The sequence below is a fragment of the Pezoporus occidentalis genome, unplaced genomic scaffold (assembly GCF_034315485.1).
Source record: "Pezoporus occidentalis ecotype Australia unplaced genomic scaffold, CSIRO_AGI_Poc_V1 ctg135, whole genome shotgun sequence".
NCBI lineage: Eukaryota > Metazoa > Chordata > Aves > Psittaciformes > Psittacidae > Pezoporus > Pezoporus occidentalis.
The window spans coordinates 2,423,447-2,537,926 of NW_026913157.1; the positions used below are offsets into that span (position 1 = coordinate 2,423,447).

The following is a 114,480-nucleotide window of genomic DNA, read 5'->3' on the forward strand; positions in this document are numbered from 1 at the left end:
AAGAGAAGGAGAAGCAGTAGTTACCCTGATGTGGCTGTACAGTTAGCTGCAATGCATGTTAATTCTGTGGCAAGGACACTTTCACCCAGCACATTAACCAAAGTCCTCAGCTTCTCAACCAGCAGTAATCTTTTCAAAGACAACTTTATTCCAACCAGTAAGAAAAGGTGGGTGGGCAAAGACAACACAGACAAGCACATCAAGGCCTTGGAATACCAAGGGTTCCTTACACATGCTCCTGTTGAGTCTAGCCACATTCAACAACTGGAGCACCATGCTACCCAAAATGTAGCATGTTTAAGACTATTGATTTTACAAAAACCTGCAAGTCACACAAGCACTTTGCAATTAAGGCTAAAAATACTGTGTATGTAAATCTATATATCCCAATAGTTTAAGGAGGAAAGGCCACAAATGGGCTTGGTATGTAGCAGTGATTCAACTATGCTCTGAAAAGAAATGAGCTAAACGTTACAGACACTAACTCAATATACACACATCTGCTTGATGTGCAGGAAGGGAATATATTAATTTCTAGGCATTATTGTGCCTCAGGGAGCTTTTACAGGACCAAACTAAAAGCAGTCTGCAGTAAACAGGCATTACATTAAGTGCCTAAGGAACTAAACAGAAGAAGATTAAAAATACTAAACAGAAAATGGTTCTCAATCAGGCATTGAGGGGTAACACCTTTCTGCCTGAGACTTCCTGAGGTATGAGTTCTTAAGTCTATGGGCTGCTTACAGGCTGCTTAAGGAGCTTTTAGAATCCTGCACTATAGAGCTAGTAGGTGTATTTGTTACCGTAGGGAACATCATTTATTTGATCAGTACTTTTGTATCATACTGTAACATGGATTTGCTGATAAATCCTTCACAGATACCAAAATAATGTAATTCTGTAATGTATACAGAAGGTCTAACAATCTTGACTGAACAAGGATGAGACTCAAACAAGGACAAGCATATTACAAGAGGAATACACAACTAATTCTCAAGAACAGAGGCCCATGGGCTGCTGTTTTTCATGGTTTCTGATAAGTATGTACATACACCAAGAATAAATCTTACTTATATTTTTTAAAATCAAGGCTCCTGTTTGTGAACACATGAAAGGCAATGGCAGGTCACCTAGAAAAGTGGACCTTCCTTGTTCACCCTGGAACAAGGAAGATATTAATACTGTAAATCTTGATCAATTTGCTTAAGGAAGGTGAATCAACAGGGTCTCCACTGGCCACATGATAGGTTGATTTCCTAGGGAAAGATCCTTCAAGCCAAGAAAATTGGAACTATTTGTACTTTCTGTGTTGTGTAGCACAGCCAGCTTTCATGTCAGATCATGCTGGTATAAGATCTGGCCCTACATTGACAAAATCACGTGATACTTGGGTGATTGCTGTCCATCAGTAGAACTATGAAGAGCAGCAACACTTTGATTGAAAGCATCCAAAAAAGAATCTCCTATTTTCACAGTCAATAGCCATGCAGCATCAGCCAGAGGTACCAAGCTAGGCAGTGGCTGCTTTTGTACTCATCTACATCAGAACAAGTTAGGTAACAAATCGTATTCCCACAATTTTCCTGTAGGTGTTGCCTCCTCTTCTCCATCAGCTTGCTCCATAATGGGGGGGGGGGGGGCGGGGGGAAGTTCTGTGATTCCCAAATGGTTTGCAATGGAGCTTTTGCAGGACAGCTGTGTGCTCTACCTCTTCAATCCCTCTCAAGAACTCAGCAGGACTAGAAGCACTGGGAGTCAAAAGAGGGTCATGTTGTGTGACAGGTCTAATGACCATTCATAGGATTGCTGCACAGGGTCAGGGCTGCTTGGCTGCAACTGTCATCTACCTAGCAATTCTCGCTTAAAACAAAGTGTTCTCTGGGTATCAGAAGTCTGAGGAACTTTTATTGACTTCTTTAATATGGTGGTCAGCACACTAGGGCCCAATTGCTGGGTAATTCTTCAGACACTATTCCAGTGCAAATAAATACACCATTCTGCCTGAGCAGGCTGCTGGTGGTATTTGCATAGGTGCCAAGGGCTACTCATAACTCATGGATGTGGAAAATCAGGGCCTGCAGCTTGGAAACCAAATGTAAGAAAAGTCCCCTCATACACAAACACACCCCCAATTCCCCTGTGGACAGTCTGCTTGTGAATTTGAACTTTAGCCATAGCCTTTAACAAGGAAAGGAGCCTGAGATTTCATGCTGAGAATTACATAGCTCTCACTTTGAGAATGCCACAGGAAGAACAACTCATATTTGATATTAAAGAAATGCTTGGGAGATTTGCGGTTATACTGTGTACGATTTGCTAGGAAGGCTGGACTGGTCAGTGGTCTTGGCTTACATTTTTCCTATAAGTTTTGCATCCCTTGAACAGCCTACCTTTCCCTGTACTTTCTCCCTCCATGTTTCCACCTAAAATGTAGCTACTACCATTAAAAGACTTATTCCACTGATTAAAGTTAAGAAATGGTAAGAGTAAACATAAAAATCATTGAATTAGGTGGGATTCAGGGAGCACATTCAGCACTCAGCTACTTTTACTGGTCTGCAGTCAAAGCGAACTTGTCAAAGGTTGCAAGGGATTTTAATAACAATTAATTAATTTCAAATCTTTACTCAATGAAATAACATTTATTAGACTGACTAGCAGTAGGAGACGTTTGTCAGCAGTGCTTAAGTTGGCAGACTCTCTGTTACTATACATAGCCAGAGAGGCAGAAAGTAAACATCTTATAGGATTAGCAGCCATGTTCATAGCTGAGATGAAATTTGGACATTTCATTAGTATAAGATTGATTCTGACATTTCATAAAGCCAAAATGCAAACAAAAAACCGCTTCTGATATAAATGCAGTATGAAGCACTGACTCAGATAAAGTTCAAGAAGCACAGCAGGTTTAGTGCCATGACAAAGGAAATATATAAGGGTCATTTAAGGACCTAATTTTTGCTAAGCACTTAAGTGCATGCTTAATCCTGTGGGCATCAACCAGATACTCAGTACTTATTAAAAGCACACAATAGTACTTATAATCAGAAAACAGGAAAAATTTCCATGGCTAGTTATTGTTAATGGGTAAGAATTACACCACCCTCACCAAGAAAAACAGTATCACAATTAATTACATATTTTGGAACTTTAAATTTAGGATGCCATCCTGATAATGTAAGACATTCTGTAATAACCGTAACCTCACTGTTAAGACTTTAGAGACATATGACAATGTTATACTAGGAAATACTTCATTACCTGAGCTAGGCACTGCCTACTTGCCTTTTTTTAAGCCCTCTGGGCTACAACAGGTTGAAATACATACACCTTCTCTAATACATTACCATGCAATTACAAGCTTAAGTCCTGAAAGTAAATGAAAGATATTAACTTCATTAGTTAATTTTAATAGACAATCTAGAAAATACTCTATTGAAAATCTTCTTTTGCATGAGGGTTAAATAAGGCTCATCTTTTAAATTATGCTTGGATGCACATTGCTTCGCTTTAAACTGGCCACAGGTAAGAACATATTTCCCTAGTTTCTACAAGTCTCCTTGAGTGTGTTATCTCCTGAGGTTATGCAATGGCTGCATGAGGCTCTGTTCAGGAGTATAACAATACTACGACAGGAACCATTCGAACTACCCGTGGGTTTTATAAAGGAGATGGGGAATTTTCTGGGAATTGCAAGTGAACTTGAGGCATTTTAAGACTATCACTTAGTTTTCTTTTCATTGTGAATTTGATTTTTACAAAAATACCAATAAAAACAGGTGAAAAAGTCATTCTCTTCCTATACACCCAGCAAACAGAATTTGTTTGCAGAAGTGAGAATTCATTAGACTAAACCTGTCATTAAAGGTCTCCACAGAGGGAGCCTGCACAGCCTTGCCAGACAATCTAGTGCATTGCTTAACAATTTTTCCTATTAGAAAAGTTCCTCTCACTGTCTAACCTGAATACTTCTTCAGCTGAAGCCACCAGGTCTTGTGTTCACCTTGCTGAAGGAGAATTGGTGCTTACTTCTCTGCAGGGTAACTATTTATATCTTTATATACCTATACCCAGAGCTTATCATCATGCATGTTTGTTTCACCCTTGCGTCTCCCAGCCTGTCTTTCTTGAGCCAAAACGCAAAACCTTTCTTGCTTGCTTTAGGTCCAGCCCCACTATTCCCTAACAAACTAGAAGGCTTGTCTTCCAGAGTTTTCAGTGAGCATTCCTGCTCATACACAACCAGTGCAAGTTTTGGCTCTTCTAAAACAACACCGTATTGCCCTTTGATATACAGCTATCACTGATCTGTAAGGTCTAGATCCTCTCCTAATTAACTGCTCCTTAACCCCCTTCCTGCCTATTGCAGCATCTTAGCTTTATCCTTATTGAATTTAAGAATATCAAGAATATTTTGATTAGCTCAGATTATTGTTAAAAACAACTTTCTCCAATTAAAAAAAACCATATATATTACTTCCTTTTGTTAAGGACATTATCTTCCTAAAACTTCACTAAGCATCTGACAGTGCACTAGAAGCAAAGCACTATAAATTAGTGAGACATGATGAAAGCTCAGAGGCTATAATTGTTCAAAAAGAATAATTTCCTTTTGAAAGGTAAACATCAGCCTTGCAGACAAAGATAAGGCCAAGTGCACAATTGGATACGCAAGTCTGTGTTTCTGCTCCTATCTCCTGGTATCAAAGATTGCAGGAAAATTCAAAATGTTTTCTTAAAACGTAAAAAAAAAGAAATGAACAGGAAAAAGTGCAGGAGACTTGAAGGAGTCATACCAGAACTGCCAGCAGCTTTTAGGAAAGCTGTTTTCCTCAATGGAGGAAGTCTTTGAAATGGGAGATAACCAGCCATGAACTGCAGCAGCCATTCAAAGCAGAAATAATTTAAAATGTTTAGATTTTGTACGCTGCTCTTTTGAATGAAAGCATGCCAACCTCCATAATGTTATTTAATTACATGTCTTTGACAGCCTGTCTCTTGCAAGCAGAAAAGTATATTGTCAATATACACCGGGGACAGAGAAAGAGCAGCAATTTCACCTTTGCAGTTTGAATGCAGGCTTGAACTATTATTAACTCAAAGCTACATGAAACCTAAAACAACTTTTGAAATATATACTAGCAGGAGCCATTCTTTCTACTTTACTATTGCCAATTTTAAAGGCAAAAGTCTATGCCTTTTATAGCAGAAACTTCTCTTTTAGTAGAAGAGATATTCTGTGTACCAAAAAGAACCAGCCCCTCAGGCAGCAACAAATAATGAGACACAAAACTCTCCATTATTATCCATTTTATTCAAGTGGACTTTGCAGCTCTAGCAGGGGAAAAAAAAAAAAAAAAAAAAAATTGAACTAGATTGAAATATATTGAACTAAGTATTGCATAAAACATATATAAGGGTTTCTACCTTTCCTGGATGTTTAACAGTTTATAAATAGACAAGGCAAAAAGAAAGTGACTACTTTGCCAAAAGGTACATGGGAATGTATGGGCATAGCAGAGTCAGAAATACAGTAGCTGTGACTCCTGATGAAGTGAATTACCCATGGGTACTCATGGGACCCAAACCCTGCAATAAAATTTTACATTCTTCACTTTAGCACTCCCACTGATAATCTTCTTTTTTTCAGATCAGGGCAGCAAACTCTGCACCAGATCATGAAAAGCAGATTAAACAGATTTGATCATTTATGAAAACATGGTGCATTTAGACTCTTTTACCACCTTTTTCCCTATCAAAATGCTTCTTACCTGCAGCTATCTCTGACTTGCTTGCTGTCAACAGGCATTTTCAGTGATATCAAGCCTGATTCTTTCCACCATGACCTGGTGCACTCTAAAGGTGCGAAAGAATGAATTCTCAGGTGTCCATAAAGTTACACAGAGGTGTGCAGGCAAGCCCCACCCTCGCAGACCCCAGCCTGTCAGCACCAGTCAGTGTCTGACCTTCTGGTGGAGTCAGTCAGTCTCAATCCACTCTTCTTCCAGCCTAATGCGAATAATTTCACAGTAGGCAAAAAAAATCCTCCCCTCCACCTAATCTTTTCTGATTTTCCCAAGTGGAGTCCATCTAGCTTACATCAAAGAATTGGTCTCGTTAAGCCATTGTTTTGTAAGTCTGCTAATATTTTTCCTGTCCATAATACAGAAGACACTGCTGATAGAAATATGTCAACAGGAAAACAAACAGGCAGCATTTGACATGCTATTAGTCCAAGTCTGGGTGGATAAATAAATCATAGATCAAATATTCATAAGGGGGAAAACACAGTTTATTTCCACTGGATTCATTACGCACACATCTACCACACATCAGCATGGTGACAAACACATCCCACAAAAAGAACATCACAATGTACCCAAGACAGGACTATTGATGCAATGAGGACAATGTATTCCCTCCTTATAAAGCTCTCCAGTCTCTTGGGAATATATCACACCAGTCATACCAAACAAAGTCATCCAGAAGTGTCTTTTAGCTATACCTCTGTGTGAGGCAGGGTAATTCATGAAGACTGGATCATTCCTAATCACTGAATGTTTCTCTGAATGTAATTTGTGCCATAAGTGCTATAAATATTATGTATTTTACACCTTTCTTTGAAATATCAAAACTCCCATGCTATTCTTGAATTAAAGATATATTCAGATTCTATTCTGATCCTGTATCAAGTCTACCTATCAGACTATTCCACCATCTTCTGAGAAAGGATAAAATAATGAATTAAGTTGTTAGCCACCTACATAGATTTAATGCTCCTCTCATGAGGATTATTGCAACATAGAAGTCTAGGATGGATTGGGTTGGAAGAGACATTAAAGTTCAACCAGCTCCACAGACAGAAACACCTTCCATTAGACCAAGTTGCTCCAGGCCCCATCCAACCTGGCCTTGAACACTGACAGGGATGGGGCAGCCACAGTTTCTCTGGGCAACCTATGCCAAGGCCTCAGCACCCTCACAGGGAAGAACTTCTTCCTCATGTTTAATCTGAATCTCCCCTCTTCTACCTTAAAGCCATTCCCTCCTGTCCTATCACTACATGCCCTTGTAAAGAGGCTGAACATAATAAATGGCACCGATACAGCAAAACCAAATCAAATGTATTTTTGGTGACACTTACCTAATTGAAAACATCAGTAAAGAAACCACCATGGCAATTGTTTCAGATGTAGCCTTGGCTATAATAAAGCCAGGATGAGATGGGTGTTGGCATCTCCTCTCTCCTGAAACAGTGCTGTTGAAATCAGGTCACCCAAAGTCTAAGGAATAAAACATATACAGTTGTGAAGGCTTCAGTTACTAGGAGTCTATGGCTCGCGTTTTTAGTGGTGAAATGAACCATCAAACAAGAATATTCATTCTGCATTAGATATTTGCCACTAGACAGATACCTGTGACCCACTGGCAGACAGTGGGGAATGATTAAAAAGAAATCAGGAGCTCTCTTCTATTTCTTCAGAAGGAGTTACTTCAGAGGAAGGATCTCAGATAGATAAAAATTTACTTTGATCTCTAGATAAATGCTATGTGGAAGCACCACAGACAAAAGGTCATGTTGTTTAAAGCTCAAAGGTGCCTCTGTGCCTAACGTATCATTTTCCAAAAACCACCTACAGTTTAGAGGACCAAGTATCATTGAAATACATTGTCAGTCAGTTTCTCCAGAAAACACAGCCCAGCTGAGCACAGGGTGCAAAGAGGGTATGACACAAGAGAAGAAAATCCCTATTAACTCCATTTTAATTGTGAAATAAGAGCTCTGGAGGACTGAAGCCCAGGACTGGTAAAAAAGCACAAGCCACTCTTTCTCCAGTGCTTTGTTTTCTTAGAGCTAAGAAAGACTCACGAGAAGCCAGGCAGCATTCTTAGCTCTGGCAGAACAACTCTCATCCTGGTTATTAGGCAGCTGCAACTAGAGGCATGGGAGCAGCATGACATGGACTTTGGGGTTTACAAGTAATAAGCCAAGTAATTTCCAGTCATCATTGCTCCAGGGTTAACGGAAAGTGTTTGCCACCCAGTGCAAGAAACCCAATGTATTTTCTCTGCTAAAAGCCTCCTTTATGCATGAGGAAGCTCAGCTCATTTATATGGCTCAGTAGCACACAGACTTAGTTATTGTTGTAAGTGGGTGCCAGCTCGCGAGGCAGGTCCATGTGTAGGCTTTTTTCCAACAATGGCAAATTCTATTCAATTCTTTCATTATTTGGGGCTGGGTGAGGAAACATTGCCACTGCGCCAGATCTTGTTCTGGCATCTTCTTGCTTATAAATCTTCTGTAACTAGCCAATGTCATCACCATACTCACTCGTAATTACGACTTCGGTTTCTCATTAACAGTTAAATGGTTCAAAAGCCAGGGCTGATTTTCCTGGAATCCACGCATCATGGGAGAATTTTCAATTCAACGTATTCAGACCATCTTCCACAGCTTTAGCCTTACTTACCAGTCCTGCTACATGGTTGCAGTGTGTCCTCTGCTCCTTGATTGGATACTTTAAAAATATTTTAAAAATTCCAAACCACATGAAAAAGGAGGGAATACAAACCACTAACCTAAAACACAGCCTTCCAGGAAACATTAATGCCCTTCCAGGCAACACTAATGCTAAAATCAGGGTGCCTTTAGTTGAGTAACTTTAGTTGTGTTGAATGTCTGGCAACTAGCAATCTGACTTTTATTTCTTCCTACAGAATATATTAAGCTGAACTTAGCTTTTCTAACTGCTAAAACACTTCCCAAATGAGTGATTATGCCTCACAGATTTAGTCAGTGCTCAGCCTTAAGCCACAAAATCTTTTCGATTGCATGGATTCTCCTTTACCTTCACTTTCTCCATCTCTGTCTCTTCTCTGTGCAGAGCATTATACACTGGAAGTAACACAGATATATTTGCATTTCAAATAACTACACTTACTAACTGCAGGCAAGAAGCCTGTATAGTCTCAACTTAAAAAAAAACAAACAACAAACCTGTATTAAAATCACATCTGTCCATCACAGTAGTAAAAATTGAAAAAAAAAATCAATTAAATGCAGCAAAAGCCATGCCAAATGTTAAAAGCATGGCAGTGCCCTACTACCCCTTCCTTGGGCCTTACTAAATAAGTTTCTGGAGAAGCAGAGCAGCTTTCTCAGAGACAGATGAAATGAGATCTTGCCCCTCCAGGAACAAGCCTCCCTCATTTTTTTGTTTCAAAAATCATTAAAAAATCCTGAAACAAAACTGCATACCCATAGGGAAATGTTAAGGGTGTGGGGCTTTTTTAACGTATTACAGGCCAATGCTCACCATTAAAAATCAATGTGTGGAGTTTTCCTAAAAACCCCAAATAAAGTCATACACCATGTATGTTATCAGTGTCATTCGCTTGCTGCAATTCAGTAAAGGATACATTCCCAACAGGAGGTAACACAGCAGATTTTAACAAATTCAGCAAACTTCAAGGGAGATTCAAAGAATGGCTGCTTCATTCCTGCAAAAGGAACCAATTAAAGACCCAGTGCTAAAAGGGATTTTGAATGTATTGCTCTTGAATGAAACAATGTTTGAAGAAGGAAATGAATTTGTTTATGAGACACATTGTTGGCTTTGCTGAGTTTTACCACCACAGTTTTCCTCTAAGAGGAAATACATTATTAAACAAGAAGGAAAAAGCCTCTATCAATCCCAGTGAGGCAGCCTAATGTTAATGTCAGCAGTGATATGGTAAGGCTCCTACCAGAGTTTTACTTGGCATCTTTTTATTATAAATTCTGCAGAGCTGCCAAGTTCCGACTTACATCCAAATTCCTTCCAAAAGGCTGGATTTTGACCTGAGTCCATCACATATTTTTAGCTATTGGGTTTAATTTTGTGTTCTTTAGAACTTGTACTGGCCTTTAATTCAGATGTTTTAGACAGCCTATCACAACAGGGCCCCTAATACAACCAAATTATAAATGATTATTTATTCAGCACAGCAATCTGACCCTTTAACGTACATTTTTGGAAGCTGCATTATCAGGTAGATCTGCCCAGAAACAGGCCCCTGAAAATAGGTCCTACAAACCATACACCAGCATCAGATAATTACATTGTATGATAATGACCTAGCACAGTTAAGGAAGCATCAATACTGCCTTAGTGGTTCCTAACAGTAAAAAAACTGAATTAGTGGGCCATCAGAGCTGTGTTGTTATACCACAGAAACACAGCACAAAGCTTCCAGCATTTCTCTTGTTCCTGGCCTCATGCTCATTCCAGTAAAAAGACTTATTTCCCTGCTACTGCCTCTGTAGCTCTGACCCATTTTCTCCTCCCTGCAGGGGTTCCAGACTCATCTAAGAGCAGGTACTGGAACAAAGTTTTGCTCAGATCAACTCAGAAAACTAGAAAAAAGAATAAGGGTAAAAGAAAAAAAAGAATAGGGCAAAGTAGAAGACAAACACTACGGGAGTCAATGGTTAATGTTAATGATTAATTTATTGAGAAAGAGAATACTGAAGTGCTGTTGCTGCATTAAATCCTGTTTGTGCCTCCTTACAGACACACAGATCATGAGTTGCAGGAGCTGAAACCCATAGGAAAGGAGATGTTGAAATAAAAGGAGAAGCCATGTTTCCCAACTTCCTCTGGCAGTTTTGGGTTTAACTCAACTCGTGTGCATTAGACCTCTGAGCACTTACTGGAAGGACTCTGAGCTGCTGGCTGGAATTGGACTCAAGGCAAACCACGCTTCTATGTGGCCCTGCAGGAGTTTGAGTCCCACCTGAAGAGGTACTGAACATACCTGACCCTCCTCCAGAAAACCTGCAGACTGCTAATGAGACAGGCCCTTTGATTTCTTTCTGCAATAAGCATGGAAGCTCAGGCAGGTCCTTTTCCAAACTTTGGAAATTAAACCAAACAAAACAATATGAAACACTAGGATTGCAAGAATGATTTAAGAAATAGCACTGCCTACATTAATAACAAGCAGACTAATAGTTAACAACAGCCTTTTTTTAACAGCAAAAGCTTCTTTGAGGAAATAGGAGTGAGCATGTACAACTCATTGTTCTATAATGTTCAGAAGCACACACCGTGTATGGTAGGACACCTTAATTTTCTGTGATAATGTCTAGTTTGCATTTGTTTTAACAGCTTTCCACACACATCTGTTTATTTTTTAAATTTCATGTGCTCCTTTGTGCAGGAAGTTTCTGCACTATACAGTTCCAGGAAAGCAAAGCTGAGTGGAACATAATGTTATGAGGGCCTGATCCCTAATTTGGTTCCCCATCTCTACCTCCCTACCACAACACACCTCCAGAATGTGAAATATCTTAGAAAGGTTCTGAGATGTCTCCCTGAATGCACAGAAAGAAGCTCAAGTGGTTTCCCTTTCCTGGAGGCATTCAAAGCCATGCAGAAAAAAAAAAAAAACAAACAACAACTTCTTAAATTTATATTTTATTTTATTCCTAAAAATAGTAAGGCATTTATTTTTATTATCCTTCCAGTTTTGAGCCCTTATGGTTTATATTTTCAGCTTATGAGCTAGCAATGTAACTTTTTATTCCTGAATGGAAACTAGGTTTTTTATAGAATCACATGAATTCAGATGGTGGAACTTCATCAAAATACCCTAAATATTGCAAGGTTAGGGCAAGCTGGCATCCCTGGCCCACCCACAGAGATGGAGGATCCCTGGGGAGCTGCAGTATAGCAGCCCATCTGCATCAAGACACAGCACCCACCAGCCTTCCCCAACCTTATTCGAACTTCATCTTACTGCCAGGCACTCCCTGGGGCTGGCACTCTCGCTGATGCTCTTTTTAAAGAGATCCCCTTACGCAGCAGATCCTTCCAGAGCATGAACTGCTGTCCCACCCTGTGCTCGTTTTTACAAGTTCCTCTCTATGGCCAGAAGAGCAACTGTATTTGTATTATCCCAGTTCCTTCCCTTACACAGTGAAGACAGGCCCAGGTTTCATTCCATTCCCATTGCACTGTCCTTAGCATAAGAAAAGTGTCCCTTAAAACAGGAGTGGTGGCACCTGGACTCCTCTTCTGTATCAAACCCTAAAAAGAACAGTGGCTGCAGCTCACCAGAGGTAAAAGCACAGATGAAGGGTAGGCAGGCACATAGCACAATGTTCTGTCGTGCTTGGAGATCAGCTGTGTAGCAACTTTGCCTTTCCAAATCTAAAATATCCAAATTGCAGACACAGGGAAGGCAGGCAGAATATTCTTCTGCTGAGATTACATGGACTATCTAGCTAATAATGATGATCCATGAAGGGACATAAGAGACCACCAGTGGGATAGAGAACAGGGGGACAGCAAATGCACATGTTCACTAAGAAAGGAGCATACCTGTCAGTTCTTCTTAACAAAGTAAGTCCTCCTTATAACTCATGAACTACAACGGGAACCCAGTCACTGATATGGAATACCATTGCCCTTCATGTTACGAGACTTGCTGCCATAATCTCTTCTGCGAATGTGAAAAACTTTGTACTCTAATTTGTATCAAAAAGCAGTTACCCCAATATTAAGCTGGATTTCAGGTAGAACAGAGACTGTATAGTCTTCAGATGTATCCTCAGTCTGCAGAAAAGTTAAGAAGTAAAATTGAGAGGATCTGATGGAGTAGCAGATGACATCTTCCATAACAAAATCTGAGCGACTGTTCATTTATCTTTTCTACTTTCTCCCTAATCTGCTGCCACCATACTCTTCTGTCCCTGTGCATGAGCACAGGATGAAGTCCACTGTAGACTTGCTATTACAACAGGGTTCTAAACTCTGCTATCAAACAAGTCACAATATTCTCTTAGAAACAGCACAGAAATTGTTAATGACAGTATAGAGGTGAGTATATTCAACTTCCCCATCATACTTTCCCAATGGGCGATAATTTTTGAGCTTGACCATGAGGAATTACACACTATCTCATCATAACTTGAACACCTGCAAGAGAATGCAACATGCAATTTTTCAGAAAGCAAAAGACATTTTTTCATGTTGAGGATGCATCTGAATGACCCATCTTTCCTTCAGTGTTTAATGTCTCACAAAGAACCTCTCATAACAATTAATCTTCTGGTATTACTACTCCGTCAGTAAACAAATAGTGAGGTTTTGGCTGGGCAAAGTACCATCATATTTTTTAATTACATAATTCAATGTTTAGCCCTTTCTATGCTTAGGATTTACTGAGATGCAAGTGCTGTGCCTTGGTTAAGAACAGTCTGAAAACTGAACAATCACACCAAGGATGGATGGCTGCATGTTTATCTGCTGGTTACATCTCATTTATTTGAAATGAACAAAGAAACAAGTGATTCTTCAAATCTACATCTAACTTCAAAATCCACACTTTCATTCACTTATATTTTACATCAAAGATCCTTGTCTGCCCAAGACAAGGAGCAATCAGGCAAAATTTGGTACTAGCTTTAGGAAAGCTACATGGAATTACTAGGTCACAAAATTTTCAATTCCTGCAAATGGCAGAGAGGCAGAAGATGCCTGATGTGAGAGAGAGGGAGCTGTCAGAGGAATAACCATGTTTTAACATCAGCTCTTCCATTTGCTTGTGCCACAGCAAAATCTTAACTAAAATGTTATCTCAACAACATTTCCTGAACTTTGATTGCTTGACTTTGCACTTGGACTGGCCTTCAACATTGCTATTCATAGGTCTCAAATGCATAGAGGTCAGTATTTAAAGGGTAGGTACAAAGGAGATGGAGACTTGCTTTCTACAAGGAGTCACATAGAAAAGATAGAGGGTGAGTGGCACAAGTTACTGCTGGGGAGATTCTGACTGGACACAAGAGGAAAATTTTTCACAATTAGAACAGTCAACAATCAGCCATTGTAACATTGGAATAATCTCTCCCTAGGGAAGCGGTGAATTCCCCAGTGCTGAACACTGTTAAGATTGGACAGGGTGCTGGACCATCTAGTCTAGGTTATGCTTTACCTAGAAAGGTTGGACCAGGTGATCTTTGAGGTCCCTTCCAACCTGGGATTCTATGATGTGTTTCAAATCAGCATATTTGCTGGACAATTAAGGGAGTTTCTGTCTTCCTTATTTTCAAAGCAGGTGTCTAATTTCCATAGAAAACCACTGAGCTCTAGTCGTTTTAGAGGTCTATAGTATTTAACAGGAGGAAGAGGAGAGGCACACAAGCCAAGCCCCTGCTCCCTTGAAGGCCTGTTCCCAAGTTTTAGGCTCGGCAGTACCAGGAGCCCCAGCTCCCTGCCTCCCGCTGCTTGCACAGCAGCACCCCCTCCGCCCCGCCGCTAATCCCTGCGCTGGAGGGAAGAACCAGCAGGTGGAGCTTCAGGGCAAGCCAAGGGATACCACTCGCGGCCCTGACTTCCCGAGCAGCTGCAGGAATACCGCTCGCTACCCTTTCCTCACAGCCGCAGGAACACGGCTCACGGCCCACCCTTGACAGCACTGACAGCAGCATCTCTCTTCACTGCAGCCCCACCACCCGCCTCAAAAGGCTTCCTGCCAGAAAAGCAGAGCTATTCAGAGAGCAGAAGGCAAAGCACTGTAATTATTACCTCTCTAAATACTCAATAACCCAATCTGGAGAAATGCACCCCCATCCTGGCACCGGCTTCGTCTGCTCCTCTGGACACAGGGCAAGAGAACTTGCTACAACGTTCTCCGGGAGGCAACGCTGTGTCTATGTGCCTCGCTTTCTCAGTGTCGATAGCCACAGGAGTGTATGTTCACTTTAGTGTACGTACATCCAAAGCAGTAACACATGCATTTATCTTTTTTTTTTTCTGCATCTTTTCAATCTTTGCAAAAACAAGGTTAATGACTATGAAACCATTTGGGCTCAGTCTGGAATGCAGAAAAAGAAGTTAGGTGAGTAACAACAGGAAATCCTGCCAGTATTTCTATCTCCATTGAGTACATACAGGAGTTATTTGAAGTCACTCCCTCTACAATTCACTGTGTTTTGAAAGAAAACTAGAAAAATATTCTTTTTCTTTATTCTATAGCCTTCTGTCGTGGACACCTTCCACTCCATTTGCTAGTGTTCAGGCACTGCCTCCAGAAGGAATTTACCACATCCTACATTGCTAGCCAACATTTTAATTTTACCTGTTTCTTTTAACTAACACAACACACACACACTGCACTCTTAAACATCAGCTGCTCTGCATACTGCCATTGTCACAATGCAGCCTTAGCTTTTAATCTCAGAGGTGAAATGCAGCAATACATACAGGTACAAACCTGTGTGAGTGTGAGGGCTATGGGGCACCGATGATTTTCAGTGGCATATGAATTCAGGTGCCCAAATTAACACAGATGTGGCTAATTAGAATTTATTTTCTCACTTAGAAAACATGTCCCTTCTGTAAGGACACACAGTTTGGTATCTCCTTCTCCACTCTTCCCATCACTCCCCAGCATTCCTGCTGATTTGGAAACTCATAGCCACTGTACTTACAGAGCCTAATTGTCCACAGTCCCGACCACATTTAGGATCCAGAATTTAACTTGGTTTACCTAAGCTTTTTTTTTTTCCAGGTCCACCTTCCTTCAATTTGGCTTCTTGCTTCTAACCTGTCATCTTATCAGCATTGATTTGTTTAATACAAAGTAGTGAGGTTACCTTAGATCAATTATACCTTTTTTCTGTGCAATTTCCAATGCTTAATACATCTGCTACAGCTCAGCCGCAGGGACAACTTGTCCAGCTGGATTCTAAATTATTTCAATCCTTAATTCAATTGTATTTTTGCCACAGCCCGGCCAATGAGCATAATTCTTTTATGGCTAAGAAGCCTCTTTAGAAATAATCCAATAGCCCATATTAAAATATAGGTCATTGTGAAAACTGCCAAGTGCCTGACTTGTCATAACTTTGAAGACAAGGCTCCGAGTCTCCTTTGGCATTGCCGATTCTTTCGGTGCTTGGAGGCTTAATTTTAAAACAATCAGCCCAACAAAAACAATTTACTTATAACTGTCCAAACTAGTCAATGTTAGCCTGGAAGCTAATCTGCTACTGGGTGCTGCACTTTGATAAACACTACAACTGAGGACAACTGGAGGTTTCCAAGTACTAAATCAGCTGACTACTTGATGGACCTGTTGCTATAGAACTGTAAAAGCTTTAGTCAGTAAAAATAAGTAAAACCCATTTGAACATATACATGAGGGGACCAAGTGAAAACACCTGTCAGATGAATGTGTAAACTTACATATGGCAAAATAGACACGAAGGTTCTTGAACTTTGAGATGAAGTTAGTTTTGCTCTTCAAATAATAACCTATGAGGAGACTTGGATCCTTTTGAATGCTTGTATTTTTACAGATTCACTTTGGGTTTAGGAGAAATAAAGAACTGGTCTCATTCAGTGTTTGGGAGGAGACTATTTTCAGTCAGATACTGTTTTTTTTTCTCCTTCTATCTCAGAGAGATGTAATCAGACTATCAAAAGCTTAAGGAAATCAGTTGCCTTAGGACTACTGACAGACACAGTAGTCTTTTCTTTCTGAAGATACCAGCTAATTGCTTCTAAGTAGATAATGTGAATCTAACTGTGCTTGTGCATGTTCAGCATCTAGCACAACAGAACTCTGATTTGGATCTGCATTGCAAGCCTTGGGCAACAGTAGTGTGATCTGCTGCTTGCACACCTTCCCTTACTGAAAAGGCAACTTTACTGATCACAACTGAGTTGTTTCTGAGTACTCTTTGAAAAGCCAAAAGTGACAAACGGAATTCAGATAAGGGAGGATTGTTTCATTCCCACATCTCCTCTTCAGATCTGTGTATAGCATTCTCACTGGCTACAAAGAGAGTTTTGTTTCTATACCAAAGGAAATAACTTGGTCCCAAATGTTTATATTAGGCCTACCAGAAAACACAGTGCATAATTTAATGAAACAACAATATATAATTTAAATGTGCTCACTCTTTGTTTGGGTTTAGTGTAATCAGTGAAATCAATTGTTTTGCATTTATAAAAAGAATCAGTGCTATCATGTCTTCAGATACAGGTGCATGATGCCTCATAATGAATGAGGTTATGTAATGATTTGCTTTGAGTATGTTCCATAATCAGTGTAGAACACAATAAACTTCACATCAGAAACCCATATTGAGGTGCCTATTTCTAATTAACCAAAATATCAGAGCTCATTCTCAGTCTTTTCTGCAGCCTGCACAGTTGGACATATTTTACTGCTGTACAAGCAGAGATATCAGCAAGAGACTGGCACCAAGTGAAAGGGCAGGTCCTCCCAGCAAGTAAGGACAGATTGCTTCTGGTTTGGTTTTTTTTTTAGTCTTTTCAACAGGAGTAAAATGATATCCAGCATCTTGCCATCAGAAGTGCAGTGAAAAATCTAATCTTAGGATCATCTGAAATTCAATGAGTTTTTCCATATCATAAAATACTTTGGGTCATCTCTCAGTCTAGCTTTGGACATCAAGCAAGGTGTCTTCTTTGGGGTTTGCAGATGACAGAAATTATGAAGTATCTTATAAAAGCCCTGATTTATGGAGATGCATATAATCCTATGACCATATGGAGTTCCAAATTTAAAATACTTTTCATGAATTCTACCCATAGGGAATATAAGCACAGAAGACTGCTACATGCAAAACAAACTTCCCAAAGGAAGCCAGATTATCTGCTACCTTATTTTGATAACCACCTTTTATAAAAGCAAGTAAAATGTGGTAGATATTAATCTATCACTATTTCACAAAAGCAGCTGCTACAATGACACTTGTAATTGTTAGTCTGAGCAGGAGAGAGAGAGATAAATAGAATTGTTAAGACAGGAAAGGAACTGACTGAAGATGATATAATATTGTGCTGCGCTGCAAGGATAATTACAGGCTTGGAGTAATATTGCCCATCCTGAAAGATTTGTTATTGGGAATGATCTTATTAAATATTTGCATTAGTAATATGCACCTAAAAGTCTGTGTTTACTAATGAAACTTGAAGAGTATTAAGTTGGCCACCAATATTAAATAGTGAAGAATGGGACTCACACAGGGGAAAAAAAAAAATCACCAGAAATGGGATGGAAGTGAATAGAATTACACCTTAAACCTGGCCTTTCAGAATTAGAGAAATGATAAAGCAGAATGACTTGTGTGTTTATAACCTGTCTGTGGATAAACATGTAATGAAGGTGTGAAAGAGGCAAGTGAGATCTCCTTCTTATTAAAGTCTTGTCTGGGAATTACTACTGTTGCACTAAATGTTGGTAAGACTTCATCTGAAATCTAGGCTATTTTTCTTCAGGAAAGTTTTATTCCAACTAGAAAAGAGAAAGATCACATGGGCACATGGTGAACCCAGAGGATGGACTACAGTGCTCTGGTTCTCTCACTGCTCAAAGCAGGTCCTCGGTCGATGTGTGCTCTTGCTGCCTTCTGGACCCTGCACCTGGATTCTCTCTTGCACAAGACAAGATGAAGTGAGGAGGGCAGAGTCCAGTCAGACTGAAATTGGGAGTGCTCCCAGTTTCACCCCACTTACATGCAGCTTTACAAATTACTCTATTACAACTATGTCCGAGATAGAAAAAACATGATGCTAAAGCAGCAGCAAGAGTTACTGATTCAAAATAACAATAAAGAATATTGTTGAAGCTGTAACTTAACTGCTACTGGTGTGAAAATTTCAAAAATAAATTTATAAACTTTAAAAGATAGGAAGTGCTAGTAAACTGGGAAGAGGCCAAAGAGAGGTGAAGACAGTGTGCCCAAAGAGGGTGGGCAATGAGAGGAATAAACCTCCTAGACTTCAACATCATCTTCTACACACAGAGATACTCTAGATGTGATAAAACAATGAAGTTGCCATGGGATAGCTTGCTTGGGTGACACGTCTTCCTTGAACAAGGTCACCTGGTGCCATGGGTAGCAGATCCCAGGTGAAATGAGCTTGGGACCCATGTGTTTGTGACAATCCAAAGCAACTTGGTAAGAAAGATACAAATGCTACTATTGTAGGAAACAGGGAGAGACCTTGTTTTCTCCTTGAACTTTGCGTTCTTGCATAAATGGAATACCAAAACATTGTAGAGTGCTTTTGTAATATTTATTTTCAGTCTGAAGACAGTTTGTAGCATGACAGACACTGGCAGTGGAAATGCAGGGTTGGACCAATCCAAATGGGCCCTCTCAGTGAAAGAGATCCATTTCTTTGGCTTTATGGAAGAGATACTATGACAATAGCCTCCTAACAATAAACACAAAGCTTTTAAATGCTAAGTAAACACTGCATTTGGAAGGGTAATATGATTTTAGAGATACTATGAAGAAAACCTGTTCAACCAACTTGTCCAAGAAGCTGAAGCTGACATACCCACTATCATTAAAGGTGTCTGATATAGTCTACAGCATGGCATCCTTTACCTGCTAACCTAGAAGGATGGGTACCCCTGCCACTGCCATGTTCCCATCACTGTGAAATCATTTTAACATTGATTCAGGCAGAAGGCTGTTGTCTATTTTGTTCCCAGTTCCTGCAGCAATTGGCTGTTCCCCGAGTTTCTTCTATAACAGAATAAACAAAACTAACTACATTCAGCTTATGCACCTCGTTTGAAAATATTTAGTCTTTCAGTACCCAGAAGCCCCAAGGCCAGAATGAGCTCAGTTTCTGATGAACCTGATGAGAAATTAAATATTCAGTGTATGTATCCCTTGTCCCCTTTTTACTCTTTTCGTTTTATTTTGGATTATAATAAGAAAGTGATTGTCCTGGGTCTTCAAGCCCAAGTCCCAGCTCTCACAAGCAATACACCCCTGCTCATAAAACAGTATCCTAAACCCCAGGTATTTAGTTCTTCCTGTATTGATTGCTTTGATAGTAAATTTACTATGATTCTTTTGTCCTTTGGTTTAAATAGTGATGGGTATTTTTCTTGGTGAAATTTACCTCAATTTATTAATAAAGCAATCATATCTCCTCTCAGTCCCTGTTTTGTTTGGCTCAGCTGCCAAGCTCTTTCAAAAAGTGTATCAGACATAACGTGAAGGAAGAAATGCACTAGCCATAAAGTGAGTTACAACATATATTCCAAGTGTTTGATACAGCCCTTCTCAAGCAAGAAGAGTAGCTAGCTCTTGAAGTTCAGCACCTTCAGTGGCAGAGAGCTGTCCTGCCAAAGGGGAAGAATTCAAACCCTGCTGACAGCAAGCACAGTGAGCCTTCGCACCAACAGCAAATGGAGGTCTGGAAGGACATGCTAAATAGTGGTTCACTAGGCTGGGGTATTTTCATCATAGACACTAACATATGAGAGCAACAATCCCAGCTTACTGTAACAGCACACAGTACATTTTTCTATACATTGCAAAGAGGATGATAGAAATTTGAATAATTGATGACTAACCTAACAACACATGTTTTCTGAAGTCAAATCTATAGTAAATTATAGTGAATTAAATCTTTCTAAAGTAAACTTCCCAGCCAACAGTGGAATATCACAAGCACCCTGCTAACTTACCTGGCTCCATTGAGGTTTCTGTATACAATATTCCCTTCTCTGACTTCAACTCTACCCGCTGTCAGGCTCCATTAGGCATAATGAGATCCAGACAGATTCAAGATTAAGCAACTTTTTTATAAAATCCAATTGAGGACTTTCTTACCTTGAGGGTGCAGCTGATATTACATTAACCAGATTGTGCACACTTCCCATGCAAGTACTAAAGGCATATATATATATATATGCAGAGTGACTTAATTCTCTTGGGAAATAGGTGGGGGCTTTCTGGATTCCTCCCACCATAGACATCATGATCAAGCTTAGCTAATTGAGGCATTGTGAGGAAAAGGGTGCTCCTTAACAAGGCCTTATTTTTTCCAGAAGCAATATGGGAGTGCTGTTGTCTAGCATAGGAAGTCTGTGCAGATCATTAGGACAGTAATAGTCACGTGGAGAGAGGGGAACCAGGTTTAAAAAGCTCCTTCCTGGCTAGGATACAGCCTCAGCTCCCAGAGAGACTGCAGTACCCGAGTGGTGGAACCAAGGAGGAGGAATACCCCTTCTGTCATCTTCCCCCTCCCATAGGTACCAGGGAATGGGACAGAGACACCCCCAGTGCTACCTGGTGAGTCTGTCTGCAAGATGGCTTTGGGGCTCTGCAGTGAGAAGCAGAGGTTCTCCTCATGCCCAGAGAAGAGCTTGTCCTTGACTTGCTGTGGGAGAATGGGTGTGATGCTCACTGCAAAGCAGGGGAATGGGGCAGATGTGGGGGCACTGCACATATTATGGGTCTGTATTTGATGCATGTGGTGGCAGTGACTGAGGGATGTTATGAGGAACAAGTAGCAGTGTATCTGCACATGGGTGTAAAAATGTGGGTTTTACAGCAAGTGTTTGCAGGGTACTATGTAATGACTGTGCATAGGGGAAGTACTTTCAGCATGTGTGGCATGAAGTGTCAAAAAGAAGAGAGGAAATGGTCTTATGAGGTGTTTTCAGAGATGAGGGTGTGAAATCAGAGAGTAACCGATAGAGAACATATGAGCTGCATGTTCTAAGCATCCAATTGCTCTGAAACAGCACAGCCACAGCTCAAATGCGGCACCCAGATGACAGCTTTAGGATCCAAGTCACAGCTTGGGTCTTGGACCTTGAACCAAGAGCTTTTTGTGAAGGCAGAAAATCTGCAAATTGTCAAAAGCTGTCTTACTAGCATTTTTTAGTCTCTGGCCTAAAGAGAGAAAGGGGAATATGCCAGTATGTGAGCTTTAACTCTGAGTTGGGGCTCTTTTTCACATTTATGATTACAACCCTGTGTTACCAGTCCTGGGAAGTCCTAGCAGAGAGAATAAGAGCAGTAAATGGCACCACCACCAAGCATCCTCTGCAGTCCAACCTATTCTCATTGACGACAGGCAGAAGGGAAGCTACTCCACACTGGGGAAGGGGAGCCCATTTCTGCCTTATGTGCTCAAATTTTGTTCCCATAACAGAGACTGAACCTAGAATTACTGCTTACAGCTGTAACAGAACAGCCCCTGAAAGCCATTTTTGCAGCTGTATTTAGCCAACTTTTGGCACTAATCCCTGTTGTTCTGCCAGCTCATTTTTTTTGCTGATTTTACATGTAAAAGACTCAGGTCCCATTTGGAATAGCAGCAAATAGTTAACGTCCTGCAAATACTTCAACCTGACAACTGAATCCTACCAGGCCCACTCTTGCCAGGAAAGAAAAAGCTGGGCATCCATCCGTCCTGGCATACGAACATCAGCAGCGTCCAGCTCTGCCAGTCAACTTGCACCCCGCCAGGTCCTGATGTCAAAAGCCAAATTCTACTGTTTAACTAGGGCCACTCTAGCAGACAGGGAGAAGCTGCCTCTGTACGGTTTAACCAAGGCCACTCTAACAGACAGGGGGAAGCTGCCTCTGTACTGCAGCTCGGCCGGGAAAGGAGGGAAATGAGCAGTCCGGTTTAGCTCTACCTGTTGCCCGCTCCCGGCATCACCCGATTGCTCGAGCGGGGCCCCGCGGCAGAACGAGCCCGAGCTGTCCAGCTCAAGGTGGACCCGCCACTGTCGGAGGGTCAGGGCAGAGTTCCCGCAACTCACGGTGCAGGTCGGGAGGCTGCCGCTGGTGCCCGGTGCCGTGTCCAGGTGCGCCCGCTGTTCTGGGCAGGCTGCGGGCAGCGGCGCTGCTCCCGCTCCCTGCTGCTCGCCGGCGGAGGCAGGAAGGGCGCGGGCAGCCCCGCTGCTCCCCGGGGGCTCCCCGGCTGGCGCGGGGGCAGCGGTCCCCCCTCTCCCGCCTCATTTGCATGGCTCTTATTACGGCCGTGCCTCGCTCCTGCCGCTCTGACACCGGCGGGCTGGAGCGGCGGAGTCGCCTCCAGCGGGAAGTGCACTTCCGTTATCTGCGTTCCCGCACCCCGGCTAGCCCGCTCCCCCTCCTCAGCTCGCTCTCTCTGGATGTTTAAGGCAAGGATGAACAAACAGATCCAGCCCGACCGCAAAGTGTCGGTGGTGGCCCCCTTGCCGGAGCGCGCGGGGCCGCCGCCGCCGCGGAAGGACGTGGAGCTGATCCTGGTGAAGGAGCACAACGGAGTGCAGTACACCAGCAGCAACCTCCTGCCCGCCGCTCCGCGACACGGACCCCCTGACAGGGAGACCTGGGGCAAGAAGATCGACTTCCTCCTCTCCGTCATCGGCTTCGCCGTGGACCTGGCGAACGTTTGGCGCTTTCCGTACCTCTGCTACAAAAATGGAGGGGGTAAGAGTACCGCTTGCGAGGTCTTTTTCCACCCCACACTCCCCCACCGGCCCCACACCCCAAAGCCGCACCGCCGCTCGGGCGGCATCCCCTTCCCTCCTTCCGGAGTTTCAGGGGCAAAGCTGAGCGCCGAGGCTGGCCGCGGGAGCGGGTCTCTGCCTTCTGCCGCTGCTCGCTCCCCTCTCCGCCGCCCTGCCGGGGCACCCCGCGCCCTGCCCGCTCCCCTTCGGAGTGTAACTTCGTTGTGAACACGGGTGTTATTTGCCTTCTGCCTCCACTTCAGCCTGCTGAACGCTTTTTTCGTTCGGAAAAAAAAAAAAAAAAAAAGCATAGAGGGAAAAAAAAAAAACCACACACAAAAAAAAAAACAACCCAAAAAACCAACCGAGCCAGAATCACTTGAGCAGAAAAGTTAGCGCCGAGCCACTGAAAGGTTTTTGAGGGACAGTTTTAACGTGAGAAGGGGTTTTGAGGGACAATTTTAACGTGAGATCAGGACTTCTGCCCCCCATTCTGAAGTTTGGGGGTTCTACCCCCCTCCAGAGAAGGTGGGAGAGTCGTTACAAACCAAACCTCACCTCCTGCACAGTTTGGCACAGCAACAACAAAATTAGACTCACTAACTACAGTTAGCTGAGATTGTCTGGTACATCTTCGGCAAGTCCTAACTTCCAGCATCCCCTACCATCTCCCTGAACAAGGCTGTGTAGTGATGATCCCATGCCGTGACGGAGTAACAGCCCCTGAAAGCCGGGCAGGCACTGGTGTGCTTCCAGATCCCAGGGAGGAGGAGCAGCCGCTGCCCAGCAGATGCGGGACTGTGTGTGAACGGTGAATCATACTGCAGGTAGCTGTGAGACAGAAAGCGTGATCTGTAGGATAGTTATGTATATCTTGATAACGTGGTTGCCTGGTGATAAAAGGCTAATGGTTCACACCTGTAGCATAAAATCCTTGCTTCCTGTGAGAAGAGGAATGTAAAATGGGAAAATCCCTACCAATTAACATGGAATTACATCTGCCCTTGGAACTTTATAGGATACCAAAAAGGGCTGGTTCCAAAATACTTGGTCTATTCTGGTACCTCCAGAATTTCTGAATTAAATCAAAAGATCTCCCTGCTTTCCACCCAGACAGAAAGTAATTAGTTGTGAAAAATAACCTCCATCCTTATTTCATTATGTCCAAAAATAATTCCCGCAACTCCCAGGGCAGCAGCATAATGCATCATGAACCCAGCGGGATCCACCGTATCAGGTGCAGGTGTGGCAGCAGCATCATTCATGCCACTAAGTACACAGACATCGCTGCCAGTCTTCAGGAAAAGAGATATATTCACCTAGCTCACACTGCACAAGGTGATACCCTGATACCCAGAGTGCTTGAACTATTTTCTATCATATTTTGGGTCACATAATTTCCTAACCTGCTTTCTTGATAATTTGCTACCTGCTCAGGCATTGAAGCAACTGAGCAACTCTGCAACTCTCTTCCATTTTCTTTGGTCCCCACATACTACCTTATGTCAGTTCAGCCAGAGAAACCAGTGTCTTCATTAGTATCTTTTAACTCAAGTACTTCTAAATTGCAATGGGGAGAAAGCTAACTATTTGACAGGTACAAGAGGCACTCTTCAGTGAAAAGTTTACCCCAATTCTTCCATGTCATCAAAGAGAAATCAGACCTTTACAAGCAGAGGTAGGGAGGCCCTATGCTAACAAAGTCTCTAGAAGGACTGATAGCTGCTTATTGGTACCAGATTATAACCACTCATTTACTTTGCTCTTCAACAGAGCACAAACTGCAGTATGAAGTGTCTCAACCTAGGATGTCATTCTTGAACACATACATAGCATCACAACATCCTTTATAGGTGCTTAAAAGACTTATTTTACCATAAAATGAAAGTTGGGATAGTCCCGATGGACAAAATCCATCAATAGTGGGCTTTTCCTAAGGAGGTGTTCTCATGGAAGACATCAGCAGCTAGCCTGGATGCAGATGCATAGTCTGTGGCTAGTAGGGGTACAAACTAATTTTTACAATCTGGTGGTATAATGAAGTTTAATCCAATCTAGATATTGAGATTATTTTTCTTTTTCTGTGCTGTTCAATAAAATATGGTCATCAGCATACCACCTACTAGTATTCAGTCAGAACAGAATTTCCAGAATAAACCCTGCGCTGAGAAGTGGGGAATGGAAATAGAGCCAGGGATTGGTTAACAGCTTTATTCCTTCTTTTTATAACAATTGTTTCTATGCTATCTTAACAATTTTCCATCCATTTCCTCCCATGTTGCACACACATACCAATTTCATGTAGTAGAAACTCCTGTAAGAGATTCAGACTCTAAAAGTACTTTGCTGAGTTTTAAGCCAACACAGCCCTTTCTCTCTTTCAAACCATGTTTGGGAGCTTGTTTGCTTTATGGGTAACTATATTATGGGTAACTATGGGTAACTAAGTTCTAAATCACAGACATTCTTGAGCATTTGAGTTTCTCCCCCACCTCATATAGCTACTACAGGAGAGAACCTCTCTAGCACTAGTGCAAGTTTTGCTATTTCAAAAGAATAATTCAATGTGTTTCATGTAACTGTTGGCTTATGTATCTCCATGCAGAAGATGTAAGAATAAAGGTACTGATTGACATGGAGAAAATTTAATTTCATTATCATTCCATAGTTTTGCTGGACTGCCAAGCAAGATAAAGAGACACAATCAGGTGATGTTTCCATGCATGTACAGCATATTGCTCTTTAACACGAGTTTTACAAAGTTGCTCATGATAGGGTTACAGTCGGCTTTTTGATATTTTTAAGAAGCTAGACAAGGCTTAAAAAAAAACAAACAAACCAACAACAACAACAACAACCTACAAAAACTAACCACAAAACCCAGAAAAACATATTAAGCTTGACTTGGATGGCATGTATAAAGTAAAAAATGGTTTTCTCTAAATGGTTTCCTCTCCTCTTTCTCCCACAGTTGCTCTTTATTTTGACAGCATCAGCTATTACTCAGTCTCAGCAATTTACCTAGAGCTGACTTTAGACAAAGACAGTCAAACATGATTACGAACATTCAAACACGATTACCAACTTGTGTATCTTCAACGGATTGATAAAAAAATGACAGTGGAAAGGCAGCATGTTGCAATGCCATAAGTCTTAACCTACTGAAATATTTTAACACTTGTCTTCAGCATAGCAAAAAGAAATACTGTTATCCTTCCAAAATCTACGCACACAAAAGTTTCACAAATGTTCTTAGATGTTGAACAGCAGCATCAAGGACATGGAAGGGGTAGAAAATGGCATTCTCCTTTACATCTGAACAAAGTGACTTGGTGATGTATGGAGTTATGTTCCTGTGACTGGCTATGATCAATTTAAGATGCCAGTAGACACACTGAAGGCCTTTCCATGCTTTTAAAAATAAGTGGTTCTCAATAAAGTGTGAGAACTTAGAGGAATTCAGAAAGAAAGTATAAATACACACTGTATTCCCTTATTCGAAGTTGAAGTTTTAGAAGAACGTGGATGCATATACACTATCACTTTCTTATTAGCCAAATCCTTGAATTTCTTTCTTTGATAAAGTCCAGGGAATTTTCTTGATTAAAAACTAAAACATACAGGCTTTTGGGTTTAGATCTCAAGTTCCACAAATACAAAACTCTGATAGTTTACTTGAGTGAACTTTATGTACATGAGGCATACACCACCCAGTGGTAGTTACATAGACTTTTTTATGTCAGGTAACTTTGAAGACAGCACAAGTAGTGTTAACAGAAAGTCCCATTTGTATTTTAACAAGCTCCCATTAACAGAAACGCTAAAGAGTAAGAAGCATCCAACAGCAATTAAATGCTGAATGAAGAGCCAGAAACATCTGTGTTTTGGGAGTAGCCTGCTGAGAGACCCCAATGGGACTTATGCACAAAGATAGATGGCAGAATGTAACCCTTCTGTGAGCAACTGATTTTTGGAAACATTCTTCTGCTATTAAAATAATAATAGTAATACTTTCCAATCTTTAGTAAGATTTAAAAAGCTAGAGCATTTATTTTTTCATATCAGATACCTACTTCCATAGGACTTGCTTGCCTTACAAGGGCACAGACAGATCCAGTGGCTGTATTAGAATATGAAATGGGCCACAGAAAACTTTCAGGACACTTTAGTATGAACAGACTGGATGAAAACTTGCCCTCCCTGACTTCTTGGAAGCAGGATATACCCACTAAAAGACTCTCTCCCACTCTAAACTGCTTTATAAGATTACCAATAGTCTCTATACAAATTGTAAAATTCTGTGAGCTCTCATTAAGCAGATAAGGCAACAGTGCGGCAGCAGAAATTCTGAAACATCACCATGTCAGGACAGCTGATCAATAAATACCACAACTTGCATGGATTTGACTGGTGCTCCCAGTACAAGCTAAAGGCTCTGTTTGCAGTGAATCAAATACGTTTTACGCAACCCTTCTGTAAGAATTTCAAGGAGCAGTGGATGTTACTGGAGAAATCATCAGCTATGGTCACTCCTACTGCCTGTCCTCACAATGCCATATCCTTATTATAACTCATTTCTGGCAAGGGTCCATTTCTCTTTCTTAAGAAAAGACTCCCTATCTGTAAGACTCTCTGCAAGTAGTCAATATCAGTGTGCTCAACATAAGTCTTCATAACACAGCCAACCTTTTAAGTACTCCCCAGTGCTGTAAGAGGCTATGCTGAATAAAGTGTAAGAAGAGTATTAAAATTAGACTCTCCTCAACTTTGGGAAATATTTATCCTGATATTTGGATTACATCTACAATTTTACTGATGCCAAATGGAGTAGTGCTTACAGTGGGGGAGGACAATGCTCAGTCGTAGTTAACAAAGCTATTGTAGCTTTTGTAGAAAATACTTTTAGTATTAATGTTCATTTTTGATTTGTTTTCCTTCATAGTCATTGGCAAAATTAACACTTCTCATTGAAAACTGTGGAAAAAGAATTTACCAACATCATAAAGTACTTTTTTGTGAGTCAAAGTATTCACAAGGTCAGTCATGTTCAGACTACTCATTAGGAAGCATGTAATTGTCGGATTAGTCACTGGAGACTTATTCTATCATAAGAATCGGATTAAGCTTTTCATGAACTAACTAATAGCTGCAGATAAACTTTTTAATAGTTCTCTAGCTATCATAATATGCACTTCTAATCTCTGAAGCATAATTTTTTAAGTGGTTTTAGACTACAGTATGTCTAGAAAATATCATTGGCTTCAAAGAACAGTTTGCCAGCAGTCAGTACATCTCAGAAGTATTTTGCCATTTATCCTAATGCTTCCTTTCCTATTCATATTTCCATAAATTGTAATGCAGGACTGAGGCGCTCATATCATAGGTACCAAGAAAGCATAGAACTGAATCTGAATACCCCCAAACAAGGCCAGCACAAAGTCAAGAGCCAAGAGCTGTCACACACTGAGAACGACACCTGTGAAAGCATCACCTCCCACAAAGCTATGAATCTGGCTAAAAGCAAGCTATGATGCTGACCACCAGCAGCTTGCATTCCTGCTAGACTCTATCCCCTAAGTTTTGCCAAGTGTCTGCCACCAAATTAAATTACTATTTTGGGAAAGAATATCATTTGGCATTTTACACTTCAAAGATGGATGACCTTTGCCTTGTAATATCAAGGTTTATATTCCAAAATAGCATTGATGATGATAATATTAAGTCAACTTTGAAGCAATCTCATTGCAAAGCCTACGCCAAGAGTTTGACTCATCAATCAATCAAAGCTTAGATGCAAATCTAGAGATTTCGATTTCTTAATAAGAAGTTTTTAGTTCCCATTAGCACATCAAGCCAGTAACCTCAAACAGGTTAAACTACCATGCTGATCTCCACACTGTGACTGTGAGCTTTGGCCTTCTGAGCTTCATGTGACATTGGGGACAATTTTCAGTTTTTGTGGTGTGACAGTACCCCTTTCCTCAGATCTGAACTCAGTGGCCAGCTCACAGTTGCTCTCTTCCCTTTCTCATGTGACTTACTCCTTTCTCTTTCCTTTCCTTGATCAGCCAGTAATCATCTGGTGTACACAAAGCACAGATTTACCCAGAATTACCAGCACTGTCACTCACATGCTGGTTGCCAGCTGCTTCTTGTGAAATTCTGTGTTCTCCTTTGCATGCTTTGCTGGCTCTGCAAAACACATCTTCAGAACTGTAATGTCTGCAGGGTTATAAGCTACTATGTCGTACACCTACTACCTATGAAACATTTTGAATAGCTGATAAGGAAGAACTGAGTCTTTCTCACTCACATCTTTCATCAGTTCTAAAGTTCTTGTTTCCAGCTCTGGGGTAAGATACCATGAAAGAATGTCTAAGTGGTACATACTCAGCTAAATACCTGCCTGAGGGGAGAAATTATTTGTCCCCGAACAATTCTAGCAACCCTTAGATTGACAATTGTGCAAAGGTTCTAGAGATACACAAGCATAGAAAGGTTCTAGAAAAGATTCATAATATGTAGCTTAACACTACACCTTAAAAGACAATCCTGTGTCTAATGTGGGGAAAGCATTAAGCACTGATCTAAGGAGTGCTCCAATCACCAAACCGATTTTCTACCTTTGTCCCTCCAAGTTGCCAATAAAAATGCTGGTGTGAATCAAATGAGCTGTTCTGACAAAATCAGAGATACCTCTTCCTAAGCATGCTGAAAGAATACGATTACCACTTAGAAGCACTTTATTCTAATGTAAGAGGCAGAAAAGGCATCAAGTAGTAAACTTAGTTCCATTGTCTGGAAATTTAAAATCTCTGCTTAAGGTCTCCCCGCTCTTCATTCCTGTATACCATTCTCAATTTCACCAAGAAACTGAGGAACCAAAATATCTAATAGGATATATTCCCTCCTGGACAAGTAAATTCTGAAGTCACATTAGAAAGTCTCTTACATTCATATTAATACCTATTATAATGGGTACATGAGATCCTTGTAATTTGGCTGGGGGTCTCAGGTTCATTCGAGCTGAAAGATCAGGGTCTTCAGCTTCACCTGTCTCTAGTCTGTTTTCTCACCAATATCTTTTTGAACTCTTTATTAAATTTTCTGAGAGCAATGGAAACCAGAAATGCCATATTTGGAGTGTAGCAGCTAACAGCTGTTCTTCACTGAAGAAACCAAAATATTTCTAAGGAGACTGAGACATGATCAACATGGCTTTGGGGCAGAGTTTCCATTTCACCTTTTGGTAAAATATCACAAATCCATCTCTCAGTTCAGTGAATATGTGAATACAACTTCAGCAGTCTAAAGATGTTATTTCAAGACAGATATTTTCCACCCCATACTTACACCAACAGGAAACAGAATGCTAAGACAACTACCTACATGTAAGATCAGAGAGAACATACAGCTTTAGTGAGCATTTAGATATGCTGTGAGGGAAATGATGATTAAATCAATCTGCAAATTACTGAACCTCTTGCTGTGAGTTCAAATGGAAACACCATTTAAAGAATTTTGAGCAGTTCTGAGGAGCAGCATCAAATAGCTCATGCTTTCATTTTTGTTTAATGGGAAGCACATCAGCAACTCCCAACTTCTAAAGCCTTTGTACCAGGTTAACCAATTGATTAAATGCTAAGAGCTCTAGTATGGCTCTCTAATATCAGTTTGCACTGTGAACTCATAGCATTTACATACATTTTAATTATGAGATGATGTCCTTAACTGCTGTCAGCACTATTACAAAATAACAAACCATAACCAAAGAAGTTCTATATTTAGATATATATTTATATTAAAATATTGTAATTCAGAAGGCAAGAAACAAATTTAAATTAGTGTCTCTGTAACATAGTTCTAGGTCTTTCAGTACTACCTTTCTCTTAGTGCTTTATATAGAATATAAGAAAACATGACAATGGATTTGGGGGAATCTTGCAAGTGACTTTTGGCTTCTTGACTTGAAATGGAAAAATAAGAAATAACAACAACAGTAATAATAGATATTGTTGTTGTTGTTCTTATTATTACAAGTTGAACTAAGTTGTACTCAAGACAACTCCAACGCCTCAATCCAGTTTCAGAGAAGAGAGTGTAAAGATTCCAGGAATATCACACTGATTATAAACCTCCAGTTTCCTTTCCTTGGGGCATTTGGAGACAAAGGATTCATGTTAATAACCTACTACCCATGTCTTTACAACCTGTAATTCTCTCCTCCAACGACAGCTCCTTAATCTTCACCTTTTCTTCTCCCTGCCTCTGAGTTAAGTAGGCAACTTCCATGGCAAAATTTCATCCTAATTGTGTAGATCTTAAGCACTGACACCAAGTCAGAATAGTTTCAAATGAAAGGCTTTACTGATGCTCCAAACTTCACTTCTTGAATATGAATATCTGTTCTTCAGGAAACATGCACAAAAATGCCTGGCCCCCAGTAATGCTGAATAATCTCTGTTATCATGGAAATTCTGTGGAGATAACTGTAGTATAATTCAGTGTCTTAGCTTATGTGAATTTGTATTCTGTATATATTCAACATACTTAATTTTAGCTGTAGATATTTTGAAACCTATAATCCATAAAGAAGGGGAAAGGGAAACAGTTAAGCTCCTTGCCTTGTGACATACTACTCTTCATGAAGACCATAGGAAAGAACCTCTAAACTACTTACGAAAGATATCCTTTGTTTTATTTTCACTCTTCTTTCTCCTTTCCTCTATTCTTTATTTAAGCAACTTTTGCAATCTCTCTTCTGAAGCATGACAAAGGTGACAGCACAGTACCTCATTTTGAGAAGAAGGGTCTTACAATTCAGAAACAGAAACTGTCCACAGGGAGGTCTGGCTACAGAAGATACAGACTCCTTTGCACTTGTGCTCATCCAAAGCACACTATCAACTTTCCAGTGCATGGAATTCCATGGCAACATATTACTAAACAAAACTGGGGCAGGACTGGGCAGGCAGTTGTCTTTTGTCAGTTCATAAATGTTTTTACGAATAGCATTCTCATTGCTGGTATGCAGTAAGGCAAGCTGCCCTTATTATACAGTAAGCCTTTTTATAGAAGATTGTAATTTTTCCAGCTCCTACTCTTTAAGGCTTTATAAGCATAACTACTCACTTCCAAAAGTACAAGTGACTGCAGAAGCTGTGCTCTTAATGTAGGTATTAGCTGGTTGCTGTTGTTTGGCTATTACTGTTGTTCAAGAATATACATTAATTGAAGTGTCCAAAATAGGATCCAATACTCCCAGACTGGTGGTGTTAGAGTACACAAATACAAAGCCTTTCTTGTAGTGTTTTGCTATAGCAGTCCTGTTAGGTTGAGAAACAGCTTTAATGGCATTGATGTACAAGAAGGATTGTAAACAGGTAATTGCAGAGTATTCATCTTCACTGAAGGCTGCAGGAGTGTGGGAAACTGCTGATTTTCTGGCCCCTCAGCAGCATGCAAGAATACATCCCAACTGCGTCACTGACCTTACAAGCAAGCTGTTACTATGGGCCTTGCGCATGTACCAAAAGAAAAGCAGCTGAGTATTGTGCATCCTAATTTTGGCTAGGTATTTATAATTTATTTGCACCTTCTGAACTATGTGCTCTTAGTAGAACTCTCCACTAATTCAAGCTTCCATTTATTTTCCTCTTTTTTACTCCTCTGTAATCAAACATGTCGTGCAATGTCGATCCTGAAGTATGCCAAAAGTGACAACACATTAATTGCCCTTAAAATCCGTATCTCGAGACCGGGTATGATACTGATTCCAATCGAATTCCTGTGGGCTTGACTTCTGACACAGCACTCTGCAGCGAATAGCAGAAAACTTTTTTCAGACCACAAGGTGGCGCAGTAGATCCTTATAGGTCTTAGTAAATCTTAACCTGGTAATTAACCTAACAGCAACCGACTGCATTTATGAAGAAAAAGAATTACTGGAGGTGCGCAGTAATAGATTGTTCCCAAGCAGACCCTTGTTGGGTTTCCATTTCATTTATCAGGACATTATAGGAGTGGCAGCTTTTTGTGAAGTGTCAACTTCACCTCAAGGAGCACACTTGTTGGCATTGTCACAATGACAGCAAAGAGACAATCCACCAATAACAGGATGTTACTTCTGAACATCCAGTTAACCAGTTTTAAAATTAGTGTAATATTATGATCAAGATACAGTGTCTCCCCTACAAAGAATGATACAGGAGAAAATAATTTTTCAAATACTAAGGTTAGGAGGTTGTTCTCTGCAGTCCCCTCAAAAGATCCACCTTTGGAAAACAAGCAAGCTCCACACATGCTTTCACTACCACTCTACAATAAAGAGCCAGAGTACTTTTTTTTCCTTCTTCAATGTTAACATGACCCGCCTTGCAGCATGTCTTGGCACCTTGCCTTCTTGGCAGAAGCATGATTATTTCACAACATCAGTAACAGAAAGCAAAGAACATTTAAGTATATCAGACACACAATATGTGATATTAGGTCAAGGCCAAGTGTTATCAAAACATCAATCTGACCCCTTAGAAGCTAATCAGAAGTATCTTTGCTACATGACTCTCAGTCAGCATGCAGGACTGTATCTGCCTCCTGATGTCAAATAAGACTGATGCTGGAAGAGAGCTCAAAATCTCATGCCCCCAGCTGAGAGGTGATTTTAACTACACACAGGCGTCTTAGAAATCAGATTTATCATAAAAGTAAGGAATAGCTTGTGCTGTGCAGTGCTTTTGTTTCCTCTCCAAAAAGAAATACAGATGTGTCAATAGATCATGAGGCAGGTGCTGGTGAGACCAGAGACACCCCAGGATTTTGTTTTGTGGAAGAGTTTGATCATTTACTCCTTTTGTGCAGTTTGTGTCTCATTTATGTATAGTTCTATAGCCTTAGTTGAAATCAATAAATTCATAAACCACAAGGGAGAAATCCTGACCCAGCTGAAGTCAATGGGTGTTTTTTTTCCATTGACGTCACCAGAGTCAGGATTTAAACCCAAATAACAGACGTCTCTCTCTTAAGGACTCGTAAGTAGACAGAATTTCCAGACTAAGAATTATGTGAGAACAAAAATAAAGTAATAAAAAACTATTCAGACCAAACTGATGTACAAGACTTCCACTGACTAACAACTTATCTTCACTCAGAGCAACAGCTCAACATTTTACTTAAGAAGCAAACTATCAGGATGTACTGTGTAATAATGGTGGTCATTATTACACAAAATGAATTTACTCTGTGCGAGTTAGACTATTACCTCGGCATTCTCCTCTGTATGGCTCCAGATACAACAATTTTTAGAAAGTACTATTTTAAGAAGCGTTTTTTACTCACAGTTTTATAAAGACAAATTATTAGGAAAAAATCTCGTTCACTCTCTCAATGCTAAAAAGAAAAGCTGGAAAAATACAGAGCAAGTACAAGACTGAAAGCCAGCAGGTAAAAAAGGGGATGAACTAGAAGATGTTCCATTTTAAAATATTTTAAATTCATTTGGGGCCTAACACATAGTTTCTGAACTTTTGAAATTGGCGGTTGTAGGAATATAACTGGCATTGGTCATTGTCTCTCCCTTGACTCTTCCCTAAAAGAGTAACAGAGAACATTTACCAGGCTTTTCCTAAATTGCAGGTTAAACCTATAGTGACATATACAGAGGCTTATGACAAAATCACTGCCTTTAACCCTAAATTAAGAGATTTGGAGATCTTCAAGATCAGCTACATTTTTCTTTCTCAATAGTGTTTTACAGTCATGAGGTAGTATGTGTTTAAAAGCTGTTCAGAAACTGAAACCACAAAGCTCAGCCACACTGATTTATCATAAGGTCTGAGTAATCAGTGAACAAAACTGCCCCTCAATCTGTCCTAGCAAAAGTTTGCACTGTGATGAAACAAGAAGGATTTTGCTTCAAACTGTTAACAGAACTCCACTTCATCTTGGCAGTGAGCTGATGGGCCCTGAGGTCATTTTCACATTCTGCTATTGTATTTTAAGCTAGTAGGTCCTGTGCAGAATGGCAATGATAAAGTATGTACTGGACAGCTTGGACTGAGGGGAAAATTTACTTCATTGCTTGAAGACTATTAGGAAAATAGTCCTTCAAATAAGAGCAAACAGTACAGTAGACTTAGGTTTCAACCTTTAGTAAATGATTTTGTCTGATCAATTTCCACCAAAGAGGGAAAGTAGTTGGACAGAGAATGAAGGTAGGGTGTTGCTAACCAGTACAGTGAGATTGATGCAGCGCTGTTGTGGTTTTACACTTATCTAGATGAGACTCAATTTACCCATCAGTGTAAGGGAATGTAAAGAGAAGTAGTTTTTATGGTCCTGCAACAGGAACACTGCTGAAAAGTTCTGCTTTGTGCCCACAATGCCCAAATTCTCCAGAACCCACCTGATGGCTCTGCATCGCGTACAGAATATTGCCAGTACTACTCTAGGCCAAACACATATTTTTCCCAAATAGAAAGCTTTCCTGTGAAGAATACTGTGACAGTTCTTGTGAAATACTTGTGTTTCTGCTAACAGAAATATACAAAATAAAGAAGCCATAGCCATTTGGAAGATACCCTCACCCAGAGCCTCCAAAATTTTAGCAAAATCCAGTGGTGACTCTAATCTTTGATAAGAGTATGTTGTACTTTGATAAGAGTACATTTGACAACAGTTGCATTGTTCTACACAATTATGCAGTAATAGCCATCACTGTAATAGTAAATTTTCCAAAATCTTTATAAACATGCATTGCATGTATTTTACAGTACAGTTATTCTGCTTCCTTTAGTGATATCAGAAAGAACATTCATCCCAAAGGCTTCATTTATAATGACAGAGTAAAAGTTATATTTACTACAACTCTTATAGATAGGAATATATAGCAGTTTCATACTTCTGTGGTAGAGTACAACCTTTTACTGATAGGGGGAATTTAGGAGATTCTGTTGTGAAAGTTTGTAATGATTAAAATGCTACAGAAAGTATTACACTACTACAAATAAAGCTCTAATAAACCCTGGAAGGAAAAGGAATGTTTTACTTTGGTCATTGAGTCCAAAAATTGGAGTTACAACTTAAAATTGGATTAATCACTAAACAGTAAGTTAAGCTTTAAGTGTACCTGAGAATGTTTATACTTGATTCTTCTCTAGCAGAATTTCAAGGCATTTACCTCCTATTGGTTTATACATTAATCCTCTTGAAAGCTGCTTGGCATTTGTCTAGGGCTGATTTAAGATGTCTTAAGCACTTTGTTTTACTCTGGCACAGTTATGAATCTCCTGCTGCCTAAAATGGGTACTGAGTCTTCTTCAGAGGGTGCTTAACTTTGGGATGTTTTTTATTTTGATAACCTGCAAAAGAAAACCAGTCTTTAAGAGAAACACCCTGCATCTGAAGTTGTGTTGTGAAGCAGCAATTGCACTATTACATGCACAGAAAAAATCACATTTAATACACCGTGTATCACTATGCACATTAGTTACTAACTGCTGTGGCTCTAATTAGCTCTGCCAGGGCACTTGTGTCACCTTGTATTAAGCACCCACTGGAGGTTTCATAACCAGGAGATATATACTTCTCCATGTATACCCAGTATACCCAGGACAGTGAGCAACTCCCGCAAGGGCAATCCTGAGAATGTTAAAAGGAGAAGACCAAAGCGAGGAGTAATGCTGCCTAAATGAGGGGCTGAAATCCAGAGGATTCATCCCAGGCTCTTTTCTAGGAAGGTGCAGGATCACCTCAGGAATATAAACTTGGCATTCTTGAAACATCAAAAGTGCAGCTCAGAGAGTGAGTACCGTAACTTAATGCAGATATAAAAAATGCCCACATTAACTGTTCAACCTGCCAATATACGAACCTGCTACACCAAGGAATACCCATAAGGTGGGAATTTTAGACAGAAAAGTAGGAATCATTATTAAGAATCACAGCATGGTTGAGGTTGGATTTAACCACTGGGGGTCATCTACTCCAGCCTCCCAGCTCAAGCAGGGTCACCTAAAGCATGTTACTTAGGGCTGTATCCAGTCAGCTCCTGAGTACCTCCAGGGAAGGAGACTCCACAGTCTCTCTGGGCAACCTATTCCAATGCTTAGTCAAAATTACAAGAATTACAGTCCAAACATTGTAATTCATTAGTTTAGTTCACTCAAGTCTCTTCAGATTATAAAAAGAAGAATGGAACACTTGATTGCGGCACTTCAGAATCTTTACAGGAGGGAAATAGGAAGTATTGCAGGGTATGTTAATTTATCAGGGAAAGAACTGCCACAATCAGATGTCAGATATATTCAAATTAGAAATAATGACGGTTTTTAAATTATATTTTTATAACATCAAAGTTATTAATCTATGAAATAAACTATCAAAAAAGTAAAGGATCTGCCTGGTATATTTAAATCAGAATTGTATGTTTTTCTGTCTGAAAATGTTTTATGTTAAACAAGAAGAAAGAAGTTAGATCAAAGTATCTAACCATTCTGGCATCAAAATCACATGGATTCATTAATTTTGAAAACACTCAGTTTATAGTTGACTGAGACAAAACACATAAATATAAAAGTTCTCTGAGAAGGGAGGTAAAACTATGACTAACAGCATGTATCTAAATCAAAGTAAAACTGGAGTTTCCAAAATCTCCTTGGCACCAAGCTAGGACTTCCCCACATTTAAGAGACAGTTAAAGCTGATGAAGTAGTATTTCTTTCATATATATGACTATATTCCACACATTACAGATTGTAGGTTTTCACAAAACACATTTCAAGCAGAACTTACTGCATGAAGTTATGTTACTACAGATTTTCTACAGCTGGGATCTATCAAAACCTGCTTGTTTTGAGCCACAAGCTCACAGCAAATAGCTTCTGATGTCTTAATTCAAAATGGTTTTAGCCATGGATGTTCTGCCACCAATAAATCAGGTTACATTCTGACAGACACTTGAATTTATACATCTGAAGTACTACTTACACCTTACATAGATACATAATTGCAGGTGAATATACCCTTGTGTCAACCCCAGTAATGGCAAGGTTGACAGAAGCCAACCAAATATAACACTCCTATTAATGAAATGCTAGAATAGTATTTCTTCTTTATTAGCATCTCTTAAGTTTCCATTCATGTCTGTGGTGAAGCAGCAATGTTCACCAGCTAGGCATCTGCACACTGACCCAGCAGTCCAGTACTACAGACTTCCCCCTGACTAGCACCTTCTGAAGACCTTGTGAACTACAAAGTCTGCTGGTTTGTTCCCAACAGTGTTAACTGTTCCAGGAAAGGATACTAACCACTCCTACAAACACTGTCCTACTGAACATAGTAACAGGGATTTCATAAATCACATAACAAAACAGGCTACAAGCTGGCTCCACAGCCCAGCTCACTCTCCCATTTCTTGTTTAAACCAGCCAGATAGCTAAAAAAAATCAACAGGATGGATTTGCACAGGAATTTTAGTAGCTAGACTTTAGGAGCTAGACATTGTTACAAACTCCAGGTTATTTACTTATTCAACTACTGTCAAAACTCACCTTGATGCTAATTTATTCAAAGGAACCAGGCCAACTCTGCTATAAGGAGGCACACTGGCAGACCAAAAGCTGTCACTGCTCCTTGAAAAGCAGATTTTTGGACTTCCTATGGTCACACTCATGGCAGAAGATGGGAATGGCTTAACTTCCTAAGCTAGCAGCAGTGAGAGGGTTGTGAAGGTCAGCAGCAGAAACATCTCACAAAACTCAAGAGCTCCCACTGCCCCATCTTGGGCCAACCTGATTTATATGCTATCAAACCCACCATGTCTATTTCTTTTTTAATTTCCTATCAAACAACATAGGCCGGGGTTCTGTTCTTGTATGTTCCTGCAATTATCCTTAAACTACACGCTGTTGTAAATGTGATCATTAATTTATGTATATATGACCTTAGCCAATTACTTGGGTGTTATTTATGAATGAATCATGCTGCTCTGAGTGGCTGGGTATATTTAACTGTCATTTATTTGTTCAAAATAGCTACTAACGAGTTTCTTTAGATCATTACTCTTGTAACAAAAAGCCAGAGAGATTACTGGTTTTGCATGGAAGGGCTTGGGTGACACTTTTTATTACAAATCAGGAACCAGTTTATAAATACGCTGCACTTCCAGTCACCACAAATGATTTCAAGGCAGTAGCAGGTTAACAGCTCAAGACAAGAAATGCAGGCTTCAGCTAACATCAGCCCATGGAGAGCACTGAACCATTTCTGGAAACTTTGTTTTCACTTCCTTTTGAGTGAAAGGAAGGCTGTTATAATTGAATTCTGGAGAAATTGAAGGTTCTGAGCCCAAATTGAGAGAAGAAATATAAACAGGTTTAAATCTAGCAATGATTGAGTTGCTAAATATAAGGGCTTCAGAAGAAACATGTCAATCACTACGGTATAGCGCCACAAGTTTTATGATTCAGAAATACTTTCCATGAAAAAGGTTGCATACTTGGAAGATTTTATGGCATACTTTGAGGATTTTATATGTGCAAAGTGCTGCTGAATTTTTTATAGTATGTCATGAGATCTGTTTTGCAGAAAAATGTTATTTTTGACTACTATGGCAGAGTTCACCATCATCATACAGCTTCTATTAAAATCATCAGCTTGGCTTTGACACTGAAGTTACATCACACTTGTTTTTATCTCTGACTTCTCTTTGCTGTACCATGCAAACCCTTACTACTTTCAGTCTCAGGGCAGTAAAGATCTACCCTTCCATTCCTTCTCTCCCCAGGGTCAGCACAGGCTTGTGCTCCCCTCCATAAGAGAAGCCTCAGTGGCTATGCAAACCAGATGGTCACCAGTCTGCTGGAGAGCCCGGATGAATGTTTATGTACTAAGAAAGGTCCACCTTTCCCATTACCTAGTTTTTCTACCTATGGTGATCTTGCATGATCTAGATTTCAAGATCTCTGCATCAGGGAACTCTTTTTTTCACTCACAAGAGCCTGGACAAATTAGTTTCCACTTATTTTCCTCACTATCAGAGCAAATGTACTGCGTTCTATCAACTGTTTATTGGTATTGTTTGAAGCACTACTTATTCTGTATGAAAGAAACAAGCAGCGTTGATGAGACACAGGATTAGTTTGTATTTCAATTCACCAACTGGGAGATCTTTGTTTTTAGATTCTTTTCCTGCACAAATTCTGGAAACATTCTTATCTGAAAATACACTGCAATATTTGCACCCAGTTTGTTGTTTTAGCATCCCGCCTTTAACATCCTGCCAATTGCCATTTCAACTGGAATATCCATGGTAACAAATGCAGAAGGCCAACAAGCACAGAGTTCAGAGTGGTTTCATCTACCCCTGGGCTGGCCTGCTTCTTGTATGTGCACCAACAAGTCCTTCCAGGATAGCAGCAGCTGTTGAAATGATCTTTTGTAAGTCATTAGTAAATTAACGCTTCCACTTTTCTGGTATTTAAAAGGGAGATGGGACCTCCCCTTAGGACTGAGAGTATTTAGAGCAGTATTCCTCTTTGCTTCCCACTATGGATGCTGAAGTACAAAAGAAAGACACACTCCTTGCATAGATTCTGTTGCATAAAAATTAAGTTTTTTTGGCACTGAACACAGGAATGCAAAACCAGTCTTGTATTTTGTCCTTCACTAACTAAATGTAATAGGTTTTTTAAAACCTTTTGTAAGTTTCTACTTTAAGTTTCACACAGATGGTTCTTGTAGAAGCTGAGAGTTTGACCTTATCTAGTTTTGCCTGAGACACAAGGCTGTCTTAACTCTGTGGACACACTGGTGCCTTAACCGATGTAGATGGATCTCATGAAATCTGTTAACTGACAGATAGAGCAGTTTACAACAGTCTGAAGTAAACCTGTAGCTTTTGAGCTGCATGTGACTCAGTAGCAAGTCAAGTATGGCTCTTATGCCAGGGCTATGTTACAGATGTTAATTATTTCAGGTTCTTAGCTGTAAAGGGAAATTAGGGAATGCTGAAACCTGTATTGCTTTGTGGGATGCAGCTGTGCATTCAGCCCTATCCCATCACACAGCGGGGGAGCAGAATCCCCTTGAGTGCTATCAGTATGTTACTGCCAATGCAACAGTCCCACAATTGCATTCTCTCAGCTCACTGAGGTAGGTAGGTCTTGGCAGGCTAGTCTGAAGTGCTGGCCAAACTGTGTGCTCCTACCAGTTCAGTTGTCTGGGCTATACAAATTTGACTAGAATCACACAATTCAAGCACAGCAGTTTCTGGAGCCAGTGGCACAGGTGGGAGTGACACAGCTGACAGCGTGTCACTCTTCCTAACTTATTTTGACTTCCTATACCAGGAAGGCATTAACAATGAGGCTGTTACTTCAGAGATGTCTGGTGTGATGCTCAACACAAATTCCTACAAGTGTACCTAAAGCAAGAGACTCGCCAGAATGCCGGTTGCCTTCTCCCTGGCCCGGAAGATGTTCACACATGCAGGACAGAACAAAATCTATTTCAAAACAACACCTTGTGTTCGTAAGATACTGTACACAAACAGTGCTGTGATGAAGCCCCTGTGCAATCAGAGTGAAGCTGATCACAGATCACGCATATGCTGTTTATAAGCATTTGCATACCATTATAGTTTGCAGTAATTTGAATGATACTTTGACCATCATTTATTTTCCTCTGAAGTGCCCATAATCTTGAAAAGGGTTCAGTGAACACAATGAGGTTTGGTTCTGGGTATTGGCTGGGAAGAGCTGAGCAAATATCAAGATATTTACAATACACCTGAGTACTTGTTATTTTTTACCTAATCAGAACTTGCCAAACAAGAAGTTTTCAGAAGCCACCAAAAAAGTAAGTCAACTTAATGTGACTAAGCACCCTTACTTTCATCTTTATCTCAATTTCAAAATACTTCAGTCACTTAGTTACCTGAAAGGTAACCCAGCTATGAAATCCTGCCATAACTGCTCTTTACTGAAAATGACACCACACCTTATTAATCCCTGCGGGGGCAGGGCAGGAGAAGAAAAAAAGTGAGAAATCTCCTTCAACTAAAGCCTGGAATGTCTTGCAGCCAACTAGATGACGCTAAAGCAAGTATGCCTAAGTACATTTACAGTTCATCATGCTATTAGCCATACTTGAAAAACACATAGTTTAAACTAGCATTTATTAACTATGTGTACTACACATTGCCAGTATTTATTTTCTGAAACACAAATTTCCCTATTGAATTTGTGGCATCATGTTTTCCACAGTCTCTTAATGTTCACGTGAATCAAACAACGTTGTGCAGACTCCATACCTCCAAATTGCAAGCTAGGCTGGTGAGTCAGCTCCACACACTGTAATACCATCAAAGCAAGACAAGTGCAGCACTTCAAAGGCTGTCACTTATCAGAAATCTGACAGTAACACCACCTGAAATATTTTTTATAGATCCCAGATACAGCAAAAGCAATATGTAATATCCTAGATTGATTTATCAGAGTATGATTCAACGCAGAACAGAGATGAGAACTGCAGGGTATCAAGTATTTGTTAAATACAATGATTTTTTCCTCTACAATATGACAGTTTGACATGATAAAAGCAGCTGACGAACAACACTGAAATACAACTAAAACTACTGTAGTAGCTAATGTGAATGCAGGTTGCATTTACAGTACACTACACTACATGTAAGCACCATGAACAAGAAGATTCCTGCCCCACAGTGATACAACAATACATTTCAGCTTTTAGGTTACATTGTCAAAGCTTTAAGCTATTATTTATCTCTGTTGAGGTACCTTGTCTTCATTTCAGCGCAAGATTTCAGCTTTCAAATGCCTAAACTTACAACTGAATGCTGAATACATTGTCCTTACATTACGTTCCAGCATGTTACTTTTCAAATTAGATTTGTAGTATGACTAAGAGAACAGTTTGTTTTTCCATTCTTAATCTCCAGTATATACTTTAAATTTTCCCTCTGAACAGTCACGCTAGGCAGCTTGCATTGGTAATAGCTGTGAAAAGCAAACTTGGAAAGTAAATGGGCAACAAGTATTCAGACCTTTCAAAGCACTACAGTAGTTTCAGAAATACCTTTTAAATATGCAATTCACTCTGCTTACTGGCAGGTTTTACATAGCTACAGTCATGTTTCTAGCTTTTATTGTTTTATAGACTGCACCTATCTTCTTTATGTATTTAGAAGTAAGGCAAACTTACTTTGTTTCACAAGGAAAGTTTTCCAATTACTAAACCAGTACATGCAGATTTTAAAGGGTTGTGAAAGTTCCTACTACTTGCTATTGGGAGAAATAGACAGCTGCTGCTGTTTTCTTTTTGTCTTCTGCTGAACAATTTAACCATAATTTTCACAATCTATTTTCATTTTCATCCATAATTTCTAAGGACAGCAGTCAGTTTATTCAGTATATGTGGTTACTCTGGCAGCTCCATATTTATCAAAACAATCTAATGATTTTTTAATACTGACAAATTTTACATGAAATGAACAGTTCTGGACCAAGTAAGCTATGCAATAAAATAAAAGCTACGCCTGATTGGTACCACAAAGCAGAGAATTGACAAGAGTATCCAGTTATTAAACATGACACCAACTACAATTGTTTTACAGTACCATATATAGCCATGCACTGGGGGATTCTTCTTCCTGTGACCTGGATCATATAACAGAGCTGAGAAATCTTCAGATAGTTTCTATATTGAATGATTCTTCTGTATTTCAGTTCTCAATACTTTTTATGATAGTAGCACTGACACATCAGGATTTTTCCAGAGGTGACAGTTTCTGTGGTATGAACTCACAGGAGAATCCTCCACCAAGGAAAGCAATGTATTCCAGGCAAGCAGCCCTGGCACTGTCCTGCTGCAATGTAGCAGTGAGCCTAGCAGTGAAACCTGGTACATACTCCGTTAATGTACGCTCCATGTTAGCAAGGTATCACTGGGTTGGAAAGGGGGCTGTTGTCTACCACTTTTCATAAGAATGAGGGAATTGTAGCAAAAAACAAAATATACCATGGAAACCCAAATTTCATATAACTAACCAACACTGATCTATTTTCAAGCAGACACCTTACACAGTATGAGTTAAACTGCAATAACAGGAACTCACATGACGTTTTTTTCCCTCAGTGGATGACTTCCATGCTCCTTTTTGAACATACTGCACTAATGAAAATTTAACAAAGTGTTTCATAGTCCTTTTCCCTTTTAGCTCTGCAAGTGCATAATTTCTTCTGCAGTTAGGGATTAATTTTCAGGGACATATCTTTTTCCCTTTGAAGCCAAAAAGCAGTCAGGAAACATTAGAGGGAAATAGGAGCCACAGTCTACAGCTTTTTTCAGGGTTTCTTTCTCTGAGATCTTAAAAAAAAAATAAAAAAAAAATACAAGAAATGGACCAGAGAACATGGGCTCCTCCTTCCTCATATTTCCTTTCTACTTCCCGAAGACTGGCTTTGTCTGTAGCCAGTAAAAGTAAGCAATAAAGAAAGCAAAATGCAACCCAAACCGAGACTACAATGACTAATTATTCTCTTTCCAGGTGCTTTCCTCATTCCCTATATCCTCTTTTTAATCATTGCTGGAATGCCCCTGTTCTATATGGAATTAGCACTGGGACAGTATAACCGAGAAGGGGCTGCCACTGTGTGGAAAATCTGTCCAGTTTTCAAAGGTAAGTGCTCCTCTGTTCACTTGAATAGCACCGTGAGGGTGCCACACATTTGTGGTCACAAAGTAAAGGTCTCTCATCTTCCCACAGACAGCATGATATTTGCTGACCTTTCCCTAACCCTTGAAGTCAGAAGTCTTTTTATTATCACAGGTGGAGCACAAAATGGGAAAAGCCACAGAAATCAGGGTGATTGCTGAGGAGTGAAATAGAGAGCAGTGAGCAGGAGCAGATCATACGTTTTCTCCCTTCCCTGCATACTGAGGTGTGGGAGGAACTGGGTACCTTGAGGTAGAGGGAGGGCTTGGCAATGAGAACAGCTGGAAATTCAAAATCCCACACAGGTCAGTTGTTCAACTCTGTCTTCCCTGGTGACTAATATAACCACTGACTCCATTCAGTTCATTGTGTGGAGCTCTGCAGAAGTCAGCATGCCACAGTGGCTAGAACACTCAAACGGAGTTGTGAAGGCTGTCATTCAGCCACTAGACCTGTAACCTCACACCAGTTATTGGTGGCTCTGTACTTCAGTTTTCCTACCTATGAAATGTGGGCAATTATTCCAATAGACTTTGTAAAGTGGTTTTCAAATCTAGCAATAAAAAAACACTCAATAAAACATGAATTTTACTATTACTGTTGAATGTTTTCCACTAGGGATAACTCTCCAGCATCACTGAATAAAAGGCTGTAGATTGTTGTCTGGTGCGCTAACTTGCAACCATTCTGTAAGCTAAAACCAGCCCAGGTTAGGTATTTGGATACTGATCAGTGTGTCTGGCACTGGTTAGGGGTAAAGGAATCCCTTTGGGCAAAAGAAGCCATATGCTTTCTGTACATGAAACAGATACCTGTTAAGGAGCTTCAAGAATCTTCTTAAGCATTGCTTACCAGTAAAAATTGTAAATTCACTTATATCTATACCAGGTTGTATCTAAAAACTTATGTAAAAATCTTTTCAACACAGAGCTATCTGAAATGAAACCATTCAAACTCAGTTGACCTTACATCCTTAAAATTCAGACCATGTTCATCCTGTAACTGATAAAAGCTGAGGAGCTTAACAATACAATACAGACTTGGTGGATCCGCTGCTTGGATATAGGTTACACTGAGTAAATGTTAATCTTTCTCAAAATACAGCTTTCCTCTTCAAGGAGTCTAGTGCAGAATAAGAAAACTGTGGGTTTTTTTGTTATCATTCACACCCAAAACTCACAGCAAAGTTAAGAGAGATAAAAAATAAATAAGAACATTAATAAAATATATGCTCCTCAATTTTAAAATTAATTCATACAGACCTAACCCTTCTATAATCCCTTCATGGGAGGCAAAACTCATCCCAGCACCTGAGAACCTGAAGACCCTTGCTCAGTGAAAATTCCTGCCAGTATCAGTTAATGCCTTTGGATAGCAGTGAGGATTCTGAAAACCTAACTGAAAAATTAGGCCTTAAGGATCTCAAAGTGCTTGAGCCAAATACAGCTGTGCTCAGAGGCACTCTGTTGATTTCAGGATTGAAAATATGAGAAAGGAAAATAGAACTTATTTCATGTATAGTCTTGTTGACTTTATGGCTGTGTTTTTAAGCTGACATTTTCAAGGTGGACTAAACATATCTTACTGTTGATTTTTAAGTGTTCTTGTTACTGGGATATAGAATAGCGTAAGTTATTTGATTCTTAAAAGGTAACAAGCACTGAGTTGTATTTGCACCTCAGGACTAGTATAAACTCAGTACTTTTAAAGTTTGCACCACATCTTCTGATAACATGCAAACAGATTTTACTGCTAATGCTTTGGTGTTGTTTCTGGGATAACTCAAAACTCTCACTCAAATAAAAAGTACACAGTCTACACAAATTTGTAACAGGTTCTCTAAAGCAACAGCACTATAGTACTAATTTTAGCTATGAATATTATTGCTATGAACTCTAAGGGCTTTACTTCTAATGAGATTTCTCATAACATGTGCAATTAAAAACATAACCTGCATCTTTTACAACAGTCTGGTTTCATCTCTGCATTTTCCAGGGTCTGTTTCAGAGTGTGAGTGGTCCAGAATTACTTTTAGGAAAGCTAGATCTAGAAACACGACAGCAAATTCATTCCTGAATAGTCTCATTATTTCAGTGGAGTGACAGTTAAGATACAGTTTTTAATCTTGATAAATCTAAATATCTATCATTGTTCTCCTGAATTGGAGGAATTTTAGCAAGACTTTTTAAACAGAAATCATGAAATTTCAGTGCAGCATATATTACTTAGTATTTTAGTATCTTAGCATTCACATTAATATTTAAGAATGATCCACTTCAGTGATTCCCCAGCTCTACTCCATTCTGTTGATCATAACATCACTAGAGTTTGAGTGTTACTGTACTGGATTAATTTAAGCACCAAGATTTGAAGTTACAATTTCTTTTTTACTTTCACAATGTTTTCCCCAGTGTTAGGGATGAGCAAACTGGTCTATGTATTAAAAGCCTCCTGAAGAGCAAAGAATAACTCTGGTGTATGCAGCAGTCTCTGAACTGCCAACTCCTTCAGGGTCAGCATCTGTTCCTCAGGCAGTTTCTAAACCAAGGATTGATACCAAAAGTGTATGCTACTTCCTTGCCTTATCAAAAAACATGAGGTTTACACATACGTGTTGTGACAGTACAGTGATGATAGTCATAAAACAGCAGTAATCTCCGCATACAACTTCTGGGTAGGATTCAGAGAACAATGTTGTGCTCACAGTAAAGGAAGAATAATGTAAGCCAAGGTAAAGCAAGCTTCCTGAAAAGTCTGGCAAGAAACTGTAGCTCTGCTTTCATATTAGTACCAAAGGTTCCCCCCAAACTACTTAAAAATGTCCATTTTCCTGAGGAGAACATGCACTCTCTGAGACTCTCTCATTTTTGGGACCCTCCAAGCACACTTCACAGTACACAAAAACACAAAACAAATATTAAAAGTCAAAAGAGAATTCTTGCAGTGGGGATTCTGTAATCCTGGGGAGATAATTATATAGTGTGAAGGTCCACATACAGTTTAGCCCTAAGCTTGATATTCACCAAGATTTACTGGCGTGCCCAAGAACCCCTTGGAGCCCCTCAGTGGAACAGCACAGACTGCTTCATGTAAGTTTTGGACCTAGTCACATGCTGAAGGAAGCCAATCTGAAGAGTAACAATGGGAAAGAAACAGGGGAGGGATCAGTGTCTGTTCCAAGCTAGCTCAGGGTGGGAACGTGAGGCATAGGGAAACTTCACTTAAGTGTCGAGCTCTACTTTTCCAAGAGAAGTTGCCAAGGTCTCTGACATTAGGAAGATGAAGTGAGTTTCACTCCTAACATGGACTTGCAGTCTTGTGCATTGGAAGCAAATCAGCAACAGAGTTGTACAAGAGCAGATTTTGACATAACACTGCTTAATTTCTTTTTCTGGTAAACAACTGGATTTGCCAACAGCCAGTCATTTTCCAAAATCATTAACATAATTTTTTGGATTAAGGTCAGTGACACTGTTTCTACATGTGTGTACAAAAATGTCAAAAAAAATCCTTTTATTAGTTTGAAGACCTAAAATGAATTTGCAACTATGTATGGCTGAGTAACTACAGTGTTTGCGTATACTGCTGCTTGTAAAACACGATGTATAATCTAGTTTTCCTTTGTCTTTAGGTGTAGGCTATGCAGTGATACTCATAGCTCTTTATGTGGGATTCTACTACAACGTTATCATAGCTTGGTCTCTGTATTACCTATTTTCATCATTCACATTTGAGCTCCCCTGGACACACTGTGACAACAGTTGGAACAGTCCAAACTGCACAGATCCCAAACTCTTCAATGCATCAGTGCTTGGCAACGGTACCAAATATTCAAAGTACAAGCTCACTCCTGCAGCTGAATTTTATGAGTAAGTGTTGACTTAACTTCATTTTATTTAATCAGAATTCTATGTCTGTGAATGTTTATTCTGGGAGATAAAAACTTAGCATCCAGCCTCTAGAATAAGCGTCAGAAGGCTAAGGTTAAAATGCATTTGTAATGTTGATCTGTATTCCCTTGTGATTGAGACTCTTGCCTCTGTGAGGTTTGGTTTCTCCTGTACAAGTGCAATACTTGCCAGTGAGCAAAATGGAATTGGACAAAAGACACAAATCTTCCCCAGTGTACCACTGTTGCTTGCACCAACTGCCAGGGAACACAACAATATTTTGACAAAAACGAACTCCAAACTGAGCTGACTTTAGGGCTTTAAAGTAATTTGTTCAACAGGCTTGGCCCGCTTCTCTACTTGCAAAACATTTGAAAGTAGTTCTCTGCTCAGCTGCTTCAATATTTCAATGAAGCAAGGGGAAGCACTGAGCTGGAGGAGAGCGACCCAACTGTAAAAGGTGGGCTTTTTCCAATTCCTAAGCAAAAGGGCATTCTGCAGTATGGGCCAAGACAGGCAAAGAGGCTCAAATCAAACACATGGAATCAAAACCAGAAAGGTATCTAAATTAACAACCAAACTAAAATAAAACAAAAACTTCGATCTGTGAGTAAATAATTGTATTATGAGCCTCTTGGGGAAAATGGGTTTTGATTAGGATAAAAAAAGGAGGAAAGGCATCAGGATTGAATCAGCTTTTGAATCAATCTGAATAATCAATCGATTATTTCTTTGTTGGGAATGGAACGGTATCAGGGCACACACCTGCTGAGTAGTGCATCCAACCATGTAGAAACAAAGGGACACAACTGTTACAATAAATAACGTGGTGTGTGTTACACCATGCATTGCTACAGCAGGGATCTTGGAGTCTGCGTTTATAGTTCTGAAACATCTGTGGCTATTTGTCCTCTGAGGCCAGCACAGTGAAAGATCAGGAGCGATACACAAACTGTTGGCAGGGGTTTGGGTAAACTAAATTCAGCGCTTTGAAAACAATAAGAGGAGTTGAGTTCAAAGGAGCTCACTACAATGGCAAATAATGACAGCCAGGAAATCTACTGCCCTTACAAAGACAAGATGGGATGTGTTCATAACTCAAATGTAAAGCTAGATCATTTATAGCAAAGGGCTATGACATGTAGTCAGTTAACAAACCTGACTTTGAAGTGAACTATAAGAAACTATATATTCAGGATCTTCAAAGAACTGCATCATTACTGAACTTTGATTTGAACAACATTTTAAAAAAGATTTTCTTTATCATTTTCTTGAATTTATGCCTTTGCAAAGCAACACACAATCCCTATATTATTTCTTTGCTCCTTTATGACTTAAAGTAGTTCTATGCATTTTCAGTTATCACATCGTGCTTGGGGTACAACTTTGTAGTGGGTGAGACTGTGGTAGAATCTATTCACAGTGTTTGGATTTAGTTCCACTGTTCTGGGAAACAACTCAATTTGTGACTTTGCCTGTACACTGAAACATTAGGCTCCTTTCCTCACATGAAATAGATTCAAGGTACAGTTTTCAGAAGATAAGAATAAAAAGTGAATGTAACATTTTGTTATGCTTTGATACCTGAATTCGGGGGCTGCAATTAAGTCTACAGGCCCCCATACTTACTGGCAATTACATTATGTTGCAAAAATGGAAGTTTATATCGGATATAAGGCAGAAGTTCTTTACTGTGAGGGTGGTGAGGCACTGGAATAGGTTGCCCAAGGAAGCTGTGAATGCTGCGTCCCTGTCAGTGTTCAAGGCCAGGTTGGACAGAGCCTTGGGTGACATGGCTTAGTGTGAGGTGTCCCTGCCCATGGCAGGGGGGTTATAACTAGATGATCCTAAGGTCCTTTCCAACTCTAGCTATTCTATGATTCTATGATTCTAATAACCACCACTCGAGTAACACAGAGTGTAACTTGCTTCGCCAGCTGTAAAAACAGGGAGCCACAAGGGGCATTGTGTTCACTTACCCAGTATTTGGATTAGCTCATCAAGCACAGCTGTACAGCTCAGGTGTGGACCTAAACTTGTGCAAAGTTTTAGTGTATTCAGATCCAACAAACCAAAGACAGCCCAATTCAGAAAACAGTGTTTCTGCTTTTTACAACAGGGACAGATGAATCTTCTGATTATAAAGTTTCACATTATGTGCAACAGGGTCGAAGCAGAAGTAATGATGTAATATTAAATTTGCATCGGTATAGTGCCTTTCCAAAATGATACACCATTTTTGGATTATGTTAAATAGTAGCTCAAGTAAGGGTCTTGGCTGGCTACATTCCCTCTGAAAACTCGGTAAATAAAGTAAAGTAAAGTAAAGTAAAGTAAAGTAAAGGCTGAATATTCCCTTATCTTATTGGGTACCCTTATGCCAGATTGCACTACTGCTTGAATGACTGCTGAATTTGACCCGAGTGTTTATGTGGAATTCCATCTGATTCTTCCTGGTAGTAGATAGCCATTAGTCACTTCTTTATCAACACATCTCTGCTGGAGGAGAACTACAGTTCATTTGGTTTCCAAATTCTATGATCATGTTTACTTTCAAGGTTTGTACTGCTATCCAAATATTCAAAACCCACCTGGGCATATTTCTGTGCAACCTGCTGTAAGTGGCCCTGCCTTGGCAAGGTTGTAGACTAGACAATCTCCAGAGGTCACTTCCAACCCTAATGATTCTGTGACTCCGTAATCCAGTGGTGCAAGATATTAACAATAACAGAAACAATTATTTTTGCAAAAATGGATTTAATATGGCAGATTTCAAATGTTGAGATTTTATCAGTTAAATAGAGAAACAAGAAAATAGAGCAGCTACTTTTATAACAGAGGGAAATCAAACTATGCCACTCAAATTTCAGTGGGATACTTATGGAATCCCAGCCCCAGCACTAACAGAGCAACATATGATAATTAGCATCATTAAAACAAAGACTGAAAACTGGTGCCCACTGTAAAAATGGCATGAAAATGAGTGATTTTATTAGTTGGGGTGACAATAGGTTCCATTGTTCCATTGTTCTCCTTGGGAGCTGTCGTGGTTTAAACCCAGTCAGGTAGCTTGTTCACTCACTCCCAGTGAGTGGTGCCGAGCTGACAACAATCGAGGTCCGTGTCCGTCTCCCCCCCCTGCCTCCCCGCACCGGGGCTCTCCCCTTCCCCGCTCCCGGAGGAACGGGGAGGAGGATCGAGAGAGTGCAACTCCTACGGGTTGAGACAAAAACAGTCCAGCAACAAATCACCACCGCTACTATCAGCTACAACAATGATAAGGGAAAATAACAAGGGAAGAGAATACGATACCACCGGCCAAGAGAAACGAGCTCCACCCGGAAGCCCCTGTCCTTCCGGGTAACTCCCAGTTACCCCTCACCCCGGGCATGACGTGCTGTGGTATGGAATACCTCCCCGGCTAGCCCGGGTCAGGCGCCCCGTCTCTGCTTCCTCACAGCCTCCCCTCCTCCCTGGCAGAGCATGAGCCTCACAGAGTCCTTGGTCAGGGTAAACATCACTTAGCAACAACCGAGAACATCGGCTTCACCAACACTGTTCTCAAACTGGAAGTCAAAACACAGCACTGTACCAGTTAACACAAAGGAAAAACATGACTGCTACTGCGGAACCCAGGACAGGAGCCTATGGGAGATCATCCAATTTGGAGTATTTGGGGTCATCTTTTCAACCACAATAACTTGCTTCTGAAATGTGCTAGAGCTTATGGAAAACTTGTTAAGGATGCTAAATGCACCTCAGCACTTGAGCCTTCAACCTCAAGACTAAATGGGAAGTGGTACACCTTGAACTTGGTTCTGTAGGATGTATACTTACGTCAAGAACATATGAAAACATTTGCCTTCCAGTGGGCAGGCAGAACTGGAAGCAGGGAGGCCAGAAACATAAATATCTATTTAACAGTTGGAGAATTACTGAGAAAAGGTACGTCCAGAATGGGCCACAGAGAACTGATGTCATTACCCTTAAGAGAAACAGACACTTCTGTCTGGGACATGATTCCTTCACACAAAGATGACCTGACTATGAATTTAGAGTAGATTATTTCCTAAAACCATGCAGCTGCCAAAGCTGACTATCTCTACCTGCAGAGAAATAAACTGTTGGAAGGGGTGGAAGTATTGTGATGTGATGGTTCGTCTAATACTTTAAGAAAGACACTGCTAAGTTCAATAGAAATATGATGATTTTCAGCACTGACATTCAGTCAGAGACAGGAACACTTGCTAAGAATCTAGAACAAATCTTTCAGGTCCAGCATGAGAGAAAGCAGGGAGAAACCTCTAAATTTCAGACTTTGAAGAAATCCCTCAAATTTCAATTTCCATGCCAAGGCAGTGACAGGCAGACTTTGACAAGCATGTTTGGCTTTAGTTATTAAGCCTTAAGAGCTGGGCAATAATTCAGGTTGAACTGGTTCTACGTGTAGGTTTTCTAGAGTGTTTCACTTCACTAAATCTGGTTTCAGTCATTCAGGCTTATCTGAGGCTAAGGTGCCACTGACATCCACAGGACAGTTGCTTACGACAGGAAGAAATGGGACCTCTACAATACTTCATTAGAGACAGTACAAATCATTTGGGAAGCATTTGTACACTGCAAACTTAGCAAAGGGAGCACTCCACAATCTGGAAACAACTTGTGTTCTTCTGGTAGTAATAGAATCAGAGAATCATAGCATAGTTAGTGTTGGAAAGGACCTTAAGATGATCTAGTTCCAACTCCCCTGCCATGGGCAGGGACCCCTCCCACTAAACCATATCACCCAAGGCTCTGTCCAACCTGCCCTTGAACACCGCCAGGAATGCAGCATTCACAACTTTCCTGGGCAACCCATTCTGGTGCCTCACCACCCTAACAGGAAAGATTGTATCCAGTCTAAACTTCCCCTGTTTAAGTTTTAACCCATTACCCCTTGTCCTATCACTGCAGTCCCTAATGAAGAGTCCCTCCCCAGCACCCTTACAAGCCCCCTTCAGATACTGGAAGGCTGCTATGAGGTCCCCACGCAGCCTTCTCTTCTCCAGGCTGAACAGCCCCAACTTTCTCAGCCTGTCTTCATACGGGAGGTGCTCCAGTCCCCTGATCATCCTCATGGCCTCCTCTGGACTTGTTCCAACAGTTCCATGTCCTTTTTATGTTGAGGACACCAGAACTGCACACAATACTCCAAGTGAGGTCTCACGAGAGCAGAGTACAGGAGCAGGATCACCTCCTCTGACCTGCTGGTCATGCTCCTTTAATGCAGCCCAGGATGCGGTTGGCTTTCTGGGCTGTGAGCACACACTGAAGCCGGCTCATGTTCATTTTCTCATCCACCAACACCCCCAAGTCCTTCTCCATAGGGCTGCTCTGAATCTCTTCTTTGTCCAACCTGCAGCTGTGCCTGGGATTGCTCCCACCCAGGTGTAGGACCTTGCACTTGGCATGGTTAAACTTCATGAGGTTGGCATCAGCCCACCTCACAAGCGTGTCAAGTTCCCTCTGGATGGCATTCCTTCCCTCCAGGGTATCAACCAAGCTACACAGCTTGGTATCATCGGCAAACTTGCTGAGGGTGCACTCAATCCCACTGTCCGTGTCTGCAACAAAGATGTTGAACAAGACCGGTCCCAACACCGATCCCTGAGGGACACCACTCGTTACTGGTCTCCAGCCGGACACTGAGCCATTGACCACAACTCTTTGTGTGCGGTCATCCAGCCAGTTCTTTATCCACCGAGGGGTCCATCCATCAAATTGATGTCTCTCCAATTTAGAGACAGGGATGTCGTGTGGGACAGTGTCGAATGCTTTGCACAAGTCCAGGTAGATGACATCAACTGCTCTGCCCCTGTCCGTCAGTTCCGTAGTCCCATCGTAGAAGGCCACCAAATTGGTCAGGCAGGATTTCCCCTTAGTGAAGCCATGCTGGCTGTCACCAAGCACCTTGTTGATTTTCATGTGCCTTAGCATGCCTTCCAGGAGAATCTGCTCCAAGATTTTGCCAGGCACAGAGGTGAGACTGACTGGTCTGTAATTCCCTGGGTCATCCATTTTCCCCTTCTTGACAATGGGGGTTATATTTCCCTTTTTCCAGTCATCGGGAACTTCACCTGACTGCCATGATTTCTCAAATCTGATGGCCAGCGGCTTCGCAACTTCATTCTGCAGCTCCTTCAGGACCCACGGATGGATTTCATCAGGACCCATGGACTTGTGCATGTCCAGGTTCTTAAGATGAACTCAAACCAGATCCTCTTCTACAGCAGGCCTAAGGTCTTCATTCTCACAGTCCCTGCGTCTGCCTTCCAAGACTTGGGTGGTGAGGTCAGAGCCTTTGCCAGTGAAGACCGAGGCAAAGAAGTCATTCAGAACCTCAGCCTTCTCCAAATCCAGGGTAGGCAGCTCTCCTGAGAGCTTCTGGAGAGGGCCCACGTTGTCCCTAGTCTGTCTTTTATTCACTGCATATCTATAGAATCCCTTCCTGTTACCTTTCACATCCCTAGCCAAGTTTAATTCTAACTGGGCCTTAGCTTTCCTAACCTGGTCCCTAGCTTCCCAGACAACATCTCTGTATTCTTCCCAAGCCTCCTGTCCTTACTTCCACCTTTTATAAGCCTCTTTTTTCCCTCGAAGTTTCCTCAGCAGCTCCTTATCCATCCAAGGAGGTCTCCTGGCCCTCCTACTGCACTTCCTTCTAGTTGGGATGCAACACTCCTGAGCTTGTAGCAGGTGATCCTTGAATATCAACCAAGAGTCTTGGGCCCCCCTGCCCTCTAGGGCTGTATCCCATGGAACCGTCCTAAGCAGGTTCCTGAAGAGGCCAAAGTCTGCTCTTTTGAAGTCCAGGGCAGTGAGCTTGCTGCACGCTCTTCTCACTGTCCCGAGGATCTACGAACTCAACCACTTCATGATCGCTACAACCAAGACTGCCCTGGAGCATCACATTTCCAACGAGCCCTTTCCTGTTGGTGAGCACAAGGTCAAGCATGGCACCTCTCCTTGTCGGCTCCTCCTTCCACACAATCGAGGAACCTCCTGGATTGCTTGTGCCGGGCTGTACCATACCTGCAACAGATGTCAGGGTGGTTGAAGTCCCCTATGAGGACAAGGACCTGCGAGCGTGAGGCTGTTCCTATCTGTCTACAGAACGCTTCATCCACAGAGTCCTCTTCATCAGGCGGTCTGTAACAGATCCCCGCAGTAATGTCTCACATCGCTGTTCTCCCTTTAACCCTGACCCACAAACTCTCTGTTGACTGCTCACCTGTCCCCAGACAGAGTTCCATACTCTCCAGTCTATCCCTAACATAAACTCCCCCTCCCCATCTGCCGGGCCTCTCTTTTCTAGAGAGCCTATAATAATCTAATAGTCAGCCATAAGAGTAACCGACTTGGGAATAAAATGTCATTTCTTTGGAGACCCACATTACTTTAATTCCCTCTTCAGTGGTTTGGAATTAAACTCACAAACTGCAAATGACCTTTTATCCTTTCAACATGTATTAAAATAATTCATTATAAACTTTTTTTCTTTTTGGAAAAACACAAGTGCATCACTGCAAAAAAAAAAAAAAAATTTCCCCTATCTGCTCTGTATCACTCCTATTCAAATATTTTGTCTGAATACAGACATAGTTTATATTTGTTCTCTCCAGTCTTGTGTCTGGGAAATGTTTGTTGCCATCTTGCTTTCATTTACTCTGACAATTAAAAAAATACCAGTTTGGAGGAACAAAAGCACTATTCTTCTTACAAGGTACTGTGTCTGTAAAAATTCATGATGTATATGGATAAATCCTGGAGACTTTTAAAACAAAACAGTGAAGTTGTCAACAGATGTAATGAGCTACAGCTATTTTCCTCAGATAATCCTTTTTCTCAGGGCTGTCATCAATTCTTTCTGCCTGAGAAATAAAACACATTTTTACATGGAAATTTTCATGCCAGCTTCAGTAAAGGAAATTCATAAAATTGACAAGTATTTCACAAGTGAGTAATCGCAAAATGCTACCTAAGAACAAGGAATAAAGACAACTTCCAGTCATGGTAGTCTGCATCTACCATGTTTATGAATATAAAATTATGAGTATGTGAACCACAAATATCCTGAATATAATCCTCTCCCTATACAGCAAAGCTTACTTTTGTAGGCCAACAGGTTTGTGCTTCACAGTACAAGTCTTCATCAGAAATACCACCAGTGACTAAAGGGTCCACATAGTTCAGTATCACATCAAAGGGAGTCATCAACACTATGTGCTCCAGAGGAAGATGCAGGAACCTATTCCTATAAAACAACTGTGAAGCAAACTTTCCCTAAAGAGAGGAAACATCAAATCTAAGCACAAGCAATTCTGCCTATAAATGCCTTTGAAAAGTGAATCCAAGAACAAGAAATGAGAGTACACAGCCCTATATTCTGCTAACCATATCTGGTAAGAAAAGACTCTAAGCTTATGCTAAACATGAACAGCAGTTCTCAATGTGTCCACTTTCCTGGACAACAAATTCCCATTGAATATATCTGGAGCTTCTTTAAGAGGTTTCTTCATGCAACATCCATACCCTACAAACTAATTAGAGGGTTTGTAAGCAATGGCAAATTAAGAGCCTCTCTAGACATCTAGGCTTACTCATCTTTTGCATCTTAATTGAAAAGAAAGTTGTGAGATGTTTCCGAGAGGTTTGAAGTCAGATAGCAGTCATCTGTTTACCCTTACAGAGATTGTGCAATCAAAGGCTACCAATAATTTTTGCCAAGTTCTGTACCTTCACACCTAGAAAATCCCTTGACTATAACAGAACTCTGAACATCGTAGACTTAGAATCAGGTACATTATTAAATGCTTTATGTAGGAAATTCATGGTCACATTGTTGAATAGCAATAAGCAAACTGCTTTAAATATCAATTCTTTATTAACTGCATAGGCATATTTAGGAAGTGTTTGGGTGCATTCTTTATGCATCCATAGGCTGAGACTAACATATTTCCCTCCCAACACATTACAGATTTACTTTTGACTCTATTGACTTTTTGGACTAAGTAACTCAGTCCTTTTCATTGCACAGAAATTTCTGGTACAAGTGCATAAAATAAAAACAGGTGTTCCGCAAACATTTACACGTGTGTCGTGGTTTAAACCCACGACAACGTGCAGCTGTGAAACTTTTCATATATGTTTGCATCTTCGCATTTGTTGACATATTTACTTACACAAAGAGAAAAGAAACTAAATGTGAATACAGTGGAAGTCAATCCATGTAAATGTATACATATGTTCCTAAGCTTTGGACAGCTTTATGGAAACAATTCCTAAATCACAACACGCCCTTGTGTAGCAAGTCCCAAAGACTGGAAGAATGACCACTTTGCCAACTTAGATTTGCATGGGAGGTTTATGAGATGTGGCAAATGTCAGGAACGGCACATTATGCTTCATGCAATTGGCTTGCTTTGTACTAACTTGTAGGAGGAATTCTAACTGCTTATACTTCTGTACAGAATCCTCTGTGGTTTGGTAGTGGTGCCAGGCTCTGAGCAATAATTACGGCAGCTGAGGTCAGTGGGACAGCACCTCCCCTACATTACTTTGCATTTGAAATTCTGGCAAGCAGAAGCAGAGTCTTTCCCCTGTGGAACATCCCACTTGCGTATATTTCTTAAGGCCATGCTAATAAAGCTGTCACACAACTTAACACCCATTATTTTCATTGGTTTCTCATCAAATGTTCTTTACAACACAGTACTGACATAGTATCTCCACTAGTATTTTATGCATTGCTTCCTATGGGAGAAGTGTTTGCTTATCCAAAACATTCACACCTGAGCATTAGTCCATTAAAAGCTTACAAACTTCACCTTATTGTGTAAAAGACCCAGCATTATAACAAAATGTCAAATCTTAAAGTGAGCATTCCTGCAAGTACCTAAAGGGGCCTATAAGAAAGCTGGAGAGGGACATTTTACAAGGGCACATAGTGACAGGAAAGGGCAATGACTTTACACTGAAAGAAGGTAAATTTTGATTATATATAAGGAAGAAGTTCTTCCCTGTGAGGGTGATGAGGCCCTGGCACAGGTTTGCCAGAGAAGCTGGCAATGTTCAAGGACAGGTTGGATTGGGGCTTGGATCAACCTGCTCAAGCGGAAGGTAACCCTCCTTGTGGCAGGGGTTGGAACTGGATGAGCTTTGAGGTCCCTTCCAACCCAAACCAGTCTGGGATTCTATGATTTTTCATTCACTTGTTTAAATGTGTCAGTACTCCTCTGTTTGTGGTGCATGGGCTTATTCCTGTGGTTGGCATTCTTCTGGCAATTTATGTCTTTCCATGCAGCTCTTCTGAAATCAGAAAAACATCATGAAAACTCAACAACTTCTTTGAAAAGACTGGAGCTCTTCTTTCATGACTCTCCTGTCTAGGCCAGTGCACAGCCTTTTGAGAATAACAGCTGAAGCATCATTTAACTTGCTGAATAAGTGCTGGGGTAGCTGTCAGCACATGTGCTTTAGCTGCTTTTCCATGTATCCTCAAGCAACAAACTTCCTCTATTCATTATTCAAACTTTATATGGTCATTAGATATACGGGGGATGGAATTCAAGAATTTCCAATCTACAAATAATATAAAGGGTTTAAAAGCAGATTTTGAAAATATCTTTTTTCAGAGAGCTTTGCAGACTTGAATGTCCTGAAGTGGGGCACAAATGGGAGGAGAGGTCAGATCTATTAAGCTAATGGGAGAATTAAGCTGCATAAAGACTTCAGTGAGTTAAGCATTCTCACTGAATGAACAGGTTAGTCCTATTGGCTGCATATAATTTCAGGATTATCATGATTCAAAAAGAAACAAAATTTCATTCAGTATAAATAATAATGTATTATATGACAGCCAAGGTGCCGCGGGTAAATTATCTGTCTGTGATTCCCAAAATCTAGCTTAAAATCCATTACACATCTACGTTCTCCAACACAAGAGGGAGCTGTAATATCTTGAGAAAAACCCAGACAACAAAGGTGTTGGCTAAAGACAGTGCAGTAGTGTCCAACAAAGCTGTAGTGAAAACACCCAGCTGAACCCAAGCTGAGTGCTGCAGAGCCCTTGGCATACCTCTGAAGTGTGTCCAGTTTTCCATGGTAGGGGAGAGCTACATAGTGCACATGTAGCATTGCACATCAGATGGCTTGGAACCACTCTCCTTTGTTCTTGGCACTCTCCTGGACTCAGGCTATCATTCTGCAGCACCTAGAGGCACCAAAGCAGCTCATCAGTGGCTGTATGTTTGGCAGAGCTGGATCAGAGCCAGGCTAACCCTGTTGCACTTGCTGACTTCATGTAGAGCCACACTGCTATCTCTGCAGTGTGCCCCTGGCCCCACAATTACAGTGAGTAGACAGTGATGTTCTACCTGCATGGAGCCAGCTCAGGTCTGCAGGGTTTGCATTATAAGCTCTGCCTCACACAGCTGTGGATAGACACCTTTGAGACACAAACTCCCATACAAACACTACAGCTGAATTTAAGCAGAGCTGTTTCTGAAGTAAAAATACCTGAAGCCTGGCAAACTGTGCACAAAGGACTCTATCCGTGACTGCTCAATACAGACAGCTTAACCTTCCACAGATAAAAGAACCAACCAATTTCTGAAGGAAATTGGCAGCATTGACTGAACTATGGTTGCCCAAATATATAATGAAGAAGATGTATGTTGGAGAGCCTTTGCATTAAGCACAGTTATCATGCTTCAAATTGCCTTCTAAAAGAGTATGTAATTTAATTTCTATAGATTGCACACTGTATACATTGACAGTCCTTTTAGCATCTTCAGTTGGTAACTTGCATTTAGTTTTAAATCATAAAAAACTACCAGAGTAAGGAATGGAGCTCAGGAGACCAGGACTGTTTATACATTTTTATATTTTTTTAATATGGCTATTTATATCTTAGCCAAATTGCTGATACTTATTTCATACATGCCGTTTGTTTTTGATCCCATAGAAGTGACTACTAACTTTTAGAAGTTTTCGGAAATTCTTAGAAGTACTTAATGCGTTAATCAAGAAATACATTTTTTAGTTTACATACTGATTTTTTGACAAGCGGATGACATTTTTGCAATCCAAATGTTTATTAACATACATGTTGTATGTTTATTAACATACATCAACACATACAACACATCTAAAAATTGTTTAGATGAATGACACCCTTCCATTGATCACATCAAATTTAGGAAGATAACTTTTGCCTTTAATAAAAAAAGAATGAGCCTAGAGAGGTGTGTAATATTTGGACTGAAATCTAAGATTATAATTGATTTGGGATTGAAAAAAACAAGGTCTGCTCCAAGACCTTCACTTGAACTGTTTATGCAAAACCTTCTAAATTTCAAAAATGCCATGACATAAATCTGCCTAGGGCTAAGTAATACAAAAGGCTCCTTAGAAAGTCCTTAGAACTAGTCTGACAAAAATGTTTAAGAGAATTCTACACCAAAAACTCACCTCCTGATTTCTGGGTACAGATTAAGGATTTTGGATTGAAAAAGATACAAAGTAATTTTAAGGCCACTATCCTTGGGTGTTTCTTTTCTCTTTGGTTTGGCTCTCTGTTTATACTCAAATACTCACAAGTCCCATAAACAGTGTGTTCTGTATTGCTCAGTGGAGTAAAAGCAAAGGTTTCTAACAATCCTTATTTGATAGTGAGAACACTAAAACACAGAGGATTTATTGGTTGCAATATTAGCTGTTACTAAAATTATGACTGGATTCTTCATTTACTGAGTCCCACTGAACAGCATTCCCCCCCCCCCCCCCCCCCAATAATTTGTCTTTAGTAGGGCTTATGTGTGAATTCCAAACAGCAGGACTTCCTGATGGCTCTTTGTGTTCTGACACCAAATTAAAGAGGACCCAGGTGCTGCATGAAGACAAAGCAGAGGACAATGGTACCAGCAAATGAATGGCTGTTGACTGAGTTCAGCAGAGGTGAACTATTTCTGTTTAACTGAATGAAGAGTGGAAGTAAGGCAAGAATTGGTGCCAGGGTTATTGGGTGACTAGGGGAATCTTCCCAGCAGAAAGCACAGGAAAAGAGAGAATGAGAACAAATCTCCCAGACAGAGAAGTTGAAATCTCTGAATGCCATTTCAACGTGAAACCACCTTCCTGCTGTTCTTGCAGATAGGCAGGAAGACTCTTGGGACCCATAGGTACAGTGATGTACGGTCTCAAAGTCATTGCAAATGTAATTTCTACTTCCTTACATGGAAAGCACTTTTAGGATAAATCAGGCTCCTTTGCACAAAACCCTGATAGAAAAAGAAAAGAATTTCTGATCTCTAATGCATGTTCTTTGATGCTTGGTGCTATACTAACTAAATATGGCTAGAGCTCTGACTAGAATATCAGAAAGCTTAAATGATTTATTAGCTCCTCTTGCATTTTGCCCAGCATAATATAATAGGTCCCTGTTCTACTTCGTCAGCTCCATCTGCTAATGTTTGTTGCCATTCTTTTCCCTATGACATTTTCTTCTCCTTTTTTGCACAAATTTCTCATCTACTTTTATTCTTTTCTCAATAACACACTATAAGCAAAATACTAATTCCAATTGCCTTACTGCCTCTGATTCTTCCTTTCTCTTTGACTTAGCATTCTAAATTATGAGAGTTTCTTTTGGGAGCAGAATTGGACATACATCTCTAACATATAAACCAAGAATCCATGACATGCTTCCAGAAGCTTTTACTTAAGACTTTCTCGGTACCTCTGGACATGATTTAAAGAAGCTGATAGACAACAGAAGCTGACATTTGTAGGTGTTGTATCTCCTCTGGTTCCCTGCAGGGATTTAAGAGAGACCAGTTTATGCTATTTTGTCTATGACTTGTACATGCCTTTATAGACTGGGTAATGGGTCAGTCCTGCAGCTAGTGAAAGCAACCTCGATTTAGGAAAAGTCACTGGGCACACTGCATTATTCTGCTATAATATCAAAAGGCTAAAAATTCAGGTGTTTTGACCTCAGAGCTTCCTGAATGGGGAATCTTGCAGTATCTCTTACTTCATGTTTCCCTTTTTGTGAGCAGTATAAGGGAAGCGATGGAGTATAATTGAAAGAAGCCTGTCAGAGATTTATCACTCAACTTGTCTTAACATAGACAGGTTTAAAACAGCCTCAGCTGCTCCTGAAATAAGTACAAGCATTTTTTTTTTAACTTGAAAAAAGAATAACTGTGGCATAATTGAGCTAACTGAATTTTTTATAGCATCACTGATGTATGCAAACTTGGATGAAGACGATATGAAAAGTTCTTTACAAATCTGCCCTTCTCCAAAAAAATGCCTGTTTTTCAAAGAATAAAGCCAAGTCCTTCAAACCAAGAAGGTTTAGTCTATCTAACCCTTTAGCAACTGCTTCTCTCCTCCATCTATTCACATGTCAGCACATCTTCAGCTAAATCGCAGTCTACCACTAGATATTTTATAGTTTACAGTGCTGCTGGAACAGAAATGTGGTTTCTAGTAGGTAAACATGAACTACTTCCCAGCAACCCTCTGAAGGGGCATCTGTTGGAAAGCTTCTATTACTATCTCCAGAGGTCACAAAGAAAAACAAAAAAGAAAAGGAAGTAAAACCTGCCAGAATTACAGCTCAGAAACAGCAGCTGTCTATGAAGTTTTCCTTGTGTAGTTGCCTAGTTACACAGCTGTCTTGACTGGTTACTGTTTTTCTCTTCCTGCTTTATGATCCCTTACCCTGATTAAGCAAGCAGAACACTTGGAATGGAGATGCTCCTGAAAATCCTGGGAATCCCACATTTGAAATGGCAGTTCTGGCAAGTGTTCCAGACAGCAAGATACATTGCAAGCTGCTTCTTGGAAAGCAAACACACGAGGAAGTAGGCTTCCTTACAAATCCAGAAAAAACATTTAGGCAAGAAGAAGAAAAAGTTAAATGGGCCCAAAGAATGCAAGTTCAGATACAGTTCTTATGTGTAGACATCTAATATTATAATCCAAAGGACTTTCTTTGCAGCATCCAGCTCCAATACTGACAGCAGTATAACTGTAACAGCACAGATTGCCAAAACCCTCCCAAGATCCTTGAAAAATGTTCTGATCAGAAACTCATGAAGCTTTTCCTGACTGTATTTATCACTGCCCAGCCTGGTAATTTAGAAGGGAGTCAGGCATCCCTGCCCAGGATTCACTTACGTCTGGGGATCCTCTGGCAAATTATACTTTATTAGCAGAAATGCAAATAGCTTTCATTTGCACTCTAAGCAAAGGTTAGAGACCTACCTATTTATTTACATTTAATTAAAGATAATAGGTTTTCAGATGAGATAAAGAAGTCTGTCTCTATGTTTTACTGCTTTCACAGGTAACAGCTGTATTGTTAAGTTGGTATATTGTTGTATAGTAAGAGTTCAACTCACCTCATACTTTCCAAATAGGAACATTCTTGAATACATGCCACAAACACATGGTCACTACACTTTTGATGCCTTACTTATTGTTAGCCTTACAATGCAACACAAATGGATCAGCTGCTTCATTCAGGAGGATGCTTTCTGCAAGTGTCTTTCATCCAACCTAGGATTAATCGTAGAAACAATTCAGAAACATAGAATTTCTTATTACACATGAGAAACTACAGATGTGGAACTAATACAATTCTTAGCTGATCATATCTTGATGCTTTAGGGGTTAAAAGAAAATTGTATACAACTTTTTCATGTTACTAGATGGATCATTCTAATGGGCCTTAATTTTTCCAGCATGTCTCTATAGTTTAAGTAATACAGAGATATAATTCAGTTTTCCCTATTTAAGTTGTCAAAGGTTTGCCTTATCTTGGAAGTTATTAAACTATCTCATTCAGCTCTGGCTTGATAAGAAAAGTATTTAAGTTAATTCTGAAGCACCATCTATCTAGTAAGAGATTGTATCAGGACAGCCAATGGGTTTGGAATTAGACTCCTCTAATTAGTCTCTGCATGTCTGCAGTCATGCAGGTCACATCAATCAGTTCTTCAGTTTCTCTAAAAGTAGTTACCTACCTAAAATACGTCAAGGACCTCCAAACCAAAGGGTTTCTTTGATTTGATTTGTTTGCATTGTCACGGTGGTAAGAAAAGCCAACAGGGATCAACTTTCTGTTCTACCCAAGCAGTGCATAATGAATAAAAGCTGATCAAGAAAAGGGAGGAGGCAAGGAAGGTTCTTTCCATTTTATCTGGATGAACACTGAAACACTGAGAAACTGAATCCCTGAGGCAGCATCCTGTAGATCCATATCAGAACCAGAAGCTAGCTCTGCAATTCACCTCTAGTGCAGGGCTCCAGCCACAGCGCCGTTCCCCTGTGCAAGTACAGCTTTCAGTAAAGCAAAGTATTTCTGCGTTTTCTAGATTTGTAAAAGCAGCAAGAGACACTTCAGTAGCATAGATCTGAATTAAAACAAGATCCACTGTAACATCTCTCCCATTTCCCTATGCCGGTTGCATACATTGTGTTTTGACAGCTCTAATTGTAGGTGTCACCAGTTATGAGGACACTTTTTTACACTTCAATCCATTTCATTGTGTAGATGTCTCAAAAGAATTAGCCTGTCCTGGTGAGCAACAAAATTTCCTCTGCTATCACTCTACTGCCTCAGTGAACACCACAGAGCACTATAACAGTTTAAATTTTCCAGCACTTGCTTTTCCTACCCAGCCACTTTTGGAGCCTAGCAATAGCCTATTTCAAATAGAAATCAAAAGTAATTTTGGAACTGTTCAAGTTGCAGGAATCCAGCTGTTTGCTTACCTGGAATCACAAAATAATTTAGGTTGGAAGAGGACTCCGAAAGTCACCTAATACAACTCCTTACACAAATTCAAGGCTAACTTCAAAAATAAATCAGTCTCAAAGGCTTTTATGGGCCAAGTTTTAAAATCTCCAGTGATGGAGATTCTCCATCTCTTCATTGTTCAAGCAAGAACCAACAAATGACACTTCCAAAATCCCCAGACACTTCCAGACTTCCAGTGAAGGAGAGTGCTATCATTACGGCACTATGGTGCCAAACAAACATGGGTGGACAATGAGACCATAAAGGCATTGTAGAAGAACCACAATACATGGCTCCACAAAACAGATTCCACTAACTGCTAGCAATGTCAGTAGGGCAACTACAGCTGCAGTGCAGCATCCATTTCTGATGCCCATGAGATATGTAAGAGCCTTTTCTCCAAGTGACTTCTTTGTTTCTGTATATCTGGTATGTAGGCGAGGAGTTCTGCACCTGCACGAAAGCCGTGGAATCCATGACCTTGGCTTGCCTCGCTGGCAACTTTCCCTCTGCCTCTTGGTGGTGGTTATCATTCTTTTCTTTAGTCTGTGGAAAGGCGTGAAGACTTCAGGAAAGGTAGAGCTAATATTGTCCTTCTATCTCAACCACCTTCTTTGTCTCGTTTAAGAAGTCTCTTGTTTTTAGAAAGCAAGAGGCTAAATCACTGCTTCTGAGGGAGCCCTGTGGACCAAACCATGTGAGAGACCTTCACATTTGTACAGTGGAAATACACAATCCCAATTCAGTCTTTATCTTATTTACAAGTTTTACTGGAAATTCTATTATCAGATTATTTTTGATTCAACACTAATGGTCTCATCCAGCAAATATTTTGAAAGACTTTTAAGTTGTCTGAAACATGCCTCCTTTTCTTAGCCAAAAGTACCAATGTTTCAATGGTATAAGATGCTTTGGTTTTGTTATATAATAATGGCAGGAGAAATAGCCAATGAAGTAATTTGAAATTAGTCTTTTACATCTCTCAGAAAACACCTTAAACGCAATTCTAGGGTTGGATACATCTGAGAGCTTTCTGTACATTGTCATGAAGGTGTCAAATAACAGCAGGCAATAAATGTACTTTTTTAGTAAATGAATATGCAGCTGAATAGCTAATCAGTAGTCTAATACACTGGTAATGTGTAAGCAGTCCAAGTCTTCTGTTTGTCTAAACTGTCCCCTACTAGTATCAGTAAACATATACATAAAGACTCATAACAGCATTTTGCCCCCAGGACATCCTATAAAGAGCTTCTCCATTGAACTGAATGGGCAAACCCAAGAAAACACTACCTGTAATTTTCACTCCTTCTTAAATCTTCTGTAACAGGTGATTAACCTTTGGGGTCTCTGTTGTCTGCAGGTTGTTTGGATAACAGCCACTTTGCCTTATGTTGTATTATTTGTCTTGTTAATACATGGAATAACCCTGCCTGGTGCATACAATGGAATAAATGCATACCTGCACATAGATTTCAGAAGATTAAAAGAAGCCACAGTAAGTGTACTCTTCTGCTCTCATTCCCTTATTACTATTAAACCTGTTGCCCCTGTTATTACAGATGAAAATATTACAGCTGATTTCTCAAATTATATAGCCACAATTCTGCTTTTGCAGAAGAACTAGTCCACTGTCCGTAAAGGTCTAACTTTCCAGCACTCTCCATTGCAGAACTTTCTCAGCCTCAACTCAAACTGTTCTGATCACAGTAAACCTGTGCAAGGGCAGTTTCAGGTGTGATAGTCCCTTAAAAAGTTCATGCTTTGACTGAGATGCTGTAAATTGCAGTATCCTTTATACATGCAAATTGAGTCATGCAAAAGTCAGTTCTCAAAAGGCTAAGAATGCTGTCAATAAAAAAAAATTTGCTTTTTGAATCATGAGGTTAAATATTAACCTGGTAAACAAAAATCCTGGCCTATGAAAACCTTGCTAAACGTACTAAATCAGAACTAACTCACCTAATCAAATCATGGTCCTTCATAAGAAAGAAATTTTCAATAGTATGGTGTTCTTATCTTACTAATGAAAGTAATGTACATTTCATTGTATCATTTAACAACATTGCAAGACATTCTCACTAAATATATACAAACCAACTCAATTTGAGGAGTACCTTGGAACTAAGAATTATTTCATCCATTGTAAAGCCAGATCTAAGAGTATAGTCACTAACTTACGAAGTTAGCAGCATTTCAGACCCACAAACAACAATGATCCGGTGACTAGAGTGATCATACCACTATGCTATTCCAAAAATATCATAAATAATTTCTAAGAGACTGGTCTCTCTGTGAATGGGTCATGAGGCCATTCAAATGGTTGCAAAAGTAAAAATCAATGATGTAGTTCTACCGGAATGAAACAAACTATCCAGAAAATCTGCAGCTTTCAGAGATGTCTGTAATCTGTACATAGTGGCACTGTACATTACCTATGCATCCTATCTTGATTTTTCATAGAATCATAGAATCGTTAGGGTTGGAAAGGACCTTAAGATCATCTAGTTCCACCCCCCCCGCCATGGGCAGGGACCCCTTACGCTAAATCATATCACCCAAGGCCTCGTCCAACCTGGTCTTGAACACTGCCAGGGATGGAGCATTCACAACCTCCCTGGGCAACCTATTCCATGAATATTTAAAAACACCCTGAGAGTTAGAATACAGACCTATTTTATATACTCTTAGCAAACCAATCCTTCCTTGGCTTTGTAATACTGAATTTGGAAACTGGCGTTTCTTTCACAACAGAAGTTACCACTAGAACCCAGACCCCATCTCACTCCATTTTGAAATAGTCAAACTGAACTTCAGGTATAGGTCTTTCATTCACCTTTGTCACCAAGGCAGTAGCCACCTCAGTAGTTCACATTCATGCATACACATAAATACAAAGATGCAAGGATGAACAAAGTAGGTGCTTAAAGTTTTCTAAAGTATTTTAAGTGCTGTTTGAAAAGAACATCACAAGTTCAGAAAATGTCAATGGAGCTGTGCCAACTGGCATCAGCTCATAATCCAGACCTTCATAACCATTTCTGCCTTCTGCTTTTGGAAGGATATTCTGTGCACTGCTCCTCCTTGGCTTAATGTTTCTGCAGCTGCTATTTGGATGACCCTGAAGTTATTTGTTTCTAAGACTAATTTTTTTCAGACAACAACAACAACAAAAAAGTTGCTCAGGAATAATAAAAGACTAACGATCAGTTATAAGGAGAATTTTCACAAACTGCTTTGGCACATCAGCCTTTCTCCTGCTCGGAGACTGAGATACCTGCTGATGCAATACCCTTGTGTGTTTAATCTTTGTCCTCAGGCTCCAAAGAACAGACTCCTGTTTTAGCTCTATGTCTGTGAGTTCCTGAATCTTTCTGATTTATGTTTTTTTTTCTCCCACATGAAAAATCAAACAAAGGAACATTGTAAGTCACAAACAGTAATGACCTCGGCCAATGCTCCTCTGAAAGACCTTAGAGCATCCTGATCCATGTCAAGCTCTGCTTCATTTTATGGAGCCACATACCGCACAGCACTGAGCAAAGCCTGAGACATGTGAATTTTTGGGAATACTGAATCCACAAAGAATGTGTCTATAAAAAGGAAAGAAAGATACTCATATCTCTTAACTAGACCAATACTTAGCTGTGTTCTTTCCTGACTGGCCAGGAGCTACAAAGCCACAATGCTCATCACCACCACACAAATGGATACATTAAACACCTGTGTAAAACAGCAGCTACACTTCTGTTCTCCTAAAGAAATGTGTTACAGAATTAAATCATATGTGAGGAAGAGACACTCAGTCTTTTATACACCTTAACAAGTTTCCTGAAGAAACACGCAATGTGTCCTTTTCACACAGCACAGTAATTCTTTAAATCCACATACAGAAGACAGAACATGCACAAAACTTACAATGGCATAAACAACTAAACTATGAAGAAAGCTCAAAAGATGATGATTGCCTCATGTAAAAGGTTTATATTTTTTTCAGTTTTAATGCATACAAAATCAATACCCTACTATAACATATGTTAGACTATGCATCAATCAGAAGCCATTCAGCTGAAGTGAATAGATAAAATGAGCATGAACTACAGAAGAACAAGCCCCACTGCCTGTTTCACAATCCCGCTTTTTTTATAGCAAAGGGAATATTTTGCATTTAATCTCAGTTCTAAAGAAATTAATGGCTTCTGCTAATTTTTCCCTTCACCCTGATCTGCTCAATTGGTTTCCTAATAAGTTACTATGAGCCAAGGCTCTTACTCGACAGATACTTGGGCATACGCATAACTCTTTTGGTAGGCAGCAAGTGCTAACCTCTTATTTGAATCACTAGGAATTAAGCATGTGCTGAAAGATGCTTTAATATTAAGAAAGCAATAATGAGTACAATGGCACCGCCAAGACACAACGAGCTACAGAGCCACTAAAAACAAGTAGCTGGTGGCAGTTATAGTGTAAGCAAAAATTATTTTAAGAAAATTCAGGAAATTTGTTAACAACGCAACTCGTAAGAAGCTTTAAAAAGCAAGAAAAGGTACAGGAGGCTTTGCATCACCCTGTCCTGAACTCTTATCCACCTAAGCACTTTTCAGAGAGTACAATCGTCATTGATACCAGCCTTTATGTGGAGGTAGAACATGAAGGTGTAACTGGGTACACAAAAGGAATGATCAAGGAATTAATTTTACAGGATCATTTTGCTATTTAGTAAAAGAAATCCATGATACCTGAAAGCCCTGTATGAACTGCAGTTTGAGAGAAATCATATCTGCCTATCCACTGGTTTCCAATAAACACGTAGATTGTTCTTCATGTTATGTTTCAAGTACTTAACTTAAAACTCATAAAACTAAGTTTCTCTACAAATCCAGAGTTCAGTAAATGGTCACAGTCTTCAACACACAGTAGTTGGAAGCATCTATCACTTATGCTGAGAAAAAAAATTGATCACTAATGTGATTTCATATATCATGTTAGGATGGGATAAGGAAATCTCTCTCCACCGGGCCAAATGCGAGAGCTTAGCTTAAAGCCCCCATGTAGATGGAGCTTATAAGCAGCTTAGATCTGTTAAAATGCCACTGCTAAACAGATACATTAGATCTGATTTTATAGAGCTGGGTGGAGATAAATCCAGTACTTTTTGCAGTCTTGAATTCCAGACCTTTGTTGAAGATTCTTGTTTAAATATCTCTTCATAAAAATTTAATATGTGGAACCCCAATTAACCAGGGTAAGCTATTTTCAGGCTTCTGATTCAGGACACCAGCAGCATGCATTGTTCCTGACTGCTGTCTGCACATGGATGCTGAGCTGGATGGTCATTTTAGAAAATGGTATAGCAGTAATAGCAGGTTTTCTTTGGTGCACAATCCTAAAAATTACCAAGCTGCATCTAAACTGAAATTTAATGAGTACCACAGGAATAACTCCTTTTCCACCTAAGCAGGAAGAGTGACAGATAACATGTGTGGTTCTGTTCACAGCACATCATTTGTGCCTCAGCTTCTGAAACAGGAAAGCATCATATAAAATGTACTAACAATCCCATGAAGAAAGCTCTCTCATGGGAAAGAAAATGTCCTATGACTCATGACCCGTTGTATATTTTTAGTTTTCTGATTGTCCAAATTATCTTGGAACAAGAGCTATTGGAAATGCATTTCTGCCACCCAGGAGAAAAGTCATGCAATCATTTCAGTACTCAGTAAAAGCTCAGAAGCACAGATTCAACTAGTACCCCACACTGTGGTAGTGCTTGCCCACTGCTTCAGCCCTTACCATTTCAGGTTAAACTGTTCTGGACCACGACTGTGCTCCATGTGACATCTCATGAGACTGAGAAACACACTCCCATGAGCTTGAATGCTGATCATTTTTCAAAAGCCATCTGTCTTGTACACTTCTTGCATTTTCCTGATGTATCTTTTGGACTGAACTGACATTGATAATGTTGGTGTCATTATGCAGGTGTGGATTGATGCAGCTACTCAGATATTTTACTCCTTAGGAGCCGGATTTGGTGTTTTAATTGCATTTGCCAGTTATAATAAGTTTGACAACAACTGTTACAGGTAAGACAGCCTGTTCTTTCACATGTTCTTTTACTGTTTCACAGCAATACTATTTTACTTGAACTGCGTCTAGAGTAAGTACTCACATATCTTTCTATCTTCAGTCATTTATCACTAATGCTTAGTCTTGTGCAGACAAAGCAGCCAACCCAAATCCTGAAACACTGTCTTCCTTACTGAAATTTTAGTATCAGGAACCTGCCAACAAATCTGCTGTACAGCAAAACAGAATGGGATTAGGTTTGGACTTTAGACAGCTGTGTAAACTGTGCTTGTGTTTGCCTTTCAAAAGCACCAGTAAGTGTAACAGTGAACACAGGATGAAGTCTTATTGGTTCAGGAACTAAAAGAAGAAGGATTCCAGTTTCCAGCAGTGTTTCTGTGCCCTGGGATTATTTCTGATATTTTATGTTGAGCTCTAATTTAACAATGCACTTTAAATTAAATCAAGTCAGTTTGTAAGTATTTTGCTGAATCACCACCATGGAAATTCAGCCAGAACCACTCTGCACCTTCTGAGAACTTCCAACATTTAGAAGTCTTGTTAACATTCCATTTTGGAATGAAAACAATCATAGCTTTAAATTTTCCCATGAAATATAAATTCAGAAAGTACAGGTGTTATAAATACATTGTGAACTGAAGGATGGCAAAAAAAAAAAAAAAATGTTGAAATGAGAAGGTAACAGAAAATGCATAGATTGGAACTGCCTTAAGCAGACTGAAAGCCAAAATCATGGAACACTTCCACTAACTTCAGAGTTTTGTACTTACCTGAAAGCAGCTTTGGGTTGCCAGCTGATTATTTGCAGTAGGTACTATTACAAGGTTTGAGAACCCTTCAGTTAGAATGCTAACCGCAGCAGTCTTCCGAAATAATAGTTACCATCATCTTCAAGTAATTTTACATTTATCTTATAGCTGCTGTGTATTTTTCTTCTGTATTCTAATTTTGATTCAAAATGGAAAAAAATCCACTTGAACCTGAGAAAATACCCCCACAGACTATATGCAAATTCATATTATATAGTTCTTAGCTTAACATATTTGTTCAATATCACTTCATAAGCCTGGCCTTCCGTGTAAGAGTAATCTGTACTTTCATTGAGTACTGTGGTTTAGTTATAACCATAAAAGCACACTTCAGTTCAGTAGCATTTACAACACATTGCTTTTTAGTATCTTAATATTTAATAGAGCTTTGTTGGTTTGTGGGTTTAACAGAACTCTGGTTTAAATCCAAATAGTAAACAAAAGTTATTTCCTAGCATAGTGTGATGATACAAGCTTTAGGTCATCAAAAGAGTTTTACAATAAGCATTTTGATGAGAATCTTCCTATGAACCAATCCCCATCTATTCTTAAAGTATTTTTTGTTGACTTTTTTCCACTGGGCTGTTCTTCTCTCCATTATTAGGGATGCTTTGCTGACTAGTACCATTAACTGTGTCACAAGCTTCATCTCAGGATTTGCAATTTTCTCCATATTGGGCTACATGGCTCATGAGCACAAAGTTAAAATTGAGGATGTAGCTACTGAAGGTAGGAAGTTAATTTTATACTAGTTCTACCCTTTTTCATCCAATAAATGTGTTTATATTTGTTTCAGTGTGTGAAAACCTTATGCAAATTACTTGAATTAGCTTATTTGGAGCTAAAGCTTTGTGTGTAAATGTCCTGCTGAAAAGTGAACTCTAAGTGGTATTGATTCATCTTGCCTCCTCTGAAATGAAGTTCACAAACATCTAGCTCCTCACAAGTTTAGCCGGTGCAACAAAGCGACATTTACCCCTGCATAGTATGCTGTGAAAGCATTGCTGCTCAGTACCACAGTTTACTAGTTTGGATGGTTCTCATAAGTTTAGCTGGTAAAGTCCTTTCACTGTTAACAGATCACTCATGATTTCAGTTCCTGTATCTCTCATCACATCCAAGTTCTCCTGCCAAACAGTAAGGTCCACATCCGCATGGCTCCTTCTCTACTACACAGTTGAAAAAGAGCTAGCAAGGATGTAAATCCAATAAAAAGATTAATAGAAGTGAAAAAGAATGGGATAGAGATTTTTCTTCTTAGTATGAAACTGTCATGAGTACGTTATTAAAGTACTTTGAATATATTTTTGGTATAACACAAATTTTCTTTTCACAGCTACTCAGTGTGATGTGAACTGATGTAAAAGTCTATTTAATCATATTTTATTTTTTTAAATGAACACTTTTGTGAGGATAAGCAACATCATTTGTTTTTTGGTGTTTGTTTTTTTTTTAAAACTTTTCGTTCCTATTTCAGGAGCTGGTTTAGTTTTCATCCTGTATCCAGAGGCAATTTCAACTCTTTCAGGATCTACATTTTGGGCTGTGGTATTCTTCATCATGCTCCTTACTCTTGGTATAGACAGTTCTGTGAGTATTTTTTCCTTCAAGCCTTGACATCTTTCATTTGCTATTATATTCTGTAACTGGAGAGGTATCAGCCTTAAACAGGGGCTTTATTACATTTTAAATAAACATTCTGTATGTTCCCTGAATCTGTTTTCACAGTCACAGCCAACATACCAATAATACGAATCTTGACCGTATATTTTAAAGGCTCACAATATTTAAAAGGTTTAGGAAAAGATCAAGTCTCTTACAAGCCAGTAAATAATTACTTAATGCTGCTTTTTTATGACCTTATAAGAGGGGCTGTTCACCAAGAGTTATTACTATTTTAAAGTATGACCCAACATCACTGTTTTGTTCTTGCCAAAGAGACATCAAGACATCCTGTTACATTCCACTTAAAGATTGATTAATTTCTGGGGGGCAAAAATCCAGGGTCTTTAAGAAATAGTGAACCATGACAAAGCATTTATCGCATTTAGTAGGATAGGGGTTTCTTACTCTTCTAAAGCATAGAAGTGTCTTTGGTATTTCTGAAAGTACACAGCTAATCTAGAAATTTCTTGCTGGAAATGCCAAAACACAGCATTTCCATTGCTTACAACTTTAGAAAACTTCCTTAATTTTCAAGGACAAGAGAGGGAGAGAATGAATTGACACAGAGGAGAACAAAACTGAGTAAAATAAGGTTGCAGAAGGAAACTTTGGTAATCATTGGCAAATAGAATGAGATCTTGTGGAGTGAGGCCTGAGCTGTAAAGGTCAGATTTGGGTCTAAATGTTTCTGACTTGTTTGGATTTTTGGATTCCAGCTCACATTCAATAAAGTTTGTCTTTATACACAAAGATCTGAATCCTTATTCAAAAGTCTGAGGCACGATTATGTCTGGCTTTGTAGCTTGGCCACTTTCCAACTGTAAGCAAATATGAAGAATGGAAAGGAAGGGTTTAGCGCACTGAAAAAGCATGAATGGCCAGTAGAAGAGGGCAGAATTAAGAAGAAAACAGATGCTCAGAAGTGTTTAGATCCAAACCAGTTAACTTTGCAACAGCAGTAAATTTAAGGCAACAAAGAAATATTTGAGTAAAAAATGCACAAGCCTTTAGATCACAGAACATACTTTTCTTACAGGTGGAGAAAGCTCTTTTTTGTGCAGCTGACTAAAATAATGTGAACTGAGAAACTGTGGCCAAGTTTAGATTTTTCTGTTTAAAAGGTGAAGAATTTGTTTGTTCATGTTTTGTTCATGATTTTTCATAATTTACTCACGAAAAGTCAGGTCATAGGGTATTTTTGTGGTGGTCTCCTCAAGTATCCCCCACATTAAGTCCCTGAAGGGACAATGAAAATTTTTAAAGCTAAAAATCGAATAACCCTAAAACTAAAGAGGAATAATTAGATAGAACTACCTTTATTCACACATATAAGCATGCACTGGCACAGAAATACAGACATCTGTGTGAAACTGTCAAAATGTTTAAGCAAAGAGAAATCTGACCATGCACGTTTAAGCAAGAAACAATGAAAAGGACAGAAAATGGAACAAATGTTTGTAGACATTTTTTTAGAGTAGGTATCTAACTTGGCATAGGGAACTGACAAGAAGAGTAAACCATGAGACATTAAGGAGTGGTCCTTAGACAAAATCATTCAAACTTCCTCTTTCCAGTTTCAACTTCTCCAAGACCATTTAGGTGCCAACACAGTTACAACTTCTGAGAATATCAAATATTAACCCATCTTAACTGCAGTGCACTCATTGTTGCACCCATAGACATTAAGAAGTACAAGCCAACATGAGGCTTTGGGACATTTTACTTGTGAATATTAGTTACCTTTAAAAAAAAAAGAAATCGATCCACTGCCTCCACCAATTTGGCTCTAGACTGGAATCATTCACACTGTAGAGAGATAATCCTCTGCTACTGATTTCAACCAAAACCACTGCTTTCATCAAATTCTTACAGGTAAGGGACAGGCTATGCCAGCATGGAATCCAGCCTCCCCAGAACATTAAATACACTTATTTATTATGACAAGGAACCGGAATTTATTTTTTCAACTTCCTAGTGGAGCAGAGGCAGAATGCTTTCAATGGTGGAAAGAAATTAAAATCTATAACCACCTACATAACCCAGCAATTTCAATGAAAGCATGGAAAGTACCTTTCCTATATTGCGCAACAATTGCTAATTCAGGCACAGTGGCTGAAGTTCAGCATTAACTTCCAGAAAACAGAATAAAATTCTTTCATGTTGTCAACAAAAGATATCAAGCTTCCTATGGAGGGAATCTCTCAGATCTATAAAGATTTCTGTCAAACTGGATTTGGTTATTCAACGGCTAAACTGAATCTTTGTTCATTATGTTTCCCCTAAGTGCTTCTTGTGTCTGTCTTTGTGTTGGAATTCTCTTAAGGAGTTTGGTTGCTTAAGCTACCAGCTTTTTCCCCAAAGCATATTAAAATGTATATTATTTTTCCCAAAGTACTGTCTGCTTACTGTCCTGGTAAGCCAGGAAATGGTCACAGAGGATATGGCTACTGAGCCAACAACCATGGCACTTGATGTCCAGCTCTCTCACTCAGTTCTTTACCACAGGTATTAAAACATACCTCCAAATGGCAGTGATCTACAGCTGAAATGTCAGTAATCGTACAGTGGTTGGGAATTATTTATACAAGTTGCTTTCCATTCTTTGATCTGAGTTTGCAACAGCCAGTAGTGTTTAAGCAAAACTCTTGCCTTCTCTTCGTCAGATGGGTGGAATGGAGGCTGTCATCACTGGCTTGGCGGATGATTTCCAAATTCTGAAGCAGCACAGAAAGCTCTTCACCTTTGGTGTTTCTTTTGGCACTTTTCTACTTGCCCTTTTTTGCATCACCAATGTAAGTACAACAAAAATTTCCATCCATAAACTACCTTAAAAATGCAAGTTTTTATCATTGAATAGAAACTTGAATAGGTTCAGGTGACTATTTTTGTTACAAATTTTAACACTTCACTTTATGGTCAGAACATTACTCAGCCTAAACTACATGAAGTTGCTCTGCTTTTTGCACAAGATTATAGCTATCAACAGAACCTACAATTCTTTCTTCCAAGGAGCTGTCTGTGCTACTGTTGGTTTTGTTTGGGTTTCTGTGTTTTGGTTTGTTTTTTAGTTCATGTTAAATGTAACTGTGTTGAGTGCTTAGTCCTGTGTGAGAAACCAAGAATTTTAAGTGGCCATTCACTTGGTCATTTGGCTATCCTCTTCTTGAAGCAAATAAGAAGCATTCACTTCATGTGAAAGAAGTTTAGAATAATGATCTCCTTCACCCGAGGTTTCTTTATGTTCCATCAGGTACATAGATCGTATCATTTAACACCAGAAAAAGCGCACAAACAACTCATCCTGAACATCTAGTGACCTGTATTTAGTACTACCATCATCCTGCATGATCTGCCTCACCAGGTTTTTGACATCTAATTAAAGGATGAGAATCACAGTGTTCTAGATTGGAGACTTTTTTTAATTTTTTTTTTTTTTGATGAAAAAGCAAAAACAACTGAAACTTGAAGAAGCCACCATGAAAGTAGATGTGCTGAACCTCTCTCCAGCTCTAAAACTGGTTACAGATCTATTACTGAAATGGCATAAGTTTATAGGCAATGAAATTATTTTTACATTGAAAGAACACGGCAACATCTTTACTCTGGTTTCCTCAAAGTGGAAAACGTTTGAGACACTAAAAATAGATGCAGCATTTAAAATACCTATCTTTTTGATACCATGTTAGGTCTACTGTTACCTAAAGAACTGAACATGCTCCTTCCTCATTCAAATTTTAAACTGGAATAAAATTTCCTGAAGTAGAAGCTCAGAAAAAAACCAGTTGTTAAGAACCTTTAAAGTTGGTGCAATTCCACTGCCTTCAAGCAAGCTAAAGCAGTTCAAGATAACAGCCTAGCTCTAGATTTTAAATAATGACACCCGTTTGGTCTTCAGTTCACCCCACCAGCTGGAACACACAAAACTGCCCTGACTTGTCCAATGTATTGGTTCACATAACTGAACAACATTTCTAAAGTGTACAGAATACAAAGAAAAACCCTCATGATACCATTAGATTTATCTGCTTGATGTTGCCCTCTGAAATTTTAAGGCTGTATTTTCAAAACATGTTTCTTATGAAACTGTATTAGTCATTCACTTTACTAAGTCTGATAACGAAGGCATTCGTTTAAAGCAGGTGTACAGCAAAAACAAGAAGTCAAACTCAAATGTCATTCAAGAAGCAACATTTTCTTTCTAATGCAACAACCGAAGTTCATTCTGTTTCCGGACAAGTCCCCACAGAATTAAAAATCTAGACAAGGCCTAAGTACTCTTTCCTCTCTATTTGTAAATACTCACAGCTGTTTCAGAAAGCCATATTTCATAAGAGAAAACCAATTTATTACAGAGATTAAAATCACCTACAGATTTAAATTTTCCAAGTGCCCTTTATACCATTGATAAAACCATGCAGAATAATTCCTTTGTGCTCCGCCTCTGAGGAGGCATAGTTAGATCAAGTTCTGTTGTAAAAAAAAAAAAAAAAAAAAAAAAAGAAAAAAGTTAAAAACTTTATGCAACTGCAAACATTTCAGTTATTTACATGTGACAAAGAATGTTCTGAAACATGTCATTCTTTATTTAGGTTTAATTTAAAACAAGTAACCATACCATGGCCTTCATTTCTCATTGCTCCAAACTAAATAAAATAAGCAATAATTTAGACAAATTCATACCACATTGTAAAATGAGGCAAAAAGAAGTCAAATTGGAGCTAAAAATAAAATAGTATCAGTGAAACTAGACTGTAGTAAATGCATTTACAGTTCTCAGTCATGAACGACTGAAGAACAGAAATGTGCTTTTGGAAAGAAAGAGGATCTAGTTTGCTCTCTCATTGAGCAAAGGCTTACTAATACCACAGCCAAGAAACCAAACAAAGCTAAGCTGCCTCCACACTGGGCTGGGAACAGGGACTTAACATGCAACAGCTTGCTTTGCAGGAACATTGGAAAAGAGAGATACCAGCGGTCTGGGAAAAGGAAACAGTCTAAGACTGCAGATTCACTGGACTACAGAATAATTTGCTTTAGAAACAAACTGAGTGGTAATGGCTTGTGGCAACTCTTGTAGTGCTCCGTCCCTGCTAATAATTTTGGAAGGTGTTCATTCACTTCTGTAGACATGCCCTGTCCTACAAGCTGCTGAGCATTCCCTGACTAGCCAGTGCCTTCAGCTTCCATTGAACACAGAGTGCCAAGAACACCCATTAATCACACCAAGCTGAGGCTTCTGTTTCCCAGTTAAGTGAGGACATGGGTGAAAAGAAACCTTTTCAGAAGAGCTTCAATCTGATTCCACTGTTTTGTATACAGGCATGAAACCTGTATACACCCACTGTCTGCGGTGTCAGCTCCATATTAAAATACTTGGATTGACATAATGTTTGAAGTGAAGGTGATATCTGATAATTAGATACTAAGCTACTGAGATAATTCTGTTTGTAACTTCGTTTTGTTGCATCTTTTAACTCCCCAATGCTAGGGTGGAATTTATGTGCTCACACTTCTGGACACATTTGCAGCTGGAACTTCGATATTATTTGCAGTTCTAATGGAGGCAATTGGAGTTTCCTGGTTTTATGGTAAGTGCTTCATTTTACACCTGCAAAATCTTTTCTATAATCCCAAGTGCTCATGACAAGTTTACACATTGAAGGAAAACCAGCATAGTCTTGTATACATGAAGCCACAAGTCAGGTGTCACACAGTGATTTTCATCTGATTTATATATAGCCAGTAATGCAGATGTCTATTGGGCCAAGCTTTGAAACCCTACACAAAGCCAAAAAGAAAACCCTACCTTACAAAGGAGACTGCAGTGGGATGGAAATGTTGCTACTTTTGTCAGTATTTTGAAGCTCTTAACATAGCTGATGATTTGCAGTAGCAGGTTTACATCTGGTACATTCAAAGCAAGTAGATTAGCCTAAAGACGCACTTGTTCCTCCTTCTCATGATTTCCCCAGGCCAATCTCAAGCTCTCCCCATGCAGTACAAATAAAAGTAGTTTGTCTTTAGAGGGTTATTCCTATGTTATTCTCTTTTGTCTAAGAAAATATTCTACTTCATTGTAAAGCACTATTGGTTTAAAATGTATCAAATTTCATAGCCTGGTATGGAATACTCAACATCCTAGATACCAGAAATAGTACTATTTCTAGTATTTCATACTAATTTGCACCACAAAAAGGGTGCAGTAATTCACTTTATCCCCTGTATAGCAAGCTTTAGGAGTATTCAGTTGATCTCTGGCACTAGGCTGGAATCACTGTGTGCCAACTGGAGCGCAGTGATGTGCTGTAGTACCCTGAAAAAATACCACTCACAATTGAAGGCAGGTCTCAGATGATGTGGACATCTTACTAAATAATTTCCCTTGCCTTATTTGGTCTTTTGATATATTTTGCCTCCATAAAGTAACATAAATAAAAATCAAGACACTTGATACACAAGTTTCATAAGAAAAAAAGAAAGACTTATTTTTCTCTCCCCCCTTCATTAGTATTCAGAGATACTGTATGATTCAGTATATAACTGTATTCAGAATTAATGTATTATTCAGAAGGTTCTTAGACATTATCACTCTCATGCCATTTACCTCCCTCAGTCACTTATTTATCCATCAGTTCTGTGCCACCATATTCTTCTAGTCAGACTCTCTCTTGAAGTTAGAAAGTGTTGATGGCATTCATGCATAAAGCTCTGCAGTCTACTAAAGGAATAGTTTTTAGCTTTAATGTAATAATTCTGTCACTCAACGTCAGCATGGACTTAGCAGCTCATATGCTGTTCTCTGTCAAAGTAGTGGAAGCACTGCTTTTGACAGACAACTGTCTCTAATCCTTGTAAAAGAGCTGGATGCAGAAGAGTGATGATAGCTTAATTTGGAAGCAGAAACATAAAAATATTCTTCAGTTAGTAAAGGCAAGTTGCTGTCTGCTACTATTAAAATAGGATTTACTGCACCTTACAATAGCTAGGCTTTGCATGTGGTTCACAAACCAAGCCAAGTTTAGTCAGATTCTGTTTGCTTGTTGCGTCTTCTGTCCTTCACCATCCTTTCCTTCCTCTCTCCTGCCTCCCTGTAACTGGGAAAATAGCTATTCACTTGTCTTGAGCACTCGACCTATGTTTTTACTGACACAGCATGACCTGTTGCTGTATAAAGAACTTACTGCAGCCCCAGGTGCTATTTAAACTGATTAAATCTGGCATGGTCTTGTCTACCTCTTTTTTTTTTTTACCAGTTGCCTTAATGACCCAGATGAATATTAAGCCAGCCTGAAGGCAAGCATTGACATTCTAGCACAGACCACAATCATGGAAATTTCGTTCAAATTATACCTGTGACCACTCACTGTGAAGTTTCCTCTTACAAAGGCCAGCTGTATATGTGAGAGAAGGGAAAGCTGGTTTGTTTTATTATACAGATGTATTTTAGTTATGGCTGCTGGCTTATTACCCTTTTTGCCAAGGAGGGGAATGTTTCCTACTGTTCTCCTTGCTTTTACGTTAACACAGCTGCTCTTCCTTGGCAATGGTACTATATGGCTTACTCCCCTCACTGCCACCCCATGAGGGTCACCACCGATGAGTATCAGTATTGCCCCAGAGTTAGAAAGGAGACTCAGGAACAAAAAGGGACAGTGGTTGTTACTTCACTACATGGCTAATCAACAGATACCTTGTTCTGCGTTCTGTAGGATTTGCAAATGAACACTCCACAATGGCTTTTATATTCCTTTTATCCCTTCTTTCTCATTTTCTCAATGCCAATGACTGCTGAACTGTGTGAAAAAAAACAAGGTCTTTTCTCATCTTCTCCTGGATGAGGGCTGGTATGACTAGGGTTCTTCATTTGATAGATGCAAACTCACTAAGACAGGAAGTAGGTGCATACTGAGCTGTAGCAGAAGCATAGCCAGGAGTATACAGGAGATGATTACTCTGTTTTACTTGGCACTTATACTTCTCCTGGAATACTGTGTCCTGCTTTTGACCCTCAGTAAAAGTTTGTGGTGGTAAACTGACAAGAGTTCAGTGGTAGGCCACCAAGATACTCAAGAGCTGTGTACATGCACTGTGAACAAATTTTAGTGAACTGAGTTTGTTTAGCCTGGAGGAGTCTGAAGGGGGACCTAATAGTGGCTTTGAAGTACCTACAAGGAAGCTATCAAGAAACAGAATCGGGCTTTTCACTGAGGTGCACAATGGACAGAAGACCATGATCAAATTGAAAGGAGGAAAAGTATTTTTCTATATAAGGATAAATACACATTGGAACAGTTTGCCCAGTGTGTGCTCGATGATTCTTTTCTTGGAGGTTTTCAAGGCCTAATGGGACGATGCCATGAGAAAGCTGTTCTGAATTGTTCTGACCTGGATTTGAGCAAGAAACTGCACCAGAGACCTCCCAAGAACTCCTTCGAAAGGAAGAGTTTCATGGTTCTATGATTTATTGTAATTCCCAGGAGCCAAAAGATAGGACTCATTAATGAAGCAGTTTTGCTACAGCTCTTAATTTGTGTACAAACCTACAGGTGCCGTTGCCTGTAGCTGTAGCTGTGTTGTATTTTACATGTTGATTCTTACAACAGTTTTTTGAAGAAGCATAGTACAGAGAAAGCATGCTGTTAAAAAAGCAGGCTGAGAGCATGGCCTACTTATCTCCCATTTCCAGTAGAAATTGAACACCAAGCACTATTTGAGCTGTGTGTATGTTTGTCTGGAAACCTATGAATAACGTTTTTGCAGCTATCTAGTCCTTTAACCTTCTGCACAATGATAAATTTCACTCAGTATTCATAGCAGTTGAAATTCAGTCATTTTAAAGTTCACAGAAGGCCCTGCAAACAGAATTAGATTAAATTTAAAGAGCATTTGCAGATCCTTTTGGCTACTTTTCTTCAACTGTACATAATATTGGGGGGGGGTGGGGAAGGGAGGAAAAATCAAAGGGAAGTTTACACTCTAATGTTCAGACCTTATGAATATGCTACATCCTGGCTGCATGTAAAGGATTAACTTAAGCCGTCACCATTATTTACATTAAATAGATTAAGTAAATCCTACTTAACTGATCCACATGAAAAAAAACAATTACTGTGGTAAACTAAACATCCTCTCTAAGAAACAAATCTTCACAGCAAAAAGCTGCATTTCTGCTGTTTACCTGATGGGATTCAGGATTAAAAGTAAACTTCCTAAACACATCAAGTATAATAAATTACAAACTAATAGTCTGACATGACAGATTGCACTAGAAAGAATTACTTATCTGTGAGCAAGTGTCTCTAAGGCATAAAGTTAAGAGATTGCTTTCTTTTTAAAGAAAACTGAGGACATTTTTCCTCCATTTATATCAGTGATAATCATTCCATTCTAAAATACAGTGTGCCAAATACCATGGGCTTAGACTAAATTTTTGCAAGATACTTCATGCTAGTTAAGTCCTACCAGAATAAAATCAATTAAAAAAAAAAAAGGGAAGAAGCTACCATTCAGACATTTTACAGTCACTCTATAGTGCATGTTTACTTTCCATAGTAAATTATAGCATATCACTTAATGCAAAAAAAAAGAGTTCTAATAAATACTGAAGGCAGAAAATGCCCCACTGACTGAGGATTAGACAATTTCCAGAAAATCCAAAGCATGCAAGTTCATATGAATTAATATTATTAGAATAAATAAAGAAAATACATTTCCCACATACAGACAAGCTTGATTTATAGACTTGTAGATGATTCAAGATCTTTAGCTAGGTTAGGCTAGCACCACTCACAGAAAGCATGTTATACTTGTGTAACGCTAATGTGTATTCAGATACAGAATTAGCATGCTATGTATTTACTCACATGAACAGATCATGTATCTTCTCAGGTATCTACAACAGCTACATTACTAGATATTTAGCTGCATTAAAAAAAGTAACAATTTTGGAAATTCTAGTTGGTGTTATAATTTTCAAAAACACAGAGGATACTTTAAAAAAAGGCCACCTGTTTCAAGCTGATGTAGTTTTGTGCATATTTACACTGAACAGAAGTTGCATCTCCCTTGTTCCTTAGAAGGTGATAAAAGATGAAATAACATTTGTCAAGTATAATGAATATTCTGTGGTATTCAGCAAAGCACTGAAAAGTAGGTAAAGTGTATCAATAAGTGGAAAAAAGAGACTCCTTTGATAAATTAAGAATCATACGAATCTACCTTATTATCAGTAAGCAGTGAAGAGTAAGGTTCTGGGTTTTCCTTCTGCATACTTGTAATCGTATTGAGTAATTAGGTCACAATAGGCCACAACTATTGAAAAAATGTGTGTCCCATTCACAGCTTAAATTCTAGTTATTTGTGCAATGACACTTTTCAATGTAATGCCAGCTGCAACAGGCCTTAAATGCTCACAGGCGTTTAAGTCTTGGATACAGTGACGTCAAAGACACATCATTGAAAGGAGACCAATGTTGTTATTTTGTATGTTTTCTGATATGGAAATCATTCGTGTCTGCTTACTAAAAAAGTAGATTTTTGGGGTGTTGCCAGCATCACGTCAGTTTAGGTTTATGCCAGTCTTATGTTCATATCCCTTATAGGTGTGGACAGATTCAGTGAAGACATCCAGCAAATGATGGGCTTCAAACCAGGCCTCTACTGGAGACTGTGCTGGAAATTTGTTAGCCCTGCTTTTTTATTGGTAAGTGCAGATAATTATTTCATCATGGAAAGAATGCCAGTGTACTGGTTCTAGAATAGGTAATAGGTACCAACAGCAGGATATCCACTGCTATGCCAGGTGTTGTCAGGTTGAACAGAAGACACTCTTGTTTAATTCTTTTATTTCCCCAATGGCATTAGTTATATTTGTATAATGCATTTCAGTTGTGAAAGAGAAGCTAATTGTGGCTGTGGGCATCTTCTGTTCCTTCACTTTAGCAGGATTTAAAGAGAGCAGTTTTTCTTACAGAACACTGAACACTTATGTGGTATCGTCTGTCCTGCCAACATCTGTTCATGTTAAACACAAATCATTCTGTTAGGAAAATAAATTAGCCAGGCATAATAAATGGTGTTAGCAGGAATTTATCTTTCACTGGAGGATATCAAGATCACTGGCTATTTGAATGACACCTCAGACAAACTACTTCTACACAAATTAGCTATGTGAAACACTGAAGATATGTAGTAAATATACACTAAAAGCTGCCTGATGTGAAAAGCAAGTGCTTCATTACATCTAGGGGAAAAAAAAAAATATAAAACCCACTGTGTGAATTAGGTTTCTTTGTGTAAAGTTTAGATTCAAAACTAAAATACAGTTTTATATTGGGATCTTTTCCTATACATATTTGTAAATCAAAAGGTCAGGTTGAATAATATGGAAATTTGACCTCTCTATGTTTTTAGTAGGCTAATAATCTCATCAAAGCTGTGCATTCTGAAAGCAGTACTGGTATTCCAAAGATGTTGGGTAGGTTTTTATGACAGCTTTCAGGTCCACTTTTTTGTTTTTAAATACAAAAACTTCTGGTCCCAAAACTTGTCAGTAAGCACCTATTAAGCATGTATTGATTATCCTTTTAAACACTTTTCTCTAAAGAAGCTTGTATGAAAGCATGTCCTGCAGCAGTTCCAACAGGCTGACTCAAGTGAATGGAAAAATGCTGCACCAGACATCCTTAGGTTTTCACATTAGGAGACTGTTGAAAAATTAGATTGTACAGGGAGTTCCAGCAAGCTCACTAGAGAAAGCTGAAGTGAATCTGTCTAACCTTCAGGTAGCTTAGGATTTCTTGGTGAAGTGGCCCCAATACCATCCTACTATTAACCTAAGGGTCAGAACAAACTTGTAGGTAATGCATCTTTCAGCCGTCACAGCACACAAATTTTTCCAGCTGCCAGTGCTACCAACTTAATTACGGCTATGAATATATTTTAAAGCCCATAGGAATGATATCACAGTGGGTAGGGAACACTGGGCAGTTCTGTTATAGCTGTACATTGTCTCAATTTCCTAAAAGGCAACAGGGACATTAAAATCTTACTTTATAGGGGAAAAGTAAAAATAATATATCTTCTCACAGTCCATCTTTTGGGTTCATTATTGAATACATTCATAAAGCACATTACATTAAATTGGCCAAAATGTTTTAACTTGATCGGTAAGTGAAAACCATAAAAGATAGCAACTAGAATGAAAATGATAGTCCAACATTAGCCTACATAATTAAACCTATGTAGCTGAATTAAAAGCCTACATAATTAAAACCTACAAATTTTAGACGTTTGGCCACTTGTTCTAAGAAACTGCATTTTTTTCTACCACCTGTATGAAGCATACAAAGTTCTTACAAGAACAGACTGAGACCATAAGCATAGTAAATACAAATTACAAAAATGACAGATTAATTTGGAAAAGGCTACAAGATTGTCAGACATCAGTATGATTCTTGCTTTAACAATCCCATGTATGCTTCGTGCAAGATGGCCCCTGTTTGGGACTAGTAACGTATTACAGCAGTTCCTAATTATCTTTAAGAGAAAAGAAGTTGGACTTGGTCAAGTATCTGATACCGGGAAATATGGCCATGGTTCTTCTTCTCTGTATTGTCTGCAGCTATGGACATCATCCCAAGAAAAACCTCAAAAGGGAATTGGTGTTTTCTAACCAGATTTCACAGTATCAACTTCCTTTAACCCACACTACTGCTCCCTTTGTAACTCTCAGCTCAAAATACTCTAACTTGAAAATGCTATGTGGAGCAATGGAAAATGTATAGGCCTAGAGACCCAAACCAAGGAACTCTACATGCTACACAGCCCATATGGATTTAGCAGGAGGGAAATAGGGTAGTATTTCACTCTTACTTGCATGCATCCAGTACTGGACAGGATAACACCAACAGAAAATAAACCCAAAACCTTTGTTCTCTAGGCCTTAAGGCTGCTTGACCTTTCCTCAGAAAAAATGTCATACTGGAGTTTGCATTATATCTCTCATTGAAAAATGAGTACAAAACTTCAAAATGAAGACTAATATCTCTGGGAAACAAAGAAATGAAACCCAACAGATCCTGCAGAGTTTTTTCTTGACTACATAATCCCTTTTTTACATCTGTAACACAAGTTTAAATGAAGCAGTAGCAGACAACCACCTGCTTTTTCCACCAAATTTTCATATTGTGTGTGTCCAAAGTAGCTAAAATGAACATTTAATATTAGAAAATGCATAAAGAACTTCAGCAGTTTAAGCAGTAAGAAGCACAAAGTAAATAAGATGAAGGTAAATAGTAAAACTGTTTTGAAATACACCTTAGGTGGGCTGCCTAATAAAATACATATAATTGTTTTTTCACTAAGTTACTTCATCTCAAAATTGTGGTTCATTTTATTCTCTCTTCCCTAGTTTGTCGTGATAGTCAGCATAATAAATTTCAAACCTCTGACCTATGATGACTACACCTTCCCTCTCTGGGCAAATCGCATTGGCTGGGGAATAGCATTGTCTTCCATGATACTTGTGCCTGCCTATATTATCTATAAATTCATGAATGTGCGTGGGACCTTTAAAGAGGTAAGTGGAACACTCATAAAATGTCGTGGTACGTTGCTGTGTAATTAAATGGCTGGATCCAAGTTGGTAGTTTGTTTCTCTTACTCCCACAACTTATTACTTGTGAATGACCTTTTGGATTCAACCATCAGATGGATTGGAATTTTGAGGTAGGATTACTGCATGCTGTTTGAAATTACCTTTCCATTCAGCACAGTAATTCTGGAAAAATATTTTTGATGCATGTAATTAATGCAATTGATGAGATTATTTTTTTCTTATTAACAAAAAATACAAATCATGGTATCTTCATATTCATCTGTGAGATATAGTCTTCACACAGTTCTATCTAAACAAAGGTCAATCCAAGGTATGCTTTATCAAGCTATACCGCAGTGTTGTAAACTGTTACAAGTACAAAGTTAATTCAGACCGCTCCTAACTTAGCATTTGAAGAGTCTCTAAATATATATCCACATGCTGGGAAAGTGGGATGCCCCCAGAGTTGCCCTGTATTCAGGATGGCCTTTGTTCATTTAATGAACAACCATCAAGGGCAGAAGAAATGCCTTACTGGGTGACAGCAACAGGTCCATTTAGCTATGTGTTCTGCCTTTAACAGCAGCCACTTCGGGTTTGATTTCCATTGCCCTTATCCTCTACTTACTGGAATTATTTCTACATTCTCTGAAGGCTATAATTAATGAAGATCTTGCTTTTGATTTAATCAGTAATATTAGAATTCTTGAAAAAAAATAATATTCAAGATAGGTGCTGGCATAGATCTGGAAATCAAGAAAATTCTTGTATAGTCACTTATGATCTCATCTAGCCTGTTGCTTTTTAACTAATTTGGTAAAAGAACCAAGGCACTAGACAGCAGCATCTTGCACTACATAAACTCACTTCATGCATTATATGACTAGTCTGTGCACTGAATAAAGAAGAAACTGAGGAGAAACAATTTGTGAACATCTTATTCTCATGATTTGCCTAATGGCATTTAAACCTACAGCCTTAATAGTGTTCTTTTAACCTCATTTATATGTTTAAGTGTAGTAATAAATCTATGTAAAAGAACCTGTAAAAGAACCTATGCAAAAGGAAGAAACACATCTATATTTCCTTACAGTTCACCTCCCCTTACCTCTCTACCAATTCCTACTTCTCTACTACAATCCCGTACCCCAAAGGGTAAAGAAGTAAGATTATAATTCACTGCCCATATCAGTCTTATGATGGTACTAATTTTACAGCCATAGCAAATTAAGTACAGTCTTAAAACTTCTAATGATGCTCAGATGTAAGACTCCTCACCATTCTATAATATCAGTTTTTATCCCATCATGTCATAATTTTACAACCTAACCTAGACTCTCACACTTACAGCTGGTTCTATTGCTCTCCTTTCCTACAGCTGGAGTTAGACAATGGTGTAGCAAGACAGTAATGTTCTTAAGCAAATCACTGAACCACCACCACACAAAGAATTAAGCAGAAAATAGGAATGCAAAAAACTTTGACCAAACCCACATTTTCTCATTAGTTTTGTAGTGTCAACTAGTCTGGCTTGTACTATAGTACAGGCTCCTATAGTTAGAAATTCTCCAGTCACTTCATGAGAAATATAGCAAAAGTCTAGTGTATTACATCCAAATAACTGTCACAAGATATGATGATACCCTAAATTGTGGCTCTTAGAAGAAAGAGGAAAGGTGTGCTCTTAGTCTAATAGGAACTCCTTAAATTGGTTAAAATTTAATGATAAGACAAAATCCACATGTGATCCCAGCAGAGTGGGTAGGCAAGGGAGATGAGCTAAGAAATAGTATCTCCTTTCACTCCCACTGGGACTGAGCAATCCCATTACAGTACAAACAGAAAAGTGTGAATTTAGGGGATTAAGGCCTATGATACCAACTTGTTCCTGATGTTCTTTTCCATATGCACTTGCTAAATATTTGGACTTTGTATTTGCATAAACTTTCTACTGTTGCTTCTTATATTAAAGGCTAATGCCAAGGGGTTTAAAATAAGCTTGTTTTTTCAGTGACTAAGTTAAAGGCACATGATGCAGTGATATTAAAGATCTAAGTTACCATTTTAAATAAAGTTCATGCTACTTCGCCATTATAGATTGGGGATTACAGACATAGCCCCACCTCATATGGCTGACTTTTTTCTCTTCTTCCCATCTGGTTTAGAGACTAGCTTACTGCATCACACCCGAAAATGAGCACCAACTCGTGGCCCAAGGAAATGTCAGGCAGTTTAAGGTTTGTACTCCTTTCACCAAACTTGTCTCCCAATATCAACCTTTTTCTGTCTTTAGCAGCAACTACAGGTTTGCGCCAAACCTCTGCAGGTCTGTGGTCCTTTATTTCTGCCAGCATGACAAGGTGCAGAAGGAATCAGTACCGTACGCATCAGTTCTTCTGGAAGGCTTTTGGTACCTTCCTTCTTTTACTAAGCAGAACCCATTATTTTACAGATCACCCAAATCCAGCGTTTTAGGTTGAATCTGAACACAGTGAGATCTCACTAAGAGACAAAGGCATTTCCAAACTATCACATACATTTGTACAGGTCATAGTCTCTCAGGCATGCACAGCAGTTTGAAGTCATGTTTCCTGAACTCCAATTAAGTAGCACAATACATGGTAAACAGAAAAATAAATAGCCAGTGTCAGATCTTAGGCACAACGGCCATAATGAAATAGTGTGATAGCTTATGTGGAATTAGCTTTCCCCACAGGCCTGCAGTTCTTTGAAAGTACTGCTGGAGACTTTCAATTAAGCAGCCATGAAAAATATACTATAGGCTTCCAAACAGTGCTTTCCTTTCTGCAAACAAAATGAGCTTATTGAAATAAAGTCCTTTTTGTAGAAGATGAAAAGGATGCAAATGTGAAGCTTGTTACACTTATCAGCGTTCATGTTTGACCACTTTCTTTCTTCAAAGTTGAAAGCAACTGGAATTATGTACACCACCTCAAAATGTGACCCAGATTTTATAGCGGTGGTTTGTATGTTGGTACTGAAAAAAGAAATTTGTCTTTTGCTTACTCTGAAAAAAAGTGTTTGAAGCGTAATTTTTAATTTTATAGGATATAATCCAAGTGTAGGTTTATGGGATGCAGAATGAAAGCAAGAAGAAAAGACTTCCTGTTTCATGACCACAATTTATTTGATGTGCCCAAAAATATGAACTAGCACAGCACCTTTTCCTACCTTCTTTCCTTCATTCCTGCCCTCAGTTGTCTGAGGATTTAATGTTCCAGCTGTAAATAATAACCTGATTTTTCCAGAGGCAGATGGTCCTGTGTGAATGGGCTATAAACAACCATTCCTACAAAGAGTACTGCTCTTCTGAACCCAAATCTCTGATGGCAAAAAAAGAAGCAAATGAATTTCACATAAATTAGGAAAGATTGTACTCAGAAATAAATTTCTAATGATACCTCAAACCACACCAAACACTAGGGAGCATTAATTTGTTGTTTTCAACTAACAGCAAAGAATAGATTTGTTATTGCTAAAGCATAGTTATGCTTTAGTTCATAGTTGTGCTTTGTTCATAATATTTGAGCTTGTAAACAAAACACTGACTACCATAACCAAACAAGTACAAAAATTTCCTGCTCATATATGTTCAGCAGTTCTGAATTTTAAAACTGAACTAGGAGTTGACTAAAATAGCTTTTCTATTCAGCACATTTCTCATTGGAAACTGGAATCCACAGAAATTTAGTTACAATCTCTATGTTACTTTGAAACCTCTTCGTAACTCGAGATTTGTCAAACACTGTATTTAAAAACTTTCTTACTATCATCATTTGAATCAATGGTGTTATTTAACAAATACTTCTGTTCCCTTACAGCTTCAACACTGGCTAACAATATGACAACCAATAGGTTGAGGAAAAAGTCAATATATTAAGGTAAACTGAGAATACAGAAACGTCAACTTCAAAGCTCCCTCGACAATGCTTGGACCAGGCTGGCTCAGAGCTTATCTACTGACTCTTTGAGGGAAGACATCCACTCTCTGTTCTCAATGCCTCCCTTCTATTACTTGGCTTCAAATGATCTTTAAAGACACTGTTTAATTTTCCTTACATCCTTTGGTGCCATGACATCCCTACATGACCAAAACTTGTGAGTTTTGCTATTGGTAGAAGTGGAGGAGGCGGGAGCAGAGAAAAAAAGCAATCAACATAAGTTAAATGCTCTTTTAGTGTGAAGAAGTCAATTAAAATTTTCTGACAGTAATGATTACTTCAGATATTCATGCCACGACCTATTTTAAACCAACAACACCTGAACGTTCTTAGACGTAAAGAAAGAGTGCATCTCCATTATGAGGAAAGAGCAATTTTAACTATGTACTAATATCATTAGCTTTCTTGCCATACTATCTTTGGGGATATAAACTGAAAACTCATTACTACATTTTCAGTGGTTTGATATTGGTTTTCTTCTCTTTGTGAAGAAGGTTGTCTCTCCTATATATGTCCATGCCATTTCCTGTCCAGTTTAATTACACAAGCTGAAGAGCAGCAGGAACAGAATTCCTGTTGTTGACACTAAGTACAGAATACAGTTTACTACCACCCTATACTTCATGAAAGATATATTCCCTTATGTTAACAATTGAAATAGTTTTATCATGCAATCCGTACTCCACAGACTTTTTCAGCTAAGTATGAACGTGAAACCCAAATAATGACATTCATTTTTGTGTTATATTTTGTTGGAAATAAAGAATGTAAAATGCATAGGAAGATAGAACAATTTTTAGAATTACGTAATCTACCCAGAGGCACAAAAAATACCAAACTTCGGCTTTATTCTCCTGCTGTGAATATGCTATTACTATAATTTAACCTGGAGTCACCTACAACACATAGTAAGATTCTGTTGAATAGTCTAGGGTATTTCCGGCATACTCAGCTCTCTAAACATGTTCCAGCTCTTCTCTCTGGTAGTGTTATGCAAGGTAGAAGATACAGAACAAACTGCATTTGGGTGCTGTTCTAATGCTGTGGTCACTTATCACTGTAGTATCTTCCCAGTGATCACTGGATCTGATAGCTTTGAGTTACTTCTTATACTTATTTGTCAGTACATCTACAGCAATTTTCAGAGACAGTGGCTTCTCATGAATCCAGCCCAGAGTTTACCTCCAGAACTTACCTCTGATTTTTTTAGCCTCTATACATTGAACTCATCTTTCAAATGTATGTAGCAGTTCCTCTTTAAAAGGATGGAGCTTTTTTATGTATGAAACAATTTTTGTTGAGGTTTTCTTTAATTTTTTAAAAATAGCCCAATTTAAAAGTCCTAAGTGATTTTGGACTTTTCCATTTAACACTGATTTCTGTTCACAATAATGGAAGGGAAATTTCCTTATTCACCTGTCTTCTCCAATATCATCAATACTTTGGAATATATCACAAATTGTCCTTTTCTTGAAGAGTTCCTGTGACAAACAGTAGTTTTACTTAAGTAAGGTTTAAACCCAAAGGATACTTTCTCCTAATCATAAAGTCATATTTACTGGCCCAGCTGACAGTCGATAGCTGTTTAAAACCTGTTATAAAATATATTTCAATAATAAAGGAATTTCAAGGGTGGCCTGTAATTACTCAAGAGGCCAAACAGTGAAAATATGTTGAGGGCTTCAAAAAAAGCCATCCTACCAACCTCATAGTTAATCCCATTTTTATTGCTTGAAAAACTACGTAAGAATCTTTCATTGTTATAAAGCTTACTTTTCAATAATACAGCAGCTTCAGTCACTGTCTTGGCATGGCTCTAAAGCTTCTTAGCATAGATATAATTACTAAGTTTGAAACTCTTGGGGGCTCTTTTACATGGAGCTTTAATAGCTTGTCACATTATGCATTGTTTGGTTCACTCATGATTGGAAATGCTACCAACCTACATCACTTGTGACACACCCCATCACCACCATCCATATAGCAAAACCCACGCAGGAGAAGTTGCATGTCATCACCCCTCTGCTCTGAAATAGGAGCAAAGCTATTTTAACATGGGAGTGCAAGCAGCTTTACCCAGCATATTAGGGTTTGATTGTATTTTTAATCCCAACTCACAAGGCAATTATCTGCTCCATTATTTCTATTACTGAATAACTTCTTAGGTTTAAGGTAGTATTTATAGCTCAGAACTCCACTGCATTACTGCCATCTTGTTCTGAGGCTTTATAGAGAGCTCACAATCTGCATAGAAGATGATAGGCAAGTCAGAGAAAGCAGGAATCTTACTGCCAGGAATAGCCCAAATGAAAAAGAAAGATAATACACATTGCCTGAGTGCACAGCTAGATTTTAAATTCAAGATGTTAGCCAAAGGAAGTATCCCCAAAAATAATACAACTTATATCCCAGAGATGAAGAACAATGTCTTCATTTCTCTACAAAACAAAATGCTCAGCTACCTCATGCCTCTTGGATGATGAATGATGCCATTAGATATTAAATAGTGTTCATTCGAATGACAAACACATTTGTGAAAAACAGTTTATACTCTTTTTCTCCACTCTGTGATATGGTGCAGACAGTCCAATAAGAAGCCATGGCTCTGGCATCCAGCTCCTCTTAAGCACCTGTTTTGAGCTCCAGAATACGTTTTCAGTATGGAAAATACTAAATGCCACCAACATATTCATCTCCCTTCAGTTCAACCACTTGTAGTTTAAAACAACATAACCATCCAGGTCCTTACCACCCATATGTTTTAACTGCAAGCCTTTCTCTAATTCAGTCTTGAATTTTCAGCCGGACAGCTCACTCTTTCACTCAGCTATAAATATTGTGGGAAAAAGCCCTCTCTCCGAGACACCCTCATGGGATGGCAAGTGTATGCTGATGGAGTAGGCAGCCCACTTCCAAAGGAATATATTTGATACAAGCTTATTCAAGATGCAGTATCATCTGCTTGCTAATTATGTTGTCTTTTTTAGTAACAAGCCAATAGGAAGAATTTAGTGAAGCAGTTAAATAGCTCACTTGACAGCTTCAGAAAATATTTTTTTCAAAGCCTTCTTTAATCTGATAAAGGAAGCAGCTGTCATACATCATAATCTTTCTTCTGACCTTCTTTTCTGCCATGATCTGTATTGTTTCATCAAGCTACAGAAAGTTAGCACCAAGGAAAGAGATCCTCCATTTTCTTTGCGCTCCTTCTGCTGTCATTTAGCAGGGTAATTCTTTATATACTTGATACTCTCCTAAAGCTACATTACTATCAGATTTCTGGTAGACACAGCAGCTCTTTCTTGGGCAGTAGTCCAAAAAGCACTAGTGCTATTTAGTGTTCAGCCCCTGTTTGAACCGTATCTCTTTGTCAGTCCCTCTTGTGTTCTGTCATGTCCTGAGGCATCCACCCTGGCAACATTTGAAAGACATCTTACCATAGTGAAGGATTTTGCAGGAAAACCAGGATCAAACATGATATTTTAAATATAGAATGTAGGAGAGATCCTTGGCAGTTACTGTTGTACATGTTCCTTAACTGCATGTGCAAAGTGTGTTGTATACGATTTTCCCAGAGGAAATTTCCTATAATTGGCCATTTTTTCTCAGCAAAACACCATTTGAATGCTATTATTTAGAAAGGTCAATCCCAGACATTTCAGATGTATATCCACTTCTTGCACTACTGTTTTGACATAAATTGAATTTATTTTGTAGCGTTAGGTTGTAGGAGGCCATGTAGAAAGTTCTTTTGCTTTTAATATCTTGCAGTTCTTCTGATTCATACAGCACTAATTAGCAGATACTTGTTTTTAGGTAAGTAAATGGCTTTTGTTCATATCATAGAATCATAGAATAGTTAGGGTTGGAAAGGACCCCAAGATCATCTAGTACCAAACCCTCTACCATGGGCAGGGACACCTCACAATAAACCATGTCACCCAAGGCCTCGTCCAACCTGGTCTTGAAAACTGATTCACCAAGTTTCACATGACGCTAGCAAATATTTAAGAATTTCTTCCCTATGAACCAAATTTAAGTTTAGATCAGCAATTTCAAAAGAGACAAGGTTTACATTTTATTTGCAGTACCCTGTTAAAACATTTTTAAATGGGCTTGAAAGACTCAGACATCAGGCAGTTCCCACAGCTCAACAAATGGCAGTATATATTCTACCTGCAGAAATTATGTGTGCACTCTGAGCCTCTCAAAACAGTAAAATAGAATATACTTGTTCTTATACGCTTTATTTTCCCAGGGCTAAGAATACGTAAGGTCCATAGATCAGGTCATGAGCAAGAACTCAATCTCCTTAATTTAAAGGCCAACATGATGTTTCAGATTAGACCCTTGAATAGACTGAGTCTTTTAGCTGCAGTAAAGGGAGACAGGTCTTCTGGAAACACCTCCAGAAAATCTCCTCCAAAGGGAAACAATTTTTCAGTCTGCCTTCCTCTGACTCATACTCATATTCCTGTTCCTGTGGGCTGACCTAGTTGACCCATGGAAAGTTAAGCTATAGAATATGGAGCTAAACTGTCCATAATACATCACACAAGTGAGAAAGAGGACCTTGTCATGACCTTACTAGGTTCATATCCATATACAAGCTGAAAGTAGCTTATGGACTATTTTAAGCAAAGCTGGTCAGAAATCACCATGCAGGACTGAATCTGTGAGTTGCTTGGACACCTGGATGGTTAAAGATCACCAGTTACTCAACTAATATTAGCTGGCGCATGAAAAAAAAACAGACACATTCTGGCTTTATTTAGGTAAAGGGTACACTAGTACAGGATACTGCAAAGCAGTCTGAAAAAAAAATAATTTACAGAAGTTAAGCTTCCAGTTAAACCCTGCCACATCTGTGATCACTGAGTTTCAGCGAGGATGATATACAGGGTATAGCTGTATCTCAAAGAATTCATGTTTGAGTGTTTCTGTGCTGGAAAATGGGATTTTGGTCATCCATTTCAGGCTGCTGTAACTCAGACTTCAGCTGGAACATTTCACCAAGCACTTCTTCCCCTCTAATCCATATTCTCAAAGAACAGTTTTCTGCTGATAGTCAGCCAAGACCACTTGGGCTGACCAATACGGCATGCAAGTGTTCCATAGCTGAGATTAGAAGTACAATTAGTCGGGTTTGCCTGCTTAAGTTTAGCTGGTGAATGACAAGACTTGTAAGCCATGCCATGCACAAAGAAACTTTTCCCAGGGCAAAAGAATTAAATTTTTGCACACTGTTCCTAATGAAAATTAAATCAACATAGGACTAAGATCATCAGCTGGGGCTTAATCCATACATTGTTACTGTTCACTGCCTGAGACTGAATTTAGATGCATCTACCTGCACCAGAGACTACTAAAGAGAACTAGATGGCAGATAAAGATGCTTTAACCAGCAGAAAAACCTAGCAGTGTAACATAGCTGCTCTTAACTACTGAATTTGATCAGTTTTCCTTCATTGTTTAAAACCAGAATATGTTTAGACAAATTGCAATCATGTATTAACAACTGAGAAGCACACAGAGAAACAATAGGCAGCCAGAAGACTACAAGTAACACAGATATCATGACAGTGAAACTGTCCCTCATAGACAAATATGTAAGTGTTCAGATGCAAGTGATTGACAGAAAGATGAGACGGGGAGAACCAGAGAGGCTTAGGTCTCAGCCCAGCAGTGCAGCCTTCATGTAAGTTAACCATTCCTGCCTTCAGTTTTCATGTGGGCTTTTTTTGCCTAAGAATTGACAAGATTGGGCCATCTCTGGGCTTTGCTTTCCTTCTTTTTAAAGATGTTTGTTTAGCTACCATAGTAAATGAAAATTGCTTATTCTTTTAAATAAGGGAACTGAACAAATTCAGTGAAGTAGCATAATTACTAAGCCTTAAGCCAACTCTCTTCTAAAGGTGTCATGGTGATATTCTTGGTCACTGTCAAGAGGCCTCAAACTTGTAGGTGACCTGCATTTGCAATTTATGTTGCACTCTCTGTGAACCTATCTGCAGGACTCTGCTTTTGTTTGCCATGGGTAGTATCAGCTACAAAGGGAGAAATCTCCAAATAGTACATTTTGAAGATAGCTTCTACAGGTCTAAGGAAGATTTGCCTTACAAATAAAAGTTTTATAGCGAGAATTTACTTGGTTTACACTAGTGTTTTACTTCATTTTTAATACCTTTTTATAGCAGTGACTAGACTTTACCTTAGGTAAGGGTACCTCTATACAGGAAATACTTTAATATTTTTACATGTTTTTTTAATTTTCATAGAGATAAGTGTGTATTGTAAGGCGAAAAATTCAACTTTGATGTGCCATGGTTATCACACAAGACCTATTTCTTCATTAAAAGATTTTGTAGTCAACCAGTCTAGTTCAATAATATGTTGGCCTTTGATTATTAATGTAAAAACGTGAAAAAGAAGAATAGAACATTATCTACAGTGAATGCACATTGTAGCACAATTTTCTCCATTGCTGCCTTAATCTCATAAAAGAAGTCATATGTTTTTACTTTATATTCTAAAAAAAGTTAAAAATAAAAATCCAAAGCATCCTTTAGCTGCAATTTTGTGTTGTTAGACAACATTAAACCCAATGTGTTAGTGTCCAGTAAGTCTACTTCCAAAGCAAGAGATCACATTGCAGTTTTCAGGAGTAAGTTTTCATAAGAGTTCAAAACTTGTCACTAGTAAAAATATTCTCCAAAGTGCCCAGTGACCAAAAGCGTCCAAACATAGCCACCACATTTCCACTTCCTATTCCATTAATTGTGCAATCTGCAAGTCCTTTTGACTTTTTTTTTTTGTGTAAGTAAGTCTTTGGTTGTCTGGGGGAAATGGCATTTCAATTTATTTCTTTTTTTTGAAAGGGAGACACCTACATGTCCATGTGTGTGGTTAGAAACAACTACATTTCTTATAAATACGGATATGGATGTGTGTGATGTGTGCTGGTTAACTATACTTAAAATGCTGATAAAGATGGTGAATGTAAAGTATTTGTCCTCATTCCTCTGTCTGTGATCAGTGTAAATAAGAACTGTTTTAAGCTGTGCATTAATGTAACAGATTATCCAATATTGTGTATAAAATTATTTAAATAAAAACTGACAAATATGCATCTAAAAAGAGTATAAAGAAAAGTCTTATGTACCAAGAATTTACTTATGACAGCCAATTAAAAGCCTAAATGAAAGTTTTGCTTGTTGTCAATACTGTTCCCAACAAAAGCTTCCCAGTGACAGCCGGTCCTTAGTTCCACGGTGACTACTGCAGCAGTGGCAGGGTTGCCTCCCAGGCACAGGCATTCTGGAGCAGGCCTGTCCAACAGCAGTGCCAAGAGAGCCTCTAGAAGCCAGCCTGGAGCTGGCTGCAAAAACTGGCAGACAACCAAGAACAAAAGCCCAAAAGCCAGAGCCCTATAAAGCTCTCAACCTTCATGAGATATTTCACATCTTCAGTGCCCAGCAGATGTAGTGAACAGATTCATTTCTGCATGTGAACTCCTTTCAGGAATGCAGTTACAGTGGTGCAATGCAGCTTTCAAAACTACACACTGAAAGGAAAGAATCAAGACCTCTTAGGAGCATGAATCAAAATGCGCAGCCCAAAACCTGTAATTCCCCAAGGCTACATTGTTTTCCTCTTTACAAGCAATTTCTTTTGTCCCATTAACTTTGCCTTAAGTACCAGCAGCCTAAGAGCATTAGTCTTAATTTATGTATCAGTCAGGAAAAGGCTATTCTTATCCAACATGAAGGAACAGTAGGCAACAGTGACTTTTTTTACTTAAACTCAGGCCTTTTTTCTTGTATTTCTGCACAGGACTTCACAAAATGATGAGACACACCATTTCCTAAGGTACAGTTTGCTAGGTAATCTCCATTATCTACATACAATTTCATACTTGACACATACAGAGACTAATCTACTTCCGTCCACAATTTTTTTTTTATATCAAATCTCAACATTATTAAGGTAGAGACTTCAATTTTTCATATTCCCCTAGTGCCTTCAAGCAAGTGAGAAAAACATGGTTTAAATTATTTTTAATACATCTGAAAAACTGAATAATAAAGGGTTTGTACGTCAGTGTTTAATAAGGTAAAACACTCCAAACCACATGTTAGTATTACAGTAATCAAGTTAATTAATTTCAAAGTTCTGTTAGGGTTTCACAGAAGTTTTCTTTAATCTATATTCCTCTTCAACAAAAGCCCGTTTACAAAATTTTCATTTGTCCCTCCTTTTCATTCTCCCATTTAGTATTTTCAATGAGCTTCTGTCAACTGGTAAATCTTTTAAGACTCAGCGCTAGCATACTACTATGAAAGCAAAACTAGGCAGGGCTTAAAATACTGGAGGAATTTTGTCTTCCTGAAAGTATTCTAGAAAGCCAGTTTCCTATCTGCTTTTGGATAACCACATCATCTCCTCTGATAGGCCCCCAATTTATTCTAAATACAGGAACATCCTTCTTCAACACCCAAAACAAAGAGGCAGAGTCGGTACTGATGCTGCTTGTAGTAAAGTCAACTGCTTCAGCGCCTCTGATTGTACAAGTAAGTAAGAAATTTCAGTTTGTCCTCCTACATAAGCCAATATTTATATCCTAAGTTATTTTAAAATGCAGAACTACTACTACAAAAAAAATTATCATCTTTGAAAAGAAAACTGAAGGCTGGAGAAAATTTAGAATACATCTGATTTTTTTTTCATTATAACATAAATTAACAGTGCTGCCAAAAAAGTTAAGACACTGGAGTCTTGTAAAGGCAAAGAGGATGAAGAAAAAAAGCAGATGTGTTTTAAAAAGTAACTACAAGTAACAAAGTCTTACTTTTTAAAAAAAGTTTAAAGAGAAACCAGCTAAGCTTTTTCTTTTCCTTTTAAATTAACAGTATACTGCTATAACTGAGAGAGAACCAGAAATGCCCACTTGCATATTCCACCAATGTGCAATTCCAGCAATAAATCAAAAGTAATTCCTAGAGAACAGAATGGCTGTCTGCCTCCTCAACTGTAAAAGCAGTGATAATAAAATGTAAAAGCAGTGATAACAAAATGTGAAAGCAGTGATAATACTGCATATCTCCATAGAAGTTCTACAAGACCTTGGACAGACCAAAGCAATGGCATACACAAGGCAAATAATAGAACTCTTCACTCTGACAGTTACTAAAACTTACTAAAGCACAAAAAAGCCTCCAGAATGTTGTACTCTCCTATAAACTCTCCTATATTTTGGAAAGCAGTTTGCCTTACCTTTCTTTCACTTCTGCATGAAGAATATTAAAGCTAAGGACTTTAAATCAGTCAAGTACCAAAGGGTCTCTGAAAGGGTCTGCATTTTACATGGTTCTGAGCATATTTTCAACAATTTTCTGGCAAATTATCTGCCTCAGCCTGCTTCCTCTTCACCCAATCCAGCCATATGTCTGCTTCTTTTAATCTTAGTTTCTTCAGCACTATTTTCAAAGTCACCTATGAGCTGGGGGAGGGGGGGAAGGTTTGGTAAATTTCTGAAAGCAACCAAGTAGCCTCTTTGTGTCTATATCTGCCTAACATCCTCATAAAAGCATGACTTAATGTCACTTACAGCAGTCCCAGGCAGACAACGGTCCAGCTATACAAGATACACCTTGTACATGCCTTCGCCCACGATATCAGAGGTTCACCATCTCCTCTCAGAGACCTTGCTCTTCGAGAAGGTCACACATGCACACATATATACAGGAAGCTTACTGACTAAATCAGTACTGTGGATTCCGGTCAAGAACTGAAGAACTCTGCTTTTGGATGCCAAGCCCCTCGTGGGTCTTGCTCTAGATTTGGACAAAGTTGCAAAGGAAAGAACTCTCACAAGGCCAGTGACAGACTTGAAAAATCACTACAGTTTTCTTCTTACAGCAATACCATCTTTGCCTATACTATCACAATTTATCGTGTATTTTGATTAAAATCATTTTTATACTCTTGCTATCAGATTAATAATTCTGTGGCATGGCAGAATAGGTCAGTGCCATCATGCTCCTTCAGAATACAGAAATAACAGCACAACATAAGTTTATAAGTCCAGGCAGCATGTACATCCGAATATTGATTATTTTCCACTGATTTATGCTAGCTATCAGATTATCTTTAGCATTCTGAAGCACAGTTCTATCAAATTTCATACTAACAGTGCAATGAACCAATCTTCTGGTCTTGTAAGCAGCTCATTAGATTTAACTGTCCTTCTCTGCCAACACTGAAAATCTGGAGGCAGCATGGACCCAATTAAAGGAGCAATATTACACAGACATACACATAAGGTGCTGAAGGGAATGACCACCATATCTTCCATTTGCACATTCAAAATAAAATGACACTTTCTAGAGCTGCATAAAGTTGGTATCTACCAAGAAAAAAAACAAAACATTAGGCTAAATCCAAGCACAATCTGCATGGTTGCTTTCACTTTAGACTGGAAAACATTAGTTATGGGCAAATGTACAAACAGAGTGTGATGAGTTGTGACAGAAATATACACAGCTGGTGCCATGATTAAACAAATTACTGTGCTAGATTATTCTCAGAATTACTTTTGCAAGATAATCATGACAGAGAATTCATTTCCTTCTGACTTTAACACTAAGGTTTAAATGACATAAAAATACAGAGAAAGTCTCATATCCAGGCATTACCATTATAAAGGCTTGAAATACTTAAGAAAAGAAAAAGGTTTAAAAAGCAGGAAAAAATAGAAAATGAAACTTACACCCAAACAGGAAAAAATAAACCTGAAAAATAAATACACAAACACAAATTCCAGCTTGATTGCCTTGCATCACAAGCAGAGGTGAAAGGACAAACCCAAAATATTCAGGATTTAAGAACTAAAACATTTTTTCTTTTATTTAGACAGACTAAAAATAAATGAAAGTCAAAAATAAATGAGGCTTGTCATCTACACATCAAACAACTTTAGGTAAGTCTGTAGGTGCTACTTTGAAAACCTCTGTTTCAGGTTGTACAAGGCAGAAAACGAACAGTGTTCTGCCCTGTACTCGCTTATGGGAGTTAAATACTTGAAAAGTACAGATTCTCATCAAATCAGATCAGGTAACAACTGTGCTGATTGAGAGAACATAGAGACATTCTAAAGAAGCTCCTGAAGAACTGAAATAACAATAAATAGGTTCAGTTTCCCATTATCAGGATGGATTCTATAGCTAACAGTTCCTCATCCATCCTGAAACCCAGAGGAATTTTTGGAAGTGAAAACATGACAGCTCCTTATCAAATATTTCAGTAATTCAGAATCTTGATGTATCTTGCAAATTAAACAAATATTAACAGCAAGTGTGTTTTCAAACAGCAAAAGACTTAAAAGGGTAAGACACAAGGATAACAGAAGGAATCAAAAATAATAAAATTCTTTACAGGCACACACTCTAACAACTCATGTTTCATCAGAACAGCTAATCAGGGTAAGGCAGTTGATCTCTTGTAAAGTTGTTGTGGTTTAAACCCAGTCAGGCAACTTGTTCACTCACTCCCAGTGAGTGGTGCTGGGCTGACAGCAATCGAGGCCCCCCCCCCGGGGCTCTCCCCTTCCCCACTCCCGGAGGAACGGGGAGGAGGATGGAAAGGGTGCAACTCCCACGGGTTGAGACAAGAACAGTCCAGCAACCAATGTACAACACAGATCACCACCGCTACCACCAACGACAACAATGATAACAGAAAATAACAAGGGAAGAGAATACGACACCACCGGCCAAGAAACGAGTCCCACCCGGAAGCCCCTGTCCTTCCGGGTAACTCCCAGTTACCCCCCACCCCGGGCATGACGTGCTGTGGTATGAAATACCTCCTTGGCTAGCCTGGGTCAGGCGCCCCATCTCTGCTTCCTCCCGGCTTCCCCTCCTCCCTGGCAGAGCATGAGCCTCACAAAGTCCTTGGTCAGGGTAAACATCACTTAGCAACAACCGAAAACATCGGTATCACCAGCACTGTTCCCAGGCTGGAAGTCAAAACACAGCACTGCACCAGCTACCACAAAGGAGAAACATGACTGCTACTGCTGAACCCAGGACATTATCCACCCCTTATTCCATACCATTCACGTCATGCTCAGATCCCACATTTTCAATACACCATCACTCTCCCATGTATATACATCCATATACACACAGACCAAGAGAAAAAGATCATTTTCTTAGTGCATGGACCAATCCCTGTAATGCTGCTGAGTCCATTCGGTCCATGATGTCAGGTTCCACCTCCTGTAACAATCTTTCAGGGCAGGAAAGGCTGTGTGCAGTATTGGATCGTTGCCTGCTGATGCTGGTCGTTCCTTTACTGCGGAACGCATCTGGTTCTATCAAAGTTCATTCTCTGTTGGGATGATGGTTGGAGGGAAGTCAGGGCTAGTCGCTGGTGACCTGAAGACATCTAGTTGATGGGCTATAAAAGTATTACACAGCAGGCAACAGCATACAATTGAGTTCACTGGCTGTTTTCCCCTAAAATCAAATCCCCTTGAGGTATACATCTGACTTCCCCATCTTCCTGCATTACCCACCAAGTATATCCAGGTCCCTGAGCAAAAGCAATCTCACGAGTGGGTTTGCCTTTACCCGAAGCAGGAATAACCCAGACTGTCTTCCCCAGCAAATTCTTCATATGCACCACGGGAACTTTGTCCCCCTCTACAATATGTAAAAGTTCTGACTGGGCTGGGCCAGCCCTGTTGGCAGATCCTCTGGTGTTGACCAACCAGGTGGCCTTTGGTAAGTGTGTATCCCAATGCTTGAAAGTTCCCCCACCCATTGCTCTCAGTGTAGTTTTTAACAGCCCATTGTACCGTTGGATTTTCCCAGAGGCTTGCCTTGGTGGGTTGGTGGCAGTGTGATATAGTCAATCTGCCAGGCCTCCCCATATTTATACTTCAACCATCGTCCTCCATACCAAAGAGGCTTTACCGCTTGGCTTGTTTAATTGCAGCACATGTTTCACACTCATGAATAACCTGGGCAATAGTGTCCATTGTTAAGTCCACCCCTCAATCACAAGCCCATCTATATGTTGCATCTCGGCCCTGATGGCCTGAAGTGTCATGGGCCCACCGGGCCATAAATAATTCACCTTTATGTTGCCAATCTAAGTCCATCTGAGCCACTTCAACCTTAGCCGCTTTATCCACTTGTTGGTTGTTCTGGTGTTCCTCAGTTGCCCGACTCTCGGGTACATGGGCATCTACATGACGTACCTTCACCACCAGGTGCTGCACCCTGGCAGCAATATCTTTCCACAGTGCAGCAGCCCAGATGGGTTTACCTCTGCATTGCCAGGTGCTCTGCTTCCATTGCTTCAACCACCCCCACAGGGCATTTGCCACCATCCATGAGTCAGTATAGAGGTAAAGTACTGGCCACTTTTCTCATTCAGCAATGTCCAGGGCCAGCTGGATGGCTTTCACCTCGGCAAATTGACTCGATTCACCCTCTCATTCAGCAGTTTCTGCAACTTGTTGTCCAGGACTCCATACAGCTGCCTTCCATCTCCGATGCTTTCCCACAACACGGCAAGAGCCATCAGTAAACAAGGCATACTGCTTTTCACTTTCTGACAGTTTATTATATGGTGGGGCCTCTTCAGCACGCACCGCCTCCTCCTTTGGTGACATTCCGAAATCTTTGCCCTCTGGCCAGTCCATGATGACTTCTAGAATGCCTGGACGACTGAGATTTCCTGTTCGAGTTCGTTGTGTAATTAGTGCAGCCCATTTACTCCATGTAGCATCAGTTGCATGATGTGTAGAGGAGAGCCTGCCTTTGAACATCCAGCCCAGCACGGGCAACGGGGGTGCCAGGAGGAGCTGTGCTTCAGTGCCAATCACTTCTGAAGCAGCTCGAACCCCTTCATAGGCTGCCAGTATCTCTTTCTCAGTTGGGGTATAGCTGGCCCCAGATCCTTTATATCCCCGACTCCAAAAGCCAAGGGGTCGACCTCGAGTCTCCCCTGGAGCTTTCTGCCAGAGGCTCCAGGTAGGACCGTTCTCCCCAGCTGCAGTGTACAGTACATTTTTTACATCTGGTCCGGTCCGGACAGGTCCAAGGGCTACTGCATGAACTATCTCGCGTTTAATTTGCTCAAAGGCTTGTTGTTGCTCGGGGACCCATTTAAAATCATTCTTCTTCCGGGTCACATGATAGAGAGGGCTTACAATTGAACTGTAATTTGGGATGTGCATTCTCCAGAACCCTACAACACCCAAGAAAGCTTGCGTTTCTTTCTTATTAGTTGGTGGAGACATTGCCGTTATCTTGTTGATCACATCTGTGGGGATCTGTCTACGTCCGTGTTGCCATTTTATTCCCAAAAATTGAATCTCCTGTGCAGGTCCTTTGACCTTACTCCGTTTTATGGCAAAACCGGCTTTCAGCAGGATTTGGATTATTTTCCTCCCTTTCTCAAAGACTTCTTCCACTGTATCACCCCACACAATAATGTCATCAATGTATTGCAGGTGTTCTGGAGCTTGCCCCTGTTCCAGTGCAGTCTGGATCAGTCCATGGAAGACAGGAGGGCTGTTTCTACCCCTGGGGCAGTCAGTTCCTAGTGTACTGGACGCCCTTCCAAATAAAAGCAAACTGTGGCCTGCACTCTGCTGCCAAAGGAATTGAGAAAAATGCATTGGCAATATCAATCATGGCATACCACTTGGCTGCCTTTGACTCTAATTCATACTGAAGTTCTACCATGTCCGGTACGGCAGCACTCAATGGTGGTGTGACTTCATTCAGGCCACGATAGTCTACTGTTAGTCTCTATCCTCCATTTGACTTTGGCACTGGCCGTATGGGTCTATTAAAGGGTGAGCGGGTCCTGCTGATCACCCCCTGACTCTCCAGTCTACGGATCAGCTGGTGGATGGGAATCAGGGAGTCTCGGTTGGTGCGATATTGCCGCCGGTGCACTGTTGTGGTCGCAATTGGCACTTGTTGTTCTTCAACTTCCAGCAACCCCACAGCAGAGGGATCTTCTGAGAGACCAGGCAAGGTGGACAGCTGCTCAATTTCCTCTGTCTCCAAAGCAGCAATACCAAAAGCCCACCGGTACCCTTTTGGGTCTTTGAAGTACCCTCTCCTGAGGTAGTCTATGCCGAGGATGCACAGAGCCTCCAGACCAGTCACAATAGGGTGCTTTTGCCATTCCCTCCCAGTCAGGCTGATTTCAGCCTCCAGCACAGTCAACTCTTGGGATCCTCCTGTCACTTCAGAAATATAGATGGGTTCCACCCCTTGACAGCTTGATGGCATCAGGGTACACTGTGCACCGGTATCTACTAGAGCCTTATACTTCTGTGGGACTGACGTGCCAGGCCATCTGATCCACACAGTCCAGTATATCCGATTGTCCCCTACCTCCACCTGGCTGGAGGCAGGGCCCCTCTAATGGTCATCACAGCGTTGGACACTTAAGTCGTGGTGAAAGGGATTATTCTTCGTTATCACAGGAGCTGGAGTAAAATCAGCTCTTCCGCTCCATTTGGGAAACTGCTCACCAGAGACTGAAGCTGTAGCTCTCATGGGACGATCAGTCTTGGCCCTTGTTCCCCTCTTCAGTTCACTCACCCGTTCCTCCAAAGCTGAAGTAGGTTTTCTATCCCACTTTGTCATGTCTTCTCCGTGATCCCGCAGGTAAAACCGTAGGGTAACCCGTGGCGTATACCTCCTGTATCTCCTCTCTCGAACAACAGGACGCCTTTTGTTAGTAGCTGAGACGTGTGTTGATACACGTGAGGAGCTGGATAAATCAGATAGATCGTCCCTCAATTGTTTGAGGTCCTGGGACAGTTTTTCCACATCTGAGATGATGGAAGGGGTGAGATTGTCTTCGAACTCTCGGAGTTTATGAACCATTTCATCCACTGTCAGTGGTACTAAGTCATTCCAGGTTACTGTTGCCAATGAACGGGCATATGATGATGGTGCATTCCGTGTAAGTTTTCGCCACATGGGTCGTGTGCATTCAACTTCATCTGGATCTATGGGTGTATCCCCGTTATTTGGCTTGATGTGATAGAGCATCTCTACGATGGCTGATTCCCTCAGAGGCTGGATGCCTTTGTCTATAGTAGTCCACTTGTCCGAACGACTCGTAACATCGTCCTTGTATGGAAATCTTTCTTTCACAGCTGCCAAGAGCCGCCTCCAAAGGCTGAGGGACTTTTCTCTCTTGCAAACCACGACAAATTGCTTTGTCAATTCCCCCTTCTCTAGCAAGTGATCCCAGCTGCTTGGCTTCTGTACCTTCTAGTTCGTGACCATCGGCCCCATTGTCCCAGCATCGGAGTAACCAGGTGATGATGTGCTCCCCTGGTTGATGGGTAAAATCTTTTCGCATATTCCGCAGCTGGGTTGAGGTCCGAGGTCGAGAAGTTACCTCTTCTTCTTCTTCTTCTTCATGTGATGATGACTCCTGATCAGATTCTGGACCGGGTGGTGAATTCATTGGTTCTTCATCTTGCTTCACCCTTCTTGCCTCTTTTTCACTTGTTCTCTTCTGTACAGGGGCAACCGATATTGGTACAAATTGGTCCTCTGGTTTGGCTGCAGTAATTATCACTGTGGTTTGAGTAGCGACTGTACTTGTTGCTGGGGGTGGTGCAGCTGCTGTGCTTGGAGCTGGGGTAACCGCGCTGTCTGTTGCAGTCGAAGTTTGAGCAGCTGCTGTACTTGCCACCGGGGTAGCTGCGCTGTTCATCGCAGCCAAAGTTTGAGTAGTGACTGTACTTGTTGCTGGGGGTGGTGAAGCTTCTGTGCCTGGAGCTGGAGTAGCTGCGCTGGCTGTTGCTTTGCCCTCATATCCGCCGACATTCTTTTCCTTTTGAAGGTGCTGGATAGTGTTGAACAAGGCCCTGTAAGCATAGGCCAAGCCCCAGCACGTTGCCGTGATTTGTCCATCTCTGGTATGGCCAGAATGACCACACACCTCATTTAAGTGTTTTACTAATTCTTCTGGATTTTGCAGTTGTTTGGTAGTGAAATTCCAAAGTACTGGAGGGGCCCACTGACCTAGATACTTGCCCACACTATCCCACACACCCTGCCACTCATGGCTGTCCAGCCTCAAGGAAAACCTCTTGGTCCTCCTACATCGTCGGCTGACCCCAGACAAGACCCAAACCTGACTCTGCTTAACTCTTGAAATCAGTCGTGGGCAAAACACACTCTGTATGTGTGCTAGCATGGTGATTCCCATCACAATCAGCAAACAAGTCTCAAGAGCATTAAAAGGCGATTCAAAAACTTCAAAACTCTCAAATGCAAATGGTCTGGGGGGACGACTGGGAGGGTAAAAGAATGTCTCCTTCACAGGTTGAGCACCTGAGAAGGAGAAAAAAGATGTGTAATTGCTAAGCACCTCCATCATATACCTCCCAAAGTATAAAGGTGGTGACCACACTGGGAACATAAGCCGGATCAGTTTCATGATCAATGATTCTATTGTATTACAAGTCATTACCATAAAGTCCAATGAGACAAAAACCTTAGCCCAAGCCCCACACTTGAAAAACACTAATACAGCAAATACCGGATGGAAGTAAGATACGATATACTGAAACTGTGAGATCGAGAGGAACAAGCTTGAGAGCCAATAAATCAGCATTGTGACGAGTGACTATTAATCCGGTCAGATCTGTCGTTATCTCAACCCCTTGTGCCCCACGTTGTGTGCCAAAAGGAACTGTCGTAGTTTAAACCCAGTCAGGCAACTTGTTCACTCACTCCCAGTGAGTGGTGCCGGGCTGACAACAATCAAGGCCCACCCCCCCCACCCCCACCCCCCCCCCCGGGGCTCTCCCCTTCCCCACTCCCGGAGGAACGGGGAGGAGGATGGAAAGGGTGCAACTCCCACGGGTTGAGACAAGAACAGTCCAGCAACCAATGTACAACACAGATTACCACCGCTACCACCAACGACAACAATGATAAGAGAAAATAACAAGGGAAGAGAATACGATACTACCGGCCAAGAAACGAGTTCCACCCGGAAGCCCCTGTCCTTCCGGGTAACTCCCAGTCAGCCTGGGTCAGGCGCCCCATCTCTGCTTTCTCCCGGCTTCCCCTCCTCCCTGGCAGAGCATGAGCCTCACAAAGTCCTTGGTCAGGGTAAACATCACTTAGCAACAACCGAAAACATTGGTACCACCAGCACTGTTGCCAGGCTGGAAGTCAAAACACAGCACTGCACCAGCTACCACAAAGGAGAAACATGACTGCTACTGCTGAACCCAGGACAAAAGTATTTTAGCAGATGAAAAGGGCTCTGTAAAAGCTAAGTATTATCCTTACTGTACATGTTCAGATTTTCATAATACTGGCTGATTCTTATTCAAATTGCCACATCTGACACAATGCCAATCCACATTACCTCGGGCAGGAATTCATCCAAATAGATGCAAAGCTCACTTGACATTCAAACCTCAGCTACCCAACAACAGGAAAAAATTATGGCTAGAGGAAGATATGTAACTTATATACACCTTTAGTCTTCAAGAATTCCTGCATTTTTTTCTAGACGACATCAATTATATTTGAGTTTTTTTACAAATAAACTGTTATAGAATCATAGAGTAGTTAGGGTTGGAAAGGACCTCAAGATCATCTAGATCCAGCCCCCTGCCATGGGCAAGGACACCTCACACTAAACCGTGTCACCCAAGGCTCCACCCAACCTGGCCTTGAACACCACCAGCGATGAAGCATTCACAGCTTCCTTGGGCAATCTATTCCTGTGCCTCATTCCCCTCATAGTAAAAAACTTCCTCCTTATATCCAATCTAAACTTCCCCTGCTTTTGATGCAGCCCAGGATGCGGTTGGCTTTCTCGGCTGCAAATATACACTGAAGCTGGCTCATGTTCATTTTCTCATCCACCAACACCCTCAAGTCCTTCTCCACAGGGCTGCTCTGAATCTCTTCTCTGCCCAACCTGTAGCTGTGCCTGGGATTGCTCCCACCCGAGTACAGGACCTTGCACTTGGCATGGTTAAGCTTCATGAGGTTGGCAACAGCCCACCTCACAAGCATGTCAAGGTCCCTCTGGATAGCATTCCTTCCCTCCAGCGTATCAACCAAACCACACAGCTTGGTGTCATCGGCAAACTTGCTGAGGTGCACTCAATCCCACTGTCCATGTCAGCAACAAAGATGTTGAACAAGACTGGTCCCAACACTGATCCCTGAGGGACACCGCTCGTTACTGGTCTCCAGCTGGACATTGAGCCATTGACCACAACTCTTTGCGTGTGGCCATCCAGCCAGTTCTTTATCCACCAAGTGGTCCAACCATCAAATTGATGTCTCTCCAATTTAGAGACAAGGATGTTGTGTGGGACAGTGTCGAACACTTTGCACAAGTCCAGGTAGATGACATCAACTGCTCTGCCCCTGTTCATCAGTTCTGTAGCCCCATCATAGAAGACCACCAAATTGGTCAGACAGTATTTCCCCTTAGTGAAGCCATGCTGGCTGTCACCAAGCACCTTGTTGATTTTCATGTGCCTTAACACTTCTTTTTCTCTATTTTTATTGTTATATAAAAAAAATTCAATTAGTTACAGTTGAAATACTTCAGAAAATGTAATATTTTCAATGTGTTTCAAGTTAGATGATCTTTACAGATATGTGACTGCATTTCCCATTAGAGTACAAAAAGCTGAGTGCTTTAAATTTCAATCATCTAACTGCCAGATTTTCTAGAGGAGCAAGTGTAATCTATTGTTCACAACTCTTTCTTTCCTAATACAGAGAGTTAGTCCAATTAACCATACACACTAAACCTGGTAGCAAAGTTTTTTTCATATAAACTGTTTTTAAACTTATAGATAGTAGATTTCAATTAGATACAAGGCAGAAGTTCTTCCCTGTGAGGGTGGTGAGGCACTGGCACAAGTTGCCCAGAGGAGCTGTGGCTGCCCCATCCCTGGGGGTGTTCAAGGCCAGGTTGGATGGGGCTTGGAGCGACTTGGTCTAATGAAAGGTGTCCCTGCCTGCGGCAGCAGGTTGGAACTGAATGAGCTGTAAGGTCACTGCCAACCCAAACCAGACTACTATTCTATGGTTTCTGTATGAACTTAATTTCCTACCTGTTCTAACTACAGCACAGAAGAATTTCAATTCAGCATCACTATCCTGCTTTGGGCCCATTTTAGAAAAGCAAAACCCCAAGGCACCAAACAAGCATGTCACGCTGCAGAAACATGGGCTATTGTGCTTACATCTGATGAGGCTGTCAGCTCCAAGTGTTTGCTTAATTCATTCTAAAAATTTCTTCTGATATACCTCAAGCCCATTTCCTGCTTTGATGCAATAATTTGAAAACCAAACACAGAATAATTTCTTTCTTCCTCCTACACAGAGTTACCCTAAAGAAAATTAACTTGTTGCTCTGATACTCAAATTACAGCCAGATGAAGACTGTGACTTATTTTGATGACCTGGGTTACTAGCAGAAGCCAGCACTGCTATTTGGTGTTCATTACACTTTTCTGTCTCCACTGTGAAACATGAAAGGAAATTCTCTAGAAAACGTTTGATGAACAGTTTACTTGTTTAACTCCCTCCTACTGCTTGTCCTTTTTCCTTCAAGCTTTCATAGCAACATTACCTCCAAAGGACCATTAGAGCAACTTACTGCAAAATCAAACATGGTGACACACTAACTGCAGAACTATCGCCCCCCCCAAGTATGAAATGTTTAAATAAGCAAACATTTCCTCAAAACTCCATTTAAGAATACAACTTGAGTTATATTACCAAGTAATGAGTATTGAGAAAGAGACAGATGTTGAGGGGTTTTGTTTGATGCTGGGGGGCTTTGTTTGACATAGACATAGAAAACTAGTGGAAGAAAAGGAATCCCTGGTCTTAGAAATCACTCTGGACTAAGCATCACTTGTGCAAGATAAGGCAGAGCCAACTCTAATTTTCCCCTTGTGGTTTGCAATAAAGAATCAAAAGGAGACAATAATAATGAGACAATAATTTTCTTCTTATGCATCTACAGTGTGTGTGGGAAGGTGTACACTTTGTAATGAACTACATTATGCAAATCACTACCACTGAACCAAACAGAAAAGCTGAACACCAATACCTACTGGTCTTAATTTCTGCTTATACCTTAAGTTCAGACACCCATTAATCCACCTCTTTTCAGTGTGTTGTTAAAATCAAATTGCAAAGTTTACTGTTGTTTCAGGCAAAATGTATGTATGGTCAAACCACTGATTTCCATTTTGTTAGAGATTTAGTTCTCAAACTACATGGACAGAAATCAACTTTAACCAAAATATATGACACTGCATACATTTTCAGAAGGCATAAATGTTGGGGGTTTATTACCCGTACCTTATTACCTAGTTATTGAGACTCCAATAAAAACAACATGATTTAAGATACTTACATAACACTGAAACATTTTTAAAATGAAAATCCATTTTTTGTAATTTCCTTCCTTCCTGTCAAAGCCATAAAGCAATCAAGCAGAGAATATTGTTGGTCAATACTGCTTTTCTAAATTCCTGATCACAAATTATCTATATACTGGTCTTGTAAAACAACCCCTGAAGTTCAAGTTGTCTTAACTGAGATGTTGCTCTATTCCTCACTCCCTATATCCAATTGATAGGTAAGTACTTGAACAGAATGCAAGAGATCCAGTTCCAAATCAGATTCTAATTCAAGCAGACCTACTTTTAATCTCAGTCTTAAATTGCTTGTCTATTTACATAATATTATTCATTGTGATTCAGTGTCACAGGTTAGCTTTCAGACTATATATTACACTAAGCTGTTCCTGACCCTGTTCTGAACCTGGCAGTGACTGTGCAGTTGAAGTTTTCATCTTACCTATTGCTATCACCTAATGTTAACTGGAAATTCCATTCCCTTTGAAAGTTGCACGTACATCATTATATTCCCATTAAATTTTGGGGTTCATGACTCTTACTTAAGCCTCCCCAGACAACAGAAATAAAGCACATGTAGATAGCAAATATTAAAAGATATAATTTCTGACAGAGAAACAATACTACTACATTTCAGAAAGGAAATACTTCACTCTGTGGTACCCATGAAAAAATCTTTTGAGAAATTTGTATATTTTGTCATTGAACATGACTGAAACAACCACAACTGCAAAATTGAAAGCTTCATAACCAATATTGCATATTTTCAGCCTGTTCTTTAATTTGGAAAAGTGGAAAAAAAATCATAGAAAAAACTTCACAAACCAGAAAATGTTTTTCTATTGTAATCTCCAGGCCTGCAATAGCAGTATTCTCTGATAGTACTGACTGCCTTACTGAGAGTTGCCCATCCAATAACTGCTGCAGAAAGGGTCAGATACCATCGTTCATCATGGAGGAAATTTCCCTAGGATTCACAAGATACAGGACATTAAATGTGGGACTAAATTTAACCCTGTCTCCATAGTCCCCTCTATTCTCTCACACAGTCTGTCTTGACTAAAAATCCCATGTCTACCCATACTTAACTCTGACATCTTATGGTCGGAAGAACCCTTAAAAATGTACTAAGA

General features: G+C 39.8%; 1 protein-coding gene across 2 annotated transcripts; it reads left to right on the forward strand.

The window, feature by feature from the left end:
* The first annotated feature begins 20,881 nt into the window (after positions 1-20,881).
* On the forward strand, positions 20,882-95,711 carry SLC6A2 (solute carrier family 6 member 2). Of its 2 annotated transcripts, XM_062609141.1 has the most exons (15): positions 20,882-21,121; positions 22,969-23,260; positions 44,843-44,974; positions 48,642-48,879; positions 66,190-66,328; positions 67,116-67,250; positions 71,735-71,838; positions 73,256-73,380; positions 74,129-74,241; positions 76,980-77,108; positions 79,805-79,904; positions 84,918-85,018; positions 87,728-87,895; positions 90,079-90,150; positions 91,756-95,711. In XM_062609141.1, the coding sequence occupies exons 1-15, from the start codon at positions 21,092-21,094 to the stop codon at positions 91,777-91,779; spliced, it is 1,902 nt and encodes a 633-aa protein (XP_062465125.1). In that variant the 5' UTR covers positions 20,882-21,091; the 3' UTR covers positions 91,780-95,711. The 2 variants fall into 2 exon arrangements, with proteins under 2 accessions (XP_062465125.1, XP_062465126.1); XM_062609142.1 differs by lacking the exon at positions 20,882-21,121 and having other exon boundaries at positions 22,499-23,260.
* Positions 95,712-114,480: the final 18,769 nt, after the last annotated feature.

Coding starts and splice junctions, on each gene's coding strand:
- SLC6A2 (XM_062609141.1), top strand. CDS start 21,092: ATGGGACAGAGACACCCCCAGTGCTACCTG. Junction 77,109..79,804: donor CCCTTTTTTGCATCACCAAT/GTAAGTACAACA, acceptor CCCCAATGCTAG/GGTGGAATTTATGTGCTCAC. Junction 79,905..84,917: donor TGGAGTTTCCTGGTTTTATG/GTAAGTGCTTCA, acceptor TATCCCTTATAG/GTGTGGACAGATTCAGTGAA.